The sequence below is a fragment of the Equus quagga genome, chromosome 6, assembly GCF_021613505.1.
Source record: "Equus quagga isolate Etosha38 chromosome 6, UCLA_HA_Equagga_1.0, whole genome shotgun sequence".
In the NCBI taxonomy this organism is placed as follows: domain Eukaryota; kingdom Metazoa; phylum Chordata; class Mammalia; order Perissodactyla; family Equidae; genus Equus; species Equus quagga.
Genome location: NC_060272.1, coordinates 17,041,483 through 17,185,661, shown reverse-complemented (window position 1 = coordinate 17,185,661; position 144,179 = coordinate 17,041,483). Strand labels below are relative to the sequence as shown.

At 40.2% G+C, this 144,179-nt stretch overlaps 2 protein-coding genes across 4 annotated transcripts in view; one reads left to right on the top strand and one right to left on the bottom strand.

Moving 5' to 3' along the window:
* CLDN10 (claudin 10) overlaps positions 1 to 55,007 on the top strand; it is a 111,548-nt gene extending 56,541 nt beyond the window's left edge. Inside the window, exons 1-5 of one of the 2 annotated variants that reach the window (XM_046664974.1) lie at positions 34,945 to 35,499; positions 40,107 to 40,268; positions 40,357 to 40,438; positions 53,846 to 53,953; positions 54,665 to 55,007. In XM_046664974.1, coding sequence (XP_046520930.1) covers positions 35,280 to 35,499; positions 40,107 to 40,268; positions 40,357 to 40,438; positions 53,846 to 53,953; positions 54,665 to 54,788 — 696 coding nt within the window. In that variant the 5' untranslated portion in view covers positions 34,945 to 35,279 and the 3' untranslated portion in view covers positions 54,789 to 55,007. Of the gene's footprint in view, positions 1 to 34,944; positions 35,500 to 40,106; positions 40,269 to 40,356; positions 40,439 to 53,845; positions 53,954 to 54,664 lie in introns of those variants that run through there. The other variant, XM_046664975.1, reaches the window with a different exon arrangement.
* A 2,122-nt stretch (positions 55,008 to 57,129) lies between these two features.
* On the bottom strand, positions 57,130 to 113,288 carry DZIP1 (DAZ interacting zinc finger protein 1). 2 transcript variants are annotated; one of them, XM_046664838.1, is made up of 23 exons: positions 113,248 to 113,288; positions 112,469 to 112,567; positions 111,892 to 112,106; positions 110,888 to 111,136; positions 110,241 to 110,798; positions 102,027 to 102,111; positions 99,070 to 99,194; positions 96,273 to 96,434; positions 93,215 to 93,352; positions 91,168 to 91,230; positions 82,640 to 82,780; positions 82,150 to 82,198; positions 81,103 to 81,159; positions 78,904 to 78,960; positions 73,827 to 73,886; positions 69,309 to 69,451; positions 66,175 to 66,337; positions 65,754 to 65,883; positions 65,101 to 65,151; positions 63,535 to 63,728; positions 61,645 to 61,775; positions 60,413 to 60,587; positions 57,130 to 58,203 (listed from the first exon to the last, which is right to left on the bottom strand). In XM_046664838.1, the coding sequence occupies exons 4-23, from the start codon at positions 110,921 to 110,923 to the stop codon at positions 58,127 to 58,129; spliced, it is 2,595 nt and encodes an 864-aa protein (XP_046520794.1). In that variant the 5' UTR covers positions 110,924 to 111,136; positions 111,892 to 112,106; positions 112,469 to 112,567; positions 113,248 to 113,288; the 3' UTR covers positions 57,130 to 58,126. The 2 variants fall into 2 exon arrangements, with proteins under 2 accessions (XP_046520794.1, XP_046520795.1); XM_046664839.1 differs by lacking the exon at positions 73,827 to 73,886.
* Between the last annotated feature and the right edge of the window lie 30,891 nt (positions 113,289 to 144,179).

Genomic DNA, 144,179 nt, shown 5'->3' with positions numbered 1-144,179 from the left:
CTCCCAGACACCTGATACCATCTTCTCTCTGCCACCCCCACCACCTGTGCTTTCAGGTGAGCTGGGAGATGGGGCTTCTGTGTCTGGACTTTCACGCCCCCATGGGCTTACTTGGGAGAATGGACTGAACCAGAATGCAGAAACTCCAGCTTTCCACACACAGGAAGTGCCTGAAGTTTTTTACCAATCCATGGTAAACATTCAATAAATGCTTTATTAACTTGAATCTGGAAATTTCCTGCTATTGTAGAATGACCCTTGTAAGCCAAAGTCAAGAGCTTCTGCATTCTTCATTACTCAATAAATATTTGAGTACCCACTATCTGCCAGGCACTGTGCTGGGCAGTGGACTCAGGGATGAGGGAGAAATTTTACATTTTACATAACAAAAGGCAAGACATGCTCTATACTGAAGGAAAGCTTTTTTCCAATTAACATAAAGACTAAAAATCACGTCACTTGAGGAGTCCAAACTGCAAACTCATTCCACTCCATACTGTACGACACCCTTCTAACTCATGTTACACTTCAGCCCTTTCTCCTTCCACACTTTCCTCACGCAACATCCTATGTCCTTCTTGGCCTTCTGGATTTTAAAAGCAGTAAACAGAGTTTTTTCCTGAAACAAGGAAATAATTTTTTTAATTTAGGAAAACTGAGAAAAGGGAAAGGCTGTGCCAAAGTAAACCCTTGGAGGTGGAATGAGCTCTTAATGTTCATTCATAAATATTTTTTGAAAACTTACTATATTGATAAGAATTGGGCTAGGGTGGAAATAGACCCTCTCTTGTAAATCTTACATTCTTATTTCTTTCTATAAGCTTTAGAGATAAACAGAACAATAAATGTACAAACAAATACACACTATTATAGCTTCTCATGGGTGCCATGAAGAAAATAAGCAGTCAGGTGTGGCAGAATAATGCAGTGGCATGCTGAAGCCAACTGACATCAGCTCACAAGACCTCATTGCTACATTTCAGAAATTTTGCCAGCTCTCAGACTTCATGGTAGCTTGAAATTGGCTTTGATAGTGTATTTATACCAGAGAAATAAGCAAACACTAGCAATCAGAGATTCTCTTCCTTCCCCGAAGAGCCGGTTGTTAAACATTTACCAGCACATCACTGACAAGGGGGAGAGGAATTGGGCTATTTTTAAATGCAGGGTGATGGGAAGGGCCCTGTCTAAGGAGATAACGTTTAAACAGAGACTCAAAGTTTGAAAATAGTCAAGTTAAGTGTTTCAGACAGAAGGTTTAAGAAGTGCAGAGGCAGTAAGGTGACCTGAGGGTCAGCAGCTGAGGGTGGTTAGAGAGCTGTGAGTGAGAGAGAGAGAGGCTAAGAAGAGCCATGGATCAGATAATATGAGGCTTTGTAAACCAAGGCAAAGCATTCAGCTGTTCTTTCAAGAGAAAGGGAAAGCCATTGAAGAGTTTTAAGCAGGTAAGGGGCATATGTGACATGATTTGATTTTTATGTTAAGAGGCTCACTCTGGTTACTATGTAGAGGATGAGTTTTAAGGCAACGGGGCAAGTGTGGAGGCCATTGCATTGTCTCAGGTGTGAGGTGGTGTCACATGGACTCATGGGTGTGGCACTGAAGACGGAAAGGAGTAGACAGATTCGAGATACCCTATGGAGGAAGAGCTGGCAAGACACTTGGCTGCCACTTGCAATCATTACTAGTATTTTTTGAGAAAGAAAAATGTTACACGCAAGAAGACTACTTTTTGCGGCATGAATGTGAGTCTTTCCACTGCATGAAGTGAGGCCCCAAGTCTGCATCCCTAGGGAAGAGAAACTGGAGTAATCGAAAAGCCTTAGGTTAACCTCAGAGCTTGCCTTTTGTTTGTCCAACACCCAGCTTTCTCCTTCTGATTCAATGCTCTGGGGAAGTGGTGGTTCCAGTCTGGTTCCTTTGATGGTGGCTTGTCGAGCACTGGCCCAGAGCGACGAGCGCCACCTGCTGAAACCCTGGACCTTGACTGGCTTGAGCACAGAGTTTCTTTCTAATCCTCCAATGACCTTGTGCCTATTTGGCTCCAAACTGACTTCAAAGTTTACTTTCCTTTATACACCACTTTTCTGACAGAAGCTCAGTTCTTTTGTTTTTCTTTGAAATGTAAGCACTAAAACTCAGTGCTGTGAAATCCTCACCCACTGAGGAAACTTCCTTATGAAAATGATGTCTAGGTCTTTGTTCCAGTAACCAAAGTTGTTTATTTGGTGATTTAACTCTTGTGGTCCTTGGTGGCGACAATGCAGACAATGGGTCTCACATTGCTATTTGGCACATTTTTAAAACATTCAAATCACCAGAAGAAAAACATGTGAAAGAGGGCCTCAAGTTTGCTGGTTTTGTTGTCTGTTTGTATTGGGTAGGGAGGGTTTGGCGGGCTATTTTGGGGAAGATTTCGCAGTGGTATTTTTACAAGCTTTTTCCTTTCAGGATTAATAGGCACTTTTCAAACTGTCAGATAAGTGCATTCTTAATAACTATTAGATGGAGAAATGGCAGGTATCCCAAGCCTACTTGGTTTTTTTTTTAAGATTTTATTTTTCCTTTTTCTCCCCAAAGGCCCCCCGGTACATAGTTGTGTATTTTTAGTTGTGGGTCGTTCTAGTTGTGGTCTGTGGGACGCCGCCTCAGCATGGCTTGATGAGGGGTGCCATGTCTGCGCCCAGGATCCGAACCAGTGAAACCCTGTACCATCGAAGCTGGAGCACGTGACCTTAACCACTTGGCCACAGGGCCGGGGTTGGCTTGTTTTTTAAAGTTTTTTAAAAAGGAAAATTTGTTTTATAATTTCAAAATAATATGTATTAAAATATTCAAATAAATAATTACTACAAATATAAATCTACTAAACAGTAGGAAAGAACTAGAACTTCACAGTAATAGAATATTCCTCATCTGTATCAGTTGGCCCAATGCTATGATATCTGTACAGTGGTATCATTACATTCTAAATCTTCAGACAGGTTAAACAGCATTATAAAATAGAAGGAACAACATTCAAGTCCAGCTTTCAGAGGAGATCATTGCTTGGGACAGAAAGCTTTCACAGGGAAGGAGCAATAGACTTCAGGTTTGTACTGACTGGAGGATTTGGATTCAGGCTGAAGAGACCTTCAAAAGAGCGGCTGTGTTTTGAGAGCACGTTACTTGGTGAATGCTTTCAAGCTCTTTCTTTTCTTAACTTCCTCTGAAATCCAAGAGGATAATGTTTTTGCCAAAAATATTTACAAGGAAATGGGAAACTTAAGGATTCCCAAAGAAAACCAATTTCCAAAATCCCTTAAAGCCTCTATTGCTAGGCAAACAAATACCGTACAAGATTCTGGTCGCTCTGCCATTCTCAAGGGCTTCTTTGGGGCAGCCACAAACTTAAGGCAGCTAAGAAAATGACTGGATTTCTGTGTATACATAGAAAGGTGCCAAGGAGAATCTTACCTTCTTCCAGTCTTCAAATTTATATTATGAATCCTTACTATATAAATTATGAAATTAATCAGAACTTATGGTGAGGGGAAAGTCTCTTCCTGCCAGGTAAATGACTAAGTATAGGCAATGTTTACCCATTGAGTCACTGGTGATGGAGCTGTTCTCTCGCTTCCTTCCTTCTTTCCTTTGAGTCCCTTTTCTTTCCTTCCTTCGTTCTCTTCCTCCCTTCCTCCCCATCTTCCTTCCTTTCTTCCTTCCCACCTTTCTTCTTTTCTTCCTTTCTTTCACGGACTTTTACTGAGCACTTACTCCTGCACTGTGCTGGGAGCTGGAGACACAGACATGAACAAGGTAGCCCTTGCCTTCTGGGAGCTCTTTCTACAGACAGACAAAGCATAGGAGCATGATGGGATGAACCTCTACTGGCCTTGGTGATCTGGTGATGGGAGAAGGGTGCAATCAAAGAAGGAAAGTTGATAGTTAAATTGTACCTTAAAAGCTAAATAGAGGGGCCGGCCCCGTGGCCGAGTGGTTGGGTTCGCGCTCTCTCCTTCAGTGGCCTGGGTTTTTGCCGGTTCCGATCCTGGGTATGGACATGGCACTGCTTGTCAAGCCATGCTGAGGTGGCATCCCACATGCCACAACTAGAAGGACCCACAACTGAAAATACACAACTATGTACTGGGGGGTTTTGGGAAGAAAAAGGAAAAATAAAATCTTTTTAAAAAAAAGCTAAATAGAAAATTGTCAGTGAGACAAAAATAATTGGTCTAGGCAGAGACTAAAATACATTCTATTTTTTCTGGTTGAACTATAAATAGGAATCATATTAATAGCTGTGCTAATCTTTTCTGGGAAGATACTGACTATTGGAATCTTTAGCTTGGGCATTTAGACAGTGTTAACACATCCAATATTAAAAATAATGTCTTTAAGGCTTTATATACTTTTCTGAAAGAATTTTATACCAGCTTATAAAAGTATATACAATATAAAAGAAAACATGAATAGATGAGGCAAGAAATATAAGGAGAAAATAACATTAGGAAAATGAAATACAACTTACTGCCTGTGCATCGTAGGCCTTTTACAGCTAATGGAGGGGGTCAGCAGAGATGGTACCAAGCCTTTTTCTTACTTTGTGAGGAACACAATCAGTACAATGGTCACAGTGTCCATAAAATAAAATCAAGCCAGAATGTCTCCCACAGATACATGGAGCGGAGTATAGTGAAGTGTGCTGGTTTTGTCGCCCAGTGTCCACCTACTCTTACTCTGATAACAAAACACAGTTTTCCTCTGGGGGTCACCCTCTACTCACTCATGATCTATGTGAATCTTGTGGATTGCCTCTATTCTTGCCCCCGAACCAGGGCCTGAATACGTGACTCAGAGGAGACCATTGAATGCATTGCATTCTCCTGGCCACAGGGATGTTCAGAGATAAGCACGTGATCTAATCAGAGCTAATCAGACCACTTGCACTTCTGGGAAAGAGATTGGAACTTGCACATGAGAAGGCATGAGTCCTGGAGCTGCTGCTGCTATTTGGAGACCTCAAGAGCAGAGCTTATCTGAGAATGGGGTCCAGATAAAGAGAAATGGAATGAGAAAAACTAAATCCTACTGACGTTACTTGAGCACAGATCAAGCCATCCTTGAAGCACATCCAGACTTTCCAATTCCATAAGCCAATAAATTGCAATTTTGCCTTAGCCAGTTTGAGTGGGATTGTTTGTCCTTTGCTCCTGTAATGATATTGTGTGGTGGAGCAGAAAACAGTTCTAACAAGATCATTACAGTAAACACAAAAGCTTTGTCAAACTTTCCTGTACCATCCCTCAAAGCAAGTCAATTGCAAAGTGCCAAAGCATGGTAAAGTCAATTCTAAAGGGAACCAAGGTAATGCAGTCCCAAATGACGATGTTGAATTGAGCCAAGAATACGGATACACTCATATTCTTCAGAAAATTCTCAATGAATACTCAATCTTGATACCACACTTCATAGCATATAGTGAGAGTTTTCTGACAAGACTCTGAAGTGCAGCTCTTCCATGTTACCAATCAAGAGATTGAGTGTATGCTTTAATAATCAATGAGTACTCTCTTACTGGACAGGACATAGTCTTTGAGCCAGGCTTCCAGGGTTCAAATTCCTTTTCTGTCACTTATTAGCAGTTAAGAAATTTGGGACAAGTAACTTAACATTTCTTAGCCTCTGTCTCCTCACCTGAAAAATGAAGATTATTATACTACCTGCCACAGAGTTGTTATGAGCACAGAATGAGTGTATGCCTGTAAAGTGGTTAGAATCGTGCCTAACATACTTAGCACTCAATAAATGCTTAGATACCATTATTTTTATCATTGTCACATCGTCACAGAGAATTCTTAAGGGCAGGGCCAAGATTTTACTCAAACAGTTCTGGGTCCACTCTACCATCCAGAAAAATTCAATGAGCTAGATCCTAAAGTTATGTCATAGGTCATATCTATATCTATGTCTGTCTGTCTCTCTCTCTCTCTCTCTATATATATATATACATACTTTTTTTTTTGGTGAAGAAGATTGGCTCTGAGCTAACATCTGTTGCCAATCCTCCTCTTTTTGCTTGAGGAAGATTGTCCCTGACCTAATATCTGTGCTACTCTTCCTCTATTTTGTATGTGGGATGCCACCACAGCATGGCTTGGTGAGCAGTGCATAGGTCCACACCCAAGATGCAAACCTGCAAACCCAGGCTGCCAAAGCAGAGCGTGCAAACTTAACCACTATGCCACCAGGCCGGCCCCCCATAATTATTGACATGGGAACATTGCAAAGCCTGGACTTACCACTTGCGACCACTAAGGAAAAAATTCCAGACATAGAATGTCTGATTTTAGAAAGTGCCACTTCCTGATGATGACGCCAAGACAGATTAGCTGCAAAATGGACCCAGAGTGACTCAATAATGTTGATGTGACCAGAACTATAGAATTGCTGTCAGATGTTGGTCACAAAAAATATTTTGGTTTAGGGTGTGATCTTGTATCATATTCCTGAGAATAATTAAATAACTGAGTCAATTGTTGAGGCCTCCATGGATACGTGACAGCCATCAGTAAAGCCATGTGACACTGGGTAAACTGTTTCATCCCTCTACACTTCAGCATCCTGTAGGAGGGCTATCCTGGGGATTAAAGAGCATAATACTTGTCTGATGCTCAGCACAGTGCCAGGCACGTCATACGAGCTCATTAGAGGTTAGTGTATCAGGAAGGAATTGAGTTTACCTGCACATAACAGAAAATACAGGTTATAGCGGTTTAAACGTCTGTTTATTTTTGCCTCATCAAACAAGAAATCTGAAGGTTGGTGGCCCAGAGCTGGTCCAGAGGTTTGAGAAAGCAGGAGCACTCTGTCACTCTCTAGGCCTTTCTCTCACGTCTGGTCACAAAATGGCGGCTGCAGCCATTGCATCCAGGCTTCATGCTTTAGGAAAGAACGTCAAAATCTGGGGTCTGCTAGTTTTTTAAAAAGAGGAAGAATTGGTATGGCAGTCTTCGCTGCAGTTAGCTATTAATTATGTAGCAGTTTATCACACCAAATCTTCATAATAGCCCTACAGGTAGACATGGGAGGTATTATCTCCGTTTTACAGATGTGGAAACTGAGCCCAGAGAGGTGAAGAAATTTGCCCAGGGCTATACAGTAGTGAGTGGCAGAGACAGGCTTCTCGCTCAGGCTACTATTCTTCTAGCTCTTAGTTCGTAACTTTTTCCAACACACCAAACTGCCACAGGGACTACTCTTTGTTGTAGGCACGTGGATGAGTTTGAAGACAACAAATAAAGGGGTTAATGGGAGGTGCTATCATTAAATATAAATTCAGATGATGTGCTGTAAAATACTCTGAGCATCTCAGGGTCTAAGGTAAAGATGAAAAGGAGGGGCAGAACTTAAAGATTAAGACAGGAAGTAAACAAGAGTCATCTATGAAAACCATCTGTGAAAATCAGATATAAAAAGCATATGAAAATCTGAAGTGCAAAGAAAGAGTTGCTCTTATAATTATGGCTTTGTATTTTCCTTCAAAATGTAGTTTGAGGAATAGCGTGTGTGTGTGTGTGCATGTAGACGAACATGCATACATGTGCTCATGTGAGTGCATCCACGTGCCTGATAATAGATACCACCATGTTAACAAAATCAGAAATAACACCAGATTAAGCTATCAAGATTAATAAAAGCTTTCACACTATGTAGAATGATTTTATGCAAAATATTCTATATTAAAATAGATTTACCATATGATATATTACATATACATTACATTTCATATGATTTAAGCAACTTTTAACATTTAAGTATATATTTTGTACCAAATGACCCCATAGTAACAAAACTCATAAAATAGAGGGGCAAAAAGAGGACCATCATAGTTAGAAATCATCATAAAAATTAATCTCACTAGAAATTAAAGTTTAATCAAAGCATTTCTTTAATGACGAAAACAAGTAGCATAATAGAAAGAATTATGGATGTTCTAACCAAAGAGGGCTGCCTGGATCAAAATCATCGTTCCTTTCTTGGTTTCTTCTCAGTTTTTCCATCTGTGAGATGGGGATGGTATTTACCTCACAGGGTTGTTTTGAGAATTAAATTTGATAATGTACATAAAGTGAGTGTCTGAAATATAGAGAGCATCAAATATTAGTAAACTTCCTTATTTCAGTAAATGGATTTTGCTTGAGGAAGATTGTTGCTGAGCTAACACCTGGACCAATCTTCCTCTATTTTGTGTGTGGCATGCCACAACAGCATGGCCTGATGCACTAGCAGTGTGTAGGTCTGCACCTGAGATCTGAACCGGTGAACCCCGGGCCACCGAAGCAGAGTTTGCGAACTTAACCACTACATCACCAGGCCAGCCCCAAGAATTCTTATTTTAAAGCTTTAAAATTCTTATTAAGATTAAAATTCCAAAAGGTGTATCTTAATCATATGGCTACTAAAAGAATGCTTGGCATAGAAATGACTTCATGGTCATAGTTTATAAAATTAACGTGCAAAATTACTTCTCTAAATTTCAAAATATACTTATTTTAATGCTACAAAAATGACCCTGGAATTTAAACTCTACTGTCCATCTTTATAAGGTAAGAAACCTAGAATCATTAACATTATGGAATCTTAACAAATTATCCCTGCCTGGGTTGGTTCCATCACAGTATATACCTGTGCTTAAATCCAGTACACCACCGTCTTGACCTCTCAGTGGTAGGGGGACATATGAAACTTTTCAAATTGTGTGGGTGTAAATGCTTCAACCAACTTCTGTTACCTCATACAGTGTAGGGAGTTCTGTTCCAGTGAGGGCCACAGCTCCAAAGATTTCCTTTAATCTCAGTGGTAACCTTCAGAACTTTAAGTTTCCCGCACTACAGGAGCCTTTTGCTCAAACACAGAAGACTAATTCCTCAAGAACTATCAGCAACAAAGTTCCTCTTAGTATTTGGGAAGACGCCTTCCTCTGTGAAGGAAGGTTGGCCTCACACCTCTAAGAGTTGGAAAAACTGGTGGTACAGTCCTTTGGAATTATTTTGACCTAGTTTTGGCTTAAGATTTAATACAATTACACAGAATTATGCTGCTGTTTTATTTTAGTTTTTTTAAAAGCTAATTTTTATATTACCAAGATGCCATTTTCACATATAACAGAGTCCAAGATACACTCGTCAAAGTAGGAGATTACATTTTATTTAACCAGTTGTTGGCTATATTTATAACTTTTAAATATTAGACATATGATATACAGACCTCCATTTGTGTTCTTGGCTCAGATCCACATAAAGTCAGAGCAGGAACTGGTGGTATTTTGTTTCCTTCTAATCTGCTTTAATTTCATTCAATAACGTTTATGGCTCCCTGGATAAAGAACTTGAACATCTCTCTTAAAATTTATTTCTAGTTATTTGATGTTTTTAATTGTATTTTTTTAAATGGAAAAAATTTATTTTTTAAATTGTTGGCCACAATTGTGTGGAAACTCAATTAATTTTTTTATGTTGACTTTGGATTCAATAAACTTATTAAACTCTCCTGTTAATACTAATAACTTACCTGTAGATCCTCTTGGATTTTCTATACAGACAATTAATTATGTATGTGTAGTCTATGGATAACAATAATTCATTTTTTCTCAATACCACATTTTATCTATCCATTCATCAGTTGATGGAAATTTGGGTTGTTTCCATCATTTGGCTATTATGAATAATGCTGCTAAGAGTATTTGAATGTAAGTTTTTGTGTGAACATATGTTTTCAATTCTCTTGGGTATGTACCTATGAGAGGAATTGCTGGGTCATATAGTAATTCTATGTTTAACTTTTTTTTTCATTCTAGTAGGAGTTTATTATATATTTTTTTCACTGTTTTTCTTTATTGAGTTCATAATAGTTTACATCATTGTGAAATTTCAGTTGTACATTGTTTCTTGTCTGTTACCATATAAGTGCTCCCCTTCACTTCCTGTGCCCAACTCCCACCCCCTTTCCCCTGTTAACCACTGAACTGTTCTCTTTGTCCATGTGTTTGTTTACCTTTCACATATGAGTGAAATCATAGGTGTTTGTCTTTCTCAGTCTAGCTTATTTAGCTTAACATAATACCCTCCAGGTCCATCCATGTTGTTGCAGGTGGGATGAGTTTGTCTTTTTTATGGCTGAGTAGTATTCCATTGTATATATACACCACATCTTCTTTATCTAATCATCAATCGATGGGCACTTGGATAGTTTCCATGTCTTGGCTATTGTGAATAGTGCTGCAATGAACATAGCAGTGCATATGTTACTTTGGATTATTGATTTCAAGTTGTTTGGGTGGATACCCAGTAGTGGGATAGCCGAGTCAAATGGTATTTCTATGTTTAGTTTTTTGAGGAATCTCCATTCTATGTTTAACTTTTTGAGGAGCTTCCAGACTGTTTTTCACAGTGGCTGCATCATTTTACATTCCAAGCAGCAATGCATGAGGGTTATAATTTCTCCACATCCTCACCAACATTTGTTATTTTCCCTTTTTTTTATTAAAGCCATCTTTAGTGGAGTGAGGTGGTATCTCATTGTGATTTTGATTTATATTTTCCTAATGACTAATGGTGTTGAGCATCATTTCTTATGTTTATTGGCCAATTATATATCTTCTTTGAAGAAATGTTTATTTAAATCCTTTGCACATTTCTAAATTGAGTTGTCTTTTTATTACTGAGTTGTGAGATCTCTTTATATATTCTGGATACTAGACCCTTATCAGATGTGCAAGTATTTTTCCTAGTTCTGTGCGTTGTCTGATGATGCAGTGACAGGTAACGTAAGCAAGAAATAAACCTTTATTGTGGAAAGTCACTGAGATTATTGGGTTGTTGCTGACTGCAGAATATCTTAATGAAAATTGGCTAAAGAGCTTGCATCTAGCTATATGGGCCTCCACTATCCCAAACGCTATTTGCATTTTCCCCATTGAGCAGGGTTGAGTAGGAAATATGAGTGTCAAACTTCTTCTAAATAGACTTTCAACCACTTTTGTTTTTAGCCCCACTTTTGTCTCCTTCTTCCAAAGATGCCCGGAACCTTCTAATTGTGGCAGTCCTACAATACAATTTGGGTTGTTTCTTGTCTTCCTCACTGCCAGCTTAGGATTCAACCCTCTCAGTTCTGTAAGGCAGCTTCCCATTTGTGAATCTTCTCTCCAGATTCCAAAGTTTTGTGTTCTTTTTTCCTCTACCACCTCTTTTCTCTTGATGGTTTTAGGCAATAATTCTTAAAAATCTGTTTACTGGTTTTTGGTGGAGTTTCAGAAGGAAACAAATGTAAATATGTATGTCTACCATCTTTACTCAGAAGTTTACCTTCCCTCTTCGAAGTTCAAATCTAAAAAAAACCAGTCTGTGGTCAATGTGCATCACCCTATGGCCGTGGGCAATTCTGTGTATCCAAAGGCAAAGCGCATCTTCATCCAGTGTCAGCTACAGCTATTCCCTCTGAAAGGAATGTGGCATTTGTAGGGGAAAGCTTTTTGCTCATCAACTGCTAGAGTTGAATTGGATATATGCTAAACTACTGACCTCTAAGCTGGGCGGCAGCCTGGAGATTTTCTGATTCCATGATGGGGTGCTGTGATCTGAAAGTGTCTTATTGGGCTACATGAAGTACTTATTTGCATATTTTGTTCAAAATCTTTTTTCTTCCCCTAGGTGACTGTATCTCTATAATGTCACTAGATGCATGGGAAACATACATTTTGGAATCAAATATTTCTTGGGTTTCACATATAGTACAGCAAAAAAGGATATCAGCTAAAGGAAGCCAAGAGCTAGATGAATGAATCATCTGCTAAAAGTTAAATTCAAATAATATAATAGTAACAAGTAAGATCAAATAGAAATAAATATGATGATTTTCTTCTCCCAAATTGACAGCCCAATTGAGTGAAGCTAACTGTAAGGAAAGGGAACATGTCCCCACTGGTCAAGTGTGGTGCTCATGGCAGCAGAAGTAAGAACAGACACCACAGTAAAGTCAGTTGGTGAGATCTGACTGCATGAATGCTCCATTTTATTAAATGGGTAGATGGCAAGAAAAAAAGTTCATTCAAAAAGAGGATAACAGTTAAAGAGAGGAATTCGCTAGGTCGTTAAGACACCACACAAACTGATCTCTAGAGCTTGAACACAGCAAGAATTGATTGTCTACAGAGACTTAGAGAAGGTGCCAACATACAAGATTGATTGATGGCCAATTGGGGATGTTTTGTTTCTTTTTGAAACAAAGCTAGAAATAAAGATTTGGTTTTAATGTAGAATTGGTTGAATAAGTTCTACAAGATGTTACTGCCCACACCTAGTTTTTCCTAATATTTTAGTGTGAATATGATCATATGGAAGCATGCTATTCCCTATAAATTTATAAATTGAAAAACAAAGTCCTCAAAATAATCAGGAGAAGAAAATTCAACAGACTCAATTAAAATCTCTTCTTGCCTTGCTTATGGGTTTATTTCTTCATCCAATAAGTTAGTGGTGTTTTCTCTTCCCATGATTGGGAATCTTTTCACCAAATTTCTTGAAACATTTCTTCCACAGCAAGTGAGATTTCCAACTAATTGAAGTTAATAAACTCGTTTCTTTCAAAAGAATGTGCCATGTTATGTAGAAAACAGGGCTTGAAAGGAATTGTTAAGAACCATTAGCTTTATTAATATGTTATTTTTTTGGTACTGTCAAGGGCACTGGGAACTCCAAACCTTCAGAGTAGAATTCTTAGCTTCTAGGTGAGCCTGCCTCCAGGCTGGAATAATTTAGTCACCTGTCTTCCCTGTAACTCATTATTTTTTGCTTCATGAGGCAGCATTCATGCACAAGTGGTCTTTTTCCACTCCCCAAAAGTCTTTTGTAGGGCACTGATAATCTTTTTTCTTTCCCAACTTCTCTGCATGAAGTGTGCAAAGATCCCTGGTCATACCCAGGGCTCATATACAAATAATAGATACAATTAGGATTCCAATTTTGCTATTATTTGTTTCAAATAGTTTTGGATTTAACATTTTTATTTCTTGGTTTAGCAAGAGATAGCTCTCTTGTGAAATTAGTTTATTAGATCTGATCATATGGTACACTTTTTAATAATTATGGTGAGGAAAACATCGTAAATTATCCTAGAGTCAAACCTAATATAATTGTTATGGGAGGTCACTCTCATTATTTAAAATACTGAGTTTGTTATACTTAAATCAAAAAACGATATTCGGAGTGCAAAAATTTCAATACTAAAACATCAGGCCACATTCATATAACGATTTTTAATGGCTCCGACACCAACTAGAAAGTGTGTTATTAGGTTCACGTTTCCAAGCATTTATATTTCTTTGTTCAAGAAAACTGGAGGGAGGGGAGCGACAGAAAGTTTCCACAGTGCACCATGAATTATTTAAATCCATTTCCTGTGCAATGAAAGCCCTATGACATTTCCAGAGCTGTTGTTTATTTTGGGATGTGAAAGATGTTAAAATTCTTTGTGTTTAAACCACGACATCTATGAGCGGCATGAGACAAAGACTCATGTCAGTCTGTAAGTGGTCAGGCAATCCCTACGGGAAGGAAAGAGGCTATTGAATTACCGGAGTCAACAGCAGGCAAATCCACCTGGGTTGGCAAGCTTAGCAGAGGCTGCCAAGAATGACTGATACCCTCTGTGCCGGTTCACCCGCCTGAGTGTATTCAGTCTAAAGGAGCAGTGGATTTCTCTCTATCTTTGCAAGTGCAAAGAGAACAAACTCCAGATCACATAAAGGAGAATGTTAATACACTGGTTACAAGCTTTTACGCAAACGGGAATACCTGCTACACAGATGTTCAGTGAAAACACCTTGTGTTATCAACTATCTCATTCCATATATTTTTGACTGTTTTATGCGTGTGTTTCATTAAAGTATTTCCCTGAAACCCACTGTTCTTTACAATACCCTATTGTAATAGGAACAGTCTAAGAATTGCTTTTCTTTCTTTATTTTTTTTATTGAGGTATAATTGACATGTAACATTATATTAGTTTCAGGTGTACAGCATAATGATTCAATATTTGTATGTATTGTGGAATGATCACCACAATAAGTCTAGTTAACATTCATTTCCATATCTAGGTTTTTTTCGGTCTTTTTTTCCTACTTTTCTTTCTTTACAAATAAAAAATAAAGGAAGTCACTTATCTAAGTTCATACACTAAACTCCTAGAAACACTCCTTGCCATTCAACCAACCTTAGACTCCACTAAGTGAAAATGGGTCATCTGTATTAAATAATAAAATATGGTGAAATTTAAATATAATAACAGTAATGTAGTCCTTTATTTAAAATTTTTAAGGCCCCTTCATGTCCAAATAAGAATCTCAATATATTCGATTATCAAGTTGAATGTGAAATTCCTGGAAGACAGAGAAGCTGATTCATGCTTTAAATTTACAGGGTCTCAATTTTTCTAATAGGCTATTAGAAGTCATTACATCCCCTTATGAGATTCTTATCCAGATTATGGAGTGTAAAGGTTAAATAAAAAGATGATCTTTAAGAAAGAGACTTCTGGATGTTGACTGCTCAGTGTTTACATTTTTAGAAAGCTAGATAAATAGACCTGAACTTGTCATTTGATTTTCAACACAGGCACCAAAGCAATCCAATTGGAATTTAAACAAATGATGCTGAAATAATTGGAGAGTCATATGAAAAATGAACCTTGACTCCTGACTCACACCAAACATACCAGCATTAATTAGAGTTGGATCATAGGCTTAAACTGCAAAGTTTTAGAGGAAAATATATATATTATTTAATATATATTAGACTTAATTAAAATTTAAAACTTCTCTTCCAAAGAAAATAGACAAGCCACACACTGAGAGTAAATATTCACTAAACATATATCTAACAAAGGACTAGTATCTACACTATATAAAGAACTCCTACAATAATAGAGAAATAACCCAAAAAATATGAGCAAAAGATTTTTACGGGAACTTCACAAAAGAAGGAATTTGAATGGGTAATAAGCACACAAAGATATGCTCAACATCATTAGTCATCAGGGAAATGAAAATTAAAACCACAATGCGGTACCACTGCTTACCCACTACAATGGCTAAAACAAAAGACTGACAACATGAAATGTTGACAAAGATGTAGAGCAGCTTGAATTCCCATACACTGTTAGTAGTAACGTAAAATAGCACAATCCTTTGGGAAAAAGTTAGATAATTTCTTTAAAAACTAAACATACACCTACTCTATAACCCAATAATTCTGATCCCAGTTATTTACCCATGATAACACATGCACAAAAAGAATGTTGATAGCAGCTTTATTTGTATTAATTTAAAACTGGAAACAGCCCAAATGTTCATCTATAGAAAAATGGAGAAAGAAACTGTGATATCTCCAGGTAACAGAATATTACTTAGCAAAAGAAAAAAGGAAGAAATGAATTACTCATACAGTCATGCATCGTTTAACAACAGGGGTACATTCTGAGAAATGAATCATTAGGCGATTTCATCATTGTGGGGACATCATAGAGTGTACTAGCACAAACCTAAATGGCATAGCCTAATACACATCCAGGCTATATGGTACTCATCTTATGGGACCACTGTCATATATGAGATCAATCACTGACAGTTATGAATGACAGGATGTACAACAACATGCATGAATCTTAAATATATACTGAATGAAAGAAGTCTTGTACAAAAAAGTGCATACTATTTGATTCCATTTAGGGAAAGTTCTAGAACAGACAAAACAAATCTACTGTGGAAAAAAAAAAAACCAAGAAAAATGGTGGGCTGGGGATTGACTGGGAAGAAATATGATGGAAGTTTCTGGAGAGATGGTGATACTCCATATCTGAATAAAGGTTTGCTTTGTTTACAAAGATGTATGCATTGTCAAAAGGTAGTGAGTGTACACTTAAGATTTATGCATTTCATTGCATGTAAATTTTACAACAAAAGAGAAAACTATTGAGCCAGCCCTGATGGCCTGGCGGTTAAAGTTCGACACTCACCGCTTCGGCAGCCTGGGTTCAGTTCCAAGGTGCGGAACCACACTGCTCACCTGTCAGTAGCCATGCTGTGGTGGCAGCTCACACAGAACTAGAAGGACTTACAACTATATACAACTACGTGCTGAGGCTTTGTGGTAGGGGGGTGGGAAGGAAGAAAAAAAGGAGGAAGATTGGCAACAGATGTTAGCTCAGGATGAATCTTCTCCTGCAAAAAAAAAAAAAACTAAGAAATAAATAGAAAAAAACTCTCTAGCTAATGATATGCATGCTGAAATATTTAGAAGAAATCGTACTGATGCCTACAATTTATTCTAAAATGCTCCAAAAATATTAGATGGATTGAAGGACGGATAGAGGTAGAGAGGAAGAGAGGGACGAGAAGAGAGAGAGAGATTGAGAGAAAGAGAGAGTGAAGCAAGTAAAACGTTAATGGTGGTGGGTACAATATACAGGCATGTTAGTCAGCTTGGGCTGCTGTAACAAAATACCATAGACTGGGTGGCTTAAACAACCAAAATTATTTTCTCACAGTTCTGGAGACTGGAAGTCCAAGATCAGGTGCCAGCACAGTCGGTGTCCAGTAAGGACTCTCTCCTTGGATTGCATATGGCCGCCTTCTCATTGCGTCCTCACATGGCAGATGGAGAGATTGTCCTTCTCTTTTTATAAGGCTCCCAATTCTATCAGATTAGGGCCCACCCTTATGACCTCATTTAACCTTAATTACCACCTAAAAGCTTTTTCTCCAAATATGGTCACATTGGTGGTTAAGGCTTCAAAATAAAATTTGAGGGGGACACAATTCAATCCATAGCAATTGATGTTCAGTGTAAATTCTTTCAGTGTTGCTATAGATTTATACATTTTCATAAGGAAATGTTGAGGGGAAAAGTAGGTAGATTTTTAAGAGAAAGAATTGGTCTTCAGTGATCTTTAGATACACTGCTTTCTCAATACGATTTTGCAGAATTGCTTTCTGATGAAACTATTTGACAATAAATAGTTGAATAATTTGTTCAATCCATTAAAAGACAAATCAGGTTAGTATTTTTGAGTGTCTTCCAGTAATTGTAGGGGTATAACGAAGGTGGAAGGGAAAACCCTTAGGTCAAACAAAGTATTCATTGAGCATTCACCACCTGTGCACCCTGTGGGATACAAAGGCACAGAAGACCTAGTTCCTACCTGCAGGGGCCACACTCTCATTGGGCAGCCCCAAAGAATGGAGAAAGTTCACGCCTATAGGCAATGCAGGTGAAGGACAAATACCCAAATACTCAGCAGAGTCCTCAAGGCCCATGAGTGATGGGAGCTGGCCTCAGTGAGACTTCTCCCTCCACACTGATCTTCCTTTGACTTCCTCCCACCACAGGTCCCTACACAGACTATCGGCTCTGTCTGCAAGGCTCTCCTACACCACGCTTGAGTGTTCCACCGCATTCATCAAACCTCAGACCCAGCCCATTTCCTCGGGGACATTTTCTCTGACCCAGAACACAGATTAGGTTCTTTGTTAGAGAGCTTCAGAGTACAGTAGTCCTTTATTTGAGAGCATTTGATTCAGTTCATAATTACACGGTTACCGGAGGTGGTCACACATTTGAGTAATGTGTGTCTCCTCTACTAGATTTTAAACTCCATGACAAATAGACTATAGTTCCTTTTTAATTCCAATCACATCACCAGCAATTAGCAGCATCCGTTACATAGAAGGTTACACAGGAAAACACAAAGAAAGTATTGGGTTCGTTGTTTATTTTTCTCTCAATAGGAAGGAAAAAAACCACATTGTTATAACCATATGCATCTACTGCCAGGATAGCTTGTTAATAAGACAAATTCAAGAAAAGGATTTTTTTTAAGTCAAAAGAGAGAACATTTTTGTAGAATCATAGAATCTTAGGTTGGAAGGGACATTGTGGGTCATCTGGTCCACCTATGTTTCACTATACTCCTATTGAATTTGTGACTGTCTTTAGTAAATTTTTTTAAAAGAACTACTAATATTAAACTGTTAAAGAATTGAACCAAATCAATTCTCAATTTTTCAGAAACTAATCATTATATAAAGCATTTAGTATAATGCTTGATTCACAGTAATAGTTATAATAGTTATTGGCATTAATGGTATTACCAGGAAACTTCTAAGTTGTAATGCATTATTTTGAAAAGAGCTCAGGCTTTGGACCAAAAAAACCCCAGGATTAAATTACAACTGTGCCACTGACTGGGCATATGGCTTTGAGCAGTTCACTTAATATCATCAAGCCTCAGTTTTTTTCTCCTGGTGTTCAATAAATGGTAGCCAATATGGTTGTAATGTACAACTACAATGAGGATGAATAAGAATCTGTGTTTACTTTCAAATAGCTCACAGTCCAGAGGAAAAATAGGCATAAACTCCAATTCTGTGTAGCAGTTGCAACAATGGAAGCATGCCACCAAGAAGAATGGGAGCGTAACTCTCAGACCTGGCCTGCTGCAGGAGGAAAGAGTTTTGTTTAAAAAGTTAAGGAAAAGGAATTCTCCAGGCTTATTTAAAATAAAAAGAGAGATTCTGGGCAGAGGAAGCTTGTGAAGTGTTTTGGGTATGATTCCAGCAAAGTAATCTAAAGATGGATGTGGCAGGAGATGGGCAGCAGATCCTGGGGTATCTTGTATGTTATGATAAAAAGCATGGATTTCACACTGTGGGTGATGGAGAACCAGTAAAGAGCTTTAAAGTGGGAAAAGAAACAATTGGACTTACCTTTTAGGGAAATCATCTGGGGAATCATACAGTGGATGGTTTAGAAGAGGTGAGGCTAGAGGCAGGGGACCAGTCAGGAGGCCATTATGGTAGTCAATGGGCATGGAGAGGTGAGAAAGATTCAAGAGACAGTTCAGGGATGGAGTTCACCAGATGGGGTGATGTTGAGTATAGAGGGAAGTAAGGGGTCCAAGATGACTAATGAAGAATCATGACTTGCTTGAGGGAGGGAGTAGGTAGACAAACAAATATGGTTCCATGAATCAGTGTAGAGAATACAGAAGGAAGAAGAGGAGAGGTGGGAGGCAGAGGGAAGTTGAAGTGAAGATGAGAGGCAGGGTTTTAGACATAATTGAGTTTGCAGTACCTCTGAACCACCAAGAGAATGGAGATGATGTCCAATAGGTGGGGACTGGAAATCAGGGAATTGTGGAGCCAGCAGGTTGCCCAGGGAAAGAGTGTCATATGAAAAGGGGTAAGTGCCATGCACAGAATGCTGAAGATACCAGCCCAGAAGGAAGAGATGGAGAAGAGTGGTGGAACAGACAGAGAAACAGAACCGAGAATGGGTCATGGAAGCCAAAGGAAGAAAGTGTTTCACAAAGGAGGACCTGGGCAACAGTGTGAAAAGTTGCAGAGAGGTCAAACAAGATAAGGACTGGGAAATGGCCACCAAATCAGATAGCATGGAGCCACTTACCACCTTTGCCTGTGGTGTTTCAGTGGAGAGAGAAAGAAAGGTAGGAAGCTAGATGGCAGTGGTTGAGAAGTGAATGGGATGGTGGAAAGAGAGATGGTGGTGACAGACAATTGTATCGAGATGCTCGGTGGAAAAAGAAAAGCAAAGAAATTTTCAAAATGCCGCCCAAGATATCTTTAAATATATTTGTGTATTTTCCCAAATCCGAAAGAAACCAGTCCTTGAGATCTGCTTCGTCCAGGCAGAAACACAACCCAAGGGACAATTTGTCCCTACTCATACCAAAATTATAGTCTCAAGAGGAAGATAAGTGCTTAGCACTGTTTTCTAGAGAATATTGGCCCTAAGGAACAGGCTTTGTAATTTAACATGGGACAAAATTTCCCAACACCTTTTGATTAAAAGAAAACTATAGATTCCTAATTCTGGGTCCTTCATATGACTATTTTTGCCTTGCCATCGCAAAATCTTTGCTTTGCTGACACTGTCTTTACAATGTCTCTCACGTCTGTTCTTTCTCCTTCTTTCCTACAGTCTGTAAAACAAAACTGTGTTTATTTTAAGTCATTGACTGCATTTTATTTTAAAGTTTACATTTAGATGTCCTAACAATTTTTATCCAAAAGAGGGCGCAAATTTCTCCTGAAATATAGTACAGTATTTCACAAAATTCGCTTGCTCCTAGTACTATTTAAATTTCACAGCTGCTATAATTTAATGCAGAAACATTATTTCTGTAGTACGTGCATGTGAATTAAATCCTATTGTGTGAGTGCTAATTAAGAGCCTTTTGCTTTTTTAGAGCAGCTTCAGAGAAGAGCGAGACTATTGCTAAAGTGAAAAAATAAGTTGAAGCTAACGTTTTTCTATTTTGGGTAGCCAAATCAAATTAAGATAGACATTTTAAAATTAAACGTTAAATGGGATTTTTAAAAACCCAGTTTGTTTACAATCTTCTAATTTTAGGGTAGATTTCCATTGTACCACGGTTTAAAGAATGACTAATGAAGTAATATAGTTCAGACCTTGTGCGTAGTTGGTTAATACCTAAGCAGTTTTTTCAATGGCTGGAATAGTTTATATTTCGAATATCCAGTATGTACGGCTCTTCTCACATACAAGAAGCAGTGTGACTGGTAAATAGAAGGAATAGTATGAATTCTCATCTCAGCTACTCCTTTAGGTTGAGTCTCTCCATGATTTGCGTACATTTTCTCAGGGAACTTATGTGCCAAAGATGTGCTGAAGTATGAGTGGGCTTCATAAACGCAAATTATGGAAGTAGAAGGAAAATGCAAAGACAAAGTCATTTTTTCAATGGTAGTAATGTACGATAGGTATCCCTTACTTAACAGAGATCCACTTAACCAAATTCTGTACTTGAAATGTATCGTTTAAGGCACAACCTCACTCCACAGAATGCAAATCGGAAGGTCCTGTGCATTTATCAGCTGATTCTTGCTTCTGTAACTGGCTTGGATTTCGCATTCCACCTTCTCTATCAATTGTACCTAACTGCCTGGTAATTTGCTGGTGCGTGATAACAATGAACACTTATCCAGGGGTAACAACCCCATTTTGATTGGCTTCTAGCCCCTAAAAATGAAACCAACTGTGAGTAAAGAATCACTGAAACTTTATTTGCTACATGATTCATCACTGGTGGCTATTAACTAGGACCCAAACCACGACATCCTCCAGAGGCAGCATACGAGTAGCACTAAGTGAGAGCAAGAGCTAAATTTATAATCTCTCTTTATGCACCAGTCTAAAACAACATTGCCAAGATCTGCATACATTTTTGATAGGGAACCAACATGACAACAATAACTGAGCCTTATTTTCAGTTTTCATTTAATTACAAATCTACAACCCATTGCCAAATTATTTCTAAGAATTACCAATAAGTGCTCATACCTACCTTCCTTATATGATCATAGAGTGCTGTAATTTGATTCATCACATTGATTTCTGCTTGTGTCTGGCCAAAACTTCCTTTTATCATACACCGCATCCAACTGTAAGGTCAATGTGTTGTTCACCTTGAAATTCTTGCGCTGCATCTTGTCCAGCTTCCTCCTTTCCTGACCATAAGATTTAATCTGACCTTCTCTACGGCACAGCCTGGACCACATTTTCTTTCCTGGATTTTGGGAGCCCATGACTTCTCTTCTTCCTCTGCCCCCTGCCACAGCCAATGCCCCTGTTCTGCTATACCTCTCATGGCAACATCCCAACCACCTTAGATTCCATTCCAGTAGACACAACCAAGAAGGCTATTTTTAAATACTCAACTTGTTTGATAGTGCCAGACTTTATTACACCTCTGAAACTTTCTACTGCCCTTCAACAATAGAAACCAGATCAATCAAGCACCAAAAATGTTTGAGAACAGCTCTGTGAAAGTGGAGGGTACGAAGGATTCAAAGTCACAAGTACATCTTAAAACAAAAGAAAGATTGAAGGGGCTGGTGATAGGACTGGATTTTGAGACTGCTTTCCCATTCAGTATTTATATCGGGACATTTGGGAATACAGTATGGTTTCGATATCTCTTCTCTGAAATGCTATTTTCCAGTTGGTACATGACTTTAAAAGGTTTGCACATTCACTGGTGTAAAACTCACATTCTGAAATCAATTTGTTTAGAAAATGAATCTGATTTAATAATAAAAGTAGGAAATAAGATTCAATTAGAAACGTGCAGCTAGAAGAAAGCTGTTGCATTATTTAAGAGCTTTAATAATATATAAAGGAAAATGGATAATAAAAGCTAATTATAAGATGGCTTTATTTCCTATTGAAGCTATATTTTCTACCTTTCCAGAATATTGTCATGAGAACATTTGCACATTCCTTTTTTTTTTTTTTTTTGAGAAAAACTGTGGAACTAAGAAGATGTTCATTATTTTGAGCTCAAATGACTATGATTGTTTTGGTTCTTATCCAGCTTTCAAAGGACAATCTTGATCCTTTAACAAACGTTTACCCTTAAGAACTGTTTACCACTGAAATCTAGCAGGATATATATTAAATTACAAAAGACTACTTTTTACTTGTTAGTCTGAATTAGATAAGAAACAGCCGACATACATGTATCCTTTGAAAATATCGGAAAAAAATCTAAACAAAAATTAGATGGTGGCTGGTGGCTCTGATTGAGAAATGATGTTAACTCTTATAATTCTCAAAATGATATTAATTCTGTAGGAATAACCTGTTACCTTTAAGAATTACCTGTTGTTACCTGTAAAAATACCACCAAATCTCTAACTTGAAGCTTGAGTAATTGAGTGAAATTTCACGCTTGTTAGAATATTGCTTCTTTCCACTGACACTGACAACCCCAGTTCAAGACCCTACGACACTCTTTTGTTTAACACCGAAAGAGAGAAGTTTCAAGGATTTGGCGTCTAGGCTCTTTTGGATGTGTTGTGTTTGATAAAGCTGGTTCACAACAATGGGCATAGGAAGTTCCTTGCAGTTGACAAGTGTGTGAATTGGAACACCGTGGGGAACAGCCACGTGGCCTGGTGGCTCAGGGCCCGCACTGAGAAATCAACAGCTGTGCATGCTAACCCTGGCACTGTCGTTAACCTGCTGTGGGACCTTCCACAAGTTGCTTAACTCCAGCCATGAAAATAAACAAAGGCACCAGTGCCCCAGAATCGATCTACGGGAAGGCCGTGCACACAGAGAACAAAACTCACCTGTCTTTCGTTTCTAACACTCGTGAGGACAGGGAGGAATTTGGAATGACCAAGCTGTAGGTTACTGCTCTTTGCCTCCAGTTAAAAGAGGCAAATATAAGCAAGTGAGTATACCTAGGAGGGAGGGGAAAGCAAGGATAAGGATGAACTAAACTTAAGCAAAGTTTGAGAAGGGAAGGGCAAATCTCTGGCGTGGTGAGAAAGATTTCTCAGTGATTCTCACCCTCCTGCTGGTTCCACTTGTGGGCTGCACCTCCGTCACATTCTTCCCACTTTTGCTCTAGTCTGAACCTTCCTTTCACTCGCATTTCTTTTCCTTTGGCTCCCCTATCCCTCCGTGTTTTTCCTTTGTCAGCACTGCTTGAAGGGCAGGAGGAAACCATATTTTTCCACTGCATTTTTTAGTTCCTCTCCCTATTGTTAGAGCTTGGCAGAATTTACAGATTCTCTTCAACCCATTCACTTTTTAGATGGGAAAAATGGGCTCAAGTAAACGTAAATTAACAAAATAGTGACGGAGCTGGAACTAGATGCCAGGTCCTTTAAATGCCCGGCCAGTGCCACTTCCATACATTGCACCCAAGTGTAATGATAAAAAAACAAACGAAAAAACCCCAAACTTCCAGCGCTGCACTGACCTTATATTCTTCATGTGCAGAAATGGGATTCTACGTTCGTTACTTTACCCCCACAGGAATGAGGGCAGGAGGAGGACGTGGCGCCATCTAAGCTCCATTGCTTCAGGTATGCAGGATTATTTCATTTAGAACGTGAATGCAGGTACTTCAAAAGTCAATGTGACTTTGAAATGTAGTCAAAAGTGTGCTTCATCTTTGGCCCTGTTTGGCCAGAAATAAAATATTGCAGTGGAAATATGCATGCTACCTTCACTAAATAATCCAAAAAAAAGCTATAGTGAGAATCAGAGTCATAACCATAGTAAAAAAAAAGTCATAATCAGTGAAGATGCACATTCACATTCGTCCAGTGACTAGGTAAAGCAAACACTAGGATAGGGTACATGAGGGTCTGAAATCCACCCTTTGAGGAGCCTTTGTCCTGAGACAGAGTCAGCAGGAGCTTTCTAGGTGGTGAGGAGAAAAGAATAGTACCCTTTTAAGCAGGTACGATTGTGGCGGTGCATACCACTTAGAGCTGAGCTTGGTTGTCCCTAAACCAGTGACATACAGCATGATCCTAATCTGCTAGTGGTTACCACGTAGCTGTTCCTGGATGATAGGTAGTCAACTCTACCACAGAGCCAAACAGACAAAGGAGGAAACAGACTGCATTTTCCCAAATTCACAGCGTGTGATTCCAAACTATCTGTAGATACATTACTTACATATGTATATACAACGGGTTTTAAAAGACAAAAAGGAGCATTTATTTGAGGATTAATTTGATCATCCAAAGTATAAGATAAAGCCCCACATTTGTTGAGAGATTATAATTTGAAAGGATATGACTTTTCTTCATTTAAAGAGATTATGTACTTGAAAGAGTAAATAAAAATTAAACATTTACGGATAGTTTTTGAGAGTATATGATTAATATTCCATCCAATATTTTGTCATTTATCCTTTTTGATTAATAAAGTTAAATTCAACAACATTTTATCAAATAGCCATAATATATCCAGTTTTATAACATCCATGCTTTTGTTTATTTGATCTTTTCAATCACATCTGGAAATTACCATGAAATAATGGAATTTGTTATTTGTCTTTCTCCTCTACAGGATATACACGTTAGAGAATATCGTTCAGGTTGCTTAACCAAATTTCATTGGCTACTTTATTTACCATGTGAAAAAATTACAATATAATCTTTCATATAGTGTTTTGATTGAAAAACAAAACATTGCTTAACCTTGTAGGATTACATATATGGGTGAATTGTATGGTAGGGAAGTAGTTGACTTAAGGCATATTTGGTTGTCAGAAAGCTTTATGTCCCAAATCCTAGAAGTGTGGTAGTTATAATAATCACAGGCAAAACATGACATCAACTTTGTTCTTAAGATCATTTTATTAATTCCTCACAAACCCTAAATCAAACACAAACACCTATTGCTTTGACCACAAAAAGAGGTGTGTCTGTTATCTGTCTGCCATATTATCAGCATACAAATCCATTGTTATTTTCTTTCTTTTCACGTTACTTTTCAAAAGCCATTTATAGAGATGACTCTGCATTAACCTGAAATGAAAGACCTCCTAGTAATATACTTGTAAATATTCTCTTGGCACAAATATATTGTTGAAGAGAACCTGTATGAAATATGACAGGTTTCAACTTTTAAATATTCAAATTTTGTTTAGAATTCACACTTTTCTTCAGCACTAAACTTGGATAACTTTTCAAATTCATACATTTTTGAAGAATAACATATAGAAAATGTTACTCCAATTGATACAATACTTCAATATACACGCTATAACTTAATGAACACTAAGAAGTCACTTGTTGACTCCTGTTTCCCCATTTGTAAAATGTTGAATGAAATAATATTTAAAATACTTTCTAACTCCAATATTCTAGAACTATAAAACATGCCCCATATTGTTTTAAAATGATATCAAACTAGGATATATATTTTAGTACAAAGCCAAATAAATGTAAGTGGAAAGGAAAAGTTGTATCTGAACTATTTTCTTATAGGATTTAACCATATGACAGTACAGTGGGGAAGGGGGTGTTGATGGAAGAGTTTCGGGGCCTAGCTGTATATGGCATGGGACCCTGTGCCCATACTCTGCTCTCCAAGCTCTGTGCCCTGGTGCGGGATCGCAGCCATACAGAGGCACGGGCACCTTTCTTGAATACACACAAAGGCACCTCACACACCGGCAGGAGGCCCTAAAATGTGGTTATTTCTCTCATCTTAAAAAAGAAAAGGAGAAAGAAAAAGAAAAGCCTTTCATGATCTCACTTTCCTCCCAGCCCTCACGCCATTTCTCCCCTTTCTTCAAAGAGCTGTTTACTCGTCTTGTCTCCCTTTCTCCACTGAACCCAGTCCCATCTGCTTTCTGCCCAACTCGGTCTACAAAAAGCTTTCATCAAAGACCTCCAGGACCTCCATGGCCTTTCTTCCTCATCCTCATTTGGCTTGTCTCTCAGCAGCGTGTCACACTGTGCATCACTCCATTTCTTCCTTCTTAAAAAGGTTTCTTCATGTGGCTTCCAGGACTCTCTCCCTTGGTTTTATTCTGACCAGATGGCTGTGCCTTCTCAATCTCTTTTGCTGGTTCCTCCTAATCTCTTTTCTGTCTACACTCAGGCTGAGAGGGTCTGGCTAGTCTCATGGCTTTAAATACCACCTAACCACAGGTGATTCCACAGGGTCCATTTTTAGCCTGCACCTCTGCCCTGAACTCCAGACTCGTAGATTCTACTGCCTAGTTGTCCTCTCCTCCTGCGGGTCCACTGGGCCCCCCAATCTCAACATGTCTAAAACCGAGCTCTGGATATTCACCCCTAACTTGCTCATCTAGAGCTTTCCTCATATCAGGAAATGACAGCTCCATCCTGCCAGTGACTGAGACCAAAACCCTGATGTTTACTTCTCTCGCTCATACCTCACAGCCAGTCATCAGCAAACCTTGTCAGCTCTACCCTCAGAATAGACCCAAAATGCAAAATTTGACCATTTCTCTCCACCCTACTTCCACCAGCCTGATCAAAGCCACTGTCATCACTCAGCTGGATTATTGCACTAGCCTCCCAACTGGAGTTCTTGCTTCTACGCTGACCTCCCTCCAGGCTATTCTCAGAGTGACCCTAACACCAAAGTCAGATATCCTTTCTCTTCACAAAACCCACCAGTGTCTTCCCATCGCACTCAGAGTAAAAGCCAAAGTTGCTATCAGGACGTACAGGGCACTCCACGAGCTTTCCAGACTTATATGCACCTCACACACACACATTCACAAACACACACAAAGACACGTGAGCACACTCATAGACACAGACCCATGAGCACACGAACACATACACAGGGACACACATACGGACACACACAGACACCTCGTCACCTCTCTGTCCTCATCCCCCACTGCTCTCCCCTTCGTTCCCTCTGCTGCAGCCACACTGGCCTCTCCAGTGTTGCTCAGACAAGTTGGAGGTGCTCCTCCCTCTGGGAATGCTCTGCCTGAAACCACCCACATGGCTAGCTCCCTCATTTCCTTCAGGTCTTTCTCCAAAAGGCATCTTCTCAGGGAGGGCCTCTCTGGCTACTTGAAATTTAGAAACCTCTCCCCTACACACACACTTCATATAACACCCCCCAGCCCCACTGGCTTAATGTTTTCTCTTTAGCACATATCACCTGATATACTAAATATTCTTCTTACCTTGTTCTTGTCTCCTCCAGTAGAATGTAAGCTGTACTAGGGCAAAGATTTTGTCTGTTTGTTTACCATATCTGCAATGTGTGGAAGCATGCCTGGCACACTGTAGAAATCCAATAAATGTATTTTGAATTGGTTCAATGAACGAATAACACTGTTCTAGAAATGGGAGCAAAAATTGAGTGAACTATATGGGCTGTTTGAGCATCTCATGGCAATGGATCCCAACCTCTTACACTGGCTTCCTCAATCTCTTTGAATATCCAGAAGTCAAAACAACCGCTGGGCTGTAGCTTTTTCAGGCCACTATTTCCATAGTAATTGGTCATTCCTCCCAGATTTCACTGATGTTCAATAATCTTTGATCGCCTCTGTTTTTTCAATCATTTCCTTAAAGAGACTTCCAGCAAGTTCCATGGCAGCTGGGCTTGTCCCCAAGGATATGGGAGAGGAAACGGAAGGCAAAAATCAGTGGGCAAGAAAACTTCCATTTTTGGCACATCTAGCAGTTAAGACATATTTGGTGATGAAGAGTTTGTGGTTACGAGTTTCTTTTCCAACACCTGGGCAATTTAGCTCTGAAGGAGCAAGGTGGAAGAGTGAGTGCTCACTAAATTCTGACTGGCTGAGAGCACAGTATAAGACTCAAAGCATGGAACAAACGGAGTTCAGAGAGTTCACGGTTCTAACGAACCATTTATAGTGTGTGTACATACACTCGTGCACACATATATACCTCTACACACATACATATAGGCACACAAGCACATACATATACACATCACACACACACATACATTTTAAGAAACATGTTCCAGACATAAACTGTGATATAATGAATCAGCATTGCCCAGGACATTGTTAAACAGCATATTAATTAACTTTAATTCATCTATTACAAGATCTAATCACAAAATTAAATAATTATTTAATTAATTTAATTTATTTAAACAATTAAATAATTGTTTAATTGTGTGATTAAATAAGGAAATTAGGTACCCTGTTCAAATACTTCTAATTATAAAAGGCATTCTCCCGAAAAATAAAGATAAATACAAATTATCTAGAATTGATTTAGTTCATTTTGTGTGTGTTTATTCATATACTCAGTGGATGTTAACTGAATACACGAGCTACAAGAGTTGTCTTGCTAGGAGGCAGTTACTAAAAGGAGTGTAGACTCTAGAACTAAACTGGCTAAGTTGAAACCCCACCTCCACCACCTTCTAGAGCAAGTTACTTCATTGCTCTGTGATTTGGTTTCCTCATCTGTACAATGGGAATGAAAATAGTACTGACTGCAGAGGGTCGTTATTAAAGGCGTCAAGCACTTAGAATGGCGACTGGTATCTAAAAGGTACCCATACACGTTTTTATTAGATAAAAATAGGAGAGAGCCTACATTTTGCAAGAAAGCCCTCACAATTATTTGCTTATGGGTATGTTTTGTAAAAACTTGCGTTTTTGACCCGTAAAGAATTCCCTTTAAACTTCCAATAATTTTTCCTATGAAGTAAGCCAAGTGGTAAACACAAGACCTCTGAATCCTTTGGAATCAGTTTCTCATTAGCTCTATTCTGAGGACCAGGCAGAGAGTTCTAACAGGGCTTCATTTGTAACAGGCATTAGAATGTGCCATTTCCCATCCTTACACAAGTGACGCAGAAAGGTGAGGGCTGGGCAAAGAATCTTCCGCTTCTCCTCAGTGCCCACCCCCCTTCTTTTTTCAGTGCTACATTACTCCTTCTCTCTGCTGTTTAATAGGTAGCCCCCTCCTCACCCTGTGGCTTCCCATCCCTTTTTTAAATTATTTATTTATTTATTTATTTATTTATTTATTTATTTATTTATTTATTTTGAGGCGGATTAGCCCTGAGCTAACGACTAACAGTTCTCCTCTTTTTTGCTGAGGAAGCCTGGCCCTGAGCTAACATCCGTGCCCATCTTCCTCTACTTTATATGTGGGAGTAGGACGCCTAGCACAGCATGGCGTGCCAAGCAGTGCCATGTCCGCACCCAGGATTCGAACCGGTGAAGCCCGGGCCGCCGAGAAGCAGAACGTGCAAACTTAATCGCTGCGCCACCGGGTCGGCCCCCCATCGCTTTTTTATCCTTTATCTTTGTTTCTTGCTCTTTTTCCTTCTCCTTTCATTTTTGTTATCCTTATTCTGTTGTGTAGTTGTCCACCCCCTTTTACATTTAACTGCCATCTAATTGTCTCACTTTTCCCGCATTTCCCTTTGGACCCCCCACCCCCACCACACACACACAGAATTTCTTTCCCCTGGACTAATCTCGCTCTTACTTCCTGGTTTCTCTCCCTGTGCTCTCAGCACCAACTTCGTCTTTGTTGGCACTCTACTGAACACTTTCTGGTTTTTCACTTTAAGATTTGCAATACGGTCCGCCCTTAGTCACTTACCATGTCAGTCTAACTCTGACTAACACCACTTTTATGGAAAATGTAACTTTATAACTTTAAAGAGAGGCAAGGAAATGAAAGAGCCTGGGCGAACTGAATAATACCCACTTTTTCATTGACTACCCACCGTGTTCCAGGTCCTTTCTATACATTGTCTCTCATCCTCATAATAACTTTGAAAGGAGCTATAGTTTATTCCTGTTTTATAGTTGAAGAACTGATGCTGAGCCATTAGGTGACCTGCCCAAGGCCACACAGAGCTAGAATTTTATCTTGTGGCCTGAGGATTCCCTCATCTGCCCTCTGCCCCCTACATCACCCTGTTTCATAAGAGTAATGAACTACAATGCTTTATCACGTTTCTAATAAGCAAAAATAAGAATTGAAAATAAGACTATACATAGAGATTTAAAACACATTATCTTCATGCACTTCTCCCTCCTTACCCTCCCCATACGTGTACACCTTTAAATATAGCAAAGGAGGGAGAGTAATGTCAGGAAGTGGGTAGAAAAGAAAGCAATGAGGACACCAAAGGAAAAACCCTTGCCTCTCTTTTCTCTTTGTGGATTTCTTTGTGATTGGTTGAGTTCATCAGGAGTCATAGGCTCCGAGACTTTTAGAGTTCAAAGTGGTCTTGGACACCATCCAAAATAACTCCTTCATTTTACCAATGAGGAAGCTGCAACTCAGAGAATAAAATGACTTGTCCAAAATATATAGATTTAATTGCTGCCCAACCTGAGTGAGTAGGTTGAATTAACACTCCTAAGATGCTTTTTGACCAGCAAAATACTGCCAAACCATCTGCAAGCCCTGGAGGGTTCCAGCATCCCAGAGTGAGAGTCATTCCGGGCTGGAGGGGTAATCACTAAGACAGGTATGAGCTGCTGGGGCCCAAAGCTTACCCCTCTGGGGACTCAAGAGGGATCTAGATGGCCCTAAAATATCTTAGATGTGAGAGTGAGTGTGTTTTAAATGAATGCATGAAAAACAAATCCACAGAATGTAGGGCACCAACTTCTAACAGGCCCACTGAAACATTCCAATCAGTGCAGCCTCAGAGGGTTCAAATGCCAAAATAAGGCACTGTTTCCTTATAATTAAAAAAAATATATATATATACACACACATACACACACACACATATATGATCAGTGATGCAATGATAAGCATGAGTATTCATTCCCGTAGCTACTCCTATCACTAGCTTTCATGTTAAGTAGATTACAAATATTGTAGAATTAGTGTAGAGTATTAAGATAAACTAAGAGTGTTAGGGAAAATGGAAGGAAGACAAACACAGATATTTTACTATCTCGGTATTGGCATTAATGTGTTTTTTAACATGATGTAACAATATTTGGCTCCTGGGCAGTTGTTTTTTTTAGTTAATACCGTATTTATCAGGAGTTCAGCTTCTTCCCACCTGATCAGCAGCACCCCACCTCCCTGGGATCTAGGAAGGAGCTAATGTACACTGAAACCAAATTTGATGCTTAGAAAATCCTTGAGCTGGTGAATGGCACACCTGTGTTGTTTGGCAGGCAAGTTGAATCTCAAGTAAAGAATTTCTGCAAATCTCCTGTTCAGTCAGCTAAACTGGTTTCACTGCTATTGAATAAGCCCGGGGTGAGAGAATCCTCTATTTTTCCTTAATAATCATAATGATGCCACAAAATAACTTCCAACGCTAATCTCAGTGGCTTACATGTCAAAAGTGGAAAGGTTCAGAATATATTTCAGGACATTAAACGTCTTCATGTCAAATTTATAGATAAATTAGTAGTTTTCATATTGGAAAAAAATCTACAGTTTTTTGTAAAGACCAAATTATTGTTAATTAAGATGTAACTTTGAATGATTTGGAGAAATAACTTTCTAGCTGTATTTCCTTTTATATTTAAATTAAGAATAGTTTGTTATGAATCGTTAAATAAAAATTTCAGGGAACTGAATCCTAAAGAAAATAAGGAAGCGTTTATCAGTTGAAAGGTACTCTGTAAATCGGCTTGCAGATTAACTGCAAAGGTTATTTGGGACTTTATAATCTGAAAGTGAAAGAGGCCGTTTATCCATTATTTCTTTTTAAAAAATCTTCTGTATAGGGTCCCTTTTCCTTTTCTGGTCATTCTTATGTTGGATTACTTGGTGATGGGTACTATACTTAGGTTTTTTCTGAGTAAACTGGTTTTCAAAAGCTTAAGATATAAGACCTTCTAAAATAAATGCTTGATTCATTACATAATATCCTTTAGGTATTAAAGAAAGGTAATGTTTTTCATCCTTTGATCAGGCATGTGTGGGCTCTAAAATGTAACTCTGTAACGTAAACATACAGTATGCCGGGGAAGCAAAAGAAAAGAGTTTTTAGGGTTGTCTAACCTCACAGAAGGGACAAAGGATTAAAGTAAAAGAAAGTTAATCAGTCCACAGGCATGACGACCCTAGTCTGTTTCAGCTGGCAGAGGAACTAATAGAGCTGCCAGCAGGTCTTAATTTATGGATGGCTTGTGGTATTTTCAACCCCTTTTAAGTTGTAATTGTGTGTCACAATCTCTATAGAAAAAGAATATTTTTTCAAAGTTTTCAACCAACGGATTAATATTCTTTCTGTCTATAATACACACCATCTGTTTTACTAAATTAACTGTTTGTACACATACACACGAATCTTAACTGGTCAGAGCTGTGGGCCCCAACCTGGCGGTACATTAGAAGCTTTGCTAAGATCCCTACCAGAGCCAGCCCAGAGATTCCGGCTTAAATGTTTGGTGATGCAGCAGAGAGAGACAGAGAGAACGAGTCTTTCTTGGAGTTCCAAGTTGGAATTCAGACTCTGATTCCTCTGGAAGCCATGTTGCAAGGGTGATCTGGGTTTATGGGTTTTTTAAGTACAATAGGTAGCGCTACATTATCTGTTAAATAAACTTTTGGGAACGGGTCTAAAATACCAAACCGTTCTTCATAGTTCTTTCTGTAAACCAAACAATGTACCTTTGGTTCCACACAATGAAATTTATAACCAACCTGTTGATACATTAGGAAGCTTGAGTCTTCAAGGTCATAATACTACACTTCTTTGTGTCAAAAGCAAGTCAAGATTTTGTCTTGTAAAAAAGAAGAAGAAAAGAAAGAACAATTTTAGTGAGCACCTACCATGAGGAAGACACAAGCAAACAAAGAGACTGCCAAGCACAGCCAGAAAATAAAGCACAAAACCAAAATTTGTGCAATTTTTAATTTTACGAAACTTCATAGTTTTGGTTCTTGACTTTTTGTCTTTTCTGAATAGTAAATTGGATCAGAAATAGGCAGATTGTTCAGAAAGGAATATGGCATAGAAATAAAAGTGGAAGTACGCCGGTGGGCAAGAAACCAGATGATAAAAGCACTTCAACTAAGGGAAATCATGCAAAAGAAGAGAGGACACCTTGTGGTCAATACTCCAAGGTGACTGATTTGAATAGCAGGGAGGATGAGAAGGATGATGTTAGGTAGGTGCTTCCCAAACTGTTTTTAAGTTTGCCCCATCAGAGAAGCCAACAGGACACACAGGATAAGGGGGGACCGAGAGTAGTACAGCAGTGTAACCATGTTTGCATCCCACCGGGCAAACCGTCTTCACCCTATTCCCATTTGAACAAGCCACGAGATGGCCAAGCACACACAAACTTGCCTCCCAAGGACTCTGATCTGCCCAAGAGTAGGACTTAATCTGTGCTGTCTCCACGCAGACAGGCATTTGGGTGGAAGTTCAAGAGAGACAGAATTGGGCTCAATATAAAGAAGAACTTGCTAAAAATTCTAAAACCAACACCAGAACAGACGCCTTGTCACGCGCTGAACTCATGGCCCTTAAGTTTAGAGCATGAACTGCATATTATCTCTAGAAATGGACAGGATAATTGTGTTGCGTGTGCATCGTGTCCTAATGGTCTCCAAGTGTCTATCTAAATCTCAGTTTTGAGGATTCTGTAGTCCAATCTCCTCTTTTCTCCATAGACATCTAATCACCTCTGATTTCATTCTGTACCCATTTGACTAAAAAAAGAAAAGTGACAACGAGGAATTCAGAAATTCTCCACAATGAACCAAAATGTCCCTGCATAAAGATTGTGAGACAGAGGGTTAGCAACTAGCTTTATTGTAGCGGACTGACTTCTAGGTTTTAGACCTTTGGTTACTTTTGGCAAGAAGTGAATCCTGAAAGCTCATAGAACAGTAAGAACTTTAAATGGATAAGTAATAAGCCCATAATAAAGCTAGTGTCTTTGTTCTCTCATTTATGCCCAGATTTGTAACCCCAGGAGCCAAAAGTACACTCTGATCTTTATGTTTACCTTGAGACAGCAGTGAAGGAATGAATAAGTTTATTCTTCAATTAGGGAAAAGGTGGAGGTGGTAAAAAAAAAAGTAAAACAAGACACAGAGCAGTTTCCACTGTGACAGAACCATCAGTTCATGGAATAGCCTCACAGACCTGGGAGACAGGAAAAATGTCTCAAATGCGTGTCCTATGCACTTACGTACGTTAGTACCAGCAGGCCAGCACTGTGGCTGGAAGGTTCAAGACCGAGCTTGTAATGAAGCCTCCGATGGAGCCGGTGCGCTCCATATGCTGCTGTCTTGAATCTAGGCCTGTGCCGCGCACCTCTTCACGATGACTTTCCCAATACCACGGGGCCAAAAACAACTGCAGAATTTTAGGGCAAGGCGGATTTCCCAGCACAGAACTGCAGTGGTCCCTCCTTGACAAGCCGAACGGGGTCACCCAAAGGAGCGTGTCACGAAAACCTTTAGAATTCAGCAAGGCGAGAGCTGCGTTACCAGGCCGTGTCCTTCCAGGGCACACAAAAGGCTTTTTCTGCTCTGCTTTTACAAGGTCCAGTGGAAGCCAAGCTATGTGCCATGGGTAGGGCTGGGGAGGGGTGGGGGTGGGGGGGGCGCAGCAGGTTGTCCATATCCAGCTGCCAGTCTGTCCAACAGGACAGCCACCCTCCGCGGGCACTCGGCCCTCGGGATGCGGGGGCGGGGAGAGCGCGAGCCCGCAGTCCTCCCGACCGCGGGCGCCGGACCAGCTGGGTGGAGAGAACCGAGGCGGCGACCGTGACCGCGCCCGCGAGCCTTCTCTGCCCCAAGGGCGCGTGCTCGGTGGTCCCCTTCCCGGCACGGACTGGCGGTCGGGCGGGACGGGGCGGGGCCGGGGGCGGGGCGGGGCCGCGGGGCCCGGCGCGCGGGGGTCGCGGCGCCGAGTGGGAGTGCGAGCGTGAGCGCGGCTGCAGCCGGCGGCATGGCGAGCGCGGCTTTGGAGATCATCGCCTTCTTGGTCTCCATCTCGGGCTGGGTGCTGGTGTCCTCCACGCTGCCCACCGACTACTGGAAGGTGTCCACCATCGACGGCACGGTCATCACCACCGCCACCTATTGGGCTAACCTGTGGAAGACGTGCGTTACCGACTCCACCGGCGTCTCCAACTGCAAGGACTTCCCCTCCATGCTGGCGCTGGACGGTCTGCATCCTCTCGGCCCCCGCTCTCGGCCCTCGTTCTCCCCGGCCAGCCGGCGGGGGCGCGCGCTCGGGCACACCACCCTCGGCGGGACCCCCGGGCCGCACTCCTCCGAGGCCCGGCCTCGCTCTCTCTCCAGGGCCGGAGGAAGCCAGGGCTACCCGGTGCCCGTAGCTCCCGGACGTCTGTCCCGCGGGAGCACCTGTCCGAGCCCGGGGCCCCGGGGGGTGGGGGACACGCAGGCAGGCAGGCCTGGGTCGGGTGGGTGACTCTCGGGCGTCGAGAGTGAAGGGAAGCGGCTTTGCCGTCCTCAGAGTCGAGGGCACGGCTGGGGGACCCCAGTTCCTGGGGGCCTGTTAGGACACGGAGTCGCGCAGGGGGCGCTTGTCTCCCCCACCCAGCGCTCTCCGGAAGAGCTGGATTCTGATAAAGTACAACTGACTTGTCACAGCGTAATCTGCTTGTTCTCAATTCCCCGTAGCCAGTTCGTTACTTCTTTTAAAAGTGGGCAGGAGGAAAGGAAACATATTGCAGGGTGTGCTTTATTGTTCCCCCAAGAACGCTTACAAATGTGTCTGCCTCGGCTTTAACGCTTCCTCCAAGTTTTAGGAGAATAAATGGTCCCTGCCTGTGCCGCAGAGGGTAGAGAGTGCTGGCCAGCGAGAGTCCCGTGCGGGAGCCTGACAAGTTCTGGGTCCGTGCCTCCCTTGTCTGCGCTCCAGTCTCCCTCGTGGTGTTCTTTTGTGCGTTGTGTTCTACGTTGTTCTTGTTGATTAGGCTTTATATTGCGTTGTGTTATAGCAACAGGTGGATGTTCATTGACTCTGCCTCTAGTTTAAGAGAATAGTAGATGTCAACCCTGCCACAATGATTGCTGAGGTTCTAGGCTCCTTTCTTCCAGGATTTTAGAGCACGTGACTAGATGGATGCTGGCAGAAACTTAAGGAGAGTCATTTACATCATTTCTCGATTTGAGGTGTTTTCTTTCTCTTACTGAACTGCAAGTTTTTATTTGCATAGCCGAGTAAATAAAAGACAAGATTTAATTTCCCTAAGATGATGCTTGCCACGAAAAACGAACGGTTCCTCAACGTGGTATTTGATGGAACCTCTATAAGGGAATACATGTCTGGGTTTAGATGGGTGATACCCAGGTCTGTGTCCTGTTGTGTAAAATAAGTAGTTGGGTCGCTGTTGGTTCCCTAGAATTACTGTTCAATTTCCTGTGCTGTGCGGAGCACACATCCAGGTAGATGCTTTGAACAGGCCTGTTCTTGTTTCTGTGGTTTTCATTCAGGAATATGGGATTGACAGTTAGTGTCCTAAGCGCGTTCTTTTGTTGTAACTGTATTGTTGCCTGAGACAGCATGCCAGATAGCTACACTTCCTTCTGTAGGACAGTTGGGGGACAAAGGAGAAGAGCAAGAAATCAACGCACCGTGAAGAGCATTGGGTTTTGAGTGTAAATAGAAGCCAGGAGGTAAATAAAAGAACCAGAGCTGAAATTCACAGTGTATGCCTGCCCTGCACCACTCTTCTTTCAAAGGATTTGCAAAAAGTATGCAAAACTACTAGCATAAGAAAAGCACTTTTCCTCTTCCAATTCAGCAGCTAGCACTTGTGCTACAAGCGAATTGTCTCCACCAAGTGGATGTTTTCTTTCTAGCTGGTTTGAAATGGAAAATAAGGTACACATCATTCGGGAAACACAACTTTTAAGGGACACCGTGAAGGTTTCCTCCAACAGAATTCATTAAAGTCGCTGTATTTTACTAATTGGACATTTCACGGTTGAATGAGCTAATGATTTCTGTTTATTGCTAACCCCTGTTCTTTCCAAGCACCACTTGAACTTCCGCTGAGAATCATTTTCAGCCAGGTTGTTTTTAATACATGCCATCTATTTTTGTTAGTGGGAATGTTTGCCATTTCTTCCAAGAGAATTAACTATAAATTATACTTCAGAGAACTTCTAAGTAAATATGTTCATGCCTCAGCACTTTAATGTGTTAATGAGCTATTAACGGTGTCAGTAAATTAGGCCTGTCAAAAATAATGGCCTCCTTGACTAGGTTTTTACTACCACTTCACTTGATGGCGCTACTTATAAGTTTTGCCCTCCGGAACTGTTAAAAAGCAAGGTTGTACCGGTCTACTTTGCAAAAGATAAACTCTGGAAGAGTTTGTTGGAAGTCCCTTAAGGCCTAAGTATGAGGATGTTTTAAGGAGTGATAGCCCCTAATTTACAAACCTCAGGCTTACCAACAATTAGATTCCATTTGCGGGTGGCAGGGGAGTTTATTCCAGGAACCCCAATCCCTGCTCTTTGCTCCCTGTTTCAGAAAACCTAGCCAGTGACTGTGCTGGTAAGATGCCTTCTTTTGTGCATGTGACAAGTTAGCAAGTTACTGCTATTTTTCTCATGTCAGAGAGAGGTGCCTTCTTCTCCAAGTCAGGGTTCTGGGGGGTACTGCAGAGGGACCTAACTGCATCAGAACCTGCTCTGTCCATCTCTCCTCTCGGACCTGTGCCCAGAGACGGGTCCTGCTGCCAGGACGAGGGCTGAGACGGGAGAACGGGGTGAGAAACTCAGAAAAAACGTTACGAGTAGTGGTTAAATAAAGTTTAAAGACTACTGTTATTTTCCCAGGAATGTTAAGGATTGAATGCGTCGGCTTGGGATTCTCACCACTGTGAACCATCTGGGAAAATGCATTCCGTGTTCTAAATGATCGGGTTGTAGGATTTAACCTTTTTCCAGGCTCTTGCATTATCTATCCATAAAACCTATAAGATTACTAAAGTAAATGCAAATTATGGGGCATGATAAGGTTTCCTAAGATAGTTTCTTTTTACACTTATATTATAGAGGTATCATCACACAAACTGCTTTGCCTGCTTAGTGATTACAGTCAGAGTCAGCTAAAACACCTCAAAACCAAAGATTAAGATAAATCTCAAAAAATGATGAAACCACACTGTCCCAGTAGCTTTGCTGGGAAATGATGAGCCAGTTGTGGTTGTCCTGGTAGACTGTCTCTAATCTTGCAAGGAACTAACAGGCTCGTCTCTCTGTCTGTGCTTCTGCCTGCTCCCTGGGTTCTGGCTGGGCGACTTGAGGGTTGAAATTTAGAAGAGACCCGAGTCAGTATTTGGCAGCAGACACCCAGATAGCCCTGCAGCGTGATTACTGCTACCAAAATAAGCCTCTATTATCCTGTTTTGCTAAAAATAAATTTCTCATGTTTTTGGTAGCTTCGCCATCAGTGGAATTCCTTTCTGTCTGGAAATAGTTCACACTATAAAGTGGAAGAACATTGTCATAGCAGTCTGTGTTTGTAGGGGTGCAAATTTGTTACAATTAAACAGAGCATCATCTGTGTACTCTTCCGAATGGATCTGAGAAGTAGAGTTAAACCTTAAAGGTTCATTCTTTCCCAAAGAAATGTGGACTGGAGGATACTTGCCAGCATTATTTCCTGAATTTATGATTATCCTAGTCTTAGAATTATTTATCTTAGGCTTTGCCTGAATACTAATAATAAATGACTTGCTATATCTTGGCATTTATGAGTTTTTTCAAATTAAAACGTTTAATCCTAAATGTAAATTTGATGTGCATATATGTTCGTTTGCTTAACAAGTATTTAGTTACACCTAGTATGTACCATCACTATTTCAGATTGAAATAGGGCATCGTTTCAGGCCAAAATGAAAATCACCTTATGTGGTAAAAGTTTGTTTGTTTAAATCCTATTGATTAAAATTTGTTAGAGTCTGGACAAAAGTGTCTGAAGTTTACCATCACCCTGGCTGTGCAAATAAAAATTATGACTAAGGAAATGAATGGTACAGGAGGAATGATCAAACAAACCAACCGAACAGGCTTTTAGGGTACTTTGAAAGCTTCTGTTTATATGCAAACAGATTTAAATTAATTTCATAATTATAAAAATTCTTCTAATTATAAAAATTCCACTACCAATGCTTTTTAAAGCCCAATTTTATTATTTGTGCCCTGAAAACAATAAAATGTCATTAAAGTACTGCTTGATAAAGACTCCTCATGGTTCATGATGATATTCCAGTTGGTCTCAGCTTTCACTAATATCAGGTTTGATTCTTTGGGAGGCCTTGCTGCCCAATTATAAATTTTATAATGTCAAAACCATTAAAACATCTATTTAAAAGTTCTCAAGTGCAAAGAAGTAAGAGGATTGTGAGAGTGGCAGAGGATGTTTCTCACTGTAAAAGACAGTGTTGCATGGGTTTTGTAGTCAGATCTGGATGAAATCCATTTTTCCCTCCTATTGACTCATCTCTGGCATATTATATAACCTGTGTGTGTCTCAGTTTCCTCATCTGTGAGTATGGGAATAATTACACTCAGAGATCTATCTTGAAGATTGTGCATACACCAAACTTAAAAGTGTATGGCATACCACAGGCTCTCCATATAGATGAACTTTCTTGCCTTACCTTGTGTTTTAACCACTATGGTTATTTCTTCAGAAAACAGAACAGTCATTCAGAAGGACAGTGGAAAATGAGGATTTCTCCCTGGACAGCCACATATTTTATTTTGATGTCAATGACTTCTGTAATTGCAGGTTATATCCAGGCATGTAGAGGACTTATGATTGCCGCTGTCAGCCTGGGCTTTTTTGGTTCCATATTTGCCCTCTTTGGAATGAAGTGCACCAAAGTCGGAGGCTCAGATAAAGCCAAAGCAAAAATGGCTTGTTTGGCTGGGATCGTATTCATACTGTCAGGTAAATAGTAACTTTCTTCCAAACAAGATGCTTCACCATGTTCATGAAATAACACTAACCATAGTACTTTCCCTCTGATACTTCTTAGGGCTGTGCTCAATGACAGGTTGTTCACTGTATGCAAACAAAATCACAACGGAATTCTTTGATCCGCTCTTTATTGAACAAAAGTAAGTACTCTCCTCAGTCTGTGTGTTTCTAGCTCGCAGGAAATATATATACATATTCTAAATTAAGATACATAAGTTTCTTATGTGGCTTATGAAAGTGAGACATACTGATAAATGGTATTTTATGACATCACTCGAGTAAACATTTTATGTGCTACTTTGGCAAAAGATGCATTTAATTACTGCATTTGTGTTACATAGTCTCTTGTCTCTAAATAGCTCAAGGCAAAGGATTTAGAACTCTAAACTTCATCTGAAGTTTACTACAAATTGAAGTCAAGAGGAGGAAAAGTGGAAGAGAGGCGTAAGATGGGGAGGAAGGAGTGATGGAGTGTGACAATAGAAAATTAAAAGCTTACCTTGATGGTTGTCCATCCAAAACAATATTTGCCGGATGCTAGTCTCTGGGCTGATTTTATGAATTAGTCTTTTAAATTTGCTCTGTTAACTACGGCCTTCACAAGCTCCCCCCAGTAAACCTTTATAAAGAAACTGTACATGATGTAGGATTTTTAAAAAATGCTCTAGGAGTGGTGCAGATGCCCACATGTGACCGGTCTCGGCTGCAGGTGAATGCTTTGGCATTTACACATCAGTTTGTTTGTTGTTGCTGTTTTTTAACTATGTGCTATTGCTTTTTATAGTTTCTCCAGGCTTTTTTTTTGCATTTGGAAAACCCCAGGAATATCAAACTAGAAATAATAATATATCAAATATTTTGCCTTCCCTGAGAATATACCCACATACCTCTGTAGAAGGCCACATGTGTATGCATGTGTATTGTTGTCAACCGGGCTGGTGATTTTCTTTCAGTTTTCAGATCAAATGTTATAGGAGTTTTTAAAAGTCCTTACTAAAATAGCAGGTCAGGTGTGCATTATTTTTTTCCAGTGGATTTAAGAATCTTCAGGAAATTGATTTTCTAGTTTTGTCTTTAGTATCTTTTGTGCGTAAATAGTAAATGCTTATATAACAAAATATAATGAAAATAATCAGTAGCACATGTTGAGTCCCTACTATGTACCAACCAGAGCACAGCAAATATTGTTTTATTTTATAGTTTATTTTATTCTTACAACAGCCTTATGAAGGAGGTTCTCTTGGTACTACCTTTTTTAAAGTTGAGGAAAGAGGTCAAGTAAACTGCCCAAAGGAATTTGAACTAAACTAGCAGGCTGAGTGAACTAGGATTCACACCAGGCACACGTGCTCTAAAAGGCGTGATTCCTAATGTTCTGTTTCACAACTTTTGTGACAGTATACTATGTATATTTTTCATCAAGGGAGTTTCTTTTGTACGTTTCAAAAAACTGTTTAAAATTGTATTAAATGGAAAACAAAAATGACTGTTTTAGACCCCAATGTAACTTTTACTCCCTTGTGAATGTTAAAAAAATGTGTTCTGATTTATGAATTTTCTCCTAACTGGTTTTTGGTAATGAGATTTGCACAGGTGTAGATGACACCAAAAAGGGAGATGAAAACTGAGACTATGCTCCTGAAGAGTAGAAACATTTTATTGATACTTAAATGTAGTATCATTTTTTATTTCAATATTATATTTAAATGATACATTTTTATTTCAGGCTTCAGTATCATAAATATACAACGAAGCTGTATTTCTCATGGTTTATTTTATTAAAGACATTGCTGACTTTTCTGTATTGTCTTTTCTACATCACCGTTTTTATTTTCCTGACCATTACTAAGGATGTCTTTGTCGGAATCTTAACAGTCATTGTCATCTTTCCTCAAAAGATCCAGGCTAATTTATGTGGGCATAGTAACTTAACCCTGTTCTTTGTGTGATTTTTTTCTGTGCTTGCTGTATGCTCGGTCGCCTAATTCAGTTTAGTATGATTGGAATTTCTTATTCCCCTTTCAGATTTTGGTTAAGCTCCGTTCGATAATGACGGACTCTGAGAGGTGTTCCTCTTTTCCGCATTCCTGGTGCTGTGTTGAACTATTCCACGCCCACTAATAGCCTCCCAGCTTTCCTCTATCTATGCCTGCTCTCTCTCTCTGTGTCTCTATTCTCATCTGTAAAATCAGGATAATTATAGTGCCCCTCTCCTAGTGTTGCTGTGAGAATTAAGACTGTGTGTATATATGCTTAGCACTCATTAGAAAAGAGCAAACACCTTGTATAAGCTATTACTGTATTGTATTAGCTATTATTAAGATTGCTTTTTAATTGGGTGTAGTATTTAAGATGTGGCTTATCTTTATAGATGTCTTTATTAGCCCTTTTCTGCGGTGACTTAAAAATATAACATCTGCAATTTAGCTTATTAAAAATATAGCTAGGGGTTATAAATAACAACATGGCTTACAAATTAGTAATATTTACAAATAATAGGCCCTTCACACTAAGGCCTTAAAGAAAATATAGACTTTATTTTTAAAAACCTGCATATTGAGAACATTTAGCTCCTTGAGATCGGAGCCCATTCACATCTGTATCCCCAGCAGTGCCCTGCACAAAGCAAGGCCCTCTATGACTTACATAAAATCCACTTGGATCAAGGAATTATCAAGTCCTGAGAACTGTAAATATGATCACATTCTAATTACCCACAATAGTAGAAAAGAGGTATGAAAATGATGTGATATATCTATAGGAATTCATAGACTTCATTTAAATAAAACTCCCTTCTGTGAAAACCAACAAATCGACTCACTTGACTTCATCTCTTTTCCCTTTATTGACACCTCTAGGTGAGGAGAAGGAGATGAAAATTAGGAAGATTAATAAGTTGCAAATTGGCTATCAACACAAAATAAACAGGTTTTGTGTGTTGTAAAATATCATCTTTAAAGCAAGATTTTGATTTGGCACATTCTAGGGGATAGCACTTCCTTAGCTGGCATTTCTAGACTTTAGTAATCGGTGCCTCTGATTCAGTGTGTACGTGAACTTAGAGGAATATCTCGGAGAATCAAAGCTAAAGGTGGGGCCAGCCCTAGCAGAGCTGGGACATGGAGGGCGCTGCCGTAGGAGGGTTCTGACTTTCTCTGGTGTCATCACTGACCTGCGTGAGAGTAAGTTCTTGAGGTCAGAAAACATCTATTTCATCTGTCTTATTTGCCCAGCACGGTGACTGGTAAGTGAAACTCTTATCTGTAGAGCTAGTCCTTTCAGGGTTAGCGGAAAAGCTTCCTGTTGTCTCAGCAGACTGAGGAAGCCCCCGAGAGGATGGAGATCGAAGCTCACTCTCCTCTTCCCATCCTTATCATAGGTTAATCTTCCCAAAGCTGGCTACTGCCAAGTAACGTCTCTCCCTCCAGCCTTAGAAGGCATGGCTGTGGCACAGGGACGCGTGTGTTGGGCCCTTGGGAAGGGCAGCAAGAGGTGGTTGCTTGCCACACTCTCTGGTTTAGATTTCTGGTGAGCAAATACTTGCTCTTCCACACCGAAGCCCTAAAATGCACTCAAAAGCGATTCATTCCTCAGAACCTGGTTTTGTTGCTACTGTTATTTTTCTTAAGAATTCTATACTGTATTAATTGAATCTTCTTTGTAGATTTCTAAGATATCCCTCTGTATGGCTCACCTTGGTTCCCTAAACTAGAAACACAGAACTAAGCTCATCCACAAAGTTCCTGCTACATTCCTACTATGTGCAGGGAACTCGGTAGGCGCCTTGTTGATGAGAAAAAAATGAGTGGCTTCCAGTGTTTGGTTGGAGTAAAGATTGTGGCAGTCACACTGCCAACAGTATGGCTCTGTGTTCGGTGACTGTTTATTTTGAAACCCTCCTTTTCCCAACACTTATCTGGGAAGATTTTTCTTCCAAGCTACAATCGTTTGACAGAATGGCAATCTTGAAAGAGTTTCATCTGGCTGTGGTTGTGTTCTGCCGTTTCCCTATTTTTTTTCTTTTGTTTTGCTTCCTTGCTTTCATTCAAGTTGAGGTTATGTTTTATGACTCCAGGACGGCTCCTGTAAAGCCTTGAAAACTATTTCTTAACTCTTCCCTTTGGGCTGTTTCAAACCAGCTTCCTCTTTTTTATTAAAACAGAACCTGCCAATCCAAAGAAAATCTACCCTCCTGCACGCTGATGCTAACAGACCCCCCTTGGTGTGATTCATCACCAGGGTGCTGAAATTTAATGACAGTACTCCCACCATTGCTTTGTTGTCCAAACCACTAACTTCCTGAATGTCTTGCTTTGTTTTCTTAAATAAACGGTTCCAACTAAGAATTGATTGACATAAAGAAACTTCTTTTTAAGTCATGCAAAGTTAGAGCGCTAAACCCATTGCCCTAATCGAGGAAACAGGACATTGTGATCTTAGACTTATTCTCTTTTAGTATAGGAGATTTATCAGTCATGTTTTGGCTCAGCTATTCTCATGTTTGGGGCTTATCATCCTCCAGGCTTTTCCATTTTCCGACTTTTTAAAACCATGGAGTTATTCATCTCTAGCACACTCTTCATTCTTGCAATATATTTATTTTCTACTTTAGGATTTAAGCTTTACTTAGGTAAAATCTTTTCACTATTGTGGCTATATAATAGTAAGAAATAAATAGCTGTCTCCTTTTTGATAAATTATCTCATTTTGTTATCAGTCAAGTTAAATGAACAATAGACAATTGAAGAAGCACATTTCTACATTACACACATTTTCCTGGGTGACGTTGAAAGGGATATTGATCTCGCTAAGTGACCTTGCCAAGATATTTAACTTCCATCTCCTGTCCTTATTATAATTTAATAAATTATGGATGTTTGTTTATTTAAGCTTACTCCATTCATGAGATTATTTGGAGAAGGAATCAGTGTTGGTTAACAGCTCATACATTGTTGGATAAGGGATTCCACAGAAGAGCCAAGTGTTAAGAACAAAGTGGACTTCATTGTTAATATTAAGAAGGCATTATTCTGTGACTTCACTTTGTTCAGTGGTAGCCCCGGCTGCCTCCGATCACCAGAACGGCTCTGAAGCTTTTGTTCCGCTGGCATGCCTGAAAAATCTACTTGGAAACCAAGTGTTTGGCAACTGTGTTTTGTTTTTACTGACCAGCGTGTGAAGTCACAATTCCTACCAGTTTGCCATGCTTTCTGTTGTCTCCGCTTTGACACTACCGCCTCCTTTCCTCTCCTTTTCCCATCTTGGCCAACCCCTGCTTATCCTGCAGGACTCGCATTCTGGGTGAGCTGCCCTCCTAGGTGCTCCTGTTGCAGCTTGTGGTTCTGTCATAATCCTGCTGGGCAGTTAGCACTTGCTTATTGATTTGTCTCCCAAACCAGACCAGGAGCATCTCCAAAAAGAGACCTGATTTTGGAATCTCTTGTAACTAGTCCCTGCTCCATGACATTTACAGCAGTGGTGTATGACTGTCTGTCTCTGTCTGCATCTCTCTTGGAGTGGAAAGACTGAGCCTGCTTGTGGAAATTTGGTTAAAGGAATGGGGAGAAGAGGCAGCATACATATATTGTTTAAGGGTGAGGACCCAGGATCCAGTAAACCTAACCCTGCCACTTGTCAGCTGTGTAACCTTGATGAAGTTACTTATTCTTTCTGTGTCCTGTGTTCCTCATCGGTAAGATAGAGATAATGGGGACTATAAGTTTGTTGTGAGGATTAAATGAGACAGTACGTTTCAACTGTTTAGAACTGTGTCTAGCACATAGTAAGCACTCAAGAAATGTTAGTTATTATTTTTCAGGGTACTGACTTTTAAGCAGAGTACGTTAATATAGTAGTTGATTACCTTATATGGTATATTAAGATTAGCCATAGAGAAATGTCTATCGAGATGTTGAAGGCCTAGTAGAAAGGATAAATGTAAGATGCTTGGCTCTCAAGTAGAAGGCAGGTTTGAAAGGGACCCAGTACGAAACCATGTAAAAGAAGCAAGGCCTGTGTAATTTCTTCTCTTTATTTCTGGGCACCTCGGTTACAGCAAGGTAAGAGATAGGCAACGGACTGAAACTGTCAAACGGATAGATACTCGAGACCCTTCTCGTGAGAACTCATCCTGCATGCACCTTCCCCAACACCTGCTTCGATTCTAAAATGTTTTCAGGTTGGCTGTTGAGGATTCTGGATAAAATGCAGGATACGCTTTTAATCGACCCAGGCTTTTTTGCTGCAGTCCATCTGTATATTTTTCCCTCATCACAAACAGATGAGCACACCCGCCTCCGCACACACAGATTCTTGACCTGTACTCAGCAGAGCTGGTCACCCTCTCAGGGATCTCAGGACAGCACTGGTTGTTTTAGGAATTTCCTATCTTGAAGCACAGCCCCCTCTGCAATGTCAGTTTATTCAGACTTCAAAGTTTGCGTGTAACATGTTATTGTGCCTACTTTGAGTTTTATGACTCATATTATTTCTCGCAGAAATCAAGGCCCAGTAAACTCCCAATTATCCACACAAATGGAGATCAATGGCATGGACATTGCTAAACAAAAGATTTGTGCTTGAGTTGAACTATGTGATTTTGGGGAGGTGAGATGTGCCTTTTAAGTGACAATTTACTTGGGGTAATATTATATTAAGTTATACTGTGGATGGTTTTTTAAATTTCCGTGAATAATTGGCAAGAATTAGATCTCCTATAAAGACGCTCGCTGTGCGCTTCACACAGGGTTAGAGAGGTTAAGAGGCAGGTTTTCGAGTTAGACCTCTGCTCTGCCCCGGCCCTAGCCATTGGTCCTCTGTAACCTTAGCGAAGATGCAGATGTCTCGCCTGGATAACAAAGAAGCACCTCCTCCTTCTGGATGTTAACGGGGTTGAAGAAAATAACACTTAGAAAGCCCCCACCACAGCGGCACGTGGGAGGTGATCCGTAAGTGTTACTTGTTATTAATAGTTACAGTTTGTAGTATTCTAAACTGTCCTAATGATAAATCATTGCCCACGGAAAGGTAAGGCATGCATGTCTGTTATCAACTAGCCACAGACAAGCAACTTAGAATTGGCACCAAAAAATTTTTGAGAATTCTCCATGAAGCTTCCATATATAAGTAGACACTTATTTAAATTATCTCTTTCTACTTTAGCCACCATTTGGCAGACCCGGGCCACTATTTTATAAGTCTCGTGGGAAACATTGGGTGAGAAATCCTTTGGGATCCTCCAGGCAGTGTGAGAGAGCCCTGAACTGATTCGAATTGCATAGATGGCCTCCTGGAGATAAACACGTCAGTGGGCACTAAACAGCCCACTTCTGGTAACTGAGACCCCAAAAATGTGGAGTATTTAGGGAAAATGTGTGTTTGAAGCTAATGCCCGTAGAATGGTTTTTAAATATAAAAATCCATTAAAAATCCATTAATGCAGCTCTACAGACCTCGGATTACATAAGCCTGTGAGTTGAGGAAAGTTTGCTTTAGATAGTAATCTTTACAAGAATGGCATACCAATGGAATTCATTTTTAAAATGTTAGCATTGATATTATATGGGTGTACTTTCTAAACTTTAAACTCTCCCCCCCCCCCCGCATATTCAGTTATTTTAAGGTAACTGGAATATTATTTTGGCTGATACCACTCTTGATTAAAATGAGGGGTAGGACAGTACGTTTAAAAAAACACTATCCTGGATGTCAAAAGACCTGGCGAGCGTAAAAGGATGAGTTTGTTTTCCCATTCGTTAAACAGTTTTTGTTTTGTCTTGGAGGAGTTGCATTTTCTCTTTTTCAAGTCCAGCATGCCCTGACTTTAATTACCACTCTCACCTCTTTCTGTGCTGGGTGAGAAGACAGCCTGAGGGAATTCACAGAACATTCCATACCCCAGAGGTCCTGAGCCGCTGAGAACATAATGAGCTGGGGAGAGAGAGAACTCACATCGTTCTGAAACGACAGCTAAAAATACATTGCATTGATTGTGAGGGGTTTTTTTGTTTGTTTGTTTGTTTTGTGAGGAAGATTGGCCCTGAACTAACATCTGTGCCAGTCTTCCTCTATTTTTTATGTTGGATGCTGCCACAGCATGGCTTGACGAGTGGTGCCAGGTCTGCGCCTGGGATCCGAACCCATGAACCCAGGGCCACTAAAACAGAGCATGCGAACTTAACCACTATGCCGCTGGGCCTGGCCCTGTATTTTTGTTTTTTTATATATTAATAAAATCTTTACTTAGCTAAGTTGTATATAACAGGGAAAAGGAGTAATGGTTAAGATCTTGGGGTTTGGAATCACAGTTATGTGTTTTAAATCCTACTTCTACCATTTACTTAGCTGAGATATGGGGAAAGTAATTTAATCTCCCTGAGCTTCAGTTTCCTCATTTGTAAAATGAGGATAGTAAGACATCTCTCTCAGGATTGTAATGGAGATTGAATATGATAACCTATGTAAAAAAATCTTAGCACGCACACACAGAAATGCTAGTACCATGAACCAACAGGAATAGTAGCTGTTGTTATCAGGGACATTTACTTGACCCATATCAATATGGATCTGGGAGAAGAGGTGATGTTTACTTTGCAAAAACATGCTCTTCTGACTCTATCATTAAGTTTCATTATGCTTTATATTTATTCGCTTAATGTCGGACTATCCCCACTAGCCTTTAAGATCCTTGAGAACAGAGCTCTGTCTCATTCACCCTGAAACCCATGACTGAGCACAGTGCCTGGCCTGTCTTTTCTGTGAGGGTGACCAGGGCAGGCTACACCAGCTCCCTGTGGATGGCAAGTCAAGTCATAACAGGGCTTTGGGTGCAAGGAAGACAAAAATGGGAGGTGAAAATGAGGTGTTCCTCAATCCATTCCCTCAGCATTTACTGTGAAGGTTACAGGACTGACATATGAGGTGAAGCATCAGAATCAGGCCACCAAAGGGGTTCAAGCCTTGTCTCTCTCAAGATGAAGTGAGAGGTGTGAGCCACAGCCTGGAGTCCCAGGCACAGGTGGATGAGAAGAACTTCACCCAGTAGTTCAGAGTACATTTTAATGCCTTAGATCCTTACGGTTCTTTTCAGGGAAGATTTTGGGTGATTAAATCTATTTTAATGTCTCTGTATAGAAGTACATTTTTCCCTATTATTTATTTACTAAATTTGCATTCAATTATTCAATTACATAAGTGAATTAAAGTCATACAGGCAGGGTTTTTTTTTGTTGTTTTTTATTATTTTATTGAGGTCATAATAGTTTATAACATTGTGAAATCTCCAGTGTACATTTTTGTCAGTCTCCATGTATATGTGCCCCTTTACCCCTTATTCCCACCCCCAACCCCCTTCCCCTCTGGTAACCACTAATCTGTTCTCTTTGTCCGTATGTTTGTCTTCCATATATGAATGAAATCATGCGGTGTTTGTCTTTCTTTGTCTGGCTTATTTTGCTTAACATAATACCCTCAAGGTCCGTCCATGTTGCGAATTGGACAATTTTGTCTTTTTTATGGCTGAGTTGTATTCTGTTGTATATATATATATATATATATATATCATATATTCTTTATCCATTCATCAGTTGATGGGCACTTGGGTTGCTTCTACATCTTGGCTATTGTGAGTAATACTGCAGTGAACATAGGGATGCATAAGTCTCTTTGAATTATTGATTTCAAGTTCTTTGGCTAAATACCCAGTCATAGTATAGCTGGGTCATATGGTAGTTCTATTTTTAGTTTTTTGAGAAATTTCCATGCTATTTCTCATAGTGACTGCACCAGTTTGCATTCCCACCAGCAGTATCATGTAGGCAGCTTGTGATTAGTCTTACCAACTGAGAGAATGTCTGAGAGATGCTCCCAAAACAATGTTCTGATCTATAAACGAAGTTCTGTCCTCCACCTGATGATCATAGATCCATCTGGTGCTCAGCAGATTGACAGCCTTTCAGAATAATGAAGAAATGTTGGTGATTGTGACAGCTCCATAAAGAGGCCACGCCCTGAGTGGGAAAGCTGGTCTGGGTCCAGAAGGGTGTTGTAAACAGAAGAAAGACTTGCAACAGATCATCTGAAATTTGGATAATCTTCTGAGGTGTTGAAGTCAGCTTCTTAGCATTGCCAAAAATGAAGAAAGACTTCTAGGCAGAGATGAAGTTTCCCAATCAGGAGGTGTGCCTTGGAACAAATCTGGGTGGATATTGCATTGCTCCCTCTCAATCCTGTCTCTCAGTAATACACGTCCGTTTTTTGCCAGATCACGCACACTGATCGGTGTGTGTTCAAGTTGCTGTGGAGTTAGTCTGCTATACGTGTCTTTCAACAGAATGAAGAAGTTGTTTCTGGAAGAGAAAGAATTAAGTCACAAAAGCCCTGACATCCAAATTGTTAAAAGTTATTGGTGTAGACGTGGAGTCTCTTAAAGACTTCAACCCTGAACCAGTACTATTTGTTAAATGTCTGTGTCTGACAGAATTCACAAGGAATTCAAATGGAAATGATATTTTCCTTGGAATAGAGTCTATATTTAGTGACTTAAAGAAAATTAAAATATATTTAGAACAGGAATAAGTGAACCAGTTTTTAATATAAGCCAAATTCATGATTCCTAAATCCCTTCAGAAAGTTTCAAGATGCTTAAATGAATATAAAGACATAATTCCCAACACTGGAGCTGCCTGGGTAATTTATCCTCATCTGTAACCACACTGTGCACGTGTGTTGTATGCTCCTTTAAACGAAACCCTAGTGCCAAGCTGTGGTTTGTGATTTCTATCACCTTCACCTCCAACTGACCACTATGAATTAGAGACTTATTTTTAATCAACCATGGTAGCTGGCACTGGCATCCTATTTTAGAAAGCTAAATATTTTAGGAAAAATCTCAGACTCAGTATTACTAAGAGTAATACTAAGGCACAGTTTCAGGAGAGAAGATAGCCTCAACACCAGGGGGAAAAACAGGAAGTGTCATGACCCTCCAAGTAGAATTCTTCAGTCTGCTCGTTCCTTTAGTTGTCTTCGCAGTAAAAGGATGACAATGGATGAATGTGAGGCCAGCTGACTGCACGACTTCCAGATGTTCTAAAGAGGTCAAGTGACGCGCACCCGCAACTTGGCAGGCTCTGTGTTTGTCCTATGTGCATAATCTCGTTCAAACACCATAAAAGCGGGCTGATTGTGGAAATCCAGGATATCCTTTTTAGATGTATAACATGGTATTTAATGAAGGTATCTTTTGTAAAGCTACCAGTGTAACACTCCTGATCTGGCCAGCTCTTTTCTCTTTCACCTGTGCACTTCTCTCTTCAGTCCTCTTTTGGGCTGTTTTTTGGTGCGGATGGAAGGTGTTTTTCCCCCCACTTACGCCAACCTTCTGTTTCTGCCATTGCCTCTGATGGGAGCAGCTGGGGAAGTTTCTCGATTCCCAGAGCCTAGTCAGCCCTGCAGTGCGGGATGAGGTGCTTGCTCCCAGTTGTTCTGTTGCAGTTATTCCTTGCTTCAGCTGTCATCCCGATTCCCCAGGAAATTTCCCAAGAGTGAGAAACAGGGGATTGCAGGGTTTATGTACTCTGTACAGCACCCATCCCAATTGCAAGTGCACGCCAGGAAATTGCCTTGCTGGCCAGATCTGAAAATAGGCGAGGGGACTATAAGTCCCTTATCTGTAAATGTTGCTTTCTGCTCCTGCTAGCTAGTGACTGGGGCCACGCAGTTACACTACCACTGCTGGGACTCAAACCACATCAGAAAGGCTGCCCATGCCCAGACCGGAGTTCAGACATAGTAACATAGTAACATGCATGTAGAAAGGATGAGGCAAAGCTCAGGACAGGCACAGGTGGCTCACAGCAGCCTCTGCCCCAGCGCCGTGTGGCCCTGATACCTAAGCAGGGCCCTGGCCCTGCACCTGGCAGAGGGGGGCAGGCCGGGGAGGGAGCCAACCTTGGCCCCTCTTTCCCTTTCTTACCCTCACCTCCTACTTTCCTCTCTTGGCTCCTCTGTGGATTCTGTATGATCAAACAGATCCTTCCCACTCCAACTTCATTATACAATGAAAAGCACCATTAGGGAGGGAATGGCATCCATCTGTTTTTGCCTCGCAATGGAGGTCTATGGGCCAAAAAAGTGAGAATCACTTATTTATTAAAAAAAAAACAAAACTATTCTTCAGGAAGATGCTAGGCAAGCATGAGAACGCATGGCCCCTGGGATTTTGGTATACGTTTCTCATCCCTTATTTGTTTCTCTGCTCACCTCCCCTGAAAGGGTTTCCTCTAGCCCTCCACTCTGATTTTGTTTTTTATTCTTAGCAGCATTACTTGTACCTTTGTATGCTGACCTCCCCAAGGCAGGGGCTGTCTTGTCTTTGCATCTGCTCCAGTCGTCAGCGTAGTAAGGTGGCCTGCCATCTAGGAGACGCTTACTAGCAATCTGTCACTAAATGAAGGTTATTTTTTATTGATCTGCCACTAGATTGTAGTGATAAGCAAGATGATGTTGTATCTGTGACTGACCTTTTATGGGCACTGCAGAGGAGGAAAAACAACTTTTTTCCCTCCACTCTCCTAGCTTCTCTGCTGGGACCCTGTAAATTAGACTGACAAAAGACAGATGAACAGGAGAAAAAGAGAGTTTATTAACATGTGCATCACACATACACATGGGAGTACCCAGTGATGAGTAACTCAGAGGGGTGGTTAGAACTGGGGCTCACATAGCATCTTAAGAGAAGGACAATAAATTTGTAGAGAAGTGACAAGACAAAGGAAAGGACTTTAGTTTCTAGGGTGGCAAATTGTGGGAAGGCAGATATATGGGGGAACGAATGGGACATAAAGCCTAGTTAGCAATGTAGATTCCTCTGGTGTCCTCTGTGGGCTGATTAGGGTCTAGAGTTGTCTCTGGTGATTAACGTCTGCCCTTCCTGGTAGAGAAGGGGACAGCTTTACAAGTTTATGTCCTGCTTTTAGGCAAATACGAGAGCTTTTCTTGTATCTGCTTTTCTCACTTGCCTTCAGCTCAAAAGCATCCTTCTGGCAAAGTGGCATGTTTGGAGTGGCATATTCTGCCGTCCTTCAGCACCTCCCACCATGATTTGCATACAGCAGGTGCTTAATAAACATTTACTGAATTAAACTAAAATGAAAGCAAAGGCAACCTTACTTTTTCTAACTGCAGCCTGCCTAAATAATTTACCCTTTGCAACAGAATAAATGGTTGGAAAGCTTTGTGAGCTTCAGGCAGAACTCAGAGGAAGGATGCTCCCTGACCCGGAGGCCCAGGCTTCAGCTGGCTTTGCTCTGACTTTGCCTGCAGGGATCCCTTCAGCTTCCTTTTAGGGAGATATAATCAAGCGATGGCTATAGAAATACTTTGAGAAAAGTTTAAAGCATTATATAGATACAAGGTGTTATTACTTCTGTACAAGCTCCAATAGCAAAAATTTAAATGAGCATTTAGTAAATGTTGGCTAGTAGTGTTAAATACTATTTACTCCCCAAATAAGTAAGCCATAATACTTGTGTAATACTTCCTCACAGGTATGAATTAGGAGCTGCTCTGTTCATTGGATGGGCGGGAGCCTCACTCTGCATAATTGGTGGTATCATATTTTGCTTTTCAATATCTGACAACAACAAAACACCCAGGTATGAAAAAGAGACAAAAATAACCCGTTAAAAAGTACAATACTATTCTAAGTAATGACATGTGGGACAAATTATAGATAGTTCATTTGGTTCTTAGAAACTTCAAAAACCCAGTATTGGGAAAGGTTAGGAATATGTAGTAAATATAATGTTAAATATAGTAAATATTATATTCAACAGAATAGTTAATTATAGCTAATTAAAAAACAGCTCATCATTCTTACATTCCAAAGCTATTTCTGTAAATAGAAATATGGGTCTAACTTCACGGGCATATTCTTCAGTTAGGCCTCATATAATTTTCACATGAGCAGAAACTGCTTCTGAAGGTCACTGTGGTCTCCTAGGTTCGAGGAAGATGAGTTTTAAAGGAGAATAATTGACAAATGAACAAGCCGTGTTTCTTCTGCAGACATTCTCTTTGTCACACCAACTGTTTAGAAATGACACTGAAGTATTTCTTGGGGCGAGAGTCACACCAACTGTTTAGAAATGACACTGAAGTATTTCTTGGGGCGAGAGTCACACCAATTGTTTAGAAATGACACTGAAGTATTTCTTGGGGCGAGAGAGAGGCAGGAAGAAAGCTACAAGTGATGAGGGAAAGACTTAAATTTAGCTATGACAGAAATAGGGGGAAAACAGTTTCTTCCCATTTTCGTTTGCCCTATGTATAAAATAGAATCTTCCAAACTGTGTTTTGCCTTTCAGAATGGGATACGCATACAATGGGGCCACATCTGTCATGTCTTCCCGGACAAAGTATCATGGCGGAGAAGGAGATTTTAAAACCACAAACCCTTCAAAACAGTTTGATAAAAATGCTTATGTCTGAAGAGAGCACCTGTACAAGCTGTGTCTTGAGTTTGTTATAAAAGTGAACTGTTCACAAAATGATCCCATCAAGGTCCTCCAATAATTAACACTCGAACTGTTTTTAAAAGATGAATTTGAAGAATTTGTTGATTGTATGGATGTAAATGTTCTTACAGTTATATACTAATCATTTTCTGTTGTGGCTTTCTGTAAAAAAATAAACAGGTTATTTACAGGATTTGTATATATTTTATACATTTATGGAACATGTATTTAGCACCAAAGTTTCAAGAAGTATTCATAAGATAGCCTTCTTAATCATTCAAACGTTGCAATCTTTGTCCCCATTCCTTATTTCTTCTCCTCCATATATTAAACAGGAGGTATATAAGGAGTGCTGTCTTGTAAACAGTATGGGGGCAATCTGAGACTATTCCTCAGAAGATGTTTGGGTTGAACGGACGTGTTACTGGCTGCACAGAATTGATTTCTAGTCTCTTACACCTGTCTGTCATAAGGGTAAATTCACCACGGCTCGAGGAAGGGCTAATGGGGCCAAGACGTTATTGCCCTTTATCTGGCACATCCATCTTCAATAACTACTTAGGCTTCTCTGATACAGAGAGCAGATTCTGGGGTGGAGCGTTAACGAGAGCCGAGCTAGAGACGTTGGTCATGGCTGACTTCGGAGCCAACGAAGGAAGTCCCGGAGCCCGCATGATACCTGCCTCACTCAGAGCCGGTGGGCCAAGTTCCAGTGTGGCTCTTCGGTCCTGTGTGTGGAACTGGGCAATGGAGAGACTTGCCATTTTTCAAGACATGTAAATTGCTCCAGTGACCTCTGAACAAAAAATGATTTATTCCTAGAGCCAGCTCTTTCACCATATGCCCGTAAAAGCAATCATTCTCTCAGTTACACACGATATGTATGTTCTAAACACGTTACACGCCCTAACCCACTTCATTCTCACAACCGCCCTCTGAGGTGAGGACCATTAGGATCCTGAACTGACAGAGGCGGAAATGAAAGCAGAGTTTAAGTAACTTGCCACAGTGAATGACAAAACCAGGACTTTGCACTGAGGCAGGCCAGGGTAAAATATATAGTTTCAAGCTATGGATAAGAATTGGTATGTGTGTAATCATATCCGAGCAAGACAGTTTCCAATACTAATCACAGCTTGGATGAATATAACATTTTCCTGAAGGATGAAAGACTTAAAAGGGAAAACCACATTGTTTGGAGGTGCTCAATGGAAAGAAAAGGAAATAAACAAGTTTGTTACCAAAAAAAACTATATATATATATTTATATATATATATATTCCAGACCATGACAATTCTTAAAATATCTTTTCCGGGAATACAAATGGACTGAAAGCCATGAAGGGAGGTTAGGTGCTAGAGGCCAGTGCTAGGGGGTAGGGTTTTATGTGTGTGTTTAAAACAAATTTTTTATTTCAGGGCTGTGCTGGTGAAGGTACTATTTAGACGGTACTGAACTATTCTGGTTCCTGAAGAATTTGGGGAGAGTAAGGGGTGAGAATACAGAAAAGCTCTGTGGTGGCCAGAAACCTATCAGCTGTGCATCAGTGAGGGGAAATACAGGGCAGTGGTCCTGAGAAAAACGAACAAACCAAATCTGGCAGGACAAAAGGACAGGACTAGACAGATGAGTTAGAGGATTGGCTTTTACGACACAGACATACCGACTTAATTTAAATATTGGGTGTACTTAGCAGAAGTTCATCCCATTTCCCCAGCCCTTTCTGTTCAGGACCTAATAAGTGGCAGACACGGAACTCAGGAACTGAGGCCCGGTTTGAAGCCTGCTCTGGTCACTTTCTGGTTGTCTGGCTTTTGGCAGGTGATTTATTAACTCAGTTTCTCACATCTTTATGACAAGGAGTATAATGATAACTACGCCTCAAAGTTGTTCTAATTAAATGAACTAATAATGCACATTAAAAAAACCCAGAATAAATCCAAGTAGCTCAGTCAGGATCTGCTGAATACGTGGCTGGCTGAGAGCAGCGGCCGGGCGCCTTCTTAGGCACGGTGCGTTTTGTAGCTTTGCTTGTCTCTGTCCTACCAGGTGAAAATGTGACTGGGAGTTTATTAAAGCTTTTAGAAACTTAAAGTGAGCAAATGCGTAAAATGGCCCCTCTGGGGAGTTTTTAAAAGATGATGAGAGTGGACTACAAGTAAAAACGAGCCTGGTGGGAGAGAAACAGATAAAAAATTAGTTGTAACTTTTTGAGCAGCGTGTTATAAGGCATAGCTACCCAGGCAAGCTTAAATCCCCTAACGAGGTAAGTTTAACACAGAAATCACCTCTAATAACTCAGCCACAGTCACAATGATGTAATGGAAGCTTTACTTGAAAGGCTGACAAAATGAAGAGATATCTAAAACCTAACAAACCATTTAGTTAATGTTACTTTTTGGGGAAATAGTACAGGTAGTACCACAAAGTATAAAAAAATGCAAAAAACAGTTTATATGAACTTTTTGACTGTTGACAACGTCATTGTTAAGAACAGAACTAAATTAGTTTTGAGGTATTTTATAATATGGGTTGAGCGTTTAAAAAGAGTGAAAAAAACTACATACACATATGAATTCAGTAAGGACTTGATCTTTTCATATTCTGATAAATCGACATTTAAAATAGCTACATTCTATTCATAAAATATCCAAGGTAAAGATTATGTGCAGAAGTAGTATTTAAAATTCTAAAATAATTGTTTAATAACAACATGCTTACAATGGCTCAAAGCTGCACATGGTCAAGGTACTTCTGGAAAATGTATTTAACATGGGCCTAGCTATATTTCTGTAATTCTAAACTTACTTCTATATGAAAAATAAGCAATATACTCTTAAGATTTCACTGATTTCACTAATTCAGCTTTAAGGATACTAATAGAATTGTATAATAAAACACTTCCAATGTGACAACGTACATAAGAAAGATACAAAAAGAAGAGTTCTAATTCAAACCAAAACTTGCTATAAGTTTTAAAAAAAGTCACTTAAAAATTAGTTGAAAAAATACACTTAAACATTAGAGTATCATTCTGAAGAAGAAACTTTTTATGACGTCAATGACACTTATTTTTAAGCAGCATAAGTTTTAAACACCTTTATATACTTCAAGATACTGCTGACAATTTGTTTTTCAATACTGTACTGGGTGCCACTATAGCGACCCTTTTTCTTTGAATCATCTTCCTTGTCACTGTGGGAAATATTGTAAGGCAGGAATGTTAGAATCCTGTAGGCAGATTATGGAAATACTGTGATCGTGAAATACTGTGGGCATCTGGAAGGATCTTCTGACACGTGGGATGACAGCTACACATCTGAAGAGTCACTCCAGTCAGTCACAGTTACTAAGCTGCTTTTCAATGTGCTTGATTCATCTTGAAGTCCTGTGGGGGGAGAGAGGAGGAAGAGGCCCCAGTGACTAAACAAGCACGTTGTTCAGCATGGATAAATCCATCACTTCATACTGTAACTTATCACTCAGTGTCTGAATCTGTTCACCAATCCCCAGCCTCACAAGCTGTGTAGGAGGCCACAGTACAATCTGGCCAGGAAATGGCCACATCTGTAGGATCCCCTTACAGGACCCTCATGTGGAAGCTCCTGCCCAGCCTCTCTCCTTCCCTGCATCCAGCACAGGGCCTGGATGTTGACAGTGCTCAACTCGTGTTGTTGTTGTTATTGACTCTGAGTGAACAGGTGGTAAAGAAAGGAGATTAAGGGGCTGGCCTGGTGGCATAGTGGTTAAGTTGGTGCACTCCGCTTCGGCGGCCCAGGCTTCATGGGTTCGGATCCCAGGTACAGACCCCATGCCCTGCTCATCAAGCCATGCTGAGGCGGCGTCCCACATACAAAACAGAGGAAGACTGGCACAGATGTTAGCTCAACAACAACTTCCTCAAGCAAAAAGAGAAGATTGGCAACAGATGTTAGCTCAGGGCCAGTCTGCCTCAATAAAAAGGCCAAAAAGAAAGGAAATAAAGTCAACAAGCCATGTAGGGATTAAATAGTAAAAACAGATTTTCTAGGGTAGATGAGCTTAAATATGAAGTTAGTTAAAAAGTGCCTTGAGCCACTGAAACAGTATAGTGTAGAGAATTCCTCTTGAATTTGACTCTGGACAAGTTTTCTTTGAAGGGCATGGGGTCATGGCACTGGGAGAAGAGAAAGGAATCGTACTGATGGCATCCTCTTGGCCCTGTGCACTTACGAAGTCAGTGTAACATAAATGGTCTTTTGGTTTTTCAACTATTAGAATCGATCTTTAGCTATAGCACATATAACTTAATGGCAGTTACAAAACAGAAGGCAAATATTCTGATTTGACAACGTGAAAGTAAAGGCGCGGCTTTATAGATGGTGGAGAGAAAAGGAGAAGCGAAGGGCAGAGGCAGCCATGGCTCATCTTACAAAGAGGGGTGGCAAGAGATATGACTGGAAATGGAAAGAGTAAATGTAGAGACTGAAACGTTGGTTTAAAATTACAAATAGGGGTACAAAAATACTGAAGAGAGGGCATGAGTGGTATAGCAAGTGGAGACAATGAGCCAACTCCTCATCTGTCTTAGCAGGAGGTCAACGGTTCACATTTAAAATCAATGAGTCTAGAAATAGTGGTCTAAGTGCCTTACTCAGAGACACGCAGGTCCCCATCAGAGGCACTAACACAGAATCTATGGGAGGCGCTGCAGGTGGCGAGAGGTGGTGGCAAGGAGGAGCCCTTCTGCGCAACTTGACTTTCACTGTGCAAGAATTACTTTGATAAAAAATATAAATTACATTTTCTAATTTTAAAAATTAAATGCATTGAGGGGCCAGCCCTGTGGCGGAGTAGTTAAAGTTCTGCGTGCTCCATTTCGGTGGACCAGGGTTCGCAGGTTTGGATCCTGGGCGCAGACCTACTCCACTCATCAGCCATGCTGTGGCAGCATCCCACATACAAAATGGGGGAAGACTGGAAGAGATGTTAGCACAGGGGAAATCTTCTTTAAGCAAAAGAGGAGGAAGATGGGCAATGGATGTTAGCTCAGGGCAAATCTTTCTCACCAAATTTTTAATTTTTTAAAATTAAATGTATTGAGAGTTAAATTACTGCACTTATCCAGACTCTAGGACTTATCCTGGAACAATTTCAAGTAATGGTTTCATTTGCCATTTGTCCCACTGGCTACCATGCTACAAGAGAAATCTTCCTTCAAAGAAAATAAGGAAAAATATTTCACATGTAAACAGATTAATATGGGAAGACTGCTGGAAACATGGCCTCATTCAGGTGTATGAGTAGAAATTTTAATTTCTATGGGGCATCTGCATGAGGAGAATATTTGTATGGGCATTTTCAAAAATAATATAAAAGAATTTAAAGACTAAAGATTAGACTTAAAATTAAAAATAACTAGTAAATATATACCAATCAGTAAGTTGTACACATTCAGTCCTTATTTAAATAACAATGAAAACATCAAGATCTTTGTTATGCCAACAGACTGTTTTTGTCTGGTGACATATTAGCATAGTTTAATGAGGTATTTATAAAGATGAAACACAAATAACTGGAAAATGGACTGTGCCATGCTGGAGGCTAGAGCATCGAACCTTCTCCCTTTGGCCCCTTGGGGTTAGGTGCCCCCCAGGCACTTGGCACTTGAGTACAAGTCGATTCATTCTTCACAGGTGGAGGTTCTTTCTGTGCTTTCCCAGTTTTTTTCCCTGAAGATTTTTCTTCCTCTAAGGATGATATGTCCCAGTCATCGTCATCCACATCTGCGCACTAAAAGAAATACACGGAGAATAATGAATGTTTCTTCAAGAAACGGCGCATGTTAGGGCCCCCTACAATCATTTTGTGGGCTAGAGTGAGCCCCTAACACTGAATCAGAAAAGAAGCTGCAAACCTCACAGCATCCCCCGTCTGGTCATTTCTGGAGAGCAACGAAATGGGTTTGGAAATCCATGTTTTGAAAGCAGAGGGACCACCCCTTTTTTGTTTCTTGCCATGGAAATCTATGTTTCCTACTCTACCATTCATGAATTTAGAAAATTCCAGAAGCATCATGTTGCAGAAGTCAAGTCAGGGTGCTCCCCAAGGCGGAGCGAGGATGGCTCTGGGGCTTCTATCTCTGCGATACCATGACATTTAATTGTAGGAGACGTCACTGGAGGCCCCGCAGAAACGGCCCCTAACCAAAAGTGAAAAATTAAGAAAAGAGCGACTACTACTGGAAGACAGATGCGTTGTACCCAGAAATACAAGGGGAGAGCCCCGTCTGCAGAAACACTGCGGTGTCCTGGGTGTTGGAAGTGCTGGGAACGCATTCAGACCTCGCCTCTAATCAGGCAGAGGGCCTCGGGCTCTGCCCTCAACTCGGTGCATGGATCTCTGAAGCACTTCTCCACGGACTCCGGCTCCCAAGTGGGGCTCAACCCTGAAAAGTCCCTATTTCACTTCCAGGTCACACCACGGAAGTGGAGAAGTCCCTGGACTTGGACCTGGAAGCCTCAGATTCTAGCCAGTACAAGTTTCTGTGTAAAACCATCTAATATCCGTAACCATCAAATCCTACACATGACAGACAACGTGACAAGATTCTGAAAACCTGTAAAGCCTGATAAGCACAGGACGTATTCGTTATCGTTCCAATACCTCTGATTCTCTATGGAATGGAAAGGAACACAATACTGCAAACAAGCTGTGGTAGAAATCTCAACCTCTAGTCTACTAAATAATTATAATTGTTTTATATTTCACTACAAAAAATACAATTATTAAGGTGTATTCATTAAAGATGGATTTCTCTGTGTATGTGAGCAAGTCAAAGTGATGTCACCTTTAGTTCTTCTTTTAATTCTTTTTTGATGAACGCCTCTGCGACGTTAATCCCACCAACTGGCTTATTCACGTTTCTGTGATTTGAAACCGTCCTTTCAACTTTTTCAGTTAGTGTTTGAATGGAGGTTCCTATATGACCAATAGAAAATAGTCAGTAAAATTTTTAAAAAATTCTATCTATCTTCAGTTCCAAAATAACCTTACAAGCAACTTTAGAAGCATCTAAGCTTAACAAGTGATTATGTTTTATTAAAATAAAATCAATCAATGTTTTTGGGGGTTGAAAAAAGTTACATTAAACACTTAGAATTCCTTTAAAAAAAAATCATGATCCTCTAAACTAGAAGCAATAAAATTTTCATTTTAATTCAAAGAAGGATGGGGGCTGGCCCTGTGGCATAGTGGTTAAGTTTGTGCACTCTGCTTCAGCAGGCTGGGGTTCATCGGTTTGGATCCTGGGCACAGATCTAGTACCACTCATCAAGCCATGCTGTGGCAGCATCCCACATAGAAGAACTGGAAGGACTTACAACTAGGATATACAAATATGTACTAGGGTTTTGGGGAGTTAAAAAAAAAAAGGAAGATTGGCAAGTTAGCTCAGGGCCAATTTTCCTTACCAAAAAAAAATTCAAAGAAGGATGGTCTGATTCAAGTATGTGGTCAGACACATTAATTTCAGTGAGGTAACCTGCATGAATGGACTATTCATACGGGTATTTTCAAAAGCAATATTCATTTTTATTTATTTATTTTTATTTGTTTTGTGAGGAAGATTGGCCCTGAGCTAACGTCTGTTGCCAACTTCCTCTTTTTGCTTGAGGAAGATTGTCACTGAGCTAACATCTGTGCCAATCTTCCTCTACTTTATGTGGGATGCTGCCACAGCATGGCTTGACAAGCAGTGCTAGGTCCGTGCCCAGGACCCAAACCTGTGAACCCCAGGCCACTGAAGCAGAGGGCATGAACTTAAGTACTACGCCACCTGATATTAATTATTTTTAAGTGAATTAGTTATATTTTACATAATTATATAAATATATGGTATATACAAATTATATACATACAATAAATTAATTACATCTGATATGTTTAAAATATATAATTTTAGAATTTCATTAAACAGAATTTATTTTTTAAAAAATGACCCTTCAGCCTACTTCTCTTCAGCAAATTAACAGCAGTCACAGTCTTGGACCTTATGTTCCTTTAGAATTGTCTCATCTCCAAAAGGCAGCAGAGTGTATGAGAACAGCCATTCTCATAGTCACTCAGTGTTATGGGTTGAACTGTGTTCCCTTCAAATTCATATGTTGACGTCCTCACCTCCAGTACTTCCGTATTTGGAGATAAGGCCTTTAAAGGGGTAATGAAGTCAAAGTGAGGTCATTAGGGTAACCCTAATCCAGTATGATCAGTGTCCTTACAAAAATGGGAGATCTGGACACAGAGACATCATGGAGGGAAGCTGATGTGATGAGACATAGGAAGAAGATGGCCATCTCCAAGCCAAGCACAGAGGCACAGAACGGATCTTACCCTACCTCCTCCAGAAAGAACCAACCTCGCCACCCTTGATCTTGACCTTTCAGCCTCCAACTGTAGATGATACATTTCTGTTGTTTAAATCACCCAGTGTGTGATACTTCTTACAGCAGCCCTAGGAAACGAACACACCTAGGCACCCCCACTCCCTCCTCTCCTTCCACCTGCATATCAATTAGTTGCTAAGCCCCATCCATTTTTCTCAGGCAGCAGTAGCTTTTGGATTAGCCCTGTCCTTTCCTCCAGCACTTTCCCAGCTCAGGCTCCAGTGCTCGGTGCCCCCAGCTGAGAACCACCGACCTAAACAAAATTTCCACAAGGATTTTCAATGACAAAAACTAACCTGTGGGCTTGGGAGAAATATCGGAGTCCTCAATTTCACTTCCCTCGGTCCAGTCGGTGTCACTTTTGACGGTGTTCTTTCCAAAGCTGCTCCTGTTGTTTTTCGATGACTGCAGAGGAAGTAAGTCTGGGGATACGTAGGCCTGGATGAGGTCGTCATCATCCAACTCTTCCTCTGAACTAAAGGGAGGGGTCCTAAACAAATCAAAATCCAAACAGGGGAGCGCAGTTTTCATAAGTTTCAGGATTCGCAAGAGCTGTATCTCAGAGCAGTAGGAGCTTTCTCGGGGAATTCCCACCATAAAAAACCAATGCCCGTGTGGCCACAGAACAAGATCAGTGAGAAGGCCCAGGACTTATGCAAAAGGCTGCAGAGTCATTTCAAATCCAGACCCGCCGACCACATGGCATAGTCACCAAAATGGACTGAAGTTAGGACATTTCTCTTCTAAATCCAAACTTGTATATTCTTAATATTCTTGGTTTTTACGTATCTAAGGAAAATATTTCTCAGTGAGAAAAATATAATATTTTCTGCAATAAAACTACTCCATCTTTTAAAATAGTGTCACAACTTACATTTACAGTGCACCTTACCGTGTGCTGTTACATATACAATCTCATCTGTATTATCACATGATTATCACCCCATTTTAAAGTGAAATAGAAGTTGAGAGCAATGTTCATTCATTTAAAAAATATTCATTGAGGACTTAAATTCTACACAGTGTTCAGTTATACTACATCCCATGAAATAAGGCTTTTGCCATGAGATTAAGTACATGAAAAGTGCTTTTGAAGGGTCAATCATTATTTATATTGCATAATATTGTCTCTACTATATATATATACATACATACAATTCCTCAATTAAGAGACATTTACAGCATCAATATCTCCAGAATAAGTCAATGATGATGAAATTCAATTATGATAAAATTAGTTTTACTCATAATTAATAACAGCAATATACTACAATTTATGGCATACCCACAAGTGCCAAGCACTGAGGCCAAGCCCTTTTCACGTATTCTTAATTTGAGAACTATCCTGTGCAAAAGGCAGCATCATTACATATTATACGTAAGAAAACTGAAGCTTAAAACAGGTAAGCAACTGAAATCAGTGGTACACAGTTAATGAGTGACTGAGGGAGCATTCTGAGTTTCCTAAGAGAGATAATGGTGTAGGGCGATCATCAACTTCCACAAGGAGCTAGAACACTAAAATATCATCTGACTACACTAGCATGGACCCAGCCACTAAAAGTCAACATCATTCATTTGATTTATCATGCTTATTGGAAATTACTTGACACTGAGGGGAATAATGGAAATGACCCAGGGTGGGCCTGCTTCTTAATGGAGGCCAAAATGTGATAAGTGCTATTGACTTATGTAATGTCTGATAAAGAAATAAAGACGTGTCACAAGTAACATCACCAAGGAATCATAAATGACATGTAATAATCATGGTTTTAGTTAACGATGTGAGCATACTAATTTACAATGAAAGGAACATCTGGTGAAAAGAATTTTTTAAATGACCTTCCATCATAAGTACTCACGTAATAGTTGACTTTCTGGGAAAATGATCTTCTATGATATTTTTCTTAATTCTAAAAAACAACAGGAAAACATTTCTAAACAGCATAAGTGAATAATGTAATTTAACATAAATTTCAATGGAATTGGTGAATTTTGCTTTTAACATATATTAAAGAGGGAGAGCAACAAGTCTCCTGGGACCAATGAGAGATGGGTAGAAATTGCAAGTGTGATTCTCCATTGGGTCAAACGTTGTTATGGGCTGAATGTGTGGGTTTCCCTGAAAATCCCTATGTTGAAGCCCAAACCCCCAATGTGATGGTATCTAAAGATGGGGCCTTTGGGAGGTAATTCATTTAGATGAGGTTATAGGGGGGATCAGTACATAAGGGGATTAGTGTCCTTATAAGAAGAGGAAGAGAGTCCAGAGCTCACTCTCTCTCTTCCTGCCAAATGAGGACACAACGAGAAGGGGGCTGTCTGCAAGCCCAGGAAGAGAACCCTCACCAGAACTGACTAAGCCGCCATCTTGATCTTAGACTTCCAACCTCCAGAAGTGTGAGGAAATGAATCTCTGTTGTTTAAGCCACCCAGTCTATGGTATTCAGTTATGGCAACCCGAGCTGACTAAGATAAATGTTAATAAAAAAATTTTAGGGTTGAAAATACTCACTTTGGAACAGATGTCCTGTCACTAAATACAGTTCTTTGTCTAACCAATTGTCTGCTTTTGGGAGGAAGTTGTATTGCCTTGGGTATTTCTCCAGTTGAAAGGGTCTCCACTTGAGAAGCACCGTACTTATCTGGAATAGTGGTGTCATTCATGAGTCTCCATTTGGTGAAAAGCAGGAAAAAATAGTACAATACTGTATATGCCGGCAATGAAATGAGCAAGCCTGCCTCTGGGGTGTGGTCCACAATATGGGAGGTTTTTTAATGTAAAAACAAAATCCAAGACCCAACTTTTAATGGATCAAACAGTAACAGAGTTGCCAATTAAGTGGTAAAGTTTGTGAACCATTTAAAATTATGAAAAGGTTGTTTGATTTCACTCCCATCTGCAGAAACAAGATGGCAGTCGGTGACAGGCTTACCTGGAGACTGTAATGTTCTCTCCTCAATTTTACAGCTGATCTGATGTTCAAGGAATCCTCGAATTTGCTGAATGTTAGGTATTTGTCTTTCTCGTTCAAGTCTTGCTGATTCCACGGTTCTTAGTGCTCTATTCAAGTGATCGCTTGGAATACCGCGCACATCCTGAAGGAATAAAATGTTAATTTTCCGGGGTGCTTTTTATTTCATGGACATTTGTCAGTTTTAACTGTGCCAACCTTCCATCCTTACTGCCTCATGTAAGGTAGGGGACCCCCAACATATAACACACAGTCCTGACCCCAACAGGAGCTCACAGTGCAATGAGACACAAAAGGAGTGTATATGACTGTATATGACTGGTCAGCAGAACAAGGCCGTGAGTGCCAGGACTGAATGCACAGGTGTGTGACTGTGACTGATTAACCAATAACGCAAGGTGTGTCATAAGAGCTGAATGAGTCCACAAGGGCTAGAGAAGTTCCATGGAGAGATGCTATCGGAGGCCTGAGGGGGAGGCTGGGCCATGCCCTGAGGGACGAGTGGAATCAAACAAGTAGAAACACTGGAATATTCTAGATGGGAGGGATTGGGGTGGGGGCACTTTGTAGGAAAAGCAGAATCAGTTGGGGCAGAAGCAGCCCAGTGGCTAATGCTACAAAGGACTAGGTGACATCAGAAAATGAGACTGAAGGCCGAAATGAAAAGCTTTAACGTTATTTCACAGGTAAGAGAAAGTCATCAGAGGTTTTCAATTATGAAAATACCATAATTAAAGAGGTAATTTGATAAAATTCATCTGGATTTGACGGGAATCTAGACAAAAGAAAACTAGTTAAAGGGCTATTTATTAATTTATTCAACAGTGGTGTCACACACACTCCCCCCGCCCTTCCCTCAGTCTTCCCTCTCCCAGGACGTGGCTCCACCACCCACCCAGGTGCCCAGGACAGAAATCTCCATCATCAGAATCAAGTGCCACCTCCAAGAAGTTTTCTCTGACCTCAGTTATTCAGTCTCCTCTACATTTCCTCCATTTCATTGTACAATCTATCATCGTGGATCTACCATCTGTCTGTGTGAGCAGGTGCTCAATGCCTGTCTTCCTATACCCGGTAGCTGGACGGAAAAACCCAATCCTGTACAAATGTCAGTCCTTCCTAATTAATATACAAAATTTAAGGCAATTCCAATCAGAATTCCAATAGGGGTTATTCTGGAACTGCAGAAGCTGTTTCTAAAGTTCACTAGAAAACAAAATATGGAAGATTGCCAAGAAATCTTTGAACTAAGAAAACTAATGAGGAAGGCATGGCCTATAGCAGATACTAAAATACAGGACAAAGCTACTGCAATAAATCAGTGTGGTGTTGGTAAAGGGATACAATTGAAAGGGTAAAGCAGTGCAAAACAGTTAAAAATCCAAAAACAAATCCGAATGTATACAGGAATTTCCTATACGCCATTTCAAATAAATGGGGAAAGGATGGGTTATTCAATAAACGATATTAGGACAACCAATTCAACTGGAAATAAGGTTAGATCTCCAACTCATTGTTTCCAAAATTAATTGTTAAAGCCCAGACAGACCCCCCCCCAAAAAAAGTCAAACAAAAAAACCTACCCAAGCATTAGGAAAAAAACATAGAATGTTTTTATAATCTTAAGATAAAAGGAAATGTCCAAAATAAAGTATATGATCCCTAAACCATATGCAAACAACCAACATGAAAACTAGTTTCAAGAAATAATTCACATAGGAGCTACTGACATTCCATGAATCTGTTTGATTTCTACCACCCTAAGGGTAGTCAAACCCAACTAACAAGAGTCTACATACCGACAACATGATCTGAAAGATGTAGAGCAACCGGAACTTGTACACACTGACAGGGATGGTATAAATTGGTATAAATACTTAGGAAAACAATATGGCTACACCTATTAAAACTAAACATGTATACTCTCAGATTCAGCAATCCCATTCCTAGATATGTATCCAAGAGAAAGGAATGCCTATATCCACCAAAAGGGATGTACAAAAATGTAACAGCCAAAGAGAGCCCCAACCCGGAAATCCAAATGTCTAGCAACAGGAGAATAGATAAAATGTAGTATATTCAGACAATAGAATACTATACCACAAACTATTGCGAAATGAAACAATGGGTATGAATCTTACAGACAAAATCATAAGCAAAAGAAATCAAGATACAAAATGCTATCTAATGTATGATTTCACTCATAGGAGGTTCAAGGACAAGCAAAACTAGGAATAGTCTTTACCTCTTCTTGGGGATTAGGGGATGATATTGATGAAGAAAACACAAAAGAGAGTCTTCAAGGGTATTGGAGATAATCAATCTCTTGATCTGCGTGGTAGTTACAGAACACACACACACACACACACGTACAAATCCATATATATGCAAATATACTATACACACAAGCATACACATGCATGTACATGAGGCACAAATGTACATGTGTATGCACCCGTGCACTCATGCATGCATATGTATGCACATACTTTTTTATACACATACATATAACCACACATGCATATGCAGACACACATACACACAGGTATATAAATTCAAGTTGTTCACTTAAGATTTATGTATTTATGTATGTCAATAAAAAATATAAAAAGCAAAGATTATATAAATATGATGTACTAGAATTATTCAATCTGGCAACAACACAAAATATAATTCATTCATCTATTCATTTAACAAGTATTGCTCAAGTGCTGAGTTTGTCATAGGCAATAATTTGGAGTTCACACCAGAATGTACGCAACACTGCAACTGCCGAGACACAAACCCTGCACCTTCATTACTAGCCATGTGACCCGAAGCAAGCTGCTTCGCCCCTCTGTAAAATGGAGCTAATATTGTCTCTTACCTCAAAGATTTATTCCTATGTCTAAATGAGTTAATATTTGCAAAGCTCTTAGAAAGGTACTAGGCACAGAGTGAATGCCTTCTAAGTGTCTGATAAATCATGTCACATTAGCTTCCGGTCTCCAAATATGGGCAGATCTGACCTGCCTCCTTCTCTTCTCTAATCCTTTCTTATTTAGAAAGCAAAATAAAACAGAACCAACAAATATTCCCAAAATCAATTAACTTACCGCATTAATCCCCAAGGTTTCCAGCTTCTCCACCAAACTCTGCTCCAAGACTGTTCTGATTTCCCTAGTGAGGGAGGGGTTATTCTTCAAAGCTTTCCTTAAATGGATGTTGTTGTTATGTAATTTCTGTTCATTTTCCCTTCCTGAAATAAGGTTTCAAAAATGTGTTAAAAAAAATTAAACAAACACGTTAAATCTCTAAGCAGAAAATGGCAAAACACAACTTTTAAACAGCAAGCAGGCAATGCTTAAGTTTTTGGATATTTTAGTCATTCAGCACAATATATAATGCTTAAGTATCATAACTTTTAAAACTATCTTAAGTCTGCTTCGAAACTTCAGTGTCTTAATGAGTCTTTCTTAACCACTTAACTGAATTATAGCTAGATAAATAACGCAAGAAAAATGTCTCTATAGAAGTGCACGGTGGAGAAAACTATTTAGAAGTTCCATGTTTCATCCTAAAATTATTTTATACTTCCTGAATAATTCATCTCTCCTAAATTCACTTAGAATTTAGGTATCATTTAATGAAGAAAAAGTCCTAGTTATTTTAAATAAGCAAGTTTTTATATAATAAATTTAGCAGAAGTTAAGTTCATATAAAATTTCAAAATGTGGAAATTATTATGCCTCTTAAAATATTTACCAAAATGAAAAAGAAATTAACAAAAGCCTTAGGAAAAGTATATTTTGTTTAAAACGACCTATAATTAAAAACAAAGAAAAAACAACAGGCCACATTCCCCCCTCTTTTCCTTCCCTATTTCTCTTCTATTCCACTACAAAAGTGTCCAGTTCAAGAAGAGTTTGGAGAAGGGGGCATAATCTTGGAGAATTGAGTCCTTATGTCAAAGGAAACTGCAGACTTGATGAAAGAGACTCAGTGCTGGGCAGTTCAGAGCCTTAGCGAATGTCCAAAGGGTGAGCTGGGAGACTGCAACAACAGTACTAGCATTTTGGAGTCTAGTTTCTGAACAGGGGCGTTTCACTCAATAAGGGTGGCACCAAAACACTGCGTAGGTCGGGGGCTGCAGGGCGCCCCCCAAAGACACTCCATTCTTCCGAGGCCTCATCTATCTCAGTACACGGGATTTCTTGGTACCCACGGACCTCAGATTTGCAGGAGATCTTGAACAAAATGCCTTTTGGTTAAGATGTTTTCTAAAAGCTAGTTCACTTCCAGTAGTAAAGAATATTTCTGTTCATTAATAAATGATTTTGCTGAAAGCAAAATTAGTCAAATTACTATTTGAACATTAAATAGGAGGAAAAATCCTGCATGAAGATGCTTTTCTATACTCTGCTACTGCAGCCTGCTAAATTGAAATTATGAAATTTTGTACGATTATATATGAATAAATGCGGAAGTAATGTTGAATTTTATATTCTCAGCGTTCATGCTGCTGTTTTCCCACCACTGTTTCCCAGTATCTCGAAACCACCTAAAAAAAAGCACTTCTGTCCTAGGAAGTGACAATCCAACAAAATCTAGAGGGCTCAGCTGTAGCCATGGCTGTGCCATTGGTTATGGCTGCTAATTGGCCATCAAGTCTGCAACTGTCTAGTGCTAAAAATAAAAGAAGTACCAAGACAGAGCCTGGAAGTCATGGTGCTGCCATGAAACAGACACACCTCCTGCCCCAATTATGCAAAGATAATTTTTTGGCCAGTTTCTGGGATATAAAGGGAACTACACAGAAGCAAAGCATGAAGAGAGGCTCTGGGCCCTGTCTGCTCCGGGACATGGGGCCATATGCAGGGGTCAAGAGATGCCGAGAATGGCTTGGCCACAGTTTTGAAGAGTCCTAAGGCCTTTGATAGCAGTTGTTGAATTCATTTGCTGATTGATCGAGGTTCACCCTTAACCCTGATGACAAGTTCATTTTGATGACCGAGTCTCCCCAAATGACCACAGATTAAACATTTCCCTCTGTCCTCAAATTCACTTTATACGTTGGTGCTTGCTTTGGAAAGCCATTGATAGATAATTAGAACCCCTTGGTAGGAAGGACTCTTACAAGGCTGGGGCTGGTCGATGGAAGCAAGAGAAAGAATGTAGAGTAGAAAAAAGAACTAATAAAGCTTTTATGTAAAGGTGGAATTAATCACTTGAAAGCCAACCAAAGCACGTATTGCTCACCAAGATGAACAAGACAAAACTTTCCAGAGATCAGCATTTCCTCTAATTAAAAATTTTAGAGCACACCAAAAAGATGGCCAAAGCACAGCAGTCTACACTTGATCAGCTGTATCAGACATACACCAACCATATATGGTAAGCAAATAATTGTAGCACAAAGCAAACAGTAAAAAACAAAACAAAAAAAGCAGAATTTCTGAGTTGCAAGAGACTTTACCACCTAGGAACCAATCTCATTTTTCACACAAGGACACTAAAACCAGAGAGGTAAGGCGACTTCCCCAAAGGCCACCCAGCTAGACCTGGACCATTCTTTCTCCATCACTTTGTTCCTTGTATTACATTATGGAAAAGCAGAAAACCTGGACTTTGGTTCCAGCCCTGTCACTAATTACACTCTACTGCCTGGAGCAAGCTCCTAATCCTGCTGTTTCAAGTTTCTGAAAAATAAAATGGCCTCTAAGACCCCTCTTGGCCCTCACATTCTAACATCCTAGAGAACAGCAAGATCAAGCACGCCTCTACACAACTGTCAAAAAGTAAGGATGCAGAAATGGTCATGTAAGACTTATTTGTGGGTAACAGCCATAGTGTTTTGCAAACCACTGCCAAAATTTAGTTGCACAGGCATTATCTGCAAAATGTTAGCACAAGCTGAAGAATTTATTGATGGCAATTAATCTACTGCCAGCATGCTGGCTCCACGGAGGCACTAGAGGTCCCTGATTTCTCTACCAGCGCCCTTGGACTTGGGCGTTTTCGGTGGTCCTCAGCACTCTCCTATCTCCCACTAGAGCTGCGTCTAAGATTATTTTCTTTCCTAGTCTGGTTCCCCAAATGTGGCAACAACCAATGATGGTGTTTGCTGTCAACAATCCCAAACTTACACCTTACAATGTCTGGGTAGAAGAACTCTAAAAGAAACATAGGCAGAATATGCAGTGGGTGGAACCTGGAACCAAAGTGGTGATGGTGGACAAATAGGGATTCCTCTTGGAGCCAGCTGACATGTTTTTCAAACGAGCATGAACTACATGAGCTGAGGCTCCAGTTTCTCACAATTCTGGACCCTTTCTATGACCCTCCTGACTCATTTCATAGATCCTTCAGATAATAAGATATTTTGTGTTCCCAACATCAGGAAATGATATGTAAAAGAGAGAAAGCAAGGTACTTAAAAGAAAAATGAAAACACATATCATGAAGATATTATGGATATGCCTGATTTAGTCACTTCTCAGTTTGTAGCCTTGTAAAAAAAAAATTTTGGAAAATATCCAGAGAACACAGAAGTTATAACAAATATTAAGAATTAATATATTAGAATATATAATTTTACTTCTCTTCCTAAGAAAAATGACAAAACCAGAGCCCATTTAAATATTAACAATTTGCTTTCTCCTAAAGAAGTGATATCTGGTAAAGCATTATTATAACTAAGGGGAAAATTATGATAAACCAATTCACATATAATTGTTTTAGGATCTACAAGTCTAGCATTAGAAAATATTCTGTTTAATGTAAAAAGATTTTCATAAACTAAAAAAATTAATTGATAGAAAATAACTTTTTGAACTGCTAAATAAAATGAGTAAGGAGTAATAATTTTAATTATCTCCCCAAACTTGTAACAACTCCCAACTTCCACCACAAAGATATTATTCTGCACATAAATATTCCACATTCAGAGCTCAAATATTATGTTTTCCTTGCTATTAAAAATAATTTTTCAAATGGGCACTTCACCCATTCATTTCACAGATTCAGGGTATGAGAAATAGCAACTGTGACTCGAATATTTTTGTATCAACTGGCACAACATACGTGTATCAACTTGTCATCTGATCAGAAAATATCTACATTGACATAAAGACTTAAATTTTTTTTAATTCCCAGACACAGGAAATTTCTTATTCAAATGCTAGAAGAATAGAGTAAAGGGGCTGGCCCACTGGCGTAGTGGTTAAGTCACATGCTCCGCTTCAGCAGCCTGCCGTTTGTGGGTTCGGATCCCAGGCACAGACCTACGCACTGCTCATCAGGCCATGCTGTGATGGTATCCCACATACAACAAGAGGAAGACCAGCATGGATATCAGCTCAGGGACAATCTTCCTCAAGTAAAAAGAGGAAGGTTGGCAACAGATGTTAGCTCAGGGCCAAAATTCCTCACCAAAAAAAAGAAGAAGAAGGGAAAAATGTAACAGCATATTAGGGGAACAAGAGGGCAGAATGCTACATACAGATTGAAAATGTAATCCAAACCTAAATGTCTTCCCTAAGTTTGATACTGTATGATAAAAAACTACTGGATTGGATTTTCGAGGCTTGGTTTTACTCTCTGCAGGTATAAACCTTGATCAAGCCCTTTGTTACCTTTTTCTTCCTCTGAAAGTTCTTCTATTGGTTCCAGTATGTGCGATGAGAATGCCTGTTCTATTAATGAGGAAAAAGAAAAACAGTACAAATAGGACAACAGCAAAGTAAAATTAGTTTCTTTCCCAACAATTTTGAAAGATATAGTTCCACAGCATTTTAATCATGCCTAAAACAGCAAGAATTTACTGGAGAAAAAATATTGAGGCAGTCTGTTAAAGCCCGTTGCTCTTTCATGGTATCTTCACTTTTTATGTATTTTCCACTAATTCCGCTCTCAGGCAGTTATATTTTTAAATAATTAAGTTAAAGTTTCTCACTCATCAACACAGACAATTCTTTTAAGGAACAAGGACACAACTGCAAAAGATCTTCACCTCTCCCTAAAAATATTTCCCTTATAAAATATTTTGATCAGGTGGCTAAATAGAAAATTATTGAAAATGTTTCAATTCCCAAAAATAAAAACATAACAGCTTCCCAAGGGCCCTGGGATTCCTACTTCTCAGTAGCCCCAGGGTCTTCAAGTGGTGGGACCAGGACGGTGAAAGGGCAAAGACAGGTGGTCGAGGGTCAGCAGCAGGACTAAGACCCATTATTACACACCTCCATGTCCCTAAACCATGTTTCAAGGCCGAGTTCTGCTCCCAGAGAGCCACCAGGGCAAGGCTGCGGACAGATGACAGAGGAAGACGGGCTTTTTCCAATCCTACTGCAGAACAGCCAGGGCAGACGAGGGTGATTTCCCAGGGATCTGTTACTATGCAGGCACAAGGAAACGCCCAGGCAGCATGGATAAAGCCAAACCCCATCCTACTGACAGAGGGAAAGCTCCTTCATGGGGAAGATCCAGTTTGGGCGGAAGGTCTAACCACGGCAGTCAGGCATTAGACATGGAATGAAATGCAACCAGAAGTCCAGCTCAGGAGGGGCGTGGTTCGCTCATCTTCAGCTTGGAGACTGACACGGGGCGCCTCCCCAGAGAGCTGCCCACCTGCACCCACAAGGCAGAGGTCATTTCAGTCTACCACCAGACCCCAGGGTGGGTGACTGGCAAGGGTAGTAATGGCCAACATTACTCAGTGCTCACCAGGCTGTTAGGCACAGATCTAAGTGCTTTGCAGGTATTATCTCAGATATAATGCCTCCTACTTTGAAGGCCTGGCTTTTAATTTATTAAAGGGTATTTCTGGTATTCTACTTTAGGCATATACAAATATATACACACACACACAAATGTATACAAACAAATATTTATATTATATTTACGTATACATAAACAGTCTTTTATAGCGTGTTCAGCAACCTACTCAACATATCTTACATTTACTGTATGGGAGAAATGCATTTTAAACTACTTTCGAGTGAACTTTTGGAATATAGTCTATCAGTAAATAGGAGTTCACTTTAATTTTGAAACATGAACATGGCCCCACAAAGGAGCATTTAATTCCATGTACCACAAATGCTGAACACCAAAAATGTGCTTTCAAATTTGTTAGTCAGCATCAAGATTTTAAAGTTACACAAATAAAGAAAAAAAAATTCTAACTGTGTGGTGATGGATGTTAACGAGACTTGTTAAGGCGAGCATTTTGCAATATATACAAGTACCAAATCATTAGATTGTACACTTAAAACTAATATAATATTAGATCTCAATTATATCTCAATAAAAAATTAAAAAATAAAGTTACACAGATAGACTATTTTACATTTGAACTGCTGAAAATAGAGATTTTTAGGAGGATAGCTAATTTTGGTTCTTTAAAAGTCACATGGTTTATATTCTATTGTACTTTAAGAAAATGACAAAAATAAAGTTATGAGGAAAAGTTCTATGAAATCTCACAAAATCCTCATATGCATACTTATTATCATTATATTACAGGGATAGTCCTATGACTTATTTCTCTTGAGTCAGGATAGACTCAAAATCCTGACGTTTCCTGCTGTGGTGCAGAGGCCAGGGTTCTGGGGGAGGGGCAGATCCCTGAACCTGGGCTCCTACAATAAAGGCTGAGCAAGTGAGGTCCACCAGACCCCAGCTCCCCAAACTTGCAGGCTGATGTCCCAAGAGGGGAGGGAAGGGCCTGCCATTCTTATGCTTTATAAGCCACAGCTCCAGCCTCCAAATGTCCCACGTCCTGTCTGAGCCGAGATCTCAGGGTGAGAGCTGAAACTCTCAGAGGCTTGGTTTCTCCTGTGAATTTGCTGGAGGCTTCCAGAAAAATCCTTACATCAGTTTCCTACCATTGCCTCCAGAATTAAAACTCCCAGATCTCTACCCAGCTGTTTCTTCCACTGGCTGATTTTGTTGGACTTCATCATGCCTACCCTAGAAGCTAACATTCAGCCAGTGCTTGCTCAGTGGCTCCTGCTCCAAAGCCCCTGCCTCATTTGATCCCTAGCACAGCCCACTGAGGTGGCCATTACTATTTTCCCCATTTGGCAGGCAAGGAAACCTAAGCCTACGGTTTCATGAGTCAACCGTGAATCCTGACTGTCTGCTTCCAAAGTCCAGGCTCTTGGACACAAAATCATGAAGCCTCCTTACTTGCTGGGTTTGTCTTCCAGACTTCTCTAAATGGCACCACCATCCACCCAGTATCTGAGCTCATCATGTTCTGACCCTTCTCTTGCCCTTGCCCCCAATCAATTGCTCAGCCTTTCCACTAATTCCACTGAACAGCTGTTATGTCCACTTCCTCTTCCTCGGTAAGGAATCTCACAGACTATTACTACCATCCCCAACTGGTCTCCCCAGCTCTGATTTTTTGAACACACTCTGGTCAGGCTAAGCTTCTCGAGGCCTAGCTCTCCAATCCTACCATGCCCAACCTCAAAAACATTCAGCAGCTACACAGTGCCAAAAGAATGGCCCTGAACAGATATTGTCTGGCACGCAGTGGCGGCCAGGAACAGTCTCAACCAACCTTATTCCCTCAGATCTCTTCTGCATACTCTATGCTTAGCCAAATAATTCATCCACACCATTAATTCACATCTAGTGCTTTCCCACTCTCTTTTGCTTCTACTTTTTGCTTTGTCTCAGCTGAAGGGAGCCTATACTCTCCACTAAACCCAGCACAACCCACATGTGATAACTGATTGCCTCAAGCCAGGAAAATTCCAAAATGAGTTAGCTCCTCGTAAGTTCTGCTGAGACCTCCAGGCAGATGCACCTAGGTTCAATGTCCCCTTCCGTCCAATCCTGCTTCTCTCACAGGTTTGTCTGAGGGCACTGCCCAAAAAACCTTCCACCTGCAAGTCTCTGCCTCAGAGTCTGTTTCCCAGGGAACCCAGCCTAAGATGGTGGGTAATCATGACATTGTTCATGGTAAAGAACCTCGTCAAACTTTGAGATGGAACAAAAGGAAAGGTAGAGAGGTAATCGAGCTAATTAATGTTACGCAATACATGACTAACTGCCCCTGCCTCCCCGACAGTGGGGGACACTGCCATGGCTGAGGCAGGTCAATGGGCCTCAGCCAAGCCTCCTCCTTGCTCCTGCTCATTGAGATGCTCCCCAATCAGCTTTGATCCCAATCCAAGGGCTACAGGCCCCGTGCCAGGTCTGGCTGGCATTTAAAACCAGTGTTTCAATCTTAGCAGACGCCAGCAAGGGAGTATGGCTGATTCATGTGGCTTTGGTCCAATCAGGGCAGGATCCACATGGAACACAGTGCTTTAGAACAGGCGGATTTGTCAGGGCCCTTGAATTAAGCCCAGAGAGCTAAACAAACCTAGTCTATGAGTTCTTTATCAGACACCAAAACATAAAACAAAGAAAATGTGGACCTTGTATAATGTCACGTAGAAGGCTAATGATAACAAAGTAGACAAAAAAGGAAAAAGAAACTAAAAACACACTGTGGAAGTACAAGAGAAGTGGCTGGCCACGAGTGATAAAAATCAGCACTAAAAAGGGAGGCAACAGAGAGATTTTAGACCTGACATAAATAATACGAATAGAGAATAACTGCCAGAAATAATTTTCTTGTATATACAATATTAAAGAAAATTACATAGGTCCAACACACATTTTATCTGTTACTGGTCCAAAGGAAGAAAACCTGCAGGTCCCAAACACTTGTAAATAATAACATCCAGTATGTGGAGAATTTATACATTTCATATTGTGAGCATACACTCAAGGGAATCGATCCACCGGAAATGATCTTAGGAAAAAAATAAGGGGAATAAACACTTCACAGGTCAGTCAGTGAGTAAAAAGGATAATTACGAAAGGCCATGACATACAAACCACAATATTTATGAAGACACAAAGTCCGACTCGACTGACCATGGATTTAATTCTAATTAAAAGTCTAAGAAGAAAACTGGAATAAAGTAATTAGATTCCAGAAGCATTTGTAGGTAAGACAGGAAAAAGACAGTCCCCCTCCGATCTTAATTTGCTTAATATACAGCAGACCATAGGAAAACAACGTATTAAATAACATACTACAAACACCGTAAGCACCTTAACAGTATAAAAATAGAATATGGCTACAAAGACTCAGCGTATCTCCTGGGTCATGTTAATAACAATGGTCACCGTGTGGCCTGGCCCAACTGCTGAATCCTGGCAGCGATTTCATCCAGTGGTTCCTACTTTTTTCCTTTGGTTTCCATCACATGTCTTTTCTAGATTTTCCCAACCAATCACTGAAACTGTTTAAAAAATGTGACTTGCTGCCACATTGAAAGTTATAAAAACAAGCACATTTGCCCTGTGGCATGTGCTGGCTGGCTGGTCTAGTAGAATGTCACCCTCTTACCCAATACCTACTACTTCCCACCAAAAATCATAAGTAATCAAAGTACCACTCAAAGTTAAAATCTCTACTTGTGAGCCCAGCAACATATACATTTTTTACCTTATGACTTTGGTAGGTATGTTCAGTTTACGATAATAGCACATATGAAAATTGCAGTTTTATTGACTGCTTTGCAGTCACTAAAATGTGTTCTGTTTTGCATAATTACCGCCACACAAATGCTTTCAGTTAATAAGTTATCTAACTCAGGGTGGAAACTGCGCATAAAACGCTGGGACTTTGCTGAAACTTACCATGTGCCATGGTTAGACTTGATTTAGCATCCAAAGTCTGTGGGGCTGGGGCATTCACTGAAACAGCATAAAAAGAAAAAGCTCAGTGTTCTGTAAGTAAAGGGTATCTGGATATGATGATAACCAAATCCTCTCAAATTAGTCAAGATATATACAGACAGTAAGGGACCAATGTATCAAATGACAAACATATTATACCAACTAAGCTAAACCAATTTTTTATAACACCTTTATTGAAATAAATTTACTATTTTAAAATATACAATTTAGTAGTTTTTATATTCACAGTATCAACCAAAGCCACTATCTAATTTTAGAACATTTTCATCACACGTACTCCCTCAACAATACCTGTACCCTTTACCCCATTCCTCCCTCCCTGCCAGCCCTAGGTAACCACTGATCTACTTTCTCTCTCTATGGATTTGCCTATTCTGGACCTTTCATATAAATGGAATCATACAACATGTGGTCCTTTGTAACTGGCTTCTTTCACTCAGCATCATATTTTCAAGGTTCATCCACATTGTAGCATGTGTCAGCATGAGCATGTATTTTTATGGCCAGATAACATTCCATTGTATGGACAGAGAGACCACATTTTATTTACCTATTCATTAGTTGATGGACATTTGGGTTGTTTCCATTTTTTGGCTATTATGAATAAAACTGCTATGAATATTCATGTACAATAAACCAACTGAAAAAATACCCCAATCACTGTGCTGGAAGATACTGTCAGAAGGCACTAATTCAGCCGTAGCCTCTAGAGAGGAGTATGGATTCACCTAAGACTAAATGCTCTCTACTTCAAAATATCTTCAGAAAATTAGATTACATAGCTTCCCTTCCAAGATGTGACAATTCTTACTTGAGGTTCTCTCTAGACTATTTGTCTACTAGTTTACTCTTCCTTTAGTTTATTAAGATATATATTTAATTGTAACCCTACTCTAAAAAACAGGCCACAGCCCTTAGCTACGTCCATAGGCATACATTTTTTGTCTTTTCAATGGCCACTGGTGAAAGTGTTCAACTCCTAACTATGGGTAAATTGCTAACAATTCTGGAAATAATGGCCTTCAAACCTCTTTTCAATTTGCATAATCTAGATCACTGTGTGGCAAACTATAGCCCATGGGACTTACCAGCCCACCGCCTGTTTCTGTAAATAAAGTTTTATTGGAACACAATACTGTTCCAATGTTGAGCCAAGTATAAACAATAATAATTTAATGCCTTTTAACCTTTCCACATTTCTCTGAAATGTGGTTTTTTTTCTTTATTTCATAAGATTTAAGTCCAGCTTCTACTCTCCCCTCAGCCCTACTCTTGGCGCTTAAACTCCCCTCCCCTCCTCAGCACCTCTCAACCTGTTCAGCTTCCAGAAGCAACATCAAGAGGCCTCAAGAAGCATCTGAGCAGTTAAAACCATTAGCATTTTCCAGTCAATTGTGCCAAATTCCCAAACACGCTCGTCAACGTCCTTTCATGAGTACACAGTCCTGGGCCCATGGGAAAGGTGTTGTCACTCAATGCTCAGCCTCAGTCCAGGCCCCTCAGTGGTCAGATCCCTGTGCACAGGCACGTCCTCTCTTGCCCACAATCACCTGTTCCCTTACTTCCTCCTCCCACACTTCTCTTCCTCTCCCTTACTTTTCCTGAATGAAAACAAAAATATTTCAACCAGTATTAAGGAAACAATGTGTCCATTTCTAAACTGTACATATTATGTCTTTTTGGAATACAGCAGATTCTGACAGCTCGGGGAGATAGCTGTGCTGAGCTGACCTCAAGTGAGTGATTGATGGAACATTAGCTCAAAGCCGGCAGCGCTGAGTCTCACAGGGGCCCAATGTGGCGGCCATCATACAGAGTCACATCGTCACACAGTGTTACTACCTCGGGAAACCAAAAAGTACAAACTGGAGCAATGCCAAAGAATTTTTAGTCATCCCTTTATTAGGCAAACTGCAAAAGAATAGGTATGGCTAACCGAAATCACCACAAAATCACTTGGATATTTACAATCTTGGGTTTTAGAACTAAGTAACGGCCAGGCAACAAAAAGATCACTATGTAATCTCCAAACACACTGATTTCCAAAGAAAAGTCCCTAAGAGTAATAAGTAGAAGTTACATATTGGTTTAGCACTTAAAAAATGTCTTTAGAATCCTGAGCCTATTACAGAAACTTACTAGGTACAGCTGGGACTGTTGGCTTAGATTCAAAAGTTTGCCAGGTTAAAGGATTCCCTGAAATAACAAAAAAATAAATTAATAACAAAAATCACAAGCTACGGGTTATATTCTGGCAACGCTAATCCTAATCTTTTCCCTCCTAGAAGACAATAAACGAAAAGTTACCAACATAAAACAACTCGCCCAATAGAGTAAGATGCTTAATACAAATCCTTTCAAAGCTAACTTTTTCCTAAAATTACTTTTCAGTCAAATATTTGTGGTATCTAAATAATTATACAGATATTCATTCCTCACTATGTGAACTCTCAATATTCAAAGAGAAGTTATGGGGAACCATGGCCCTTCCCAAAGCTTTACCTCAAAACAAGAGGAAAACGATACGTCAGTCTATCTCCCCTGGCTCCCAGAAACTGGGAGGAAACCCAGCTCATACACCCATCACCAATCCCCAGTTGGCTTCCCTCAAGTAGACAAAGATTCCTTAACAACCTGAGACGTGCAGGAACCAAGACCGGGATCACTCAGCAGAAGGCAAGTTCTCTGCTTTACTGTGAGACCCTCAACTTCTGGCTCCCAGTCATCTGTCTAGACTAGCTCTTGAATGATCCAGAGATAGGTGGCTCTGCTACAGTCAGTAGGTTGTATATACCCCCACTATGCTTAGAACAAATCTTTAATCCTAAACAAACACAACTGAGAATAATGCAGCAAGCCTCTACAGTACTTTAGAATAATTAAGAGGTTAAAGTCATTAACAATAGCTAACAATTATGAGTATTCAACAGGTGCACTTTTCACATGTTCTCTCATGTAATCCTCATAACAAGCCTATGATGAAGTTACTATTAATATTCCAACTTCGGAACCAAGGAAACTGAGGCAGAAAGTCACAATGCTACGAAGTGCTGGAGATGGGAGAAATAACCAGAGGAATGCCATCTTAAGCACTGTAAACCACTGGGGCCTCACATTCTTCTGATGTCCAGCCCACGGTTAGGGAGGCCCACCTTGCCTCTAGCTCTGGGACCCTGGTCCACTTACCTTTGGGTTCACTGACACTGTTTAACGGTTTACTGGTAAACTCTTTAATCTGCAAAGAAAAACAGTCGTCTAGCGATACACATTTAAAACTAGACAGGGACATACTGGATAATGGACAGATATGGTACTCAGTAAATTAACCTTTATACTAAATCCTCCAAAGACACAGGACGTATGGACTTTAAAGACAAGGAGGCACAAGTTTTATAAAAGCAACATTTGGTTGCTTCTTAAAGTAATCACCAAAAGAAATGCTTATCTGCCTTCAAATTTATTCTTAATTCTAATTTAATAAATCTGTTTACAGTATTTTAAAATGTTTTTAAAAAATCTATTTTATTGGATTTACTTTTATAAACAACCACAGAGGAAAAAATATTCCATCTTCTTTATCTTATTCGACTTAAAAATGGTCTAAAATAAAAACACATGTTCTTAGACAAACTGTAGTGCTTAAAGAAGCACAGTGCCAATAGACACCCAGACATACCTGTTGTCTCTGAGTGATAATCAGCTCATTCTGCTCCTGGAGTCTCTGCCCCAGCTCTTCTATCCTTTTCTTGTAGAAAACATTACTCTTATTTAGATCATCTATCATTGAGGTTCGAAGTTTCTCTATATGTGACAGGAGCTGGGAAAAAATCAAGAAAGGCACCTGTCTGCAAACTGCATGTAAAATGTCTTCATTCTGCGGTTTGTGTACACATGCCCTGCCTTCTTTGCTGCCCTTATTTGTGCACAAGTCATTGAATAAATCTTTGATCACTGTGTACCGAGGCCCTGGCTGTACAAGGGCTTCATCTCTCTCCACAGGGAGCTCATGATGCAAGTCAGACAACACTGGTAACGTGAACAGCTGAGTGAACTGGAGCACATTACATGAAGTAACACAGGGATGAGCAATGATCGAGGATTGAGGCTCCGACCCCGTGCAGTCCTGTCCTCACGCGTCCACATGTGCCATCCGGCTTGAATGTGCTCTCCCTGGGCCAGAGAGCCCATCTTAATTATTTTTATATGTCCCGCAACTAGCACAATCTCTGGTCCTTAGCAGGTTCTCAATAAACATTTACCAAGAAAAGGAAGGTGTGGGGCGGGGGGGTAGAGAAGACGAGGGAAGGAGGAGGAGAGGAAGGGAGGAAGGAACGGATGAAGGGAGGGAGAGACACAGAGGACAGAGAGATCCAAGGATTCACAGAGAGATTCATCGTAGAGACTCAATGCCAGGGAAGATCATATACTGGACAAAAAGAATTCAAGAATTTGTTTTCAATAATTCAGAGAAAGATTCTTAAAGCAATTTCAATAGTTTCTTAAAAAGAGTAAAAAAACCCTTGGCAACTGGAGCTAAGGACATGGCAAGCCTGTGACCTGGAAATGGAGACAGGGATACACAGATCAAATAAAGGGGGGAGTAACCGCCTGGGAGGATACACACAGCATCCAGAGCAGTATTTTCTAACGTGCGGGTTTTTTTAACAAATACTCACCACGTGCTAGAGGCTGTATTAAGCCTTGTTGAATCTTGTTGAATCTACACCACAATCTTAAGGATCCATGTTTTGACCCCATAGTACAGATGAGCAAAGTCAAGTCTAGAGGGGTAGAGGAGCTTGCCCAAACTCAGATAGTTGGAGGGGAAGAGCCTAGACTCAAACTTTCATGTCTGGCTCCAAAGTCAACACTCAAATTTAGTGTCTATGTCATGAAAGATATTAATAAATAATACTTGCAAACAATCAAGTGGCCCCCAGGACTTAAAGAAATAAATCACCAAATCAATAAGTAATAGCAATGTACCTATTAGAATGGCTAAAACCTGGGACATGGACAACACAAAATGCTGATCAGGATGTGCGGCAACAGGAACTGTGAAACACTGCTGGTGGGAACGCAAAACGGTGCAGCCACCTTGCAAGACTTGGACACCACCTTGGAAGTTTGGCAATTTCTTAAAAAACTAAACAGACTCTTACCATTCAATACAGCAACTGAACTCCTTGGTATTTACCCAAATGAGCTGAAAAGTTATGTTTACACAAAAACCTGCACATGGATGTTTATAGCAGCTTTATTTCTAATTACCAAAGCTTAGAAGCAACCAAGATGCCCTTCAGTAGGTGAATGTATAAATAACCTGGTACATCCAGACAATGGAATATCATTCAGCACTGAAAAGAAATGAGCTGTCAAGCCACGAAAATACTTGGAGGAAACTTCAGTGTAAATCGCTAAGTGAAAGAAACCAATCTGAAAGGCTATACTCTGTATGATTTCAACTATACGACATTCTGGAAAAGGCAAAACTAAGGAGGCAAGAAAAAGATTAGAGGTTAGCGTGGAGGGACGGATGAACAGGCGGAGCACGGAGAATTTTTAGGGCAGCAAAACTATTCTGTATGATGCTACAATGGTGGATACATGTTATTACACATTTGTCCAAAGTGACAGAATGTCCAACACCAAGAGCAAACCCTAAAGTAAACTTTGGACTTTGCGTGATAATCTAAGTTCACATACTGTAACAAATGTACCTCTCTGGTGTGGGATGTTGACAGTGGGGGAGGCTGTGCATAGGGGAGGGGGAAGGGGGTATTTGGGAACTCTCTCTACCTTATGCTCAATGTTGCTGTGGAACCTAAAACTGCTCTAAAAAATAGTCTAATTATATTAAAAAACAAACAACAACAACAAGTCAATGCTGTCCACCAATATGCTGCAGGGTGCCCCCTCTGAAGTGCTCTGTGCTCAGATGAGGCTGGATAAACACTGGGTTGAAGCAACTTGAAAAGAGTTCCTGAGTGAGGACTAAAAAGAACCTTTCACATCCTAGTGGATATTAAGGCTCTCCGCCAAGAAGGACATGGTCAAAAACTTTCCCCACATTTTTACAGACCACTGAAAGAATGCCCCAAAAGCAGTGTGGGAAACGCTGAGCCAGAAAACAGAAGGAAAGGCCAGGAAAGATGTCCATGATTCTGCGTGGAGGTTGAGGATCAACGTTAGGATCATTCTGGGGCCCAGGAAGAAAGGGGACATAGGAAAAACTAACGGATAGCATTATTTTGACATTGACATTGAGAACAGACCAGAAAGACACAGAAATGACTTCATTGAGAGAGGATCTAAGGGTATAAGCAAGGGATAGCCAGAAATTATTTCAAAGGTTTGTACCCCTTGAGTCCATTTCTTACAACCTTCTACCATTTCAACTTCTATGCTTTTTTCTCTACCAGTCGACATCACCCCTTCCTCCTTTCCTTTCATTATGTGACCATTCTACAACCTCCCAAGCTCTAAAGAGTCTTCCATTGGGTCAAAAGGGCATGCCATCGTTTATCTCTGACTCCCTTTGAACTCCTACCAATGTTATTTAAAAAAAAAAAAAAAAAGACTGCCAAGAAGCTAGGTAAAGCAATAAAAAGTTGGCAAATGCAACTTCCCTTAAACAGAGAAATACAATATGTGCATTGTAGGAACAGTAGGCACCAATCATGTGGAATAATTAATAGTTAGGTCTCAGGTAGAGATTACTAAACCTGGTTGAATTCACCCCTCTGTTAGGGTTTAAGAGAAATGAAGGAAGAAGCAAGCAGCTTCTGAACAAGTAAGACCCATAGATGAGGGAGCAGCATAGCCTAGTGGCGGGACAAAACCTCCAGAATCCCAATGCCAGGGGTGAGGCAGCTCACTGAGAACCGGGAAAGGCCTCTCCTCCTTCCTCCGAACCACCAACAGTCGGTCTTTCTCTCACCACTTGCAGTGGCCAAGCGTGACACTCTGCACCTTGCCTTCTACAGCAGCTGGAAAGCCACTGACATTTTCCCAACTGCCTGGAACACAAGGGGCTTTAAAGGAGCAAGGGTTAAAAATCACCCCCTATTAATAAGGAAGCCTGAATCTGTCCCTAAATACCAAGGCTATAAGATGCTTTGAACAATAGGAGTAGGAACTTCAAATTATCTAAGGGCAGTGGTTCAAACTATGGATCCCAAACAGAATTCTCTAGGTTTTTTTTCCCCAAAAATATGCATGTCCCAGACTTACCTACAGAACCAGAATCTGGAAAAGAGCCTCAGGTCAATCTGAAGTGTGTCCCTAGTTAGGAACTACTACCTAGAGCATCTCAAAGGAAAGATAGAGTGTTCTTACAGAAAAGCAGCCAGTCTAAGTTGTCACTGCCTAGTCTCCTCCCCAGCTGGCTAAGTGCCTAAAGCCTGACAGCTGAGCAGGGCAGTGAGGGAGACAGCGCGGCCCAATGGTTGAGAGGGCCTGGGTTCAAATACCGTCCTCGTGCTCATACCCTGCTCTTCTGAACCCTATGAGAGCATTTCTCCAACCATAAAAACAAGGCTGAATGATCCCCTTTGTTGGCCGGCTCGTGACCTTTCACATTCATTCAGCAAATACTTAATGAGTGCCAACCACAATGTAGGCACATTATTGGATGTTGGGAATACAGTGGAGAACTAAATAGGTAGAGTCCCTTCCTCAAAGGACTAGTGATCTGGTTGGAGAGACAGATAACAAACAAATAAACAAATCAGCAGATGAACTATTTAAAATAGTGATCAGAGTTACCCTAGTGAAATGACGAAAATAACACAGGGAGGGGACCATCTTCTTAGATGGAGTGGTCTCAGGTGACTTGTAAACCAAGGCCGAGGAGGGTTTGGTAGGCAGAACTCTAAAAAGGCCCTCAAGTTTGCACCCCCTAAAGTACATGCCCTTATAATCCCTTCCCCTTGGGGTTATGGACTTAATTTTTTTTTTCCCCCTAAACCCACAGGTTGAAGCCCTAATCCCTAATATGATGCTGTTAGGAGATGGGGCCTTTGGGAGGTGATTAGATTGAGATGAAGTCATGGAAGTAGGCTCCTCAGGATGGAACTGGTGCCCTTATAAGAAGAAACCAGAGCTTCCTCTCTCTTTCACTCTCTCCTAGCCATGTGAGGACACAGTGAGAAGGCACCCATGTGCAAGAGGGCTCACACCAGGAACTGAATTGGCCAGCACCCAGACTGTGGAACTTCCCAGCCTCGAGAACAGTGAGAAACAAATGTCTGTCGTTTCAGCCACCCCCTCTGCGGCATTTTGTTATAGCAGCCCGAGCAGACTGAGACACAGGTTGGGTGGAATCTATGAGGTGCTTCTAACCAACAGAATACGGCAAAGGTGAAGGGACTTTACAGATGCAATGAAAGTCCCTAATCCACTGACTCTGAGTTCATGAAAAGGGAGATTACCATGCATGAGCCTCTCTTATTAAGGTGAGCCCTTTAAAAGAAGTTCTAGGCCTTTCTTGAAGGGGAAGGATCAAAGCAGGAGGGAGCTCTCCCACCAGCCTTGAAGTCAGCAGCCAGGTTGTGAACCGCCTACAGGAAGGAGCAGCCCCGAGGAGATGAGGGTCTCCATAAGGAACTGCGTACAGTCATGAGCCACACAACAATTCAGTCAACGATGGACCACATGTAAGATGGTGGTCCCATGAGATTACTACCATAGAACCTAGGTACGTAGTAGGCTGTACCATCTAGGTTTGAGTAAGCACACTCTGTGATGTTCACACAACGACAAAATTGCCTAATGATACATTTCTCAGAACTTAGCCCCATTGTCAAGTGGTGCGTGACTGTACTGCCAGTAACCTAAACGAGCTTGGGAGGACCCTGAGCCCCAGATGACAGTAGAGACTGGCTGACACCTTGAATGCAGCTAATGAGACCCTGAGCAGATGACCTGCCAAGCTGTGCCTGGACACCTACCCCTCGGAAACTGTAAGATAATAAATTTGCAGTACTTTGCTATATAGCAGAGAAAACCAAATAAGAGAGAAAGAAGCCAGCCACGTGACGAGCAAGTGGAAGGACCTCCCAGCAGCTAAACCCATGTGTAAAAAGGGAAGAAGGCCACATGTTCTATAAATTACCAGAGAGCCACTGTAGCTAGACAGAGTAGGTTCAGAGAGAGAGGATCAGGACGCGGCTGCAGTGGTGGCCAGCAGCCAGATTATTTTGTCTGCTCCGCAGAGAGCAGATTAGGAAGGGGGAAGGTTGGAATTGAGAGACCAGTTATGGGGCCCTGTAGACATGGTAGGGGTTTGGTGGAGGATGGAAGCAATGGAAATGTACAGAAGCACGTGGATATAACAAACACGGCAGCACCTACGAAGAGCCTGAACTGGGGACTGAGGGAGAGAGAGGGGAACGAAGGCGTGCATCTCAGTGCACTCGGATGCCATTAACCAAAAGAAATACACATCTAGGAACAAACCCAAGAACTTCTTTTAGACATGCTACACATAAGAAGCCAGTGGAGATGTCAAGTACAAAGCTGGCTCTGTCCTCTGGAGCTCAGGAGCGTGGTTTAGGCTGGAGAAATAAACATGGGCATTATCCCTACATAGAGCCACCACTCCACTTTAACAAACTCTCCCTGTTTAGTCCCTAGAGCACCAGAACTATGAGAAACACATTTCTGTTCTTCATAAGCCACCTGGTCTATGGTATTTTGTTACAGCAGCAGGAACACACTAAGACACAAGGATACACAAAGGGCTACAAAACACATACAACTGAGAGTAAAAAAACAAACAGAATTTTTCCTAGAGAAAAAGATCTCAAATCTACCTTAGATGTTTTGCATCAGCGTAAAATCACTTTAACACTTAAGTTTCTGATGTACTCAGCTTAAAGGGAATCAGTGTTATAATTAAATTTTGTTTTCATTAAAATGATTTTAATGTGAACAATCCTTGCCTTTATTTAAAAATTATTTAGATTGCCACTCCATGTGAAAAATTTAGAAATATGTATTCAACAGTGGAGAGATGATTGAATAACTTATGATACATCTATAGATAAGATCATCGTGTGGCCATTTACAATTGCAACAAAAAGAATAAAATACCTAGGAACACACTTTACCAAAGAGGTGAAAGATCTGTACACTGAAAACTATAAAACATTGTTGAAAGAAATCGAAGAAGACACAAAGAAATGGAAAGATATTCCATGCTCTTGGATTGGAAGAATTAACATAGTTAAAATGTCCACACTTCCTAAAGTAATCTATAGATTCAATGCAATCCCTATCAAAGTTCCAACAACACTTTTCACAGAAATAGAACAAAGGTTCCTAAAATTTATATGGAACAACAAAAGACCCTGAATAGCTAAAGGCTTCCTAAGAAAAAAGAACAAAGCTGGAGGTATCACACTCCCTGATTTCAAAATATACTACAAAGCCATAGTAACCAAAACAGCATGATACTGGCACAAAAACAGACACACAGATGAATGGAACAGAATCGAGAGCCCAGAAGTAAACCCACAAGTTTATGGACAGCTAATATTCAACAAGGGAGCCAAGAGCATACGATGGAGAAAGGAGAGTCTCTTCAATAATTGGTATTGGGAAAACTGGACAGCCACATGCAAAAGAACGAAAGTAGACCATTCCCTTATACCATGCACAAAAATCAACTCAAAATGGATTAAAGACTTGAATGTAAGAACCGAAACCATGAAACTTCTAGAAGAAAACACAGGCAGTACGCTCTTTGACATCGGTCTGAGCAGCATATTTTCAAGTCCCATGTCTGACCAGGCAAGGGAAACAAAAGACAAAATGGACAAATGGACTACATCAAACTAAAAAGCTTCTGCACAGCAAAAGAAACCATCAACAAAACGAAAAGACAACCTAACAATTGGGAGAAGATATTTGCAAACCACATATCAGATAAGGGGTTAATATCCAAAATATACAAAGAACTCATACAGCTCAACAACAAAAAGACCAACAATCCAATTAGAAAATGGGCAAAAGATCTGAACAGAGATTTTTCCAAAGAAGATATACGGATGGCCAACAGGCATACGAAAAGATGCTCAACATCATTAGCTATTAGGGAAATGCAAACCAAAACTACAATGAGGTATCACCTCACTCTGGTCAGAATGGCTATAATTAACAAGACAGGAAACAACAAATGTTGGGGAGGATGTGGAGAGAAGGGAACCCTTGTTCACTGCTGGTGGGAGTGCAAACTGGTGCAGCCACTATGGAAAGCAGTATGGAGTATCCTCAGAAAATTAAGGATAGATCTACCATACGATCCAGCTATCCCACTGCTGGGCATTTATCCAAAGAACTTGAAAACACAAAGGCATAAAGATACATGCACCCCTATGTTCATTGCAGCATTATACACAACAGCCAAGACTTGGAAGCAACCTAGGTGCCCATCAAGGGACAAATGGATAAAGAAGATGTGGTATTTATACACGATGGAATATTAGCCATAAGAAATGATGAAATCCAGCCATTTGTGACAACATGGATGGACCTTGAGGGTATTATGCCGAGTGAAATAAGTCAGAGGGAGAAAGTCAAATACCGTATGATCTCACTCATAAGTAGAAGATAAAAACAACGACAAACAAACACATAGCATTGGAGATTGGATTGGTGGTTACCATAGGGGAATGGGGGGGGTGGTAAAAGGGGTGATTAGGCTCACATGTGAGGGGATGGACTATAATTAGTTTTCGGGTGGTGAACATGATGTAATGTACACAGAATTTGAAATGTATTATGATGTACATCCAAAAATAAATATATAAATAAAATTTTAAAAAATAAATTAATTTAAAAAATCATGATTTTGAAGAATATTTTAACACATAGGAAAATTTTTATGATATACCAAGTGAAAAGTATATAAAATTATAGATAGAAAGCATAATTCAAAATTTGTAAGACTATATGGTATGAATTTCTAAACACAGATTTCTAAACATAATGTAATATTTACAGCATAGAAAAAAGACTGAAAGAAATTGTAACAAAGTTGGAGCGGTGGTTACCTTTGGTATTGGAACTGTGATTTTAATTTTTGTTGCACATTTCTCCACAAATTTTATTAAGTGGACAAATACTACCTTTATTGTGATCAAAAAGCAAACATTCTTTTCAAAAATGAGCCACTAATAGGCCACCAGTTTCTTATCTTACCCGACCCTTCTCTTTCTTGTGTTCTTGATGAAGAGCTTGAACCCGAGCTGTCCACTTGCTTTCCTAGGAAACAGCAAAACAAGAGGAATTTATGTGAAACTGTAATAATGAAATTTACATCTACTCAAAAGGGAAGCTTCCTTTTTATTGGGTACCTATGAACCCCAATTGTCTATTTGGTGAAATTTTAGCAGGCATCTTTTAGAATATATATATTCTAAAATGTTTAAACCCATTTGCACCCGGTTTTAATCTTCTACTCTAAGGCAGGGTCAGCAAGCATTTTCTGTTAAGGGGCTGATAGTAAATATTTTAGGCTCCCGGGGCCAGATGACTCGGTCGCTACCACTGGTAGTAGGAGAACAGCCATAGGTAATCCCTAAATGAATGGGCGTGGCTGTGTTTCCAATAAAACGTTATTTTCAAAAATCGGTGCCAACTTGCCAACCTAAGAAGCTGCAAGGAAACCCCAAGGTTTCTGAGTCCATGGGTTCTGAACTGACGGCACAGCTCACAGGAGGGAAACAGAAGAAATTTAGGTGAGACCTCAGGATTTTATAACTGGGCCCTTCGGTCCATGGAAGACCAGCCTGCTGGGAGCAACTGTCAACAGTTCAGGTCAGGACACAATTCCTGGTCCCCTACCACATACCAGGCACATTGCTTGGCAGCCTGGTAGGCTAGGAAAGGACTAAGAGACAAGCCCTGCCCTGTACAGAAGGAAAGTGGACATAACAGGAGAGAATTCCACATAATGTGTATGTGATCAGGTCCTGCTTGTGGGACTACAGAAATCCAAGAACCCTGAGGTCCAGGAGAACTCTCCAGAAGAAGTGCCATCCCAGCTGAATAAGTGACAGGTCCTGAAAACTGGGAGGTGCGTGATAAAGAAAGTAGAAAGAACAAAAGTAGAAAACAGATGCCATGTTCTGGGAACCATGAACTGTTTGGTGCTACTGGGAGAGTCGCGGTAAAGCAAAGAAAGGCGGGAGATGAAATAGGGTCCAGATCCTCAGGGACTCTGAATGCTCGTTAAGGGTTCTAGACTTTGTTCTGTGAAAAACGGGGAGCCATTGAAGGATTTTAGACAGGAAAGTGACGTGGTCAGCCTGGTTGCAATGCGGAAGGTAGGTTTGGGGGGAGTCAAGACCTGAGCAGCAAAGCAAGAAGCAGTGGGAGGAGTCCCTATTTCAAAACAGATTTACTTTTTTATTTTTTCTCTTTTTTTTTTTTGAGGAAGATTAACCCTGAGCTAACATCTGCTGTCAATCCTCCTCTTTCTGCTGAGGAAGACTGGCCCTAAGCTACCATCTGTGCCCATCTTCCTCTACTTTATACGTGGGACGCCTACCACAGCCTGGCTTGCCAAGCAGTGCCATGTCTGCACCAGGGATCTGAACCAGCAAATGCCGGGCCGCCAAAGCGGAACATGTGAACTTAACCGCTGTGCCACCGGGCCGGCCCCCACATTTATTTTTTTAATGATATACAACTGCTTTTTCCTAAATCCTGCATTCCTAAGCTTTAATCTCTATTGTTTCCTGGAAAAAAAAAATGTTCCCCTAAACTAGCGTAACTAAAATAGCAAGGATGAAGACTGAGCTAATTACAGTGGTTCCCCTACAAATGATTGTAATTATGCTTGATAATTATAAAAGATCATCAGTTCGCCAATACAGCTGCGTATTTAAGCTCTAAAAAAAGTTAGTGCTTCTATATGCCTTTCTATGCCTTTTGAAAGTGGGATCTACATCTGAAATATGAAAAATAAATACTAAGGTAATACTAACCCATTTGAACAGATATTAGGAAAAAAATGAAACAATTTTGCCAACTGTTCTGTATTCACATCGATTAGTCAATCAACAAGCATCTAATGAACACCCATTATGAATTATACATGTATTAGGAGATAAGAAAAACAGAATTAGTCACCTTCATGGTCACTGAAAGAGACAAACACTTTTTCTGCAAATGATGCTTGCTGTAAATTACTTCACTAAGACAAACTAGGCATCTACTGCAGTTATTGCCCACTTTTACATACCTGACTATCAAGAAGTTGCATCACATTCTGGAAATCCTGGGGATACTGAGGACGCTCCTCTTTAAACTCATGTGCATCTTTTAACGTGCCTATGTTAGACTTGATCTGCATATTGGACTTCTGGATTTCGGACAATTGCTATAAAATAAAATTCAAAATCACCAGTACAAATGTTCATACTTTTATAAGACTGAAACAGAGACTAAAACTGGAGAGCATGCAGCCACATTTTAAACCTGACTCTCCCAGTGGATGCTCCTCGTGCTTCTCCGCCTTCTTGCCAGTGGTTTTCCTTTTTTGTTTCTTCCAATAAAAGAATGTGCACAGGGTGAAAATGGGAAAGAAAACCTAACTTTCTAATCTTAGACAACGAGTCTTAAGAAATTTGGTGGGCAGGTAACAGTTGCCAGAAACAGAGGGACTGAGCGGAGCTGGTCCTCAAGATAACTTAGTGACGAGGCCAGCATCATCCAGGGACCACATCTGTGAACCCATTAGGGACACGACGTTTAAATTTTACCCTTTGCTTGCATGTTAGTCCCAAGTTACTGGGTGGTAAACACCCTCAGAAAAGCACAGAAAGTACTACGTTACCGTCAAAAACAAAAGGGTCAGGGAGCAGAGTTCCCCACTGCTTAAGTCTGGGCGGCCTTCCTTTCAAAGTGCCTTCCTTTCAAAGAGTACAGTAGGAAACGAGGGGGAAAAATAACTTTTCAGTGGAGAAACCTGACAAACACTACCTCAGCCAGGTGATCAAGGTCCACATCAACAGTCATCAACCATGGAGATGGTGTGGACCCTTCATATGATGTGATGAAAATGGCACTTCATCTCTGAGGTCTTCCTTTCTCCCCAAACCCATAAACCCAGTCTACCCACCAGAAAAATATCAGATAAATTCCAATAGAGGGGCCTCCTACAATATGCCTGTCAAGTACTCCTCAAAATCGTCCAGGTCATCAAAAACAGTCTGAGAAACTGTCACAGACAAGAAGAGCCTAGGAAGACACGACAACTAAATGTAATGTGGTATCCCACCCTGGACGGGGTCCTGGAGCAGAAAAAGGACATCAGGTAAAAGCTAAAGAAATTAGAATAAAGGATGGGCTTTAATTAATACTAATGTATCAATATTGGTTCGTTAATTGTAACAAATGTACCACACTAATTTAAGATGTCAGTAACATGTAAAACTCTGAACAGGGTAGGAAAGGGGAGTTTATACGAAACTTTCTGTACTGTTTGTTCAATTTTTCTGTAAACCTAAAACTATTCCAAAAAATAAAGTCTATTATTAATAATTTCTAAAAACCCTCTATAGCCAAAAACGGCAAACAACCCAAATGTCCATCAGCTGATAAGTGGACAAATAAAATATGGCATATCCATACAATGGAACATCATTCAGCAACAGAAAAAGAACGAGATACTAATGCATGCTACGACATGGATGAATCTTGAAAACACAGTAAGTGAGAGAAGCCACTCACAAAAGATCACATATCGTATGACTCAATTTATAGGAAATGTCCAGAACAGGCAGACCCATAGAGAGAGAAAGCAGATCCGCGGTTGTCGGGGCCCTGGGTGGGAGGGAGGGAGGTGGGGAGTGAGGGCTAACGGGTACAAGGTCTCTTCTTGGGGTGATGAAATGTTCTAAAATGACTGTGATGATGGCTGCATAACTCTGTGAACATGCTAAAAACCACCGAATTGTACACTTTAAGTGGATGAATTGTACGGTATGTGAACTATATCTCAAAGCTGTTTAAAAAAAAAAGGAGTAGTAAAAAAAAAAAAAAAGTCCTTTGTGGGGGAAAGTCCTATTCTACAATGATCCTGGGGCAGAGAGCAGGGAGCAGGACCATAGAAGGAATCTTGGGCAAAAGAACTGTAATTGGCAGCTTACCACGAGGGAAAAAAAATGAGTGTGGCCTTGATGGGGAAGACGTAAGAAGGCAGTCTTAAATTGGTTACCATCTAAATTCACTACTGTGGGGAATATGGCAGCCTACTTTGAGAAGGTGCCACAGATATGAGTTCAAGAGAGGCCCCTGGAGTAGACGTGGTAAAAGAAACTGTGGACAGAGAAATTATCACTGCCTAGGGATTTTCGCATCTTGCGAAATATTCTTCTTTTGACTTTTTTCAACTATTTAGAAATGCAAAAACCTTTCTCAGCTCTCAGGCTGCACAAAAGCAGGTGGTATGCCGGATATGGTGCACAGGTCGTGGTGTGCTAAGCCCTATGGGAGAGTTCTAGACATTCTAGAGAAGGATCTCAGCAGTATTCCAAAAATATCCCTCTATTTTAGTTTATAAGACGTGTTGGCCCCTAGAGGGAGCTCAAGGATCTTCCCTCGCCTCCTTTGCTTCCTTTTCTCCAAGGAAAAGGACTCAGGACTGAGCTGCCCTGTGAGCTCAGTTAATTCTTAGCTGGAGAACACTGACCGGCCACTTTCTGAGGAGGGAGCTCACCGAGGTTAAGGTCCCAGCCCAGCGAGGCGTGTCTCTGCCTATCGTCCAAGCGTGTGACCGGGCCAGTGTGCGCCAAGGCTGCTCCCATAGGGAAGGGGGGCTTATTATTTAGCCACATCCTGCTCATTCAGACCCCCTGTCCTCCTCACCAGCCAGGTCTGGGTTTGAGACACGGGCCTGGCAAAGGTTCTTCCTCTGTCTTTTTAGGTCTGCTTCCTTCGCCTCCCACATTGGTGTCTGTGTCAGCTTTTCTGGAAAGTTCCAAAACTCATGGAGGGGTTTATAGTTCAAGGCTATCAAATGCTAACCGGCTGAGGAAGGGGGGACCCTCTTCTGTGATCCAACCAAATGTATCAAATGTTCTGAACTGGGGTTTGGGACCAAAGCTCCCACTCTCAATGAAACCACTTTTCTGACTTGCTGTGTCTTCCATACGCCTTGAGTGCCCAAGACTCTCAGGGCTGTTGGCCAGGGCATGATAAAGAACTTCTGGATCCTCTGGCCATAACGCCATTCTAACACTACCTCTCAAGGCAACAACTCTACCAATACTACGAGGACTTCTAGGTTTAATACTTACGTATTCTAATGCCGAATTCTTAGAAGTTAATTCTTTAAACTCCTTCATAAACATCTCCTTGACTTTTTCCATTTCATCAACTAGTTTCTCCTTTTCTTCTTCTTTCCACCTATCAAATAACTTCAGAAATTCTTCCTCTTTTGTCTTCTGCATTTCATATTCCTGAAATTATTTTAAGACGTGGCTTTATAAGTTCTGATATGAAGCAAATATGCAAAATCTTAAATAAAAAGACATAGCTTCACCTCAAACGTGTCAGCTAGTACTGTACATTTCAGTTAGGCTTGCAATAACACTTCATATAATGGCAGATCTGTGCACAAGGATTTTTCCAAACCAAAGACAGCACACAGCATCTTTTTGTCCTTACATCCCTTAAAATACAAACACAGAGCCCCAAAGTCTCAAGGGTTCTGTGATCTGTGAACTTGTATAACAGATATGCAATGCATACAAGATACAAACATACTTTAAAAGAAAAAGGCTATTGAGCAGAAGAATCTTTCTTGATACTATAGCAGCTTGGGCAGAGTATCCCCATCTCATCCCCAAAGAACACAAATTCATATTTACATAAGCTAAATTCAAGGTCTAGTTGATCAGTCTTTGATTTCTTGATGACCTTTGTGTTTTTACCTAACTGGGGACTTGAGTAATATATGAATAAACTTGACCTAACAAACATATACAGAACACTGTACCCAACAGCAACAGAATGAGCATTCTTGTTAAACGCACAAGGAAGAGTTACTAGGATAGACCACATATTAGGCCATCAAATGAATCTCAATCAATTTAAAAAGACTGAAATCATGCAAAGTATCTTCTCCAACCACAAGGGAATGAAGCCAGAAATCAATAACAGAAGGAAAACTGGAAAATTCACAAGTACACGAAAATTAAACAACATATTCTTAAACAACCAATGGGTCAAAGAAAACTCATGAGGGGAAACAGAAAATACTCTGAGATGAGTGAAATTGAAAACACAACATACCACAAAAGGGAAGCAGCCAAATCAGGGCTTAGAAGGAAATTTATAGCTATAAATGCCTACATTAAAAAAGAAAGATCTTAGGACCAGCCCAGTGGTGTAGTGGTTAAGTTCATGTGCTCTGCTTCAGCAGACCAGGGTTTCTGAGTTTGGATCCCGGGTACGAACCTACATACCACTCACCAAGCCATGCTGTGGCAATGTCCCACAAACAAAATAGAAGAAGACTGGCACAGATGTTAGCTCAGGGAAAATCTTCCTCAAGCAAAAGAGGAGAATTGGCAACAGATGTTAGCTCAGGGCCAATCTTCCCCACCAAAAAAAAAAGAAAGAAAGAAAAAAAAAATCTCAAGAGACAAAGAAGATCATATAATGATAAAGGGATCAATTCATCAAGAAGATATAAGAATTGGAAATATTTATTTATGCATCTAACATTGGACCACCTAAATGTATAAAGTAAACACTAACAGAACTAATAGGAGAAATAAACAGCAATATATCCACAGACAAAAAAATTAGCAAACAGAGGATCTGAATAATACTATAGACCAAATGGACCTAACAGATATACACAGAAAATCCCATCCAACAGCAGCTGAATACACACTCTTTTCAAGTGCACATGGAATATTCTCCAGGACAGATTATATGTTAGGTCACAAAATAAGTCTTAATAAACTCAAGAAGACTGAAATTCTATTAAATATCTTTTCTGATCACAATGGTATGATGCTAGCAATCAGTGACTGGAGGAAAATTCACAAACACGTGAAAATTAAACCACACACTCCTGAACAACCAATGGATAAAAGAAGAAATCAAAAAGGAAATCAAATCAAAAAATTATATTGAGAGGCCGGCCCAGTGGCGCAGCGGCTAAGTTTGCACATTCTGCTTCAGCAGCCCGGGGTTCACCAGTTTGGATCCCGGGTGCAGACCTATGCACCGCTTGTCAAGCCATGCTGTAGCAGGTGTCCCAGAGATAAAGTAGAGGAAGATGGGCATGGATATTAGCTCAGGGCCAGTCTTCCTCAGTAAAAAAGAGGAGGATTGGTGGCAGATGTTAGCTCAGGGCCAATCTTCCTCAAAAAAAAAAGAAAAGAAAAGAAAAGCATATTGAGACAAACAAAAATGGAAACACAACATACCAAAACTTATGGGATGCAGCAAAAGCAGTTCTAAGCAAAAGCCTTACAGCTAGAAATCCTTACATTAAGAAAAAAGAAAGATCTCAAATAAACAACCTAACATAACACCTCAAGGAACTAGAAGACAAGAACAAACTAAGTCCAAAGTTAGCAGAAGGAAAAACATAATAAAGATTAGAACAGAAATAAATGAAATAGAGAATAAGAAAACAATAGAAAATACCAATGAAACTAAGAGCTGGTGTTTTGAAAAGATAAAAAAATTTGACAAACCTCTAGCTAGCATAACCAAGAAAAAAAAAAGAGAAAATTCAAATAAAATTATAAATGAAAGAAGCAACATTACAACTGATACCACAGAAATACAAAGGATCATAAGAGACTACTATGAACAATGATAAGCCAACAAATTGGATAATCTAAAAGAATGCATAAATTCTTAGAAACATACAACCTACCAAGACTGAATCATGAAGAAACAGAAAATCTGAATGGATCAATAACGAGTAAGAAGATCGAATCAGTAGTCAAAACCTTCTCAACAAAGTAAAGCCAGGACCAGATGGCTTCACTGGTGAATTCTATCAAACATTTAAAAGGAATCAACGCCAATTCTCCCAACATACTGTTGTTTCGGAATTGGGTATCGTACCTTAGAGAATCTGACTGCATGGGCGTGCTGTGCAGCCTCCAGCTGAGACTTGGTGAGCTGAAGCTGCTCCTTCAACATGTCAATCTCATTCTGGAGCTTATCAGTCTGTGCCGTTTTCTTATACTCTGTTGCAACAGAAATATCTTGTTAAAATAGCACCTCTTATGAAACCCATCTGAAAACTTATGGGGTATAGTCCTACTGATAAAACAAAGTAAATGCCTCTTACTTGGGATATTACTTTTTTCATGCCACGTGGGCCAATTTTTGCTCTTTAGTGTTTATTTGCAGCCCTTTGTATTATTGGGCGCTGAATTATTCTTAGCAGATTCTTTCAGCCACTGTGTTGGGTATCCTACAGGGACAGTGTGAGAGCCCATTCAGGGAGCAATAATGGTGACAAGAATAATTCTGGTTTCTTTGACCCAAGGGCACTCTGGGCTCTTCTTCAATGCCTGTCCCAATCAGAGAAGGTAAGCAAGGGCTTCCACTGTAGGTACCACCATAGTTAAATCTCTACGGTCACCATCCTTCTGGATCCCACCAAACTCTCTTGAGAGCCCCATCAGTGCTAAGACAAGCAGAGGCTGGCATTCAGATTGCAAACTCGGGCCATAACCTGTCACTGGGCAAAAACGAAGTACTGAAAAGTTGTAAAAGGAAGCAACAAGTGAAGGGAAGAATACTTATGTACATGTACTTACATGCAGATGTACACATGACTGAATGGATATACATGTGTCTGTGAGTGTAGACATGAAAGGTATGGAAACCAAAGTAGAAAGTCAGAATCTCAAAGATGACCTGAAGAAATAATACTCATTTCAGAGTCTGAAATACTCTCTGAAATGAGTATGAGATAGAATAAGATACTGAAACAGAAGAGAAAGAAGGTCAGTTTCACACTGAAGAATGGTAGATTAATTAAAATATTAAATCTTTCCAATTTCTCCAATATATTGCTAAATTGTATCAGTGGTCCATGGCTTATAAATGGAATTTTATGCTGTTTATATTGTTTATACAAAGCTTAGCAATTTCCTAAATAAATCTACTTACCTGAAATAGGTAGGAATGGAAACAGACCGGCCCAAAAGGGAGGGGAAAGCAAGCACTGAGTAACAAGCTGGAAGTACACACGTTTAGATACTGAAAACACTTAAGATCTGCAGTGACCTGCAGAATGCTTTGATCTGCTCCTGGGGAAACAAACTTTGCATTCTTTGCTTTTGAGAACATTTAGACAGCAGGAAGTCTGGTTCCTTGGTAAGCCATAGAACCCCTCTCCTCGCTTGCTTCTTCAATTTCCCTCTCAACGCATTGGTTATTTCACATCAGCACCCAAACACATCATAGTATCTCCCACATCAAAAAATGCAAAAATTTTCCCTTGGTCCCACATTTCCCTCCAGGTAACGCCTCGTGTCTCTGCTTTCCTTTCTAGTAAACGATACTGAAAGAAATGTCTGTAATCAACATGACTAACTCCTTGCCTGATTCTCAGCTCAGCTCATTCCAGTGGGGCTTTTATCCCCACCAATACAATGAAGCTGCCATGTCAAGGTCACCAACAGCCACGGTGACAATAATGGTCAATTCTCAGTCTTCATCTTTACTTTGCGCCTCGGGAACATTTGATACAACTGACCACTGCCTCCTTCTTGAAACACTTACTTCCCTGGGTTTCTATGACAACACACTCCCGTTTCCCTCGTGCCTCCAAAACTGCTATTTCTCACTCCTCTGCTGCTCCTCGTGAGCTCCTAGTGTTGGGAGAGCCTCGGGGATGGCACTCAGCCATCTTCTCTTCTCTGTCTAGGTGATCTCATCCAGCCACGCTCTGCTAATGACTTCCAGGTTTATATCTCCAGCCTTGGCCTCTACCTTGACCTCCAGACCTTGAGCATCTCCACCTGCATGGTGATTGTATGTGTGACTTAAGTTTACCCACAGCCAACAGAATCTCTCCATTCTCCTTCCTCCCTCAATCTGCTTTCCACTCCTAGGTCCCCATCTTGGTAAATGTCACCACTATCCACCCAAACATATAGGACAATAACTTAGGACCATCTTTGCTTCATCTCTTCCTCTTATGCTGTCATATCTTTGTGGGCTCTGTCTCTGGAATATATCCTCTCCATCTTCACTTCTCTCATCTTCCCTGGTAGCATCCTGGTCTGGCTGCCATCTTCTCTTACCTGGGCTACTCTTGCAGCCTCCTTACTCTCCCACCTGCTTCCACCATTGCCCCTACAGTCTATTCTCCACCTCCAGCTAAAGAGGTCATTTTAAGGTAGAAATTAGACCATGTCCTTCCTACTTAAAACCTTCCAGTGGATTCCCATTATGCTTATAAAAACACCCACATTGCTAGCTAGGGCATTCAAGGCCCCATGTGAGCTGGCCCCTTCCTTTCTAACATCATCACACACCACTGCCTTGTTCTCTCTACTCCACCAACCTTCTATCTGCTCCCGTCACACTCCCCACAAGCAGAGTTCCCCTTGCCTGGGATATTCATTTCCCAGATTTTCCCCAGGCTGGAACCTCCTCATCATTCTGGTCTCTGATCAAATATCACCTCCTTAGTGAGGCCTTGGCTGACCACCTGGAGTCACTCTCCATCTCATTCTCCTGCTTTATTTTCTTTGTTGCATTTGCCACCATTTGAAAAAATCCCTCATTCATTTGCTTAAGCATGTCTCCTCCGCCCCTCCTGTTCTAGAATGTAAGACTCGGGAGAACAGGACTCGGTCTGTTTCACTTGTGGCTGTACCCCCAGCCCCTAGTGCGGTACATGGCAAAGAGTAGGGGCTCAACATTTACTTAACGAATGAAGAAGGACTACGACGCTTTCTTTTAAAAGGATTGAGAGATACACTGGACCATGTCTCACTGAAAAAAAGAAAAAGGTACCAGAAAGAAAAGAGCTCTTTGAAGTTGAGCCCATCACTTACCCAGGTGAGAATCTTCAGGGTGGCGACGCTGGATATGACTTTGTAGAAAAGCTTGGTTCATAAAGGCCTTGTCACAAAAATGGCACTGAAACAGAGAGCGCAGCAAATTCAAGTGTCTGTAATGACTCTCCTTCCACCTAATTTCAATCAAAATTTGGGTACCGGAAGCAGTACCTCTTGGGGCTTTCTCCTAAAAGATACTGTCCTGGCCAATGATACTGACAGCATGACTAAAAAGACAAATATAAAACCAGGGTATTCCTCCCAAACTGAGCACAAGGCAGTGAAAAGCATCTCTGGACAGTTAAAGCAGACCTTCCTGCTAGTTTCTGGAACCCATGATGCTGCTCTGGTTAGACTGGTGGTTCCCAGCCTTGTTCAGGACTGTTCACCAACTTGTGCAGGACACTCCAGCCACGCTAGCCTTCTTTCTGTCCCTCAAGTAGGCCAACCTCAGAGGCTTTGCATGAGCTCATCCCCTGCCAGAATCTTTCCCAGATCTCCCCATGGCTGGCTCCTTCTTGACTCTGATGTCGTTTATGGAGCATCTTCCACACTGGAGATGAGCAACACGTCCTCAGGAAGATCTTCCCAGATGATCCTCCCACCAGTCGCTGTCCCATCACGTTGTCTCATTTTCATCATTGTACAGATCACAGTTAATATTTTCACATTTATTTACTTGTTTATTGTGCCCAGCCCAATCCCTCCAGGTTCTAGAATGTCAGCTTCCTGAGAGCATGGACTCTATCTTATTCAAGCTTTATTTCCAGAGCTCAGCATTACTAAATGATTGAACAAATGCTTGGAAATATCTGACCTACTAAAATGAATTTACTGAGGGGAAAAACAAAATCAAGTCCACCAATATGTTTCTTTTTTCACTTTAATGCTGATTCAGACTTTAAGCAAAAATTCAACTTGTTTCATCTATATCCTCACCCCTGGATTATTCTGAAGTAAATCCTGGATTTATATATTTCATTGGTCAATATTTCAGAATCTATCTCTAAAAGATAAAGACTTTTCTTTTAACACAATTATAATATGATTATTCCACCTTTAAGTATATGAAAATTAATTCCTCAATATCAACAAATATCCAACCATTTATTTTTTCCCCAGTATTTCCCACATTGTCTTAAAAGAAATTTTTATAGTTTGTTTGTTTTGAATCAGGATGCAAATAAGGCTGATACCTTAATTTTCTTTTAGTTCTTAGATTTCCCCTCCATCTCTCTTTTTTCCTGGCAATTCTTTTGCTAAAGAAACCGAACATTCGTCCTTCAGAGTTTCTCTCAGTTTGGATTTTGCTGTTTCATTTCCACGGTGCCATTTACATGTTCTTCCATTCCCTGTATTGCCTTCCTCTTAATCAGTATAATTGTATCAGCACTGCAGGTTCTAGTTTCCTAGAAAACTATCATTATGGTATATTTCTCGGCATTGCATTTCAGAGACTCTTTAAGGCATCTTTTCAGCCTTCTCTGCTCATGACAACAGCTCTGGTTCCCTCACAGTACTTTAGGGACAGCCCACACTGACTCAGATGTAAGTGCAGGCTCTAGCACTATGCACAGCACTGGAGAAAGGAAAGGATGAGGACATCTGGAAAAATGTAACTTCTAATTTCTAAAAATGGAAAATATATATTTTAACTATTTGAATAATACAGAAGAGTCATGAGATCACGGTAAGAAGGGGTTCCTATTCCAACAAGAAAAGACTGGCATTTTAACTACATCAAAAGGAAAAAACTTCTGTATGACAAAAGATACCAAAACAAAGCTAAGAGACTTTCAGTTTCTGAAGCCACATGTAAAGGGCTTGGAAAGTACCACTTCCTCCTAACAAGTAAAAAGCTGAACAGATTGAAAAATCAACAGTTCTTCTTGGATCTGTAAGAGAGGGGAGGACATAGAGCAAAGCTCTGCCCCTAACCTTGAGAGACAGACAAGTAAACACAGGGAGTCATGGCTTACTGGAGCAGAGATGCACCAGAGTGGGAACCAGTGCTAGGGAGGAGAAATCGGAATTGTAATTGACAAATTGCTGGAGGCTCAGAGTGGATGACAAGTCTGAGAGTTAAAAACTCCAGAGCAGAGGTGAACTTTCTCAACTTGGAAAAGACTATCTACAAAAACCTACAGCTAATATTACTCTTAGTGGTGAGAAACTTGAAGCTTGCCCACTATGATCAGGTACAAGGTAAGGATATGCCTCTCACCACTGCTTTTCAACATTGTACTGAAGTCCTCAGTAATGCAATAAGGCAAGAAAATGAAATAAAAGGTATACAGACTGGGAAGGAGGTAGGAGAACTGTCTTTGTTTGCAGACAACATGACTGTCTATGTAGAAAATCCAAAACAATTGACAAAAAACTCCTGGAACTATTAACCAGGTATAGCAAAGTTGCAGGATAGAAGCTTTATACACAAAAGTCAATTGCTTTTCTATATCCCAGCAATGAACAAGTGGAATTTGAAATTAAAAACACAACACCACTTACATCAGCACTCCCTAAAATGAAATAATTAGGTATAAATCTAACAAAATATGTCCAAGATCTATATAAGGAAAGCTATGAAATTCTGATGAACAAAATCAAATAAAAACTAAACAAATGGGTATCTATGCTAATGAATAGGAAGATTCAACATTGTCAAGATGTCAGTTCTTCCCAATTTGATCTATAATGATCAATGCAATCCCAATCAAAATCTCATCAAGCTCTTTTGTGAATATTGACAAACTGATTCAGAAGTGTATACAGAAGGCCAGAAGGCGCACATAGCCAACACAATACTGAAGGAGAAAGACAAGGTTGGAAGACTGACACTACCTGACTCTAAGACTTTCCATAAGATACAGTAATCAAGACAGTGTGGTAACAGCTAAAGAACAGACAAATAGATAAATGGAACAGAAACAGAACCGAAAGCCCAGAAACAAACCCATATAACTACACTCAACTAATTTTTGACAAAGAAGCAAAAGCAATACAATGAAACAAAGATAGTCTCTTCAACAATGGTGCTGGAATAACTGGACATCCCTATGCAAAAAAAAAAAAAAATCAATATAGATACAGACCTTATAGCCTTCAAAAAATCTAACTCAAAATGGATCACAGACCAAAATGTAAAATGCAAAACTATAAAAATCCTAGAAAACAACAAAGGAGAAAACATAGATAATGTCACTTAAGGCGATGTCTTTTTATATACAACACCAAAGACAGGATCCACGAAAGAAATAATTGATAAGCAGGACTTCATTAAAATTAAAAACTTCTGCTCTGTAAAAAACTATGTAAAGAGAAGGAATACAAAAGCCAGAGACTGAGAGAAAATATTTGCAAATCACACAACTGATAACGGGTTCTTATCCAAAATACACAAAGAACTCTTAAAACTTAACCAAAAGATAAAAAACAACCCAACTATAAAATGGACTGAAGACCTTAACAGACACCTGAGCAAATGAGCTATACAGATGGCCAATAAGCATATGAAAAGATGCTCCACATAGTAGGTCATCAGGGAAATGCAGATTAAAACAATGAGATATCACTACACACCTACCAGAATGGCCAAAATACACAGCACTGACAACACCAAATGTTGGCAAGGATGTAGAGTAACAGGAACTGTCATTCACTGCTGGTGGGAATGCAGAATGGTACAGCCACTTTTGCATGTCTTACAAAACTAAACATACTCTTACCATATAATCCAGCAATCATACTCCTTGGCATTTACCCAAAGGAATTAAAAACTTTTGTCTACACAAAAACCTGCACATGGATGTTTATAGCAGCTTTATTCATAATTTCCAAAGCTTGGAATCAAACAAGATGTTCTTCTGTAGGTGAATGGATAAATAAACTGTGGTCCATCCAGACAATGGAATATTATTCAACACTAAAATAGAAATGAGCTATCATCCCATGAACAGACATGGAAGAACCTTAAATGCATATTACTAAGTGAAATAAACCAATCTGAAAAGGCTACATCCTGTATGATTCCAACTATATGACATTGTGGAAAAGGCAAAACTAAGGAGAGGTGGTAAAAAGATCAGTGGTTGCCAGGGGTTGTGGGAGGCAGCAATAAATAAATGGAGCACAGAGGATTTTTAGGGCAGTGAAAATAGTCTGTATGATACCGTAATGATGGATACAATGTCATTAAACATCTGTCCAAGCTCATGGAATATACAACACCAACAGTGAACCCTAATGTAAACTATGCACTTTAGGTAATTCTGATGTGTCAATGAAGGTTTATCAATTGTAATAAATGCCCCACTCTCGTGGGGGATGTTGATAATGGGGGAAGTTATGCATGTGTGGGGGCAGGGAGGTATACGAGAACTTTCTGTATCTTTCCCTCAATTTTGCTGTGAACCTAAAATTGCTCTAAAAAAGAAATACCTTAAGTTCACACAAAAACCTGCACATGAATGTTCATATCAGCATTATTTATTATTTCCAGTATTTTACAGCCAAATACTAGAACCAGGCAAGATATCCTTCAAAGGTGAAAGGTTAACAAACTCTGATACATGTACACCCTGGAATACTAGTCAGTTAAAAAAAAAATGGATGGATTATTGAAACACGAACAGCTTGGTCTGTCAGCCCCCAAAGCCAACACTATCCGATCTATCATCACTGGGATTAAAAGGTACTTGATAATAGATCTTACAGGAACTAGAAACTTAATAAAAGTCAGATCATTCTTCATAGCGAGTAGTAGCAGGAGGTGCAGGAATCCTATTTATTGCACAAAGACTACCTTAGAAATAATAAAGTTCCCTTTCAGGATGACACGAAGGAATTCTATATAACCTGGAATCAAATTTCCCCATTAATAAAATAATTACAAGACTTTTAAAAAATGCTTTGAAAAGGTATCCTCTAAAACCCTTTACATTTTCTTAAAAAGACAGTTTTATATATATCTATGATAAATACGTGTATATGAATTTGATATACAGACGAATGATATACACTTCTATTTTGAAGGAGTATCCCATAAAGCATTTTTAGAAAAGAAAAGAAGTGACATGAATTGAGAAAAGTTAGGTACTATTAACTATTCATAGAAAGGAATCTGATGTTCTTTCTATGACAACCCCAGGAATAGAATATGTTGAATTATGTTCAGTATACTTAGTTTAAGAATGTAGACTACATGTAAATTATATGCTGTGTAAAACAGGTAAATGTCTTAATACAACTTCCATTCAAAATCATTAAAAAATGAAACACATTTAGTATAGTGGAATTAACATGAGAACTCAGTAAGGATTCCTTTACCAAAATGAAGTGAGATGGAGGTTCTCTACTCTTCTAGGTGTTTTCTGGGACCTCTCAAAGACAACAGCAGAGAGTAGTGGATAAAGAAACCAACATTTCCACTGTGCCTACTCAGAGCGAAGCCCTGTTATATCATTATCTTATTTAATTCCCACGGTAACCACTTTATCCATGAAGAAATCAAAGTTCAGAAAAGTTAATTCAGAGCATTATCGGTTAGCATATTTGAACCTATGTCTCTCTGACTGCAAAATGCATGCTTTTTCTCCTCCCCAACAATCGTCTCCAACTCCAAGGGGCTGAAAAATTGGAACGAGGGAGAGAAACTCACTGACAGATTCCAAAATCTGCCTGTGTTGTTGGAGCCTGGAGAGGAGTCTGAGTCTTCCAGCTACGAAAACAGAAGGTCTTCTTAGAATGAGTCTACATCCTGTTATGATCCACTGGCATTCTTTAATTTTCAAAAATAATCTGATAGCCAGATCATTGGTACATATTGGTCTTTACATACAGCCATCAGACTTCCTCAGCTGTTGGAGGTCTGTATCTAAACACAAATTCATGACTGCATGCTAAAGTCAAATAACTATTTAAACAAACTTCATCGTCTTCCCATAAATCTTATTATAGACCAAATATCCCCAGCTTACAAACCTGAAGTTACAATGATTATAATCCTGTGAAACCCAAGCTAGCTTACATGCCAATTATTCTGAGCAGCTGTCTTTGAGTACCTCTCCCTGAATCACTGATCGCTATCAGTGACCTCTGGCCTCCTTTTCTATACCTCCACTATTCAGGCTCCTAAAAAGAAATGAGTATTCGCAAAGAGGTCACAGGCAGTCACAGCTCGCTACCGGGAAGCCACTGCAGAAATCAACATCCACCTGTCAGATGCTGTTTACTGAGCCTTCCTCATGGACTTCTCAGAGCAACCCTAAAGGGCAACTACTACTAATGTTCTCACTTTCCAGATGAGGAAACTGAGGTTTAGAAGTTAAATGACTTGCACAATGGAACAGCTAGAATTCAAACCCAGGCAGTCTAACTCTGGAATTGTCACACTAAAGCGCTTACACTGCTCAGATTCCATAAAGAGACAATGGCAAGCCACTTGAGAGACGGCAGAGTGTACCTGTACTATACTAAGTCCTACCTCTTCTCACTCACACCTGAGCACACCATGCAGTTAATACTGTCATTCAGAGAGTCTGCTGAGGGGCCAAGAGTTGGCAGGTGTCACTGGTTTGATAAACCTGAGCCATTACCTTTTTATCCTTATGTATCATTCACATTTTTAAATCTTTATTTCCTAACAGTTATTTCTATAATAACCAAAAGAATGAAAAAATGTTTATAAATACAGAATTCCCATGTTATAGGTTTTAACGTTTTACTGATTACCACCAAAGCTAGATAAACTTTTTTAAATGTTTAAATAGAACCCATTCAATTCACTGTATGGGAAATATATTTATAAACAGCCATCTCAGCACGACTTATAAATATTTAGTTTTTAAATGGCATTTATGAAACAAATAGGAAATTAGCAACATGAAGTATCATTTGAAGATTGTACCTCAGGGTTATGTATCCAAGACTAAACACTAAGCCTTTCCAACAGTATTCTTTCCCAACTGTTCACTCATCTTAAACACACTGCTCTCAGTACTCCTGGGGGATCAGTCCTAAGCACTATTAACCATCACATTCTGCATCCTACGCCCAGTTCTTCACATTCACTCATGCCACTACTACTTAAATCCACCGAGATCTTTTAAGCCGTATTTAGCCAAAATGACTAGAATGTGTAGGTGTGAAACCAACCTTGTCAGTCTATTGCTTACTTTATTATCTTTATCTAACATTGTTGATACCTTCTGCACTTCCTCCATCTAACTGGTCAAATGCATATACTCTGATTTCTGTTATACTCAAGAATTACAATATATATCTTAGGCTCAAAGTCTAACTCATAATAGTTGCATATGAAGACAAGAAAAACAGGGGCCAGCCTGGTGGCGCAGCGGTTAAGTTTGCACATTCCACTTCTTGGTGGCCCAGGGTTCGCCAGTCCGGATCCCGGGTGCAGACATGGCACCGCTTGGCAGAAGCCATGCTGTGGTAAGCATCCCATATATAAAGTAGAGGAAGATGAGTACGGATGTTAGCTCAGGGCCAGGCTTCCTCAGCAAAAAGAAGAGGATTGACAGTCGTTAGCTCAGGGCTAATCTTCCCCAAAAAAGAAAAAAAAAAGACCAGAAAAACAAAATTTTTAAATTTTTAGTGAGTGTTCTTGTTCTTAGGAATTATACACACTGAAATATTTAGGAGTCTGCAACTTATGGTCAAGTGGTTCAAAGAGGATAATATGTGTATAAACGCAGGAAATAAAGCAAATGGACAAACGTTAATAATTGGTGAATCTGGGAGAAGAGTATATGGAAGTTCTCTGTGCTATTCTTGCAACTTTTCTGTAAGTTTGAAAATATTTTGAAATTAAAAAACACCACAGATGTAATCATTCCAAGATAGAGCAGCGGCAGATCTCAACAGCAATTTGTACATGATTTCTTTCTCATCACATCAATTAGCAGGAAACAGCTTCTTAAACAACCAGCATTTAGATGAGTTCAATAAAGCACTGCAGACAACATTACTTGCTTAATTATTAATCTTACGGTCGTCTACAGAAGGTAACGAACCATGTCATCTGTTGGTTAAAATTACTGTTTTGCTTAAATACGCTATTTCTTTTGATTTATAGTACAAATCTTTAAAAAAAAAAAAAGGCAATGACAGAAGAAAGGACTCTCAATATGCCGGCCAGTGGGAATTACGGAGGATTTTCTTGGATTATGAATGGTAATCACAACAGTTTCCCACCTGGTAATAGCTGGCTTTGGCCTCGATCATCAGCTGCTGGGTCGAGATCATCTTTTTCCTGCGTTTACACTCTTCCTTGAGTAACTTGATCTCCCCCGCCTGCTTGGTGAGGAGCTTCTTGCTCTGCTCGCAGTCGGCGAGGCTCAGGCGCAGCCGCTCCTCCAGGTGGTGCAGCTGCGAGGTGAGGAACTCCTGCGAGTGCAGCAGGTACTCGATGGTGAGCTGCGCCAGGCGGATGAGCTTCAGCAGCACCGGGTCTACCCCCGACTGGCAGTGCGGGCACTTCTCGTCCTCCAGCTTGCAGAAGGTGATGTTCATGATGTTCTCCTGCAGCGTGAGCACATCCACGGCCCCAGCCACCTTGTCCACGTCGATGGCGCTCAACCGCCGCCAGTCCACGCTCTCCAGCCGCGGCCGGAACTGGAAGAAGGGCAGGGGGCCCGAAGCCGCGCTGGGAGGGGCACAGGCCATGGAGGCCGCGCCCCCTGCGGCAGCTGCGGGGGCGTCGGGACCCTCCAGGCCATTGGCGAGCGGGTAGTACACGTGCTTCTGGAAGGGCTGCGGGAAAGAGACAGCGCGGGGGTGGTCGGGGAGCTGGGAGTCTTGTGCAGCCCGTGCCGCCCCCAGCTCGGCATCCCGCCTCTTACCATGCTTGGAAGCAAATCCGCCGCCTGTGCTGGCATCGGGGGAGGGGGCGGTGCCGTCTACCCGGCCCGGGCCGCCTCCAAAGCCGCCGCCGCCCCACCCTTACGGAGTGGGAGAAGGCCAGGTCCCGGGCGGCGGCGACGATGGCCTAAGGTCCGGGCGTCCAGGCCGTTGCTGTAGTAACGCCCTGGGCTGGGACCTGGAGGCAAAGGGCGCGCCGGCCCCCGCGCGGTCAGCGTGCGCCCAGCGCCCTGCGGGACCAAAGAAGACCACGTCGACGAGCCCGAGCGGACGTCCCCTCGGAGAGGACACCTCCTGAGAGCCAGCCTCCCGGGGCATGGGTCTCGCTGGCCTTTCGGCTGGACACTCCATTTTTCTAAAGCGTGGGGAGCCACATCCTCAGAACCTTTCCGTTCTAGCTGCCAGCCTCTGGTTTTTCACTCCTGTCCTCGCCTTAGGTTTTGTGATCAGAAATATCAATTCATCCTCATCTGTTACGCACAATTAGAAAATGTCAAGCAACAAAACTATGTAAAATTAAATGGGATGGGGAAGGACTGAATGCAGAAGGGCATGAAGACATTTTTGGGATATAATAAAAATGTCCTATATTTTGATTGTGCTGTTGATCACCCAGGCATACACATTTATCAAAATTCATCGAATTGTACACTGAAAATTAAGGGTGCATTTTGTATATTATACCTCCATAAAGTTGTTTAAAATATTAAATTTGTATCAGAGTTATATTTGATGGCAGTGTTTCCAAATTTCTTACATCCGAGATACTTTTTAAAATGGAGTCTTTCTTACTCTATGGGTTGGTGGCCTAAGTATTACATTCTGATAGAAATACAAACCAAAGAACCACCCCCCCAAATATGTAATATTTTACTAGTCTTTCCAAAAGGATACATTTTCAAAATGTGAAGGTAAAAACAATTATGTGGAGGGGAACTTTAACTATCAGCTTCACCACCAGGTTTTACAGGGCCCTTGTATTTACCTTACAAACTTGTGTGTCCACTGCATTCTTTTTTTCTGGAGAGGCTAAAATATTTCTAGCAGCAACTTGTAGACCTCAGGCCTCTCATTCTTGAGGTCTTCTGGGGGCTGCCTGTGGTTACCACAGAAATCAATGAGCTGAGGAAAAGCCAGACATTCCTCCGTCCACCGGGCAGTCCCTGCTTGGACCAACATTCAGGAAAGTTTTCCTCTTTCCTAGTAGTCAAAGAACAGAAGAACGGAAAATACAATTCACAGGAACTGGAAGCAAAGTTGTAGTATCAAATATTTTTGGGCACTTTCCAGGTATCGTGAACTAGAAGTAACTCCATATGAAAGGATCCAGGAAATAAAGCACACACTTCATGACTTCATAGAAACCATACATCTCAATAACTTTTACTGGACATTTGGGGGAAAAAAGAACTATTAACGATTCACACAGCTTGGCATAAAAGTGTTCAAGACCTAGGTTCAAAGTTTGATTCTTCCATTTACTTGCTGCCTGCTTTAGAACAAGTTACGTCAGCCCCAGGCCTCAGTTTCCCTATCTGTTTAGAGGGTGTGAGGATACTGACCTGGCGGATCTGTGGACTGTGGGCTCCATCCACTGGGCTGCAGGATCAGCGGGAACAAGGGCCGTGGTTTCCTCTTGCTCACCGTTATATCCCCAGCACCTAGCATAGGACAGGCACGGAGAGGCGTTAAGAATTTGCCCAACGGACACGTGGATAAAGAATGATCGAATGAATTAAGAGCTTAGTTAAGGAAATGTCAGCTCCCGGCCTTTATCCCTCCTATTTTCTGGGCCTCTCGCCTGTTAGGGGGATTCATCCACGACCCGGGCCCAGGCCCTTGAAGCTGAACGTGGGAGACAGTCCGCGCGCCCCCACTGCAGTCCGAGGAGGAAGCGCGCGGGGCCCTAGACGCCCATCTCCGTTAGCTGCCACCACTCCGGCTCCAGGCGCCGAGCTGTTGGCCACCTTCGCCCCTTGGTTGAATCTCAGTCGCAAGATGGCCGGAACAGGAAAGAAGGGGGCATGCTTTTCCGTTCTCTCCGTTTCCCACCCCCTGGCAGCGCCTCCCGCCCCGGGGGCACGGCGGGGCCGGCCAGCCGAACCCGCAAAGACAAAAGCCGAACCCGCAAAGACAAAGGCCGAGGAACGTGGGCCCCAGTGGGCCCTTGGCGCCGCCCCTTAGAAGGCAAATGGGGAGTGGGAACTGCGCCAGCGGGGTCTACATTTCCTCGGCTCGCAGCCAGGGGAAGAGAGAGGAAGGCCCATCTTCGCGACCACCGAGATGCCCCGTCCACCGCCGGCTTCCATGGTCTCCTGGCGCATCCCGGGCCTCGGCTCACCCCAGCTGCGCGCTCCTGGGCTGGGGCCGGGCGCTGCAAGCGGACTGGGGCGACGCTGGAGGCGCAGACCCCAGGGGCACTGCTGGCGCAGGCAGGGCCCGCGGAGGCCGATGAGCAGCGGCGGGCCGGGACCTTCTTCCAGGGCGCAGGATGAAGCTTGTCAGGTCTGAGCAAGTCCTGGCTAGGTGAGCCGCCTGGCGCCGCTCCGGGCCCTCCCAGACTTCCCGGTCGCGGGCGTCTTGGGATCCCCCACCCCCCTCCCGCCCCCTTCCCCTCCACGATCTGCCCCCGGCTTCTTCTCTCCGCGTCCTAGCTCCTCTGGCAGCTGGGCGGGACCGTGCGCGTCTAGACTACAGCGCTAAAATGCGCTCAGCCAATCCGGCTGTTGGTGCAGACACGTGGTGCCCCCGCGCGCTCTGTTGCTGGCGCGGGATGCTCGCCCCGGGAAGGCTTTTCAAAGAGAAGCCAGATTCACTCCTACCCTGAGGCTCTCCCCGCCCCCAGCTAGTTAATTTCCCATAGGGGCTTTATGTGAATTCGCTCCTAAGAAAGGCTGCGTTTTAATCTCAGAAGTCTGTAGATGCAAGGTACCTCAAAGAGGTTATCTAATGCAGCCCTGCAGTTGAGTGACGAGGAAAACGGGATTCAGGACTATGCACCCCAGCACAACAAGAATTTAAACCCATGTAGGTTTCTGCATCTCTTTTTGTTATGGCCACTTTAGGATGAAAGGCATGGATCTGTGTTGGTAGAAGGTTTGGCGGGGGGGAGGGAGAGGGGATGTCTTAGGTAAAGGGTAGTGTAACTAATTTTTAAAGCTAAAATTGGAACACGTGGTCTGACAGTGGCGCAAACCAGTATTTTTAAGTAATGAGCAATCCAAAAAGTATGCACTATACCATTTTAACAACCAGGCTGAGAAATATGAGTGCATCTTTTGCAAAATTTTAGTGTCTGCTGTAGCAAAAATTGTTCTTCAATTAGAAAGGAGTAACTACAGAACTTTTGCTGGATGACGTATTACTGTAAAATGCCTTTCCTTGTGCTTCTGACTGGTTCAACTTTGTACCATACTTTATCTAACATAGTAATAGCTCAGTATAAGTATTTATGTTGAATTCCTTACTTTAGTTTTTACTTGAAATCGTAAGGCCTGGGACAGCCTTGGTGTAATTTTTAAATGTTTCATTTTAAAATGCTTACATTTGAAAGAGAATCTAAGATCCCATAAAAATCCTCTAATGTAGTAGGGGTAAAGATTTCTAGGTCGACATTTCAGGCAACATAAGGTAGATAAAGCCACTGTTTTGCAAAATCGATACTGTGTACACCTTTGTGGGAGGGGGGTGTGTCTGTGTGTGTGTTGGCTGATTGTTTAATTAACATTATGTGATGATTTACCATTTGAGTTACTTGTATTCCCCATTCCCCACTGTCAGGATATTACACAACATACGCAGAATTGGAATAAATAAGACAAACCACTTTGGCATGGCATAGCAGCAATCATAAATTCTTTATCTTTGCAAACTTCTTATACCAATTACCACAGCCAAGTGAGGAGTGGCTGTGATAATTAAATCATTTTTAAAAATTTAATTATTTAGGCCTGTCTCCTCCATCAGACGATGAGACCCTCCATTGTTCTAGTACATTGAGCATGTAGTAAGTGCCCAAATAAATGTTTGTTTTTTGAAGACAGAAATGATCCTAAAAATGGTAATAGAAATATTGGTGAGTATTGATCATTTTGTATAGTAAGTAAATAACAATGTAGCTGAATTTATTTCAAATTTTTGTTTCTATTTCTTTTGTTTGAAGATAGGAAGTGTGGGAAAATGAAAATTACGTTGTGGCAGGCAGTTGTGAGGGGCGGTGGTTAGCATTATATCTATTTATCATGAAAGATTACCAGGTCTTACAGGAGTAAAATTAAAAGTTATTGAATCAGACATGTCATTTCTGTGCTTCTTTTTTGATCACTGGCTAATGTCTTTTAGTTATATCATTTATATAGTATATAGAAGAATCAGTAAATGTATACGTACAGTTTAAAGAATAATGGAGTGAATACTTGTATACTCACCACCCAGGCTAAGAAATAAAATATTCCTAGCATTTTGGAAACCCCTCTCTGTGCACCTCCCCAATCATATCCCTCTCTGTCTTCTTGTTTAACAATTGTCCTAACTTTTGGGTTAAATCATTCCCTTTTCCTTATAGTTTACACATTATGTATACATGTATATATACATATATATATATATATGTCTACACATTATATTATTTACTTGTTAAAAATTGAGTAGAGGGGCTGGCCCAGTGGCGCAGCGGTTAATTGCGCATGTTCCAATTCGGAGGCACGGGGTTCCCCGGTTCGGATCCTGGGTGCCGACATGGGACCCACTTGGCAAGCCATGCTGTGGTAGGCATCCCACATATAAAGTAGAGGGAGATGGGCATGGGTGTGAGCTCAGGGCCAGTCTTCCTCAGCAAAAAGAAGAGGATTGGCAGCAGATGTTAGCTCAGGGCTGATCTTCCTCAAAAAAAAAAAAAAATTGAGTAGCAAGCACAAACTGTGTAAAGATGAATCAGACGAGTATCTGGGTCCGTACTGCCTTTACACACAGGCAAGAGGGCTTGTGCCCCACTTGGCCCTTTAGAAAAGTCCAAGGAGCTAATGGACCAGGTCCTCACATAGCCTGTGCTCTCTCGTTCTAGACCATGTTCCGGCTACATAGAACCCCAGAATCCTGCACCAACAGCCCGTGCCAAATTCCAGAGTCTGTATGGGCTGCTTCCCCAAGTCCGTCTTATCAGAGGTGGATTGTGCTGCTTATGGTTAAGCACATGAGGTGGCCATGAGCAGCAGTACTATTTAGAAGTACTAAATTTGTGCAGACATATGGGTTGGAGGGTATACACACATGCACACAAGGCACCTCATTAGTCAGGATGGTCTCAGTGTGGGAAGAGATTTGTTGCCTGGGAGCTTGACTGAGAGTCCAATAATTCTAAATTCAAACCTGGCTTTGCAGCCTCAGCCTCCTTTGAGTAACTCAAAATGTGATGCTGCTGGTGGGCAGTTGTAAATGTATATTGCAAACTCTAGGACAACCATTAAAAAAATTAAAAAGAGAAGTGTCATTAACATGCTAAGAGAGGAGATAAATGGAATGATATAAAATGTTCAGTTAAAACCAGAGAAGGCAAGAAAAGGGGGAGGGGCTTGCCCAGTGGCATAGTGGTTGAGTTTGTGTCTTCCTCCTCAGCAGCCTGGGGTTCACGAGTTGGGATCCCAGGTACAGACCTACACACCACTCATCAAGCCATGCTGTGGCAGCATCCCACATACAAAAAATAGATGAAGACTGGCACAGATGTTAGCTCTGAGACAATCTTCCTCAGCAAAAAAAAAGAGAGAGAGAGAGAAAAAGGAGAGAAGAGAAAGAAACAAAGAACAAGTGCAGTGAATATGAACAGTTACAAACATGGAAGATATTAAGCCAATTATATCAATAATCATTTAAAATGGTCTAAATAAACCAATTAAAAGACAGAGTGGATTAAAAAACAAGAGCCAACAATACATTATCTCTAAGAAACTCACTTTAACTATAAAGACTCAGATAGGTTAAAAGTAAAGGGATGGAAAAAGATATGCCATGTTAACACTAATCAACAGAAATATGCAGCAGCTATGTTAATTTCAGATAAAGCCTATTTCAGAACAAGGAAAATGACCAGGGATTAAGAGAAGTACTGCATAATCATGAAGAGTGAATGTTTCAAGAAGCAACAATTCTTAACATGTATGTACATAAGAACAGAGTGTCAAACTGTATGAGGCAAGAACTGATAGAACTACAAGAAGAAATAGACCAATCCACTGTTCTAGTTGGAGATTTCAACATCCCCCTTTTAACAATTGAGAGATCACTAAGGACATAGTTGACTTGAATAGGAGTATCAAGAAACTTGATCTAATTGGCATTTATACGCTACTCCATCCAACAGCAGAATACACATTCTTCTTAAACTGGCATGGAACATTCACAAAGATAGACCACATTCTGGGCCATCAAACACACCTTAACAAGGGTAAAAGAATAGAAATCACACAAAATACATTCTCAGACCAGAGTGGAATTAAACTAGAAATTAATAACAGAAAGATAACTGGAAAATACTAAAACATTTGTAGGGTAAACAACACACTTCTATATAATACATGGATCAAAGAAGAAAACTCAAGAGAAATTTTAAAATATTTTAAATGAAAACACGACTTACCAAAATTTATAGGAGGCAGTGAAAGTAGGGCTTAGAGGAAAATTTGCTCATTAGAAGTGAGTCACTAAGTCTGATCCACACCCAAGGGGAGGGAATTAGTTTTGGCTTTTGAAGGAAGGAAGTATCAAAGATTTTGAGGCCCTATTTTGAAACCATCATGGCCACCAGTACCACAACCTCCTTTTCTTTGATTGTGCCCTGGTGGCAATCTCAACTTGCTATTCAATTGAACCATTAATGTATTGCCTTGAAGTGACTCAGGTCTGGAAGATAAGCAAACAAAAACACCAAACCTAACTCTCAAAGAAGGTGGCTCAGTCATGGCATTTGCTGTGGGGTGGGAGAGGTCATACAAAATCAGGTAAGAACTTGTGGTTTGATGAAATGCCACACTTTAGAGCCCCCTGATTAATTCATCACAGTCAGATATTCATGATGGTCAGACTATTTTTATCGCAATCTGATTGCCATGACCATGTCACGCCTGCTAGGATAACCAGGCTGAGTTTATCTGTGGGGGTTAACAGCTTCTACATGGGCACAGGCAATTCTTGAGCTCCTCCCATCCTCTCTTGAGATCTGGGGTCCATTTCAATGGCAGCTAGATCTCAGCATTCCAGTTCTGGAGAGGGCTTTTTGTAAAGAGCAGTCACTCACCTTAGGAGGTGGATAGAGAATTCATTCACTACACCTTCATGCCTCCTTCCTTTAATGTGTCTTCCTGCTCTGCAGAGGCTAGAAAGCTAAAAATCATGCTTCCCAGACTCCTTTCCAGCTCGTGTATCCTGGAAGCAAATTGGTATTTACCAATTAGATACATTGTTGAATGATTTGGAAGACAGAAGTAAGCCAGAAGCTATTGTCCACCAAGGAAGCATCACTGAAATTTAAACAACAGGTATTTATCTGGGCAATTAGAACTGTAATTCAGGAGACACGGATTTAGGCAAAAACCCAAAATGTGCTCCAGAGAAGACAAAAAAGGCAAGGGCTTATAAAAACAAAAAGAGATCAATCACACAGGTTGTTTTGCAAGATGCGTGATTGGTGCTAGCAACAACTGTTATTCCTGGGCTACGCATGTTTCGTTGCTAAGGCCATCTCTAAGGGAAAAAGTTCTTACCCATGGGAGTAAGCATTTTTCTATAGGAGTAAGCATTTTCCTTTTCTTAAAGGAAGGTCAAGATAGCAACAGTGAGGCACAGTCTAAAAAGTCACATTCCATCTGGGCAGAGACGTGGTATACACATGCCTCACTTCTTTAATGGCCTCCCACCTCCATTTTAGAAGCCCTGACACATGTTACTCCATTTTGTTCCCACTGTCCACATTTCCCCTTTTAATCAAGATCTTTCAGCACAAAGCATGTAGATCAACCATTTGATATATATGTAGGTTCTGATATTTTCTTTGTTGCCAGAAAGGCTCATTCCTGGGAAGTCGTGTCCCATGTAAGAGGAAAAGTGAGATTCTGGACCATCAGCAATTGTAGCACAGTAAGAAGTTTGGCCACACCTGAGCAATGAGGAGGCGGTCAGGGAATGAGTCTTAGACATAGTCTTTATCTGGAAAAAGAATCAAGTCCTTTGTTTGCTCAGAGTTGCAAGGTTGGTTGATCATCTCAAGTTTTTGAACAATCATCACACTAGCAGTAGAGACAGACATACAGCATCCTGACATTCAAATCATTAAAGGTGGCAAAGACTGAACAAATTAGAACAATAATCATTAGTAAGGCTTGGAAGCTTCATCTCAAAATAGCTCCGATCCCAGAAGGTAACCAACCAAACAGGTCAAAGTGGTCTAGAGGCCAGCAGTATGACCTATGTTGTTGAGGAGATTGATATTATCTTTTATGATCTTTAGCTCTTGTTTTATGTGACTAGCCTCATTTACATAAAAGCAGCATTCTTCCCCTAGACGTGCACAAGCGCCCCCTTGTTGAGCAGTTAGGATGTCAAGCCCTTTGATTTTGAAGGACAACTTCTGCCAGATTGTCTATTTGACACTGTTGAAATTCGATAGCTTGTTGGGTGGCATTGAAGGTTGAAGCCATCATGACAGAGAGGTTACAAATGGCCTTTTCAAGGTCAGTTACCCAATAAGTGGGAAATAATGCTCTAGCAAAGGCATACCCCATTCCTGTTTTATCTACAATTGGGTTGTATGTAGGAAGTCCCTGAAAGTCATAGTTTCTTTTGGCTCTCTTGAGTTGAGGTGAGAATGAACTGACATTTGGGATATGAATAGTGGAAGGAAGATTTCTCTAATGACAGCATCTAGGGTGAGTGCTACTATTCCACATTGTTCCTTCTAGGAAATAGGGAGAGTGGAAGAAATATTTGAGCCACATAGAAAAAAGTATCCAGTGTTTTTGAGAGATACGGCATAAGTGGGTGTGCACAGCCAGACTCTTTTGCTAGGTTTAAAAGAGGGAATCTCATGTTCAGAAATGTAATCATTGTCACAGAGGACATGCTAGTCAGAACTAATAGTGTCGTGAGAATGGTTATAGGAACAATGATGGTTTCTCTAAATTTGGAGCAAAAGATGAAATTGATTTTGACTGGCTGAATTTTGTTGAGAGTCAACTGGGTCATTAAGGCTATTATAGCTTTTATTTAATTTCCATCATTCTCCTGATTATTTATCTATATCCTAATGGGTTCCTGTTAAAGGGAATTTGTTGGCTCCCCAGTTACCAGTCCTATTATTCGGGGAGTCTCCCCACCATAGAGACACATCATGGGATGTAACATCATAATGGTTTTCTGAACTGCAGGGAGGTGTAAATTCATGGTCAATGGAGTTATAGAGAAGGGTGAAATATTAAGTGGTAAATAACCCAGCGTTTTCCCAGTGCCATTTATATTTTCAATACACAAGGAAAGATTATGGGAGAGTATCAAAACCCCAGGTGAGAGAGACCCCACAGTAAGCTTGCAGTGCCCAATGAGATGAGGTAGTATCTGGGGCTTATTTTCCAGAGGGTGGCAGATAGGTGGTTTCAGAAATGCCATAGGAAAATCCTACATCTTTTCCAGTTAGATTCTTTCAACCTTGTAAGGATAGAGGCCATGCTACCTGTCCAGGAATATCTTGAGTGTGGTTTGCCAGAAACTGGTAAGGCTGGCACTATTAGTGAGTTTCCTTAGAGTTGGGATGAAAGGGAGAGATGAGGTGGTGCAAAGTGGACTCTAGCTTATCGTAATAAGCACCATTAAGGCAGCTGTCATCCATATCCCAGACATTTTGTTGCTAATTAATTGGTGAGTCAATTAAATAATTTTAGATGATTATTATGAAAAGATTATTAGAACTAAAACCTTTATGATTAAATTTTAGCCTATTTTATGTTAAATTTAGAGGAGGTGAAAAAAAGAAGTGAAGTATTGGCATAGTGTGGCAGAATTTCAGAAAAACTCACCAGAGACCACCTGGAATCTACTTTGAACAGGTACTTGGTACCACGTGGGCCCATTGAGCCCCTCTGGCTTCATGGCACTCTTCAGGCACCCATGGTGAGTTTCTCCTGAAACCTGGGCCTCCTTAAAAGTCACAGGTCCTGACTTTTACTTGAGCTGTTTCAAGTCTTAAGACTAAGTGTCTTAAGGGGGTACAAGTACATTTCCTAAGTAAGAGAAATCTGGGGGGAATTTCCTTGGCCAGGGGAGCCTAGGGGGAACTTTGGTGTGAATGGGGAAGGCTGAACTTTTTAATTTGGCTTTAAATTGGAAAGAATTGTGTCTATAAAGTCAGAACAAATTGTTTAACAGCAAAATAAGAGACTGAAAACTCATTCAGCTGTAAAGTGAGGGGACACCAGCTCCTCCCAATTGGAAGGCATTCTCAGGTGACTGAGAACCTAGTGGGAATGTCTGAGGTTGAGCCTCGTGATGCACAGCAGTCCCATGTGATCGTTCACTTTTAGTAATTGATGGCTCATCTGTGGATGTACACACGAGGACTTGTCATCCACATGCTCCAAGCACTCACAGTAGACTGCCAGAGGGAGAAACTGAAACATGTAAGAGAGTGTTTGTGACCTTTTTTAGGGAGTGGCATTCAAAGAAGCACACTTCTGACCTACTACACTGTCCTTAGAAATTGTTCAGACTTTATAGTAAAAGGAAACTAAAAGAAAAGTGGGGAATCACGCTTCTAAAGGCTGACCAGTTCTCAAACAGGCAGCTTCCCATGGAACTCTGGCTGGCTTCATGTACAATGTGTGGGGAGCAGATACTTGCAAGTCCTTGATAAGACAGGGATAACTGTAAATGATTGGATCTTTGGCTCAAGATAACCTGGGCTAATTTAAAATTACAATGGTCACCTTAGGGGTTCCTTTGAGCCTCCAAAACTTGTACATTGGCCATTAGAAGGAACTTTCCAGGGGCTGGCCCCATGGTGTAATTGTTAAGTGCAGCATGCTCTGCTTTGGCGGCCCGCGTTGAGGGGTTCAGATCCCAGGCACAGACCTAAACCACACATCAGCCATGCTGTGGTGGTGACCCACATATAAAGTGGAAGAAGATTGGCACAGATGTTAGCTCAGGGCTACTCTTCCTCAAACAAAAAAAGGGGAAGATTGGTAACAGATGTTAACTTATGGTTAATCTTTCTCAGTAAAAAAAAAAAAGGACCTTTTCAATGAGATAAGATCATTTAAGAATTGTGCCTATTAAGTCATGGCTTTGCAGACACCCCTGTAACCTACCTTTGAAGGTGGACACAATATGAGCCTCTCCCAGGGTTAATGAGACTCTGAAAGATTTTTTGGGAAACTGCTACCCCTAAACAGAAACTAAAATTTAAAAAATAGTGGAGTTGTTTAATGCTGCCAGGAACAGTTACTTTGTGGCCCAGCTGAAACCTGATGAGATATTTGAAAGGATTTAATAACTTATGATCAGAAATTTGGCCAAATTGGAAGCTGATATTCAAAGCCTGATGGAAATGTTTTTTAGGCCTTCTTCCCTAAATCAAGATAAAACTAAGTACCCAAAGGGAAAGAAGCAACTAAGGATAATGTAATTGGATGGGTGTGTCTCTCCTTTGATAAGTAACTAACTTGCCCTGTTTATCTCAAAAACTTGTGACCTTTCCAGGAACTATTATCTAGACAATCTCAGATTCCTAAGACTGAAAAAAGAAGAAATGGGGAGAAGCTTTTGGAGATGCAGAATGATATGAAAGCAACTTTGCACAAAAATCTAACGAAAATTTTAAGAACAGAGGCTATAAAATCTTTGTTGCATCTGTCTGTGTGTTTATGTGTGTCTATATGTGTTTTATACGTGATATTTTTCTACATCTGGATGGTATAATTTCTAAAAGAACTCTTTAGTTGGCTTAAAGTAAGCACTTATATAAGTGTAATAGAAACTAACTCAAATGTCTTTCAAGTTAATGTCACAAAAAAATAATCTTTAGAGACCGGCCCAGTGGTGCAGCGGTTAAGTTTGCATGTTCTGCTTTGGCAGCCTGTGGTTCACCAGTTTGGATCCTGGCTGTGGGCATAGCACAGCTTGGCAAGCCATGCTGTGGTAGGCATCCCACATATAAAGTGGAGGAAGATGGGCACAGATGTTAGCTCAGGGCTAATCTTCCTCAAAAAAAAAAAAAAATCTTTGGTAAAAAAAAGCTTATTTAAGTTTGCTTTGAAATAAGCATGTCTTTAAAGTTATCAGCATTAACATGATGCAGACATACAACCTTCATTCTACCTAGGGTTTTTAATCAAATAAGCTGATGTTATCTCTGTTACAAAACTTGTTAGCAAAAATAATAACTTAGAATGATAACTCATTTGTCTAATGTCTCATGAAGCTTGTGTGGGCAATCTAAACATAATTTTGGGGAGCAAATGATTTAGGTAGATGTAAGTGAGATAAGAATTTACAGATAAACTTTTCAGTAATAATTATATTTTATAGCATGTGTACTCAAAATAGCTTCTAAAATCTCTTTGGTAACTTAAAACTTTAGAGTTTTGCTAAGTTAAATTACATGATGGAAAATTCATTGAATATCTATATTACTTTCAAATAAGATAAAATACAGAACTATTATTTTTAAACAAGTCTAAGTTTACTTTTGTCTTCTTATTACAGAGAAAGTAAAGATGTTTGGATCTATTAGTAAACATGCCTTATGCTTTATTGAAAATTGTACTATGGAGATGCACATGTTTCTGAAAATTATGAAAAGTATTTATAAATTTTCCAAGCCACAGAATGCTAATGTAAAAGACAGTCCATAATTATTTACTTCTTTATTTTTCACTGGAAATTAAGGTTTCTAAGGGTTAAAAATTCCAATTAATATAAGTAAATAAAACTACTAAAATAATAAAGGAAACATCTTAACATGGAAGGAAAAAATGTGTTTACAGTAAAATATATATATTTATATGGAATTTATATGTATATATGAAATAGAAATGCATTTTGTTAAGGAAAAAAATAGGAAAAGCATAGGACAAAATATCAATGTAAAAAGAAAGTTATAGAAGTTTTGTGAAAAAGGAACCATCACAACAGAGTTTTATGCATGGTCAAGCTGGCTAAGACTGGAATAAATTTAATTAAGTAAGTTTTAATATCAAAAGTAAGCAGGTACAAAATTAAAATTTGGTTTTCTCTCTCTTAAAAGGACAGTTTCCTGGTACTTCTCAAAGAATTTGTTCTCTCTTCCTATATAGAGGGAGATACTAAACTAATTAGGTTTATTTGGTATGTTAAATTGCATGGAAAGCATTGTCAAGTAAACAATGATAAACCTTCTTAGCTTACATTGTGTAGGTAAATATTATTCATTATCTTAATCCTGCTACCTTGCTTCCAGCGCCACAGGAGAAAAATGACCATAAGTACATTTTATTATCTAATTTGGTTTACAGATGGGTCTTACTTAAAAGATAAGCAGAGACATTACCAAGCTGGATATCCTGTCCAGCCTCAAGAATGTCCACTGCTTTCTGTTAATCCTGCTAACCCAGTGAAAGATTTCCTTCTACAGGCTCAAGAAATTGCCACAGAAGAAGCGAAACAAATATGGCAACAAAAAGGGGAAAGTTTTTTTTATTGAGTTCATAATAGTTTACATGAATGTGAGACTTCAGTTGTACATTATTTCTTGACTGTCACCACATAAGTGCTCCCCTTCACCCTCTGTGCCCACCCCCCACCCCTCTTCCCCTGGTAACCACTGAACTGTTTTCTTTGTCCTTGTGTTTGTTCATATTCCACACATGAGTGAAATCATCTGGAGGTTGTCTTTCTCAGTCTGGCTTATTTCACTTAGCATAATTCCCTCCAGGTCCTTCCATATTGTTGCAAATGGGATGAGTTTATCTTTTTTATGGCTGAGTAGTATCACATTGTATATATACACCACATCTTCTTTATCCAATCATCAGTCGATGGGCACTTGGATTGTTTCCATATCTTGGCTATTGTGAACAGTGCTGCAATGAACATATGTTACTTTGGATTGTTGATTTCAAGTTGTTTGGGTAGATACACAGTAGTGGGATAGCTGGGTCATATGGTAGTTCTATTTTTAAGTTTCTGAGGAATCTCCATACTGTTTTCCATAGTGGCTGCACCAGTTTGCATTCCCATCAGCAGGGTATGAGGGTTCCCTTTTCTCCACACCCTCTCCAACATTTGTTATTTTTAGTCTTAGTGATTGTAGCCATTTTAACCAGTGTAAGGTGGCACCTTAGTGTAGTTGTGATTTGCATTTCCCTGATGATTAGTGATGTTGAACATCTTTTCATGTGTTTATTGGCCATCTGCATATCTTCTCTGGAAAAATGTCTGTTCATATCCTCTGCCCATTTTTTGATCGGGCTGTTTGGTTTCTTTATTGTTCAGTTGTGTGATTTCCTTATATATTATGGAGATTAACCAAAAAGGGGAATTTTTGACACCACCATGCAGATGTGGTTTGGCCCTGATAATAAACCACAGTGACTATTGGAGCACAATTGCCGCTGCTCCAGCATATACATCAGTTATCCACTGGGCACATGAAAAGATGATTTTATGGGGAAAACAATATTTTTTGAAACTTTCTCACACAGTGGCTCATAAAGCATATGCTCTTTGTCCTATATGTCCTAAATATAATCCTGGGAAAACAAAAACAAACACAAAGGAAAAAAGGAGTGAAGTGAGTCAGCCCTGATGGCCTGGTGGTTAAAGTTTGGCACTCTCACCACTTTGTCAGGCCTGGTTCAGTTCCTGGTTGCAGAACCACACCACTTGTCTGCAAGTTGCCATGCTGTGGCAGTGGCTCACATAGAATAACTAGAAGGACTTACAGCTAGAATACACAACTATGCACTGGGGATTTGGGGAAAGAAAAAATAAGAGGAAGATTGGCAACAGATGTTAGCTCAGGGCAATTCTTTCCCAGAAAAAAAAACAAAACAAAAGCTTTTCTTGATTCCCCACCATAAACTTCCTATGGTTGTCGCTCTAAAATAAATTTAAAAAATATTAAAAAGGAGTGAAGTATTGAGGTGGGTGAAGACAATACAGCAATAATTAGACAATATTAAAAAGGCAATCTAAAACACAAGGAGGGTGACCTGTGTCATGTAAGAGTATTAGAATAGTATTAGAATAGTATTAGAATAGCTCATATACTTAGGATTATGATTATTGTAGCAATTATAAAGTAGGCATATGATTTGTGTTACAAGAGTTTCAATGGGGAATATATAAGATTAGAAATACAGGCCTGGTCCTGTGTCTTGGGATTCGCAGTCTACGTCAAATGTTGTCTGCTTCTCATTCAGGTGATTGCTGTTTCTGGGCAAGTTTTGATGACTTTAATTTAAGATCGCCAACAGGTTGAAAATTCCAGTCAGGGGTGGTAGATGGCGGAGCCTTTTTAAAATGAGAACATGAATCTGTGAATCAATACCTTTTAACTTTGTAGTGCAAGGATTAGTCAGCAATATCTGATATGGTCCCTTCCAGAAAGGTTGGAGGGAGTCCTTATGGAGATGTCTTTTCCAATATATCATATCTCCAGGTTGTAGCCTATGGTGTTCAATGTCTTCATTTCCTGGGAGCTCGCTGTGAAAAGATTGTTCTACCAATCTCTCATTATTTTGGAGGACTCAGATTAAGCCCTTACAATAGGTCATTATGTCTCTTTTGAATAGACAAGATTCATAGGCCCCCTTCATCCAGTCTCATTGGCCTCCCAGTAATAACTTCAAAAGGTGAAAGTTTATATTTCCTAAAAGGAGTGGATCTGAGGTTTAACAGTATTAATGGAAGAGTTTTTGGCCATGGAAGATGGAAAGATTTCACAAGCTTTGCCAATTGGCTTTTTATAATACCATTGGTTCATTTCAAAAGGCCAGAAGATTGAGGATGATAGGCACAGTGAAAATGTTGCATTATTGGCCAAATGTGATAAATAGACTGTAATATCTGTCTGGTAAAATTGGCCCCTCAGTCACTGTAAAGTTCTGAGGGTATTCCCCAGTTTGGAATAAGTTTTTCTAACAATTTCTTCCCTACTGTTGAGGCCACAGCTCTATGACATGGGAAAGCTTCAACCCAGTAGGAAAGCATACAAACCATCACAAAAACATATTTGTACCCTTGAGATGGTGGTAACTATTTTAGATGGTTATTGTGAAAGGATTATTAGAACTAAAACCTTTATGATTAAGCTTTATCCTATTTTATATGAAATTTAGAGGAGGCGAAAATAAGGAGTGAAATATTGAGGTGGGTAAGGACAATAGGGCAATAGGAGGGATGGCTGTGAGCAAAGTGTATAGATTAGACACTACAGGGTGTCGGGGAACAACACTATTATTTTTTGCCCTGACATCCTAAACAGACCTCCATCCCTTCCCAGGGGGTTTTCGAATGGGGAGGATAGAAGTATTACATGAGCTAGTACAAGGGATAATTTATCCCCTTTTTAAATAGTCTTCAATTATGGGTTTTATATCTTGGATTGCCTCAGGGTTCAAGGGGTATTGCTTTATGTTAGGTAGGGGTTTCCTTCCATCTACTTGGATTTTAATGGGCAGTGCAGAATATATACTCCCAATATTGGTGGAACTCTCTGACAAAAAGGATTCAGGGACAGTGTCTAGGAGAGGTTCTTAATTATGGGTCTGTAGGAAACGGATGGGGATAGACATTGAAATGTTGGGACCTTGTTGAGGACCTACATTTGGGAGCTCAAGATTTAAAACTATTTCCCCCTTTTGAGAGAAATAAATGTCTGCCTGATGCACCTCAAGAAAATCTCATCCTAGTAGATGGATGGGAGCCGACGAAACTAAAAGGAAAGGATGTCAGCCTTGAATGGGCCCTAGTTGGAACAGAATAGGAAGGGACTTAAAGACTGTCATAGGGTGATTAGAAACCCCAATCATTCGTTTAGTTTGAGCGCTTGGAGAGAGGGGACAAGAAAGGCTGTGGGGTTTCAGATGGAATAGGTGGCCCCTGTGTCTATAAGAGCCTTGGTAACCTCTCCTACAATGGTGAGATCAATTTCCGCCAAGGTATTAGCTTGGAGGAGGAAAAAATCCCTGTAGGCCTTCTATCGAGAAGATGGATCTAAGGAGTTTTTAGATGGATGTGATGAAATCGAAGGGAGAAGGTTATCTCTTCCTCTAGTCAACACTTTAAATTTAAAACAGTCTCTTTTAAAATTCCCAGCTTTTTACAGTAATAACATAAATCCCTGAAGCAGAATTAGGACATTGGAAAGGGAGTTCATGTTGAGCAGTGGTTAACTACTGACGTTGGAGGCTCATTATCTGTGCAGCCTTCTCTTTGTTACTTCTCTGGATAGTTTGGGCTACCTGATTAGCCAGATTAACTAGATCAGGAGTTTGCATAGTTTGCCAATTTAGATGGGTTTATTTTATTAGTAGACACAGTTCTTCATCTAAGCCATTGGCAAAGGTGGAGTTAAATATGGTGTAAGTGACTGGGTTGATGGCAGAAAGGCCAGAGTTTTCAACAAAAGTAGTTTCTGGTCTGTTATAGTAGTCGAGAACAGATTCATCAGGCTTTCGGATGCTGTTGGACTTTTTTCCAGTCTATAGGTTTGGGGAAAGCTTTAGGAATAGGCTCATAGAATCTGCTCCCTAATTTAAGTGCATCAGTTTTATCTGTGGCCCTTTATTTGGAAAAATCTTCTAGAGGGTTATTCCATTTGCATCTAGTTGCATCCAGTTTCTGGCCTGACCTTTGCCAATCAGCATTATCATTAGTATAGATCAGAGAACCTGGGTTCATATGTTTGGAACATAATGTTAAATTCTTCAGCAAACTCGTGGAGATCTTCATTAACTTTGGGAAATTCCCTAGTGATGGGTCATAATTCAGCTTTTGACCAGGGGGTAAAGGAGGTTTGGGCAACTCCTGTCTCCCCAGGTTTAATTTTAAAAGGAGCAGTGGGAGCAGGAGCGTCAACGGGGGCTTTGGGTGGGGGCATGCGTTCTCTGAGGTCTGAGGGAAGCTCAGCGTCTTGGCGGTAAAAAGGGAGTTCAGCCAGGGAAGGGGATAGGGAGGGGGAGTCAAAGAAGGCGGAGCAGAAGGAGAACAAGGAGTTTGAGGAGGAGGAGGAGTTTGTGCAGCTTCAATGGATTGTTCTAGTTCTAAGTTCCTTAGAGAGATCTGAATTAGCTTTGGAAAGTTTTGCGATAACTGCCTGAGAGGAAGCAACTTTTTCAGCATTTCTCTCAGAGGCCTCTAGGTATCAATTAAAATAGGCTCCCCATTCATTTTGCCTAGTTTTGTAAACTTTTTATAATTGTGCGCATAAATAAACTAATTTTGGAATACCAGAATTTCCCCATCTTGTGGCTGGCCCAGTGGCATAATGGCTAAGTTTGCATGCTCTGCTTTGGCAGCCCAGGGTTCATGGTTTGGATCCCGGTGCAGACCTACACACTGCTCATCAAGCCATGCTGTGGCAGTGTCCTGCATACAAAATAGACAAAGATTGGTGCAGATGTTGGCCCAGAGACAATCTTCCTCAAGCAAAAAGAGGAAGATTGACAACAGATGTTAGCTCGGGGTCAACCTTCCTCAGGAAAAAAAAAAAAAGAAGTTCCCCATCTTGGCCCATGAAGTTTTAAATCATCCTGGGTAATATGAGTCCATCAAAGTGAAAATTTACAAGAAAAAGGACCATATTCTTTAAATATAAATCCACCTGGGGTTCCTGAGAGAGGTGATCGTTTGTGATTCTTCCCCATAATTTAGAGAAGGATGACAAAGGCAAGAGGGTATGTGGGAAAATCCTGGACACCAGGCAGTGTCAGGTTGCTCAAGGTGCTAGGATGACCGGTCCTTTATGTGCAGCTCCCGGACGAGCTGGTGGAGTTCCTTCTGACCCAGGAACATCACACGTTCTTCAGTCGGGAGGCCTTGTGAGATGGCTGCACTTCACAGACGGAGTCCCGACACCTCCCCTAGGTTTCTAGTCACCTAGGAACACCCAGAAAGAGGCTGGAAGGAGCAATGTCTCTTATCGTTGGAGTCAGAGGACCCTCATTTAGATGACAGGAGAGGGGTTGGTTATCAAGAACAGCTGAATTTCGAATTTTAAGAGAATGTGGCCACTTTAATAAAGCAAAAAACTACTAGAGCTGCCAGAAAAGCCCTTAAACTCAAATCCTCCACCTAGTTAAGACAAGGACAGAGTCTTCCACTCCAAAAGAAATCCTTGAACCTGAATCCTCTGCCTAGTTAAGGCAGGACTGAAATCCTCCCCTCCAAAGGGGTGGGGACAGAGTCAGTTAGTCTGCCCAAATCAAATCTGGTCTGAACCCCAACTATAAGAAAAATAAGAGGTTCGGATCCAGGAGAACTTAGCCCTGGAATTCCGAGGCTCATCGGCAGAAACGCTAGAGAACAAGGGTCTCTTGGAGGTACGTTCTGCATGTCCATGGTGGCACGGGGGTGGGGGAGGGGTGGTGGTGGAGGGTCAGTTGCTCTGAATCCTGCCAACTATGACAAGAAAAGTGGACTGAGGAAAAATCACTGCAATTTAAACAACAGGTATTTATTTCGGCAATTAGAACTGCAATTCGGGAGACGCAGATTTAGGCAAAAACCCAAAATGTGCTCCAGAGAAGACAAAGAAGGCAAGGGCTTATAAAGACAAAAGATAAATCACACAGTTGCTTTGCAAGATGTGTGATTGGTGCTAGCAACAACTGTTATTCCTGGGCTATGCGTGATTGGTTGCTAAGGCCATCTCTAAGGCAAAAAGTTCTTATCTGTGGGAGTAAGCATTTTTCTATGGGAGTAAGCATTTTCTTTTTCTTAAAGGAAGGTCAAGATGACAACAGTGAGGCACAGTTTAAAACCTCACATTCCATCTGGGCAGAGACGTGGTATGCACATGCATAAGCCTCACTTCCTTACTGACCTCCCAGCTCTATTTTAGAAGCCCTGACATATGATACTCCATTTGTTATCACTGTCCATACTATTTTCCTGCTATTGTTTTTACTGGCAAGCAAGGTCCTGCGGATCAGAGTGTCAGTGGGTAAAGGCAGCAGCTGAACTTTGTGTCTGGTTGCAACTTTCATCATGTCAAATAGCTGTTGAGATAGCAGTGGCTGTACTGACTTTTTTATCAGAGGACCAAACTCCTGAACTTCACAGTTCCAGTGCTGCCCCACCCCATCCCACACTGCTTAGCCCTTTCAATGATTTCGCAAGCTTGTAATTGGATGCAATTGCCTTACTGCTTAAACTACCTAGAGTGACTTCAATTTCCTACACTAAAACCATACAGATACTCCTTATCAATGTAAATTTTTTATTACTAAAATAAAAGTTTGTATCAAAGATGTGGTGAGGAGATGTTTGGACTAGATGAAAGTAATCTCTCCAATCTTTTATTCCCTTTTCCTGAAGTCTTTGAAGTCTTCCTTTATAGTTGTTAAAGCATTTATGACCTTTGGGAAGTAATTTGTTGCAGGAAAAAGTTCAGTGCACATTTACATTGAACAGTCTTTCCCCCAACTTCTTACACATTGAATACACAAGCTCTGGCAAGTGTCCATATCTGTACATTTGGCCTGATCCAAAATAGAGACCACGCTGCTTGATTTAGCAACCTCAAAATCTATTCCCACAAACATTCTGCCAATTTGGGGGGGGGGGGGTATAAAATTAGCAAATTTCTATAACTTCTTAGTTTTCGAAGTCTTCTGTACCAATATTTGGGATTGCCTTACCACCCCCTTCAAGCGCATGCTAAATTTGTATGCTGGTTGCCATAGCAACAGTGTGGCTTGGCTCCTGCAGGAGAAATTATTAGTTCTCCCAAGCAAAGGTGGCAAAGCTTCTGCAGCTAAAGGGAGCAGAATGAGGAGTTATTTCAGGATGGTTTGAAGACTTCAGATCCTCTATGGCAATTGCTCTCAAACTTTCACTAGAGTCCCCTGGAAAACTTACTAAGCACAGAGAGCTATGCCCACACCTAGAGTGGACAAATTATCCCCGTGAATGTTAATGGGAGCCTCAGATTCTTTTGCCTCATATTAGCCAAATAACTAATTCCAAACACCTCCCCATTTACCCAAGGGTTCCCATTCTCAGGCACCAGCTTTCATATTAGTTAAGAGTCTTTGCTTGTGAACAGCAGAAATGGATTCTGTTAACTTAAAGGGTTGAGGTTACTGACAGGATATTGGATAGCTCGCAATATCAAAGGAGAACTTGAACAATCAGGCCTCGTGAAAGATGGTAACCAGATGAGCTCCAGAGTTCTCTGTAACTCAGGGGCAATCTCAATGCCACAAAGATAATCCAGCCCTGTCTACCTTCAGTCCTTTGAAATTCTGCTTGAGATTCAAATTCCTGTGAGAAAGAATGTGATGGACCTAGCTTGGGCCATGTTTCTGACGGGCCCCTATGGTGGTAGTCTTAGTAGAATGGGCTGTGGCGGAGGTACCCATCAAGGGTACAGTACCCACTGAAACTGCATGGAGTGGGGACTGACAATTCCTTAAAGGAAGATATTCTGAGCAGAAGAGTAACAGATGTCTAATATAAACAGCATCAACTCTCCCCTTTACCACCTACTCTATGATCTGGCCTTTAGGAAAGGTATCCTGATGCTTTTTTAAAAAATGTTCTCTCTCCCCAACCTGAAGATTCAAGATTTGAAGATGCAGACAAGGCAGAACAAAGGATAGCACCTTTATATCCCTTGGAATAATCTGGATTTCCCTCTCTCAGGGAGATACTTCCCTCCTCACCAATAGATTCTCCATCCAGATCCTGGGGTCCTAAACAGTTCCTCAAGATAGGACAGTCATTGTTGCTTAGAAAAGGATAGAAAAACAAATACTTTCATTGGAATTTTCTCATCTTTTCAGGGATATATGCCATTGCTCACTCATTTTCCCCTCACTCTTGTTCTCGTGCCTTCTAACTTTATCTTTACTTGGAATGGTAAGAGGAGGCAGAGTTCAAGAACTGGCACTTATCCTTCCCTGCTCCCTTTGAAAGACTCTCTCTCTTAAGCATACACATCAAGTCTTGATTTCAAATGGGCAGGATGGGTCCCCGGAACCAATACACAGTCTAGTAATGCCAGAGTGGCTGGCAAGCAGAAAGTGTATTTGTTGGTTTTCAACAGATGATGCTTAAGTAACAAACAATCCCCAGAATATATTTATGATAGAAAGGTCTATTGTTGTTTTGCATCAGTTGTATGTTTGCTGTGGTTTTCCTCCATGTGGTCTCCTTATAGGACCCAGACAAAAGAAGCAGTCGCTATCTAGGACATGCTTTTCTTTTGGAAGAATAGCCAAGTCATACATTGGCTCTTGAAATCTCTGCTAGGAAGTAGATCACTTCTACTCACATTCAATAGCCAAAGCAAATCATGTAATAAAATCCAACGTGAACAGGGCAGGGAAGTGTACTCCTCTCAAAGCAGGTCACTGAAAGTCACAGGGCTACAGACATGAATGTAAATCTTTTGCCTATAAGGGGGAGCAAATAATGGGAATAATACAATTGACTACAGGACTATAAGGTAGTTCAGGGATGGGAAGAACTATTTGAGATCTACAAAGATTAAGATTTAACATTTTGCATGGTGCCAACTTGAAACCACATCAGGCAAAAACTTTGAGCAGCTTGATATGGCAACTCACCCAGATAGCATTAAGGCAAAGAGAGGAGACAACAGTTTTTGATGGATAACTTCCATCATCCAAGCCAATCTATGGCTAGACTTATGTAAGAATAAGGAGACTGCTCAAAATATTTCAGAGTGTCTGGGTTTAGTATTTTCTTTCATGGGCAAGTGTTTTGCTTTTCCCCTCAGCTTTCCAGGAACAAATTCAATATTTTTTTAGCTGACCTAATTGGGTGAAAAATTTGTCCATATCTAAGATGTATAGGCATATCAGGCTGCCCTTTGAGATCAATCATAGAGATGATAGTAATAGATCCAGTAGAACATCAGAGGAAGAGCTGATAAAAATAAAACAAAACATCCCGAGGAATGCTAAGATAGCTTGGGGCAAGACAAAATCACCTGAACTACTGGTAGGACATGAAACAGTGAGTTCACTGAGAAGGCGTTCAGTACTAGTTGAACTGAAAGGATCTAGTAATTAAATCTATCCCAATGTGTTAAAACATCCTTTTAAGTTCATTAACAAAGTGAAAATGTGCCTTTTTTTTATGGAAGATCAAGGACAAAAAAAAATTGTAATAAGCGACCTGCAAATCTAACTTGAGAGACATTCTACAAAATAACTGGCCTATAATCATCAAAAGTGTCAAAGTCATAAAAGACAAGGAAAGACTGAGATATTGTTCCAAATTAAGGGAATTTAAGAGACATGACAACTGAATACAGCTCATGATCTGGAATTTTCATTTCCTATCAAGGACATTAGTGGGGCAAATGGCAAAATTAAAAAAAAATCTAATACCAAAAGTATTGAGTATTGTATCACTATTATTTTGCCAGTTTTGATAGGTGTATTGCAATCATAGAATGTTCTTGTTTTTAGGAAATACACAGTGAAGTATTTAGGGATACAGGGCATCATGCCTGCAACTTTCAAACAGATCAGGAGACAGAGAGAGAATGATAAAGCAAATATAGCAAATTAGGGACTCTGGATGAAGGGTCCACGAGGATATTTTACACTAGCTTTGTAACTTTTAAAAATGGGATATAAATTTATTTGTCTCATTTAAAGGAAGTTCAGAAGGAGGCAGTGTGGGTCTACATGGTGGCTCCACGAAGTTACCAGGCACCCAAGCTTCTTCCAGCTCTCTGTGACAACCTTGGATGTGTCCTACCTCCTTGTGGTAGCAGACGGGTGCTGTAGTTCCTACAATCAAGTCCTCAATCCAGGTGACTGCATGGAGGAAGGGGAGAATATCCTTGTAACATTTAAGTGTAGAATTATGTCAAGATAAAAAGAAAAAGCAAGTGATATGTGTAAACACATTCCTTTTTAAATGAAATTTAAATAATTTTATCAGCTATCTATCATAATTGGGGCCCTGACAGTGATGAATCCAACCCAATCTGATGGAGGACTAGAAATTTTGGATTGTGACAAAGGGGGTGGAAAAGGATTTAATCCTAGGAGAAGCCCCATTAGACTATTTTTCTTGGAGGCAAATATAATGCTGTATGAATTCAGAAAAAGTTTCTTCAAGAATGACTCATAGGAAGAACATTCTGGTGTTCTTGCATATCCAAAACTGCTGATCAGTAGCCTTTATTCTGTTTTGCTCAATTGTCTTATGGCATTGAATGCTTAGAAATGACTGATCGTTCTAAATTTATTTCCTCTTATAAATGACTTGAACTTTTGGCTGTACATAGTATTATTTCTTTTTCTTCGGAATTCACAAAAAATTAATTTTAGCTGGATATGTCTCATGACTGATAGCTCTGAGACAATTTTTCCTGGTACAAAGAGTGTTCTTTTAATATACAGCTTCAAGTCTTCCTTTATTCTTGGAAATTTTTCTTATATATGTTGATACATTTGTTCTCTTATTTCCATTTCTCCTTTGGGAACTCTGAAATGTGTGTATAATTGGATACTGTTTGCCTGTCTTTCACATCAATTCTTTCTCTGCCAATCCTTATTTTAATCACATTTTTACTGAAGTATAATATACATATAGAAAACCATACAAATAGTAAAAGTATTGCTCATTGAATTATCACAAAGTTAACACAGACATGCAGCCACCAATCACATTTTAATTATCATTAACATTTTATTTAATTTCATTTTGCTTACTTTTCTCATTCCTATACCGTCTGTCTCTTATTAGGCTTTCAGTATGATTTTCTCTTTTTTTTCTTTTTTGCTTTTTGGTGAGGAGGAGTGGCCCTGACAGAACATCTGTTGCCAATCTTCCTATTTTTTTTTTCTCCCCAAAGCCCCAGTACATAGTTGTATATCCTAGTTGTAGGTCATTCTAGTTCTTCTATGTGGGATGCCACCACTGCATGGCTTGTTGAGTGGTGTGTAGGTCTGGCCCAGGATCTAAACCAGTGAACACCAGGCTGCTGAAGCAGAGCACACGAACTTAACCACTCCGCCATACGGCTGGCCCCTCAGCATGATTTTCTTTTCCAACTTGACCTTCATTGCTGTAATGGCTGCTTCTTTTCCTTCCACATCTTTCCTGAGTTCTGTCAGCTTTTAATTCATCTCATTTTTATTTCTCCATTTCCTTCCTAGGCTCTTTGTCTCTGCTTTGTTCTTTTGATACATTGCATATATACAGGAAAGTGTTAGATATTAAGTATGCACTATGTATATCATACAAAATATATATACTACATAAATAATAGTGAGCTGTGATCCATCACTCAGATCAAAACATAGAACATTTCCAATATGAAGGCTTCCTTATTCCCTTCATAGATAATACTCACTACCCAGAGGTAATTTCTATTCTGACTTCTCTTACTATAGATTAGTGTTGCTTCTTCTTGAACTTCTTCATGTAAATGGAATTACATTATTCCTTTTTTATATTTATTATTTATATTTATTATTCCTTTTCCATAGTCTTTTTTATTATTAATTGTGGTAAGATATACATAAAAATTTGCCATTTTAACCATTTTTAAGCATACAGTTCAGTTTTAAGGATATCCACATCATTACAGTATATAGCCTTTTGTATTTGCATTTTAAAAATCATATGAATGAATTTATCACAATTTTCTTTTTTAAAATCCATTCTCCTGTTGATGGAGAATGAGGCATATTCAGTTTGTGCCTATTATAAATAAAGCTATGATGAACACTATTGTACAAGGCTTTTTGTGGACATATATTTTCATTTCTTTAAGGTCAATACGTAGTAATTGCTAGGTCATTGAGTAGATATAGTTTGAACTTTCTAACATATTACCAAACAGTTTTCTAAAGTGGTTGTACCATTTTTCACCAGCAATGTGTGAGAGTTCCAGTTGCTCCAAATGCTTGCAACACTTAGTACTGTCAATCATTTTTCATTGTAAACCATTCCAGTGGGTGTGTAGTGGTATCTCTATCATTCCAGTGGGGGTGTAGTGGTATCTCTATCATTCCAGTGGGGGTGTAGCGGTATCATTACGGTTTTAATTTGTATTTCCATGATTACAAATTGTGTTGAGCTCTTTTTCATGTGCTTATTGGCCATTTCAATTCTATCTTTTTTGATAACTTATTTTTGAATGAGATGAATTTTTTCTAAAATTGCTTTTTTATGAAGTTTGTATAGAGGAAGAGATTGGGTTGTGTTCCACACTAGCCATAATTTTTCTTATGATCTAAGTTTTTGTATGAATTAGTCTAGCTTTTATTTCTCTTGTGCAAAGGGAGACAGGTAGCCATAATGCTGTTCATCATGTAAAGTTTCTCTTCTCTTAGTCTGCAATGGGGATAAATTGCTTCCTGGAAATGATAATTAATAAGTGAATTATCTTTCAAGTCCATATCTTTTGCATCTTAGAATAAAGATTGTCCTGAGTAGTTTCTATCACCAACCAGTGCATCTCATTCTTCTTGTTGCAAGCAAGGTCTTTTGGTTTTGCCTTACAGGATATGCCTCTAACCTTGGAGAAGTATCTTGCCACCTTTCCTTAACATGTACATTAGCAGGAATCCTCTGATTCCTCTACTGTTTGGCATCCCTCCCACTTACTGTAGGAAATGGAGTTTCAATAGTCTCCTACATTTTGTTGAGGTTGTAATTTGCTTTTCTGTTTTTTATTTGTTGTTGTTGTTGTGTGGTATTGGGTGATTTCCAAGAGGGAAAGAAGGACATACTGATTTGACACTACCATCCTCAAAATAGAAATTTTGATAAATACCAATTACCAGGTTGAAGCAGTTTGCTTCCAGTTTTTGCTGAGATGTTTTCTCTTTTAAACATGAACAAGTGCTATATTTTATCTAAGGATTTATTGAATCTGTGAAAAATGATTTTTCAGATATCAGAAATCTGTAAATATACAGATTTTCTATCTGATGATTTTTAGATAGGAACAATATCTAATACAAATACATAAAATTTCATTAAAATTTTAATTTTAAATTTGATATATTTCATTAAAAGATGTTTTGATGTTGATCTATCCTTGCATCCTTTGATAATGCCTTCTTGGATATCTTTTTCTTAAGTGCTGAATTTGATTTAGAAATATCCCATTTAAGATTGTTTTATTTATCCTCAGTTTGCTTGGTGATTTTCTTTTCTTTCCAGTTTTAGCATCAAATCCCTTACAATTGAGTTGGAGAGATTTTCCTCTGTTTGAAAAATACCCTAAAATACTTTGTATAAGATGGGGATTACAAATCTGTGGGAGCCAGGTGGCTTTTATTAGGGTGAGATGTATAATTACCAATTTATTTTCTCTAATAGCTATTGGCTTATTCAGGTATCCTGTTTCTCCTTTTTCATCTCCGTTTTCAAATTTATTGGCATAAAGACAGTTGATGTTTTATCTAAATTAAAACCTCTATCATATGCGTAGTTGTGTGCCCCTTTTAAATTCTAATATATGCTTTTTCTCTTTTTTAGTTTGCTCTATTTTTGTTTTGTAACTTTTATCAATGACTAGCTTTTTCAATTTAAATTCTTCATATTTCGTTTCCACCCCAATACAGTAATTTCTGCTTATATTTTCATTATTTCTTTCCTTCTGTTTCTTTATTCTTGCTCTGTATTGTTTCTAGCATCCTGAGCTGAATGCATAATTCATTTGTTTTCCTTTTTTTGCTTTTTAACTGAAAGCATTTAAGGCTCTGAATTTCCCTTTAAATACATGCTTTAGCAGCATCCCACAAATTATGATAATGCAGCATTTCATTACCATCTAGTTTTGCATAATTTGGAATTTTCATGATAATTTTGTTTTTACTATGACTAATTTAGAGAAAAGCACATGACTTGGAAAAATCTGTTTATTGTTGACTTTCAATTTAATTGCATTATGATTAGAGAACATGAAATGTATGATGATTCTTAGGAAATTGTAAAACTTCCTCTGTGAACTAGTATCAGGTAGATTTCTGTAAATGTTCCATGAGTACTTGAGAAAAAAATTCCTATTTATTAGGCAGATCATCATCTATCTCTCTCTCTACATACAGAGCTGCTAAAGTGTGAAGCTTGTTAAATTTTTGCTCAAGTTTTCTAAGATTTTCTAAGAGTTTCCAATCCTTACTAAGATTTTTGTGTGCTTGGTCTAAGAGTTTCTGCCTGTGATATGTTTTAAAATGTCTTCTAATTATTAATTCTCTTACTTTGTGTTCCAGACCTTATTCCACCTGTTAGGGTCATGTGTGGGCACATGCACATGTGTGTGTGGTATATTAGGGTGTTTAAAAATTTTTTTAATTTCAGGGACTAGCTGTTTTAATTTCCAAGGTTATTTATTAATTATTGTAGTGGGGTTAAATAGTGCTTCGCACCCCAAAATTCATGTCCACTCAGTCTCAGAATGTGACTGTTTGGAATTAGGGTCTTTGCAGATGTAACTAGTTAAGAAGAAAAGGAGAGGACACACAGAAGAATGCAATGCAAAGATGGAGGGAGAGATTAGAATGATGCAGCTACAAGCTAAGCAATGCCAAGGATTGCCTGGAGCCAGCTGAAATGAGGAAAAAGGAAAAATTCTTTTCCAGAGCCTTCAGAGAGAGTATGGCTCCATCAACACTGTGATTTTAGACTTCTAGTAAGAGAATAAAATTGTTGTTTCAAACCACCCAGTTTGTGGTAACTTTTTATGGCAACCCTAGGAACTTAATACGATTATTTTTTACATCCACCTGTTCTCATTTCATCAGTTTTGTTCCACACTTTCTTCTATTTATGGATGTGATTTCTTTTCTATGTCGTTAAGCATTCTTAGTCTACAAAATTAATTTCCTCTTAAGTGAGTTCATGCTCAGTTGTCAGTTTGTTGCCTTTCTTGATATGTTTTGTAATTTTATTTTGCAGTTCCATTTTGAGTGGAAAGATGTTTTTGTTTATCTGCTTTCTTGTTTTTCCACTTTTTTTTTCTCTCTGCTCATTCTCTCCTGTCTCATCATGGCAGTTCCAGGCTGATACTCCAGAGCCAGGCAGGAGAAGCTCAATTGCCCATTCCCAGGTTTCTTCAGTTCCATGTAAACAAGGAGCCATAACAGAGCTACCACTGGTGGTGGTGTCAAGCAGCAAAGAAAACAAGGAGACTGTCTCTGGATTACTTTTGGTCCCTTCCTAGATCTAAAACATAGGCTAGCATTTCCCGGGCTTCTGCTCACATATGACTTTGTGGTAGTTTTTTTTCCCCATTTCTAATCCATGGAAATATTTATCTTGTTTTAGACTCCAGCTAGGTCTTTTTGTTTGTTTTCTCATTTTAGTTTCCGTATCATTGCTATGAATTTGTAATACAGATTCAACAAGTGAACCTTTTGTGTGCTCTTGCCAGTTGGTCTTTTCAGAGCCTAAATACCTTTGAGAAATATTTTAGGCTATACTTTTCTATTGCAATTAAGTAGTAATTAACTGAATGATGATAACCTGATTACTTGCTTGGTCCTACTCCCATGTATCCCATTTATTACCACCAAAATACATGCCAAGAGAGGCCCTGAATATGCCTCACTTATTTTCCCCTATTGTTAAAATCTTACACAATCATGGTAGGTCAAAATGAATAATGTGACAATAGTACATTTCTATTAACTAAACTTGAGACTCTTTAAATTTCAGTAGTTTTCCCAATAATGTCCATTTTCTATTCCAGGGTCCAGTTTAACATAGCACATTTCATTCAGTTATCATGTCTCCTTAGTTTCCTCTGATCTGTTATAGTTTCTTAGTCTTTTTTTTTTTTTTCCATGGTCTTGATAGTTTTGAGGAATATTGATCAAGTGTTTTATAGACTGTCCTTCAATTTTGGATTATGTGATTATTTTTTTCATGTTTAGACTGAGTTATAGATTTTTTGGAAAGAATATCACAGAGGTGAAGTGCCCTTCTCATCACATGATATTGGTGGGTACATGGGATCAATATAACTTATCATTGGTAAATCCTTGACCACCTGGCCAAGGCAGTGTTTGCAGGTTCCTCCACTGTAAAGTTACTCCCCTACCCCCTTTCCATCCTCTATTCTTTGGAAGTTAGTCATTAAGTCCAGCCCACACTCAAGGGGGAGGGGAACTAAGTTCTACCTCCTGAAGTGGGGAGTGTACCATGTTAAGCTGAACAGTGTTCCCCCAAAGGTATCTACATTCTGATCCCCTGTCAACATTACCTTGTATGGCAAAAGAGATTTTTCAGATGAGATTAAATTGAAGATCTTGAAGGGAGAGAATATCCTGGATTATCCAGGTGTGCCCTAAATAATTACAAAGATCCTTATAAGAGGAAAGCAAGGTCAAAAGTGAAAGTGATGTGACAAAGGAAGCAGAGGGTAGAGTGATTTGGCCAGAAGCCAATGAACAACATAAAAGAGAGCAGATAAGCAGAGAGAAGACAGGACATGGTTTTAAAGCCAAATTTTAAATGAGGACACCAAAGTTTGAACAGAATCCTCAAATCCTGGCAAACAAGTAGTAAACTTGACATAGAAGGGTAACTTTTTACTCATCATATTGGCAAAAACTATGAAAAGCAATTATATCTAGGGATGGTGATGTGGGAATATAAACAACTGTTATGAATATCAATTATCCTGAGGTCTAAGGAAAATAATCTGACATCTTAAAATTTTAAATGTGTGCATTGTTTGACTATGCAATCCTCCCTTTAGAAATCCATTTTATAGAGATAAAAACACAAGTTCATAAAGATAAATGCAGAAGGATGTATATTCCAGCATTCATTATATTAATTATAATGCTGCCTCTTGTTTTAAATTTGGTACAAATAGGTGTTTATGAGCTTCATAATTGCTTCTGGACATTTATTTTTCCCCATAGCTAATCTATCAGCAAATCTTATCTCCTTTACCTCCAAAATGTGTTTTAGATCTGTACACTACTCTCTACCAACATTATTTTTCCTGGTCAATAAACATAGATCAATATATAATATCAGAAATTAAATAATATTCCTAGTTTTGGATATGCAATTTACTTAAATATTCTATCGTTTTAAGTATTTTGCTATTATAATATGTACTATCAATTACAGTAGAGTGTTTATGCTTAATTTTAAAAAGGATTGCATAAATAAATGCTGATAAACACAAGCCATATTTACAATAACTTTTCCTACAATCACTGGGTTATTTTGATTTTATTGGCAAGAGTGATCAGGTGAAAACGCTGCCCAGATGAACACTGGAGGAACCATTCCCAAGCATTTATACATATAAACATGATTTTAACGTTGTATATTTATTGCTATGTAAGTAATGTTTACTTCTTTGTTGCAAAATTCTCTTTCAAGAGGTACTTTGTAAAGCTTAATTTTAAGACCTTAGGATTCACAGTTATGTGATTTGATCAATGAATTTTTGAAATCACTTAACACTGAAGACCCTTGCCATTTTTAGTTTCCATAACACAAAGTGTGTCATCTCCTTAATCATTTTTAATTTCCATCCTTGGCACTTCTTCGACTCTGCTTTTTCCTTAAGACCAGAATCACAGTTACTATTCTGGTGATAATTCACAGTGTGGTATTATTTGCTTCCAAAACTATTTCCTCGCTACATTCAGCATTTTGTTGGCTGCCTTAGCCATCATACCTCATTTGGATGATGTCTTCACTAACCACCGCGGACACTGAAAACTGTCTTCCGTTTTTTCCCACTAATAGGGGCTTGTGATATCAATAAGGAAAAGGGGAAAAGCCCCCCAAACCCCAGAAAATCCCAAGGAGTTTCTGGAGAGGAGTCTCTTCATCATTCTGCTCTTGTTAGAAGGATAAGTAACATTTGTATAACAATTTATAATTTACAAGAACTTTACCCACTTCATTAAACCTCAAAACAAACCTTTGAGGCTATCAAGATCATATCCACTTTTCGCATGAAGATAAATTAGCTAATAGCCATGGTGTGGAATTATATTTCTTGGATCTGAATCCTCTCCTCTTCACATTTTACTATCCTGCTTTGCACCACAACTATTCAGGAGCTCAGTTTTTTGTTGGTCTGTTTCTTTCTAGAAACCATTTCCTTTGCACTAGTTCCTTTGGAATAGAAGCCTTGACATTTTATTACACTGCTTTCCACTACAACTAGTCAAGGACTCAGTTTTCTTTTTCCCCTAGAAATCATCTCCTTTGCCTTAGTTCCCTTTGGAATAGAGAAGCCTTTCTGCTTTTACTCTCCTCATAGTATCTTCAGGAAATCACACATTCCCCATGCTGTTGGTAATTCTTGAGTTCTTCTAAAGGGTGAAGTAGCACCAAAGTGGCAAATACAGAGTCGCTGGTGACGCAGTAAGTTTGCACTTGACGATGCTTAACAGCAGGTAAAACATGGCCGGTGTAGGGCATGTTGGGTTGTGCGGGGACGCCAGGGCAAGCGGCCGTCCACAAACTCAACGCCAGATCGAGCAACTTGAACTTAATCTTCTTCAAGTTTTCCCTGACGAGCACAGGATGCAAGCTCCGTTCTAATGGGTCTCTCTTGTTTCTCCTTGCGGTTGACGTTGGCTGCCCTCTCAAGAACCCTCTGCCTCCCTGGTTTCTTCTTCACAGAATCTTTCAGAATTGCTTTCTTTTCTGGACACACCGGTCTGCTAGACCGTCGCGGGGAGGGGGTCCCCAAGCTTCCAAGCCAAGCTCACTTACCTGCCACGGGTCACTAAAGCCCTTCTCTCTAGTAGGCCCTGCAGCGCTTCGGGCTCCATCAGCTCCTCCTACTTCACCCAGCCCAGCTTCTCCCGACCGTTTCCCGCGCACTCTCCGGTTCAGCCCGTGTTTGTTCCCAGACGCGCAGCGCGGGGTAGCAGGCTCTGTGACTCGTCGTGCTCCCCGGTCCTTTCCGACACCTCCCTTCTAGGCGCTTTAAAGCTCCCCTCAGCCTTCCTGGGACCAGCTTTGGCCTCCTCATTCGGCCACGGCGGCCTCGCTCGCCTCTCGGAACAGCACACCGGAAGACGCCGCCTGGCAGAAATC

Bases quoted from the DNA above. Each gene is read 5' to 3' on its own strand.
- DZIP1 (XM_046664838.1), bottom strand. From the start codon at position 110,923: ATGCCAGCACAGGCGGCGGATTTGCTTCCAAGCATG. The intron at 96,435-99,069 runs GTACGATACCCA...AAATAATTTCAG, and splicing joins ATGCAGTCAGATTCTCTAAG to GAATATGAAATGCAGAAGAC. The intron at 60,588-61,644 runs GTGACATCACTT...TATTTCTTTTAG, and splicing joins AATTAAAAGAAGAACTAAAG to TGCGCAGATGTGGATGACGA.